The sequence below is a fragment of the Eschrichtius robustus genome, chromosome 17 (assembly GCF_028021215.1).
Source record: "Eschrichtius robustus isolate mEscRob2 chromosome 17, mEscRob2.pri, whole genome shotgun sequence".
NCBI classification, from domain to species: Eukaryota; Metazoa; Chordata; class Mammalia; order Artiodactyla; family Eschrichtiidae; genus Eschrichtius; species Eschrichtius robustus.
This window is the reverse complement of record NC_090840.1, coordinates 85826439-85951804: the sequence shown is the minus strand read 5'-3', so window position 1 is coordinate 85951804 and position 125366 is coordinate 85826439. Positions and strand designations below refer to the sequence as shown.

Genomic DNA, 125366 nt, shown 5'->3' with positions numbered 1-125366 from the left:
TATACGTGTGGCTGGTTCATTTTGCTGTGCAGTAGAAGCTAACACAACATAGTAAAGCAACTATACTCCAATAAAAATTAAATTTAAAAAAAAGACAGTGTAAGACACCCCCCCCCCCCGAAAAAGTGTCATCAGGTACAGGGTGAAAACCTAGTACAAACAGGCCCACACCTCATACCCGCGTGTGCTCAGCCGCAGTCTGGTCCTGGTACAATGAGGTCGTGTGTAACCAGATACAGTCAGGGGACGGTGCCCCCTCTAAGAATGGCAGAGCAGCTTTTCCTCAGACAGTCAGACCAAGTAGCATCTCCGCCAGGTGTGACTAAATGACACACGGGTATGCCCCATCCCCACCTCCATGTCACATTCAGTAGCCTGTCACCTCCCAGGGAAGGCAGACAGGAGAGGTTCCCCAGGTCATCCTGACCCCCCAACTTTATCAGGCAACAGTTTCCAACGGGCTATGGACCCCATCCAGTCAGCTTCGTCCAGCGGCACCTGCAGGGCGCGGGGGGGCGGGGGGCACTCTGGGTTGTCTGGCAGAACCGCCTCCCCAGCCAGGACCGACGTTCAGGGAGCCACAGGCTAGGCAGGATTGGCTTCCCGCGGCCCCTCCTTCCGGGCCAGGGGGAGGAGCATCCAGGTAGTTCAGGGATCCTGGGGAGATGGGCCCTGGGAGCAAAATAAAGACGCGCACCTGGCCTTCCAGGACCAATGACCGCTTTTACCCAGGCCAGGCCCCCATGCAGGCCCTTTGGAGGCAGGTGGGCTGGAGTGGAGCCAGTGGGGCGTGGCTGATGTGAAGTTGAGGTGAGCGGTGAAGGTGGAAAGGCACCTTTGGAGCCCAGGACGAGCCCAGTGGCCACAGCAAAGGGCTCTGACTTCCTCCGGAGTGCGGCAGGGAGCCAGGCAGTGACCAGAAACTTGGAAAGGTTGCTGCTGCCACACAGGGCCGGGCTTGGCAGGGACAGGCCTCTAAGCTCCTGCCAGGATTACAGGCCTCGGGGAGGGCTGGTCCCTGGGGTGTGGCCCAGGGAGGTGTCTGAGATGGGATGGTGGACAGGGGCAGAGAGCAGGGGTCAGGGTTCGGAGGGCTGAGAGGTCAGCAAGTGGATTGTGGGGCTCAGAGTGTGTGACCCTGTAGGGCAGGTGCAGGAGTGGCCAGGGTCTGTGGATGGGGCTTAATGCTGCGTCCCAGGACAAGCTCTGTGTCCTGGGCCAGGTGTGCTATCAGGTCAACCCTGACAGCTGCATTGAAAAAAAAATGTTTTTATTTTATTTTTTATTTTTATTTTTATTTTTTTTATTCTTGGCTGTGCTGGGTCTTCAGTTCATGCGAGGGCTTTCTCCAGTTGCGGCAAGTGGGGGCCACTCTTCATCGCGGTGCGGGGACCGCTCTTCATCGCGGTGCGCAGGCCTTTCACTATCGCGGCCCCTCCCGCTGCGGGGCACAGGCTCCAGACGCGCAGGCTCAGTAGTTGTGGCTCACGGACCCAGCTGCTCCGTGGCATGTGGGATCCTCCCAGACCAGGGCTCGAACCCGCGTCCCCTGCACTAGCAGGCAGATTCTCAACCACTGCGCCACCAGGGAAGCCCAAAAAAAATGTTTTAATACAGTTTTTAAAGGTTACACTCCACTTACAGTTACTACAAAATATTGGCTCTATTCCCCCTGTTGTACGAGGCATCCTTGGGCCCATCTTACACCCAATACTTTGTACCTCCCCCTCCCCCACATCTGAGTCTGCTTCTTTTTTATTATATTCACTAGTGTGTTGTACTTCTTTTAGGTTCTACATACAAGTGATATCATACAGTATTTGTTTCTCTCTGACTTGCATTTTACAGTGGAGGTAGCAGGCCAGAGAGGCACAGGGCGCAGCCCAGGTTCCCCCGGCACTGGGGGCAGAGACACACAGGCAGCGGCCCAGCTTGTCCAGCACTCACAGTGCCAGGGGCCACGAAAATGCATTCAGGTCATAAAATCAGAAGAAAAAAGTAAATTTAACAGTAAAGCGTGGATTATATTTTCTTTATTCCAACTATCATTACTGTTTTCTTTCTTTTTAATGGAGGAAGGGGTCCACAGAGGCCATAAAGTGACCTGAGTGGGGTTTGTGTGGAGCCAGAGCCCCTGGCAGGAAGCTGGGGCACCAGATGCTCCCTGGCTCCTGGTGAAAGCAGGGGCCTGGCCAGTACAGCCAGAGCGACGAGAGACAGCTGGGATGCCTGTGTCGGGGCGTTCTTCTGATGTTCCCCCAGATAGGGGGCATGCTAGGTTCTGGGGGTGCCCTGGAAGACCTCCAGGCACGGGCTGAACTCCACAGCCCACGCAAGGTCACTGACAGCCCCTTCTATGATGCGTATCCACGTGTGTGTGGGGGGGGCCCAGAGCCCCTGCCCCTGTAACGCGTCTCCCTGCCCTTCCCCCAGCTCCCTGGCCCCGACATGGCCCGTCGCTCCCAGAGCTCCTCGCAGGGGGATAACCCCCTGGCACCCGGGTACCTGCCACCCCACTACAAAGAATATTACCGCCTGGCAGTGGACGCACTGGCTGAGGGCGGGCCAGAGGCCTATAGCCGCTTCCTAGCGTCCGAGGGAGCACCTGCCTTCCTGTGCCCTGAGGAGCTGGAGCACGTGAGCCGCCACCTGCGGGCCCCGCAGCACGTTGCCCTCGAGCCCCCCGAAGGCAGCCCTCCCAACATGGACTTCGATGGCTCCTCGGGCACCTACTGGCCTGTGAACTCAGACCAGGCAGTGCCTGAACTCGACCTGGGCTGGCCCCTGACCTTCGGCTTCCAGGGCACTGAGGTTACCACACTGGTGCAGCCGCCGCCACCTGACAGCCCCTGCATCAAGGATGAGGCTCGAAGGATGATCCGCTCTGCCCAGCAGGTGTGCTGTCAGGCTCCGCGGGCAGTGGGGAAGGGCAGCCTGCGCTGGACCTTGAAGCATGAGTAGGAGTGTGAGGGTGAAGGAGAAATAGCATGCCCAGCTTAGGGGGCAAGGGTGGGGCCAGGGCTGGCTGGCCAGGCCTCTCCAGGCTTCACGCTGCAATGAGGGCTCCCTGGCAGACTTCCCAGGTCATCAGGGGTTTGATTATTGCAAGCTGCAGACTGCACAGGTTTGCTTGCCCAGGTTCATGGCCAGTGCCCAGAAACTCAGGGGCTCTGGGGTGGTTGGGGTCCCTCCTTGCCTGGCTTTACTGTTCAGAGAATTCTCTCTAGTTCTGCCCTTGACCTAGCTGATGGCTTCTTACCCCTGTGCCCTCAGCACCCCAAACAGTTGGCAAATAGCAATGGGAGCCTGTTAAACCACGGACCCTAAGGCAGCAGGTTCAGACGCTAAAGACCCCTGCCTCTGCCCACTGCCCCCCGCCCCCCCCGTGGGAACCCTCTCCCAGGGGCAGAAATGGAGCCTGGGGCTCAGCCCCGATACCTGCCCTGGGATCCTGGGAGCTCAGCCGTCTGTAAGGCAGGGGGGTTTTGGGGGCCTCATCTGCCTTGCCCCCTGCGCCATCAGGGCTCTCTGCCCTGGGCTGAACACGCACCCCTAGCTGAAGGACAGCCCGCCCCTAATAAGCTGCAGGCCCTGTGCCTGCCTCAGGCTCCATCATGGGCCACCTAGCAGACCAGCAGCCCCATATCCCCTCTGACAGCCCCCTTCCTTCTGACCCCCAGTCCATGACAGGGCCCCACTCTCCCCTGGGATGGGCTAGTGGCCATTGTTGACATCCAGAGACAACCTGCCCTGGGGGCGGGGGCGTGGAGGCATGGCTAGAGAATGGTGGGGACCGCGGAGGGGTCTGTCCTCCGTCCCTGATTCAACCCCCCGCAGGTGGTGGCCGTGGTGATGGACATGTTCACCGACGTGGACCTTCTCAGTGAAGTGCTGGAGGCCGCTGCGCGCCGCGTCCCGGTCTACATCCTCCTAGATGAGATGAACGCACAGCACTTCCTGGACATGGCCGACAAGTGCCACATCAACCTGCACCACGTGGACGTGAGTGACCGGGGGGCGGGGAGGGGATGGCTGGGAGGGAAGGGGTAAAATCCCTCTTCAGAGACGTAACGCCTCTCCTGCCCCAGTTCCTACGCGTGCGCACTGTGGCGGGCCCCACCTACTACTGCCGTACTGGGAAGTCCTTCAAGGGCCACGTGAAGGAGAAGTTCCTCCTAGTGGATTGTGCCGTGGTGATGAGTGGGAGCTACAGGTGCGCCCAGCCCCGTTGCCCCCCCCCCCCCCAGCCCCAGCACCTCCCCATTAAAGGGCCTCCTCTCCAGAAGTCCTCCTCCTGGAGCCCCTGACACAGCTCCACCCGGTCCTGCCGGGCCTGGGTCATTACTCGGCCCCGCCCCTTCCCCCTAACCCTGGCCCCGCCCTTTCCCCTGACTGGTCACGCCCCCTCCCTCTGACTGGCCCCACCCTACTCCCAGCTTTATGTGGTCCTTCGAGAAGATCCACCGGAGCCTGGCACACGTGTTCCAGGGCGAGCTGGTCTCCAGCTTCGATGAGGAATTCCGCATCCTCTTCGCACAGTCCGAGCCGCTGGTACCCTCCGCCGGGGCCCTAGCCCGCATGGACGCCTACGCCCTGGCTCCATACGCGGGGGCTGGGCCCCTCATGGGTGGCCACGTGACCGGGGCGTCGACCCCTTTCTCCTTACCCAAACGAGCCCACCTCCTGTTCCCACCGCCTCGGGAAGAAGGCCTGGGCTTCCCCTCATTCCTCGACCCCGACCGCCACTTCCTGTCGGCCCTCCGTCGAGAGGAGTCACCGCGGATGCCAGGGGGCGCCCTGGAGCCGCACGCGGGGCTGTGGCCACTGTCGCGGCATCTGGACGCCGAGGCCGGACCAGGCGGGGAGCTCTTGGGCCCGCGGGGCTTCTTTCAGGCGCGGTACCCAGAGATGGACGCCTTCAAAAGGCACAGCTACGCGGCCGCCGACGGCGCGGGAGCCGTGGAGAATTTCGCCGCTGCGCGACAGGTGTCGCGGCAGACGTTCCTCAGCCACGGCGATGACTTCCGCTTGCAGACCAGCCACTTCCACCGCGACCAGCTCTACCAGCAGCGCTACCAGTGGGATCCGCAGCTTGCACCGGCGCGCCCACAGGGCCTGTTCGAGAAGCTGCGCGCCGGCCGCCCTGGCTTCGCGGACCATGACGACTTCGCGCCGGGCGCCGGGCAACGCTTTCCGGAGCTCGGCCCGGACGGACACCAGCGGCTGGACTACGTGCCATCCAGTGCCTCACGGGAGGTGCGCCATGGCTCGGACCCTGCCCTCGGGCCCGGGCCCCGCGCTCTGGAACCGGCCGGGGCCCCACGCCCCAACCTGGGCCAGCGCTTCCCTTGCCAAGCGGTGACGAGGCTAGGCCCAGAGACTGTGCCCAAGCCAGAGCCCGAGCGCAGAGGCCGGCCCGAGGGGCGGGCGGGACTGCGGCACTGGCGCCTCGCCTCCTACCTGAGCGGCTGTCACGGTGAGGACGCTGGCGACGAGGGCCTGCCCGCACCCATGGAGGCCGAGGCCTATGAAGACGACGTGTTGGTTTCTGGGGGCCGGGTGGCCGCCGGGGACCTGCTAACCTCGAGCTTCCGTGCGCCCGCGTCCTTCCCGAGCTCCGGCAGCGGTGGTGGCGACGGCCCCGAGCCCGAGGGCCTGGAGGCAGGCCTGGCCAAGCAGGACTCTTTCCGCTTGCGCCCGAACCCGTTGATCCAGCGCAGCTCGCGGCTGCGATCCTCACTCATCTTCAGCGCGTCCCAGGCGGAGGGCACGGGCGGAGCCGCTGCTGCCACCACGGAGAAGGGGCAGCTGCCGCCCAAGGAGCAGGTGGCGAGCGAGATGCCGGCGTCCGGTGGCGAGGCCGTGCGCTCTGCTGTCTCCACCAAGGTGGCCGAGCTCCTGGAGAAGAAATACAAGGGCCCGACTCGAGACGCCGGCGGCGTGGGGGCAGCAGTCACGGTCGCCAGCCACAGCAAGGCTGTCCTGTCCCAGGCGTGGCGGGAGGAGGTGTCGGCCCCTGGGGGCGGTGGCAGCGAGCGCCGCAGCCTCGAAAGCTGCCTGCTAGACCTGCGCGACTCCTTCACGCAGCAGCTGCACCAGGAGGTGGAGCGGCAGCCGGGAGCCGCCGCTCTCACCGCCACGCAGCTGCTGGACACACTGGGCGGGAGCAGCGGCGGCGCTGAGCGGCTGCCCTCCCCCTTCCCCTCCGCCCGGGGCCGCTCCGCCTCCCCGCGAGGGCGGGACAGCCCCCCACCCGAGCGGCCCGGGGCGCACCAGACGCCCCACTCTGAGCCAAAAGGGAACCCCACCTCAGCTTACCCCGAGGGGAAGGGAAGTCCCACGGCAGGGCTTCCCGGCCGCAGAGACAGGCCCACCACGGGATTCACCGAGCAGAAGGGAAGTCCCGCTTCCGCCTGCCCTGAGCGCAGGGGGAGCCCGGGGCCCCCGGGGCCCCCTGTGCCGGAGCGCATGGGCAGCCTCACCCTCCCCTTCTCCGGGGAGTCTCCAAAGACCGGGCCCACGGAGGAGGCGCCTGGTGGCCCCATGGAGATCCTACGCAAGGGCTCCGCGCGGCTGCGGCAGCTGCTGAGCCCCAAGGGTGAGCGGCGCGCAGAGGATGAGGGCAGCTTCCCGGTGCCACAGGAGAATGGGCAACCTGAGAGCCCCCGGCGGCCATCGCCAAGCCAGGCTGACAGCACCGAGGCTGCCACAGGAGATGAGCAGGGCCCGCAGGCGCGCGTGGCCTCGGCCACGGCCAATGCCTTGTACAGCAGCAACCTGCGGGATGATACGAAAGCCATTCTGGAGCAGATCAGCGCCCACGGCCAGAAGCATCGCGGAGTCCCCGCGCCGACCCTGACCCAGAGCAGCCCTGAGCTGGGCCACCCACCAGCTGCCGGCGGCCTGGCCCCTGACATGTCCGAGAAGAACAAATGTTCTGCCATCATCCTCTCAGACAGCCTGGAGACCCAAGGCCTGCTGAACCGCGCGCTGCCAGCCAGCGCGGAGGAGCGCGACCGACTGCTGCGCCGCATGGAGAGCATGCGCAAAGAGAAGCGCGTCTACAGCCGCTTCGAGGTCTTCTGCAAAAAGGAGGAGCCCGGGGGCCCGGGGGCCGGGGAGGGCCCGGCAGAGGACGCCAGGGACAGCAAGGTGGGCAAGTTCATGCCCAAGCTCCTGGGTACGTTCAAAAGCAAGAAGTGAGTCTCCTGGCCCACCAGCCCGGGTCGGGGTGCCGGCATCACGGTCAGGCAGAACACCTGGTCCTCAGCCAAAGCCTTCGGAACCTGGCTGAGCACAGCCAGAGCTTGGCTCCACTTGAGGCTCACCTGGTGGTCCTCCCTGCCTCTTGCCCCTTGGCCTCTCCTCCCTAGGGGCTCCAGCCCCTAGCTGCCCCCTGCCCTACTTCCCCAGTTCCCGCTCTTCTCACACCTCAGTCTCTGGACCCTCAGCGCCACCCGCCCTTCTTCTGCATCTGACTCCACCATTTCTTTGGGCTTCAGGTCCCCTTTGGGTCACCTCAGGGACCCATCTCTCTGTGCCTCAGTCCCCCAACTTTCTGGGGGCCCGCCTCTGTGCCTCAGTCCCCCATCTTTCAGGGGGCCCTCCTCTGTGCCTCAGTCCCCCGTTCTCTGGGGTCCTTGTGTCTCAGGGTGTCTGTGTCTCAGGGGTCCCTTCTGCTCATGGCCTTCTGGCTGTGCTGCGGCCTCTCCTCTGTGCCTGGCAGCCCCATCCTCTCTCAAGGCCTCCCACCTTCTCAGGACCTGTCCTCCCCACCTGCATCCTAGGTCGCCGGGTTCACTTCCTGCCCTGCCCCTCTCCACCCTCCCGGCACCTTTCCTGGTGGCCCATCCCTTCAGCGTGGGGAGGGGGCCCCTGAGGGGCTGCCCTGTCGAGGACCGTGGCGCTGCTCCCACAGGGCGCCGGCGAGGAGCGAGCGTGCCAGGCTTTGCGGCACAGTAGTCAGGGGGGTGCTACCCTCACAAAAGGTGCCTGGCAGACGCGTGTTCACAGGTGCCATCCCCAGCCGTGCCGCAGAAAGGGGCTGGATGCGGAGCTCTTGTTCTGTGAGGGCAGAGGACAAGGTGCAGTGGCACCTGAGCCCCAGCCCACCGCTCCGAGGGGTCTCTGTGCCCCGTGAGGTGGGAGTGGTCCTTGCCCTGCAGGTGCCCAGCAGACCCAAACTCCACCTTGTTCTGCATTCTTTCCACCTTTGTCACCAACCCCCCAAAAATCTGTCCAAGGTTCCCCACTTAGCTTTCTTGTATCTTTTTTTTATCTCCGGACAGTAGATCTGGAATGACACATTTGGGCACCAAATGCTTAGAAAGACTCCCACAGTAGGTGCTAGTACTATTAAATTAGTGTTTGCGCTATTTCTTTTTAAATAGTTTTTTTTTTTTTTTTTTTTTTTAAGTATAAGGAACCCCAATTGCTCTGGCTGGGAAAGGATTTAAGGAACAAGACTGCTGAATGAGGCAGCAGTTCTGACTGAGCAGCTGGAAAAGGGAGGGGAGGTGGGGTAGGGGGACACCTGCTCCCTGGCGCAGTCCGGTTACCAAAGCCACCACCCAGGAACCACAGCAGAGACTTTGGTTCGAATGGAAAAGGTCACTGGGGAGCCGGACAAGCTGGAGCATTTCTGGGCCTTGACGTGCTTGTTGACGAGTTTGGTTTTACCTGGCCTGGTGCACAGCTGTTCTCAACAGACCTGGCCGGGCCTATCGCTGAGGGAGGCCCTCGCAGGAAGTGGAGGTTCTGCCCAGGGAGAGGCCAGAGGCCTTCAGAGCCTCCCGTCTGCATCCTCCACATCGTGCTCAATAAGACATCTCCTCAAATGTGATTCTGCACATTTTGGTGTTAATAATAAAACAATGCACAAAATATTCCAGCGTGTTCCCAAATATGTGTGTGTGTGTGTATGTATATAATTATATGTATACAATCACCCAGTTATATATTGCCAACTTTAGCCTTATGAACTTCTCAGATTCCCTCTGGACACCACCACCCATCCCTGTGGAGTGTACTAAAGACCCCTCCCCCTCTATACTGCCATACCTCTACCCGCATCTTCTAACCAACACAGACCCCTTCCACCTCTCAGCCCCTTCCTGTGCAGGCCTCACTTCACTGCCACACTTAGCTGCCTACTGCCCATCCTCGCCGCCGCCTGGCCCTCTGTGTAGGCACAGCCCCTGGTTGCCTAGCCCAGCAGACACTTCCCAGCCTCGTCTCGAAGCTCCCGTTGACCTGGGGCTTCCGCTGGCCTGGGTGCCAAGCAGCCACTTGCCCAGTTGTTTGGGCCTCCCTAGCGCTCCAGTCCCAGCAGCACTGCCTCTGCGCTCAGGGCTGGACTTCTTGGGCCCCCTGCCCCTTTCTGGGCAGTGGCACTCATCCTACAGTCTCGTTTGTCCCCCTTGTTTATCACTTGGGGCTATGCCTCAGGCTCTAGAAATGCAAACAACTGCCCCTTGGGCAGTCCCCATCTCGTGAATAGCTCACCTCCAAGCCAGAACTGTGGTGGCCCCATCCTTGGCCTTCCCCCAAGCCCTGTTCTCTCTGCCTTTGAATCTCTCTTGTAGCTGCCAGGTCTGGGTCCACCCTCTGCCCAGCTCTCCTTGCCCAAGCCTCGCCCTTCCTCCTCAGCAGCCCGTGTCTTTTACAGTAGGGCAGAGCTTCCTGCTCCTGGCTTCACCGCACAGGCCGAAACCCTTAGGCTGTGAGATCCTCCTGCCAGGCAGCCGAGAAGTGGCCTCCCTGTGTCCTGACCGCTACCCAGGGTCAGATGCGGTGTGAGGCATGCATGGGACCAGGAGACACCTCAGCGCCCGCTGGGCCCCTCCCACCTCCTTGCCCCCACCACCACCCCCCCTCCCCGGCCTGGGCTCACACCAGGCCCTTTGCCTGGTGATGACCAGAGGAGGGAGCCTTGAGCCCCGCAAGACATTTCCAGCTGTTCTCCCCCTCCCCCAACCAAGGCCTGGAGACAAACTGGGTGCCAGTCACTGTGTTGCTGGGGCACGGGCTGGGCTCGCTGACAGTGACTCCAGTCAGGGCCGCTGCCCCATCTTGTCCCTTTTCCCGCTCTGGCTCAAGGCCACAAATGTGGTCACACGGTAGCTTGCACCCAGGCAACAGATGCACTGCACAAGACCCTCTCCTGCCAGGACCACCCTGGGCACAGCCTGCAGCAGCCCCAGCTGGGATCTGATGTGCTCAAGCTCCAGGCAGGCCTGCTGGGGACAAAGGTGACCAGACAGGAGCCCAGGGTGACAGCATACGGTGCCCACAAGGCTTCTCAAGGGCTCTGTCCTCGGAAAGGGGTGGGCTGCAGGGAGCCGAGGAGGAGAGTTGGGTAGGCAGGCTGGCACAGACCATACTTTATCGGAGAAGGTGATTGAGGCTGGAGTGCGAGCCTCATCTACTTCCCCAGAGGCCTGGACAAGCTCCAGGACTCAAACGTGGCCAGGAGAGGGCGGGTTGGGGAAAAGGTGGGTGGAGAGCACTGGGGTCTCGGGCGGGTGGGGGGGGCGGCCTGGAGGAGGGGCAATCCAGGGACTGGGGGAGGGGCGCGAGGCTGGGCTCCCGGGATGGCCGGTTGAAGACCCGTAGGGCGGCTCAGGCGCGGGGTCCGGGGAGCAGAGGCAGGCAGCCCAGCGCCGAGTGGCAGACGGTCCCGTAGGCTTGGGAGTAGCCCCCGAGCGCGGCCCGCGCGGCCCCCTGGCCCCCTGCGAGGCCGAGGCGCTGAACATCCTCCGGCCGGGCCGGGCCTCCCAGGGAGGCCGGGTAGGAACCTGCAAGCAGACGAGGATCGTCGTAGGAGGCGTGGAGGGAGCGCCCTGAGGCGAGGGAAGCGGACGGGGGAGGGGGAAGGAAGGGGGAAGGGAGGGAAGGGAGGGGAGGGCGGGAGGGGCGCGGGCTCACCGGTCGCGCGCCGGCCGCGTTGCCACCACGGCCCGGGTTCCGGTCACTCCGGATCAAGGCCTGGACGGCCACCTGGGCGGCGGCCTGCGAGGTCAAGGAGGGCGCCGCCCCCCTCCCGCTGGGCTTCACCTGGGAAGGGGCGTGTCGCAGGATCACTGGCACCGTCGCGAAGAATCTGCGGGAGGGGTCCTCCCGTGCCCCCTTCCCACGACCTACCCAGCAGGATGCCGAGGGGAGCCCTGCCGTCGCCCAGCGGGGCCCTTTCCCTCTCCCAAGACCTCCTGGGGGCGGAGGCTGGTGCAGGCGGGCCGAGCTCTGCCTGGGAGGGTCCTTGGCTCCGCCGGGGACATCTGTGGGGTCGGAAGATCAAGTTCCGGAGTTAGGGGTCCCGCGCTGCTGACGGTTGGTGGTCCCACACAGCAGGGACCCCAGCAGCTCCGCGCGGGCGGCCGCCAGACCACACACCGTGCGCGGGGCCGTGACCGGGGTTACTTCGAGGCCGGCGTCCGGGCTTCCGCGCAGGCGAGCCCGAGGGCAGCTTGGCCGCGGCTCTGGGTTTGAGCGGGGCCGCCGGGGGCGGGGGGACGCCGCCCAGGCCCGTCTCCCTCGGGACGCGGCCGTTACCCCTGCGCTCCAGGATCATCTCCAAGAGGCGAGGGGGCGCTCGGAGGTGCGCGGGGTGGGCGTCAGGGGGTTGGGGGTCGCTGGGGCAGGGGAGGCTTCGAGGGTGCGTGCACGGGGGATGATGGGGGTCGCGGGCCGGAGCACCTGATAGAGGCGGCTGCGATACTCGGTGGCCGAGACCTGGGCCCCTTCGTGCACCGGGGGCCGCACGTCCGCCTCCAGGGCGCACTCCCGGGCCGGGCAGTGGAAACTGCGGGGGGCCGGCGAGGCGGGTGCTGGGGAGGTGAGACCTGGGCTGCCGGCGGGCGAGCCCCTGCGACCTCTCCGGCCCACGGCAACCCCTGCCCGGCCGCCGGGCCTCCCCTACCTCTGCACGTAGGGGTGCTGCCTGGCCTGGGCCGCGCTGAGCCGCTTGTCGGGGGGCAAACACCAGGAGTCGCTTGCGGAGGTCCAGGGCTTCTGCGGGGGTGTCGGGCGGCAGGAGGGCGTCCAGTGTCTGCCCCGGCCTGTGGGCAGCCGGCCTATCCGCCGCTCCAGGGTCCGCCCCCCCCTTCCTGCTCCGTGCTCCCTCGCAAGCACCACCCTCAGGCAGCGGGCAGGTTCGTCAGACCCCTGCTTCCCTTCAGGTCCCCTCTCTCCAAGGCCTGGTGCAGCTCCTGCCGCCGGCCCAGGGCGAGCTGCGCCCACACTGGGGCCTCCTCGTTTTTAGCCTGACCAACAGTTTCTGGGCTGGGGAGCCTGAAGGTTGCGGGGAGGGCGCTGGGGCCGGCTCCGAAGTCCCCGCACTCACCGGGACCCCAGGCGCTGCACAGCCGAGGCGCCGGAGCCAGAGCCGAGAGCCAGGAGGTCTGGGAGTGGGCGCAGAAGGCGGGGCAGCTCAGGGGGGTCGCCGGCCACCGCTTCTGACCCGTTGAGCGACCTCCTCTCTGCAGGGCCTCGGCTCTCTGGCAGGGCTCAAACCCCGAATACCGGGTCGTGCGCCGCCACTCGTGCATAAGCACACCCACACGTGCGCCAGTCCTTACACACTCCTGCACCCTCCGTAGGCTGCACGCTCACACGTGCACACGCGTCCCCCATACCCTGTGCTCCCACCTCCACAGGGGAGCCCCTTGCCTTCTCCATCAGCGCAGAAACCCGGGGAGAGGACAGGGCTCCTCCAACGTTGTCCTTCGTCCCCCTCCCCCAGGGAGAAGGAAGGACCCCTGCGGCGCCCCCCCCCCAGCCGCCTCCCTCCACCTCTTTGCCAACATCCCTGTCTGGCTTCCAGCACAGTGTGGGTCGCCCCTGTCACCCCTCCGCAGAGCTAGTGCCCTTGTCCTGACCCGGATGGACGCTTCATGAGCACTCTTTGACCCTCGTGGACCCTGTAGCCCTGGTGGACTCTGTCCAGTTGCTCCCCGAAGCCCCCAGCAGCTCCTCTCTGGGCCCACCCTCGGCAGGGCCTGCCCTTTCCATTCTTCCCAAGGCTTCCGGACGCTCCCCGTCCCTCCACCTTCACGTTCCCACCCCCATCCCCTCCCGGCTGTCCTGCATTCTCAGTCCTGGTCCGGCAGGTGCTGTCCCTCCCACAGCTGTGTGCTCTGACCCTCAGTGTCCCTGGTGCCCGGCGGACCCCCGCACACATGCTCACCCTCCTCGGAGGGTGGTGGGATGGCCTCCAGAATCAGCTCCACCTGGTGGAGCGTGGAGGCGCCGGGGAACAGGGGCCGCCCCGCTAGCATCTCCCCCAGGATGCAGCCCAGACTCCACATGTCCACCCCGGGGGTGTACCTGGGGCAGGGAGGGGTGGAGCTGTGGGGGGAGCCCCAGAGGCAGAGGTGGGGGTGGGAGGAGGTACTTCTGGGGGGTCTTGGACACTGGGGGCATAAGAAGGCCCAAGGGCCCTGGCGGGGCAGGAGAGCACAGGGGGACTTGCAGGGGGAGGTGGCGGCGGGGTGGGGGTAGGTCACCGTTACCAGCTCGAGGACAGCAACACCTCCAGAGCCCGGTACCATCGCGTGGCCACGTACTCCATCAGGGCATGGCCCTCGGGCCCCTCAGGGAGGCCGCTGAGGGAGTGGGCGAGGCCAAGGTCACAGAGCTTCACCAAACAGCTGGCGTCCAGGAGAACGTTGGATGGCTGGGGAAAAGAGGTGGGCTGAGGGCTGACATGGGTGGCGGCTTGAGGACCCTGGAGTAGGGGTGCGGGCCGTGGAGCTCAGTGGACGGGGCTTGGGCGGCACCTTCTGGTCCCGGTGGATAACTCGTCCTGAATGAATGAACTTGGTGGCCCGCAGGAGCTGGTAGAAGATGTAGTGCTTGTGGGTGTCCTTTAGCAATGTGCCCTTGCAGATGATGGCATTCAGGTCGGTGTCTGGGGGTGTGTGCAGGTCAGTCTGGTGGGCCTGGGGAGAGCGGGCCAGTCTGGCCCACTTTGAGCCCTCATGGGGGTGCCTCAGCCTGCCCAATGCCCACAGACCCCAGGTCCCACTGGCCAACCTCAGAGCCGTGTCCTGGATGTGTGCACTGCCCAGGAGCCCCTGATGGCTTCTCAAGCTTGCCCACTGTCTTTGTTGGCACAGCAATAAAAGTTTGTGGAATTATTTTTATACTTTATTTCATGTTGCCTTTGCTTTATCAAATGAGTAGAAAAAAGAAAATGCAGGGCTTCCCTGGTGGTGCAGTGGTTAAGAATCCGCCTGCCAATGCAGGGGACACGGGTTCGAGCCCTGGTCCGGGAAGATCCCTCATGCCGCGGAGCAACTAAGCCCGTGCGCCACAACTACGGAGCCTGCGCTCTAGAGCCCACAAGCCACAACTACTGAGCCCGTGTGCCACAACTACTGAAGCCCGCACGCCTAGAGCCCGTGCTCTGCAACAAGAGAAGCCACCGCGATGAGAAGCCCGCGCACCGCAACAAAGGGTAGCCCCCGCTCGCCGCAACTAGAGAAAGCCCGCGTGCAGCAGCAAAGACCCGATGCGGCCAGAAGTTAAATAAATGAATAAAAATTTTTTAAATTAAAAAAAGAAAAGAAAATGTAGCTGCAAACAGTGGACAAAGCAGAAGCCTCATAGACAGGGTTCAAGATATTTGCCACCAGGCCTTGGGGGCTGTCACTCTCCAGCTCCACAGGGACATTGCCCAAGCTGAGTGCACTGGCTACTGCAGGGACCCAAGCAGCAAAGGAACATACAGAGGGAGCCAGGCCACTGGGATGTGGGTGGGAGGATCCTGGGCCAGGACAAAGGTGGGGCTGGGGTCTGAGGGAGGCCTCACTCACCCGTAGACTCAAACAGCAGGTAAATGTCCCTGTCATTCTCTGCCCGGATCACATCCAGGAGGTGGACGATGTTGGGATGGTCCCCAAATTCCTGGGGAGAGAGCGGGGGCTGTGCCCTGGGGGTCAAGGGGCCAGACTTCCCCTTATTTGGAGAGACTACACCTGGAGAAGCAGGCAGACGGCCTTGGCCACTCACCTGGAGCAGCATGGTTTCCCGGAACGTCCTCTGGAAGGAGACAGAAACGTGAGTGTGGGTGCAGAGCAAGAAGGAAGCCCGTGTCTGGAGAGGATGTGAAGGGACTGATGCTCGCCACCTGCACACCCGCTGGACCATGAGGTCGCAGGGGGCGGTGCTCTGAGAAATGCCAGAAACCTGCTGTGATTGGGCTTCAAGTTGTGCCTTCCAGACACAAGGCAGCAGGGGGGCCACCCCACAACCCTGCCTCATCCTTTCCCACACCGCTTTCCTACTCACTTACTTGGGCATCCATCTTATCCTTGAAGGCATCAAAGATTTTCTTGATGGCCACAACCTCGCCACTCCTCTGACCCACCGCCTTCCACACGATGCCGTAGGCCTGGGGAGGAGGGCGGTCAGCCTGCTGGGCACAGGGCCATCCCCTGCCCGCCAGACCGCCCCCTGCAGGCATGAGCCTCCTCCTTCCTGCTCTGGTTCCGGGGAAGGGATGCTGTGTGGTGAGGGGCGAGGCCCCCGAAGCTGCAGGCCTCCAGAGGAGGCTGATAGGAACAAAGGGGGGTTGGAGGCCAGAGAGCATCTGGGGAGGCCCCAGGAGGATATGAGGTCACAGATGGGAGGGAGCTCCTGGGCAGGATCTGAAGGCTGTCCCTTCTCCGACAGCCTTTCATCCTTTCAGTCACCCTGAGCCCTCTCTCGTATACCCCATCCAGCCTGTCAGCAAATCCTGTTGGTTCCACCTTCAGGATTCATCAGAATCCGAAGACTTTCTACCATCTCTGCTGCCCCCGCCCTGGTCTGAGCCCCTCGCACCTCCAGCCTGTATCACTACACTGACCTGTTAACTACTCTCTCTCACCCACTCCCACTGTTCATCCTCAACAGAGTGGGCAGGGTGAGCCTTGTAAAGTGGTACCAATGGCTGCTACCCTCCCCGTGTCACTCACAGTAAGAGCCAAAGTCCTTGCAGTTCCCCAAAGCCCCACCTGATAAGACTGTCCCCCCAGAACTCCTATCCAGTTACCTCAACTCTGTTGTTTCCCAACAGCCCAGCAAGTCCTTGCCTCAGGGCCTTTGCACGGCTGCTTGCACTGTCTGCAACTTTCTTTTCTCCCCTCCCTCATCACACACTTGCACACACCCAGTGACACACCTTCACACATACACTCTCACACAGTCCCACATGCTCACACAATCACAATCACAAATGCACATGGGCTCACACAAGGTTCTGGCCTCCACTCTGCCCACTCCATTTACTGGGATAGTAAATGGAGTGGGCAGAGCCCTTCTTGGGCAGAGCCTGGGATCTGCCCTTCCCCCTTCTTGGGCAGAGCCTGGGATCTGCCCTTCCCCCTCAGCGACTGGATGACGTGATGCCCGGTCTCCCTAGAGCATTCTGTGGGCACGGGAGAGGCAGCCCGGGAGCCGGGGGTGGTGGGTGGGGACGGTGGGTGGATGGGGCACCAGGGTCCGAACTGAGGCCTTAGGGGTCCTGGCTGTCACCTGTCTCCCAGAGCCAGGTGACAAGTTCCCTGGGAACAGGCCACACCTCCAGCTCCTGGGGGAGGCAGGACCCAAGCCCAGGAGTCCCTGGCAGAGTGGAAGGCCACAGTCCTCCGACTGGCCCTGCCCACGCCCTGCAGGTGGCCTGGTCCGGCGGACGCCCGGGCGCCTCCCCGAGCTCACCCCGTTCCCGAGCCGCCGCTTGAGCAGGTATCGCTGAGCAACGTGACGGTCCATCTCGGCGGCGCACATGCCGGCTGGTGGGCGCCAGGAGGCCTCCAGACACGCGCTGGGCTCGAACTGTTGAAACCGGTTGCCTTGGGAACCGACGGCGAAGCCCTCCCTGCGCCTGCGCCGGGGCGGGGCAGAGCGGGGTCTGCAGCCCAAGCCCCGCCCAATCCGGGGCTGCCGTGGAGCCCCACCCCGCAGTCCCGCCCCCTCGGCACCGCCCCCGGACCCTCGCCGCCTTGGCGACTGCACTTCCGCTTGGCGCAGGCCAGAGCCCAGAAGGTGCCCCTCTCCGCCCTCCGCCCTCCGCCCCCCGCCCCACCTGCGCCCAAGGAGCCTGCTGCAGCCTCCAGAACCTCTCCACCTATCCGTGCAGTGCCCACCGCCCGGGACGCTCTTTCCTCCCTCCGCCTTGCTTCTCCGGTCTCTGCTAAGGGGGTGCCGACGGTTAGGGTGTCATTCGCAGACAGCCCTCCACTCCTTGGGTATTTGGCGGCAGGGGCCGGGCCATCCCCAGCGGGTGCGGGCGCTTGAACTGGGCAGGTGCTGAGGCACCGCCAGGAAACTGGGGGTCAGTTCCAGGGCGGGGGTCCCGGCAAGCGGCTGGGAGAGCAAAGCTGGAGGGGGTGAGAGTCTATGAGACTGGCTGAGAGGGGGCTGCAGTGCGCAGAGGTCAAGCGCCAGACGGTGACCAGAGCCTTGCAGAAAAAGGAAGCCACGTAAGAGGGCTGACGGGCGGGGGTAGCCAGGGAAGGAAGTGGGAGCACAGCCCCTTGGACGCTGGAAGAAGAGCATCGAGGGGACAGCTAGGCAAAGGCCCTGAGTGGGAGTGTGCCTGGCGCGTTGGAACCACAAGGAGGCCCCGTGTGGCTGGAGCCCTGGGATGGAGACCAAGGTATCAGCAGAGGGCGGTGGGCAAAGCTGGAGGGGAGGGCCGTGATTGTGAATGAGACCCGGGCTGTGGCAGGGTCTGATCACGCCGGGGCGGGGAGGAAAAAGGGGAGAGGAGGACACGGTGGAGGTGAGAAAGAGTGGTTCTGGCTGCAGTGGAGCCCCTGGATTTGCTGTGGTGGGGGGCTGTGGGTGTGAGAGAAAGAGGAATCGCAGATGACAGCCAAGTTCATGGTGGGGGGAGTTGTCTGCAAGAACAGGGCTGAGATGGGAAGGCAGCTGATAGACCAGGTTTAGAGAGACGAGGAATTGGGACACTTTAAGAGGCTGATAGGACATCCAAGTGAAAATCATAGAAAGACCTGACTGTGGAGTTGAGGGATGAAGTGACATGCACTGGGGGTGTGGATGCAGGAGGTGCTGATGATTTAAAGCAGTGGCGAGGCAAGACCGCTGGGCCGAGCCCTGGGCCCTCCAGCACTCAGGATGAGCTCCCAAACTGTCTGGGGACCAGAAGTTTTAAAATCTTTCAATCTGTTGTGGACCCATAATTTTGTAAAATACAATAAAAATGAATTACTAGAAAAAATTTTAACCATAGATATACATAAAAGTCCAACATTTTTATTAGGTTCAACAGTCATAAAATTACTCTGTCCTATAGCTAGCTATGTTTCTCAACTCTTCCTTGTTATTTCTGAGTTACTTCACTGTAGACCTGTCACAGTTTGTGAGATGACGCTATAGGCCGAGGAGGCATCTGGGCGGTGGGATGAAGGCCAGGGACACGTGTGCTGTCGAGTGGCCACGTGAGGACATAATGTCTGAAATGGAAAGAGAATGCAAATTAGGACTTGAGATACACTACATCCTAATGGAATGGCTGCCCTTAAGAAGACTGGCCCCACCAAATGTTGGTGAGGGTGTGTAGAGACTGGAACACTCATACTCTGTCGATGGGCATATAAAATGCTACAGCCACTTTGGGAAACCATTTGGTAGTTTCTTAAAATGTTTAACAGAAATTTACTGTGACCCAGGCATTCCACCCCGAAGTAGCGCAGGCTCAGTAGTTGTGGCGCACGGGCTTAGTTGCTCCGTGGCATATGGGATCTTCCCAGACCAGGGTTCGAACCCGTGTCCCCTGCATTGGCAGGTGGATTCTTGACCGCTGTGCCACCAGGGAAGCCCAATAAGCATTTGTTAAGTTAATGAATATTATGTGCAGAACTAAATTCGCAAGTTCTTTGAAGGAAAAAACTACTTTCTGTATCTTTCAGCATCTCCTATAGCATTCATAGAGTGCCCTATTCTTAGGTCCCAAGAAATATTTTTGATAGATATAGGGAAGAAGATGCTTCGTCATATGATTTTATATAGCATGCTGAATGATCTTTCTAGAGGATATAATTTTTTACAAGAATAATTTCCCAGTGATATGTAATAGAGCACTGAGTCAACAACTAGTAGTCAAGAAGTGGAGCCTCTAATCCCAATTCTGGAACGGTGTCACTGTGTGACAATGGACAAGTGACATAACTTTGCAACTCTGCAGCATCCTCATCTGTAAACAGGAATACGAAAAAAATCAGAGCTAGAAGGACCTGAAAGCTTTTAGTCACATAGAAATACTAGCACATTGTCCAAAATATGCAAGAAAGTTCATGGCAGTATTGCTTGCAATAGTGAAAAACTGGAAACAACCTACGAGTACATCAAGAGGAGACTACATAAATAAGGTCATGAAAAACAAAGGAAGACAGAAATTGTCACAGACCAGAGAACACTAAGGAGATACGATAACTAAAGGCACCGTGGATTGGATTCTGGAACTGAAAAAGGACAGCAGTGGGAAAACTGGTGAAATCTGAATCAAGTCTGGAGTTTAGTTTATACACAGGCTATACAATGTCCTGAGAGGACTTATGATGAGAAAAATGTCAATCACAGCTTTTAAGCCCTTGGTTTGGAAGGAGCCAATGAGAAAGCGGATTGGAAGGGGATGTATGTACAGTTTCATTCACAGGAAATCGGTAAAGGATGATACTTTCCTTGCACTATCCACCCCAACAATAACTTTGTGCTCCTGGTGCTTGAAGGGTCTCCACATCCTGGTGAAGAGAATTCCCATGCTTGGGCAACTGACCCCCTTTCCAGCCACCTGGGTGACCTGGACACCCCCAGCTCAGGCTGAAGCGGGGGAGGAAGACGTGCTGGAGCCGACACCCCTGCTCTGCTGCTCCTGCACTGGCTGCTGGCCAGCCTCCTAGGAACCAGAGGGAGGCGAAAGGCCAGGCCTCCCTGCCACACGCGTGGCCCCGACGCTGCCTCTGGGGCGCCCTTCTGGCTTGCGGACGTTGCCTCCATGTTATCTGCAATGAGCCTCACGGACCACTGTCCTCCTCTAGCTCAAGTGACTTGGCTTGAAATTCAGTAATTCATTTTTCTAATTGATCAAGTCTGCTGTTGAAGTTCTCCACTGGGTTTTTAATTCTTCATTTCTATTGTATTCTTCAGCACCACAATTTCTGTTTGGTTCTTTTTTATGATTTCTGTCTCATTGTTGAAATTCTTGTTTTGTTCATGTGTTGTTTTCTTGGTATTGTTATCTATCTTTGTTCTCTTGTAGCTCACGAACAATTTGGCAATCTCTATAAAAAGTGTATAATGTATGTATTGTTTGATTCAAAAGGAATTTGTCATACAAAAATCTCACAAGCAGGCAAAAATAGTTTTCAGTAGCATTGTCTTAGTAGGGAAAAGTTGGTGACAAGGTAAGTGTTCATCAGTATCAGACTGGTTAAATTAATCATACTTCAATTATGCTATATAGCTATTATTATATATAGAATACCCCATAGCTAGTAATGTGTTTTATAATATTATATCTATATATACTGCCCTGAAAAAGTTACTGAAGATACATTGTTAAGCAAATAAAACATTTACAACAAAAAAATAAATAAATAAAAATAAATAAAATTATGGACAAAGGATTTGAATAGACATATCTCCAAAGAAGATACACAAATGGTCAGCACCACAGGAAAAGATGCTCAACATCATTAGCAATCGGGGAAATGGCAATCAAGACACATGAGGTCACACTCAGTCACTAGGATGACTTTAAAAAAAAAGTCTTGGCAAGGATGGAGAGAAATCAGAGCTCTCATACAGTGCTGGTGGGATGTAAAATGGTGCAGCTGCTGTGGAAAACTGTTTGGCAATTCCTCGAAAAGTTAAAGATAGAATTACCATATGATCCGGCAATTCCACTTCTGGGTATATATCCAAAATAACTGAAAACAGATATTCAAACAAATACTTGTACACAAGTGTTCACAACAGCCTATTCACAAAAGCCAAAAGGTGAAAACAACCCAAATGTCCATCAACTGATGAATGGATAAAGAAAATATTATCTATACAGACAATGGAATATAATTCAGCCATAAAAAGGAATGAAGTACTGATATGTGCTACAATGTGGATGAGCCTTGGAAACATGCTAAGTGAAATAAGTCAGATACAAGAAGTCGCATATTATATGAGTCCACTTAAATGGAATATTCAGAATAAGTACCTCCATAGACACAGAAAGCAGGTTGGTGGTTCCCAGGGGTTGGAGGGAGGGGAGATGGGTAGTGACTGCTTAATGGGTACAGGGTTCCTTTTTGGGCTGATGAAAATGTTTTGTAACTACATAGAAGTGATGGTTACACAACATTGTGAAAGTACCAAATGCCACTAATGTGTATACTTCAATATGGTTAATTTTATGTTATGTGTTACAAGGCTTGGGAGGAAGCAGGAAAATGGAAGCCGTATCCAGGAGAAAAATAAGCTGATAGAACCAGACCCATAAATGACAGAGATGATGGAATTGGCAATGACTTTAAAAACGGCTACTATAAATATGCTCATGGATATAAAGAAAGCATGAATATAGTGAAATAAGAAAGGCAAATTATTTAAAAGAACCAAATGGAATTTCTAGAGCTGAAAAATAAAATGTCTGAAATGAAAAACTCATTGGATGGACACAGCATAAAAAATGATCAGTGAACTCAAATACACAGCAATAAAAACTATCCAAATTGAAAGCCACAGGAAAAAAAACACCTCACTGACCTGTTGACAGTGTCAACAAAAGGGGGGTGCAGAAAGTATGTTTGAGAAAGTAATGGCTGAAATTTCTGCAGATTTAAAGAAAAAATGATATATTCACAGATCCAGGAATTTAAATGAAGCCCAAGTAGGAAAAACACAAAGGAACTCATAACTAAATTGCTGAAAAACAGTGATAAAGAAAAAATACTAAAAGTAACCAAAGAAATTTACATGCAGAGGAACAAAAATAAGCATAACTGCAGAGTTTTTATCAGAAAAAAAATTCAAGCCAGAAGAAAAAGCAATGACATCATTAATGTACTCAAAGGGAAAAAAATGTGAATCTAGAGTTCTTGAACCAGTCCCTAAAAATGTAGTGTATAGAAAGCATACAAAACAGATTACAAATGAGAAGCTGGGTACGGTTAAATTGGAACCCAGTGTTAAAAAATTAGAAGAGTGGCCAAACAGAAGAGGCGATTCTTCAGGATGGAAATGAACTAAATCCGGTGAGAAACATGGTACCGTGGAAACCACTGGAGCCTTTAGTGGAAAAGCCTCCTGCCAATGGAAATGGCTGATATAATCATCATTAAATGACTCGTGCATTGATGGGAAGAGGATGTAATTAAACGTTCTGTTATATTAAAAATGTTTTCATATTATTGACATCTTGTAATCAAGAAGACTGATACAGAACATAAAAAATAAACATAAAATTAGAAAACTAACACAGGAATTACTAGTGTCAGGAATGAAAGACTACATTCCTACCAAATCCTTCAAACATTGAAAATAAGGGTTTATTGTCAACAATCTCCCACCAATACATTTGATAACTTAGATGAGATGGCAAGTCCATTGAATGAGTGGGAGTATTCCCCAAATATAATCAATAATAAACATGAAGATAAACTGAAAAGCTCTATGCCCACAAGGACGGAGAGAACAGAAGGCCCACCGATGGAAATGGAGGAAGGACTGATAACCACTTGGGCCGAAAGCGACGACAGCTGGACTCACTACGGAGGGTCCGAGGTGAGGAGCGGGGCTGAGAGGCCAGGAAGGTCGGCACACTTGACTCGGAAGGCACAGCTGGGCGTTCCCCCAGCTGCAGGCAGCAGCAACGGCAAGTGGGAGCCTTAGTAAACTCAGTCGACAAGAGCGGGGCCTGGAGAGGGGGGCGCGGAGCAGTCCAACGCAGCGGCTGAGGGCAGTGGGACCTCTGGCCTCTGGAGCAGCAGGGACGAGTGACAGCTAGCAGGCCAGCCCCTCTTCTCCCCGCCTTCCCCCAGGAACCCGCAGCCAAAGGAGGTCTCAACCCTGCCATTCTGCCACCAAGAACATGGCCCTAAGCAGAATTATCCCCAAATCAGTGAATTTCAGCAAAAAAGGAATTCTGCAGCATGAACTTCATTACATTTACTTAATTATTAAATCAAATTTTCAGTGGACATTTGATTCATCCATTAGTTATTTCTAAATCTGCTATTATGTGTTTTCTCTTGGGGCCGTTATTTCTACCCAGTCCAACTTTCCCTTGTCCAAATATCCTTGCAGATATAAATTTTGTCAAGAGGTTTTTATTTTCTCATCAGTTGTCAGTTGACAGTCAGTTTTATTGCGTGCAGCTGTAACCTTCACCTTAGTTTTGAGTGCATTATTGACTCGGGGTATTTATTATGCATTGAGAAGAAGTGAACTCTGCCTTTTATTTTTAGCTGACCCGTGGGGAGATCATGTGCAGTTTGGGGGGCCTCATCCAGGAGGCCCAGAGTTAGGGGGAGCGGGCATGTGGCAGGTCAAACCCCCCAGGTTGAAACGATTTGGCCTAAACCTCCTGCTTCATCCATCACCAGCCTCCTTATGACCAGGAAGACCAACTCACAGGGATCCCACCTCCCAGACTGCAGAGTGTCACAGTCTGAGTGTGGGCCCTGCCCCTCTCTGTGTGTCACAGTCTGAGTGTGGGCCGTGCCCCTCCCTGTGTGTCACAGTCTGAGTGTGGGCCCTGCCCCTCCCTGTGTGTCACAGTCTGAGTGTGGGCCCTGCCCCTCCCTGTGTGTCACAGTCTGAGTGTGGGCCCTGCCCCTCCCTTCCCCTCAGTGTCCAAGTCTGAGTAGATATCAGCTGTGTCCCCATGTGTGTCACAGTGTAGCCCACCGCCCACCCTGTTTCCGGTGCAGCCCCCGACCCTGTGGGGTGGACCTGCTGTGCTCCCCTGCACCTGGGTCTCCGAAGTTGGGCTCTCCTCTCTCCTGCTCCCAGCGTGGGCTATGGACCCAGGTACCCCAGGTCACTCCAGGCACCTGCCTGCGCCCCTCCCAGGAGAGCACCTTGGGGCTGTAGCTGTGGTTGTCTCTGGATCATGTGCCCAGACTTGGAAACGGGGGCCCCCGAGGAGGCGCGCCCCCCCGCTGGGCACCTCGTCGTGGCTGTCTCTCAGGGGCATCTCTGAGCCAGCCCGTGGAGGGGGGCGCTGGCATCGCCACCGGGGCCTGCGCAGGGCTCTGGACTCTGGGCGTCCTTCTGTTTGTCATCCTCGTCCTCACGAACAGAGGTAGGTGAGCACCTCTGGGGGGCGGGGGGCGTGCAGACCAACCTGGACCACACCCCGAGGCCCAGCTGCCCCAGTCTGGCCACTCAGGGAGGACCAGGGAGCCGAACCCACAGGCCCTGAGCTCCAACGAAGCCTCTCCCGGAAGCTGCGGCCCCGCTGACCCTGAGCAGGCCAGGGCCCGGGTCACCACGGCAGCATCACCGCAGAGCCCCAGCCGGCCCTCACGTGCTCCGCACATAACACGCACCCCGGGGCTCCCGCCGGCTCCCACCTGCCTTGGCTCATGGGACTCGGGTGGTGGTGCCGCCTTGTCCCTCACTGCACCGCGTGTCTGGAGAGGGCACTTCCTCCAGGGGCAGCCATGGCTGTGGGAACTGACGCACATCGTGGTCTGGATCTGGTCCTTCCACCTGGGGCTGACCGTGAGCCTGGTGTGGGTCTGGCACCGATTCCAAGGTACTTGGCTGTGGAGGGGCCGCCACTTGAGGAAGGGTCCTCTCTGAATGCCCAGCCCAGGGCCAGCTTAGGTTGGGGTGAGGGGAGGGGGTGGGGCAGGTCTGCAGGCAGCACACAAGCTGGGATATAGGGGAGGGGACAGACTTGGGTCCTGCCCAGGGCACAGAGAACAGCCAGGTCTGGGCTTTCCAGGGCTTGACCTCAGCCAGAGGACGCACTGGATAGACAGGCTCTCCTGGACCTCACTCACATTCCTGCCCATCCTCCCCTTTGCCATGGTGATCGCCATCAGCGCTGCGCTTCTGATCAAGGGACAAGGTGGTGGGGGCTGAGGCAGTCCTACTGCCAGGCCCCCAGGGTACCTTTGTCTGACCTCTGTTCAGCATCTGGCCGCCTCTGTGGGTCTCAGGCTCCCACCAGGGCTGAGCTCCAAGGACAGGGTCTCTGGCATCACCTGAACCCACCCCCACCTCCACAGGTCCACTTGGCCTTGGCAGGTGGAAGGGTCATAGGCACTGGCCATGTGGCCTCAGGCTGCCAGTGGAGTGGGATCCAATAAACGCAGCTGGCTCCTCCCTTTGCCCCAGGGCACAGGGCAGGGACAGGAGAGGACTCAGCCAGAGAGGCAGCGGACACGGTGGGAAGAGCCCACCAAGGTCCAAGTCACAGACCCAGTGATTTCAGGAGTCCTTGGGCAACTCACTCTGTGCCGGTTTCTCCGTCTGTGAAATGGGAGCAGAGGCCGCTGAAGTGCTCACCCCCCGGGGTCAGACACACAGCCCAACCCCACTGGGACTCCTGAGAAGGGGCGCAAACCCCAAGTCTCCGGAGCTCAGCAGGGAGGGCTCCGAGGCAGAAGGAACCGCAAGCGAGGGCAGCAAGGTGTGCCCTCCGGCGGCCTGCCCAGGGTTGGGGGCAGGGCTGAGTGGTGAGAGCAGCATCCCAGGAACAAGACGGCGCGACATTCTGCCGCAGCCTTCAAGGTCCTCGCAGGCCCCTAGCGGAGCCCGCTGCGGGGAAGGGGCCGGGGTGGGAGGAGAAGGGGGACGGGAGGGGGGCAGCCTTGCCAGAAGCTGAGCAGACTGCTGGCCCTCTCCCTGCCGGTGTCTTTCCAGCTCGGTGTCCCTGCCAAGAGATGAGTGACCCTCCAGACGCCTCCCTGCCGGAGTCTGAGGGAAATGTAGCCTTGGCCCCGGGAGGGACAAAGACCCCCACGCCATTCACGAAGGGAGGGGGGAAGGACCCCAAGGGTGGGGAGAAGCATCAAGAGTAACACTTGGCTTTGAATCTAGGCCCTTGGAGGTGAGTTCCGTCTCCCGTGGGCGGCGGTGGGACCTGGTGGACACCAGGCAGCGGTTTCCCAACACAGAGAAAGCCACCAGACGTCCGGAGTGGCGGGCATCTCAGCCCGCTTGCAGGCCGGGCGCCCCCCTCTTCCCTGGGAGAGGTGCTGCCCCCGGAGACACCCACGCGCCCCGTGGCTGTCGGCGGGGAGCGAGCCCGAGGAAACGGAGGGGACAAGGTCCCGTTCTGCCCCTAATCGCCGCGGGGCAGAGGCAAAGCGCAGCCTCTGCGGCCGGGCTGGGCTGGGAGCGCAGAGGCGGACGCTTGCGGCTGGTGGCGGGGGTGGGGTGGGGGGTGGGGCGGACCGGGCCGGGGGCGAGGGGCCGGGAGGGAGCCGAGCCCGGGTTGGGCGTGGTTTGGAGGTCTTCCGGGCAGGACCGGGGCTGGGGGCGGGGCGGGGGCGCGGCTTCCCTCAGGGCTCCACCTTCGAGTCCATCCGGATTGCGTAATCGGGAATTGCAGCGCCGGGAAGAACCCGGTCTCGAGGAATCCGGAGACAGAGGAGAACGAAACGCTCGCCACACCTCTTCTGGGAGGAGGCGTTTATGAGCTTTAACGCGAGGACACATCGCCGGGGAATCGGGAGGCCCGGACGACTTAAAATTTAAAAACCTCTGCCCATCGGTTGCCTTGCTTCGAAACAGAAATTAAAAGACCCAGGTCGACCTAGACACTCCCGCGACAGATGTGTGCGGCGCAGAAGCCCGGGAGGGGCAGGGGCGGCCCGCGCTGCGGTGTGGTCTGGGAAGGAACAGGGTCCGAGACTGCGGAGGACCGGCCGGGCCTTGAGAGCAGGCCCCGACCTCTCGCAGTCTGTTTCGCAATCTGTCAGATAGGGACAGTGGCCCCAGGAGGGCCTGAGGGTGGCGAGGTGGAGAGCGTTGGTGGCTGCCCCGGCAGGCAGAGAGACCCTGTCTGGAATGCCAGGCCAGGAGAAGGAGCGGTACCAAATGGTCCCAAATGGGACTACGGGATCATGGCTGATTCTTCCCCTGCTTCTACTTGGGCTTTGCCCTATTTTCTGTAAGAAGCCCACATCATTTAAGGCCAACACTCAGATGCTGTTTTAGGAGTTTATGATTCAGCGTTTCTTTAAAAATGTTTAATGTGAAAACAAATGGAAATTCTGCATTGTCTTGAAGTTTATGTCATTTTATTTTTATTTACAAAATACATTTTTATAAGGAGGAAAATGCCTCAAATGTGTTCCTAATTTTAAGAGGCTCTGCCACATCTTCGGTGCGGGTGTAGCTAGCTAGACCAAGTCCAGCCAGACCTCCTAAGATAGTTTTCAACACAAGCCTTCCCACCCATGTGGTTTCCTAAACCGTGCTCCTCACAAAGTTACAAGTCAACAATTCTTGAATCTGCCCATATTGCAGCAAATGTGGACAGACCTGGATAGAAACCCAACTATATGATGACAGGACCGAAATAGGTATAGATTTAAGTTACTTGTCAAAGGCATCAGACAGGATGGGAGGCTGGACCAGCCATACTGGCCGGCTGGGAAGCGAAGCCGATCAAGCCCAGGTCGCTGGGGTGAACTGAACAGGTGCCTCACGCGCGGGCTTAGAAGCCTCAGAGAGGAAATCCCAGAGAGAAACTCGCTGGACTAGGGGATGGCATCCGAATGGGCTTGACCTTCCCAGTCACCCTAACTCCCATGAGGGCTCCAGAAGGAGAAAAAGGAATCACAAAGTGCTTCGAGGAAAACTAGGGTTCCCGGAGCGATGAAAAGCTGTGGGGAAGCGCTCTGTCCTGACAAGATATACGGGGATTTCACACGTGTGTGTGTGTGTGTGTGTGTGTTTGCGCGTGTGGTGGAGGAGGCCAGGAACTTGGCGAAGCCTCTCCCCATATGGGGACACCTGGGGGAAAAGCCCGCCGGTGGAGAGGCTTCAAAGGGCCCAAGTCTGGCACGTGGAGAGTGGGGGCTACTCCGGCTGCTGCTGGGTGTGTTAGATTCGGAAGCCAGCCCAGCATCGTCCTCCGGGGAAAGCCGAAGTGCTGCCCGTCTGGGGTCCGACCTCTGCTGGACGCGCACACAGGCCGTCACACACAGACTTCGAGTGAGGGAGTTGTGGGGAACGGAGGAAGGGGAGTCGGGCCGTTGCGCAAGCAACGGGGCGGGAGTTGCGGAGGGCGACTAAGTTCTGTTTCCAGGGAGACCGTTCGGGCTGACCGCCAACACAGCTAAAGGTGGACAAACACCGACGCACGGCCAAGGTCTGAAAGGAGCCCCCTAGTAAAGGTTGGCGACGATGCCCTGACCCTTGGTTGACCCCAAACTCCTGATTCTGCCTCTCCCAACCTCGTGACCCTGAGACGCGTCGAACCCCGCCAGAATCTTCAGGCTGGTCGAAGGGAAGGGCTGAGCTGGAGGAGCGGGCTGGAGGCCTCGACCCATGGTGCCCAAGAGGAAGCGCGGGCCGAGCGCCGGGCGCCGGTCTGGCGCGGCGGCAGAGGGCACCGAGCCGCCGCTGTCGGAGAGCGCTCAGTACTTGCAGCGAAAATACAAACTGCTCTCGGAGCAGCTGGACGCCTGCGAGGAGCGCGTCGACCAGGCGCTGCAGGAGAACGCCTTCCTGGAGTGCGAGGCGCAGCGCCTGCGCGAGGAGAGCCGGCTCTACGCCAGCTACGTGAGCACGCGCGCGCAGCGCTGCGCCAACGCCATCGTCCGGCTGGAGGAGCAGAACCGCGCGGACCTGACGCAGATCCACCTGCAGCGCGCAGAGCTGGCGTCGCTCTACCGCGGGCGTGAGGAGGGGGTGCGCGCGCAGCTGCTGGAGATGGAGGCGCGCGCGGCGCAGGTGGCGCGACAGGTGCAGGAGCTGCAGCCCTACAAGGCCAGTGCGCGCCCCCGCGGGAGGGCCGGGCGCGGGCAGGGCGAGGTGGGTGCACGCCGCGGCCCGGCGCTAACCCGCGGCCCCGCCGCAGGAGCTGCAGCTGGAGCAGCTGGCCCGGATCCGGGCGCTGGAGCGCGAGCTGCTGCGTATGCGCGTGGAGCACATGCAGCTGCTCCACCGCGAGAAGCGGCGTTTCCTGGAGGACAAAGCAGCCTTCGAGCGCGAGGCGCGCCAGCGCGTGCAGTCCCTGGCGCGGCGCGCGGAGCGGGAGGCGGCGCGCGCGCTCATCGCGCACACACAGGCCATCAGAGGGGACGATGGGCGCCTGCGGCAGGAGCTGCTGCGGCTGCTCCGCCGGGCCCAGGTGCTGCACGAAACGCGGCGCCAGTTGCTGGAGCAGCGTGAGCAGCTGCGGCGCGAGCACGAGGACATGCGGGACCTGGCGCGCGTGCACAGCTGGCTGCGCCGGGGCCCCGAGGGCCCGCCGCTTTGGCAACCGCCGCTGGCCGCCTCGCACCCCGAGTCCTTCGCCTCCACCACGATCCAGTCGCGCGCGACCTCCCGGGTCGCATCAGTCTCGGCCTCCCGGAACCCGTCTCAGGTCTCGTGGCGCGCGGCCTCTTGGGCCCCATCGTTGCTGTCGAAGCTCGCGGTTCCCTGGGTCCCGTCATTGGTCCCGTCGCGTGTTGGCTCCAGGGTCCTGTCGCTGGCCCCTTCGAAGGCGGGATCACGGGTCCCATGCCAGGACCCATCGCGCGGGAGCTCCAGGGTCCCGTCCTTGACCCTCTCGCGCCCAGGCTCCCGAGTCCCGTCCCTGACCCCGTCACGCCTGGATTCCTGGGCCCCTTCTCGGTCCTCATTGCGTGCCGCCTCACAGAACACCACCCTCTCTGGGAAGTCCGTCCCCGGGTCGGGCTCTTCCCGTCTCCCAGTCGAAGGAGACCGTGAATGTGACGCTGCAGGCGAAGGCGCCTTGGGGAGATCCTGAACCTACCTGGAGGAAGGCCAATGAGGCCAGACGGTGCGGGGGAGACGGGGGTGCGCAGGACGCGGATTTGGTGAGTGGATTATCAATAAAGGTGTGACCCCCTCCACCCCTCTCCGCTCTGGCGCCGCCTGCTTCGCTGTCTAGCATTTCCGGCCGGCGCAGGGACCACTCATTATGGCTCCCAGTTTCCAAGCTGCAAGGTAGCTTGATCGTCCTGTGCCCCGTGTGTCTGCCAGGGTTGAGCATCCCTCAACCCCACAGCTGACCTCTGGCTCCTCTGGCAGGGGCAGAGGGAGTCGGCCACGCCATCGTCCTGCCCATGAGGGCTGACAGTCTGGTGGCGGAGATGGACATCACGGGCATAGACAGGTAGTATGAGAGCAGGAAGGGAGTCTGGCGGGCCAGGGAGGAGGTGGTCCACTGCGTGTGGCGGCCGGGAGGGCCAGCGTGGTTTGAGCTGCTCAAGAGAGCCATTGTGGGGGGGCGTGGGCTTTGTTCTGGCGCCATGGGGAGCCACGGGCGTTTTTATGTTTAACCTATTGGCTTTTTGTGTTTTTGTTTGTTTGTTTTTGCCGCGCCCTGAGGCTTGTGGGATCCTAGTTCCCCGACCAGGGATTGAACCCGGGCCCTGGCAGTGAAAGTCCTAACCACTGGACCTCCAGGGAGTTCCGGGGGGTGGGGGGAGGGTAATTTTAAATTTTGATTTAGCTGTCAGTCCAAGCGCACGGAGGCCGGTTAGTACGCTCTCCCTCACCTGTGGTTTGCATTCATCAACGGCTGCATTGGGGAGGTGGAGCGTGGGGGAGACCAGGGTGGACGCGCCACCGTGGCCCATGGACCTGGGCCCTGTGGAGTGAGGAGTTCAGACCACAGCTTTCAAACAGAGCCCCCCCAGCCCCCACCAACCTTGCCGTGGAAATTTAGTTAAATGTTCTGGTTCTGGGTTGGAAGTGCTGGTGGGCGGCTGGCAGCATCAAACACAAATTCTCTGAGAAGAGTTCACTTGAGGGACTTCCCTGGTGGTGCAGTGGTTAAGAATCCGCCTGCCAATGGAGGGGACACCGGTCAGAGCCCTGGTCCGGGAAGATCCCACGTGCCCCGGAGCAACTAAGCCTGTGCGCCACAACTACTGAGCCCGTGTGCCACAACTACTGAAGTCTGCGCGCCTAGAGCCTGTGCTCCGCAACAAGGGAAGCCACCGTAACAAGAAGCCCGCGCACTGCAACGAGGAGTAGCCCCACTCGCCCCAACTAGAGAAAGCCCATGGGCAGCAACAAAGACCTAACGCAGCCAAAAAATAAATAAATAAATCTATTAAAAAAAATGAAATCTTGTTACCAATAGGTTCTTTTTTTTTTTTTTTTACTCCATTGCGGTGTGTGGGCTTCTCGTTGCAGTGGCTTCTCTTGTTGCGGAGCACGGGCTGTAGGCGCTCGGGCTTCAGTAGTTGTGGCACGTGGGCTCTAGAGCGCACGCTCAGTAGTTGTGGCGCACAGGCTTAGTTGCTCCGCGGCATGTGGGATCTTCCCGGACCAGGGCTCGAACCCGTGTCCCCTGCATAGACAGGCGGATTCTTAACCACTGCACCACCAGGGAAGGCTTATAACAACATTTTAGTTTTGCCTGGACTTTTGTTAAGCCACAAATTAGACATTGTTACTCTTTGTGAAAATTCATCCACTTGCATACTTACCATTTGGGACATATCTGTATGTACATTATGCTTTGGTAAAAAGTTCACTTTAAGAATCCTGTTGGGCTAGTTCTGGTAGTTCCTTCTTCCTTGCACAGCTTTCCAGCATCTCCCTCTTAACAAGCTGCTCAAACTCAGCCCTGGTCTGCCCGGCAGGCTGCCACCTGACGGTGCCTGTGGGGATGGAGGAGAGCGCCACCCCCTAGGCCCCGAGGAGGTGGAGCGACAGGAACTCCCCATTCATTGCTGGAGGGGATGCAGACTGGTGCAGCCACTCTAAGAGACAGTTTGGTGGTTTCTCACAAAATTAACACACTTGCATAAGATGATCCAGCAATGACACTCCAACCCAAAGGAACTGAGAACTTAGGTCCACACAAAAACCCGCACACGGACGTTTATAGCAGCTTTGTTCATGATTGCCAAACCTTGGGAGCAACCCAGATGTCCTTCAGTAGGTGAGTAGGTAAATACATGGTGGTCCATCCAGAAAATGAAACATTAATCAGCACTAAAAAGAAATGAGCTATCAGCCATGGAAAGACATGGAGGAACCTTAAATGCAAACCACTAAGTGAAAGAAGCCAACCTAAAGAGGCTGCACATTGCATGATTCCGACTCTGTGACATTCTGGGAAAGGCAGAACCATGGCGACAGTTAAAAGATCAGTGGTTGGGCTTCCCTAGTGGCGCAGTGCTTAAGAATCTGCCTGCCAATGCAGGGGACACGGGTTCCAGCCTTGGTCTGGGAAGATCCCACATGCCGTGGAGCAACTAACCCCGTGCGCTGCAACTACTGAGCCTGCGAGCCACAACTACTGAAGCCCACGGGCCTAGAGCCCATGCTCCACAACAAGACAAGCCACTGCAATGAGAAGCCCACACACCGCAACGAGGAGTAGCCCCCGCTCGCCACAACTAGAGAAAGCCCGCACGCAGCAACGGAGACCCAATGCAGCCCAGGATAAATTTATTTTTTAAAAAAATTATTTAAAAAAAAAAAGAAAGAAGACAGAGACACAGAGGACCACACCTGTGTCAGCAGAGCCGAGGCTGGAGCCCTGTGGCCACGAGCCAAGGGGCGCCAAGGATGGCCGGCGCCACGGGAAGCTGGAGAGAGGGAGGCTTCAGAGGGAGCACGGCCCGGCTGGTGCCTTGACCTCACACTCTGGCCTGTAGAGCTGAGACAGTTAAGTTCTGTTGTCTTCAGCCACCCAGGTTGTGGCGCGTTGTTACGGCCGTCCCAGGAGACCGATAGAGCCCATGCACGCACAGACATCAGGGCAGGACGTGGCCTCCCATGGGACACGTGTCACGACGCTGTTAGAAGAATAGGGACGCGGAAGGGCCACAAGAGATGGACAAAAGCACCCGTAGAAGGACGTGGAGAGTACGAGTCCATTATTTTGAGGACAAGAAACCAAAACCATGTGCTTATTTTCACAGCACAGGACAGGCGCTTGAGGACACACTCTGCCATCAGCAGACTATCCCTCGGGCCAGGTGAGGGGATCTTTCGCTCTTTGCTGTTTCTCAAAGGGATATACTTCATTTAGTGTGAGGCTCATGTTGACCCCTAACTTGGAATAAATCTCACTAAAACAATACGACTTGGCTCCCTTTTCTAGACAAAAGTTGCCTGATTTATCGGTCAAGGGAGCCAGGACCTCACCCCTCTCCCCAGGGTGAACGTCCACAGGAACTCCTGGGGAGGGGGTCCAGCGGGTCATGAAGGACAGGGACGAAGCAGCAACGGCCCACCAGCTTGGGTTTTCTGGGCCCAAATGGGAGGTGTGGGGTGCTCTGCTCTGCGGGCCAGGTCCTGCGGCAGCTGCTCAGGGACAGATTGCACGTGGTGGGCGCATCCGGGGAGAAGGTGTGCGGAGAGGGTGGACGCCTCGGGCACCAGGGGCACATCCGTCCCTTTCCACCAGCCATGGGACAGCCCGCTGCTGAGAAGGCTGGTGCTTCCTAAGGACACCTGCCCCTGGGGACGTGGGGACAGGGAGCTGAGGTGCAGACCTTACTGTGCCTTCACGTTACTTCACCACCACGCTTCTCCCCCCAGGGTGCCGCATCCAGCAAAGGGTTCTCAGGGAGCCGCGCACAAGGACACAAGGAGGCAGCTGTGTCCCTGCCGTCTGCCCGCTGCCACTCCCTCAAAGGGTTCGCCGCCAGGGCCTGCCCAGCCGGGCACAGAGGGAACTGCAGGCTGGGACAAACCAGCCAGCAAGGGGAGCCGGATGTGCCACTGTTCAGCAGCCACTAAGCGCAGGGTGACCCACTGGTATCACTCGATAATTGTCATCAGATGGAATGTAGTTAATTGCACAGTTCTGTGTCGTTCACACTTAATTCCACACAACGGCATCACGAGGTGAAAGCATCACAAAGGAGTAAAAACCAGAAACAGGTGACCCAGACGCATGGCGAGCTGGCCCGCAGGACAAGGCTCGGGTCTTTGTAGCGCTTATTGCCCAAAGACCCAAGACAGGCCATCCCAACTTGCACTCAGAGGCCATCTGAAGGCCTCCACAACTCCATACGTGGGGTGGGAACAAACCAGGCACTTCCCTGCTCACAGCTCTGAGCTGGAAGAAAAATATAAGCACGAGCACAGAAGTTTGGATTTTATAAATAAGAAAAGCCACTTGGATGTTCCAAAGGGCACATTTCTATTTATTCCAGAGGGCCGTGGGCCCCGTGCCCTTAAGGCCTCACTGGCCATGATGGGGCCACCCTGAAGGAGCAAGGCCCTTCCCCAGCTGCTCTGTGGGCAGGACTGACCCAGAGAAGCTTCTGCTATAAACTGAATTGTATCCCCCCTCCCGAATCCTGTGTTGAAACCCTAACCCCAGTGTGGTGCTGTTTGGAGGTGGGGCCTCTGGGAGGTGATGAGGTGAGATGAGGTTGTCGGGTGGGGCCCTGTCGTGGGATTAGAGCCCTTATAAAAGGAAGAGACACCAGCGCGCTCTCTCCCTTCCCCACGTGAGCGCACAGTGCGAGGGCGCCATCTGCAAGCCGGGAGGTGGGTCCTTGTCAGAACCGGCCACCTGATCTCCGACTTCCAGCCTCCACAACTGCGAGAAATAAACTTCCACCGTTTCAGCCTCCTGGTCTGTGGTGTGTTGCTATGGCAGCCCGAGCAGACTGACACAGCTTCGTACCTTGATAACTTAATGGCTGTTTTCACCCATCTTCAGTATGTATTGATGAACTTAGAATATAAATATCCTGTAAAATAAGAAAAACAATGTGGGAAAGTTCCAAACATACTCATCGCTTAGCTTCAACAACTCATTTTGCCGATACTGTTTTGTCTTTCTTCTTTTTATTCGAATTTTAAAGCAAATCCCATACATGATGCCATTTCACCCATAAATTTGTCAGAATGCATCCTTCTTAAGGACTTTTAAAAACAGAACCGCCCTGTCGTTATCACAGCAAACTCCTTAATACCACCTAATACCCTGTCCCTGTTCAAATTTCCATGATTGTCTCAAAAAAGCCTTTTTACAACTGGCTTGCTCAAATCGGGGTCAGGTGGTCCCTCAGTGCGATGCCTCGGGGGCTCTGCCAGCTCCTCACGGCCCCCCACGTTTTCCTCTCTGGAATTCAGACAAAAATTAAAATCCTTCACCAAGCCTTTGGATAACCTGAAATAGCGTTCCCACGAGCAAGGGGGACGGGTGTTCTGCCCAGTGACCAAGTCTCCAAGTGCGAGCCGGTGCCCTAGAGAAGCCCACTCCGCAGGTTTTTACTTCGGGGCTGGGCAAGCAAAGACGCCTGGAGTCTGGAACAAAGAGGTCGCCTCTCCCCCCAAGTCTCCCTGATGTGAACATGGCCAGAGGAACCCCACGCACGCCTCCACTTCCCCTCTCCTGTGGGTACCCCGACGCCTCGTCAGGAAGCCCAGGTGGCGGACGCCCTTCCCGCAGCGGCTCCGGAAGGTGCTGAGGCCCTCGGGCCTGCAGAGCCTTGCCGCACAGGGTGCACGTGGGCGGGAGGCCTTCCCGCCGTCGCCACGCGGGTGAGGCTGCGCTCCGAGCAGACCTGGCGATGCGGGCCCAGGCGGCCTCTCAGGCTGAAGGCCTGTCCGCACACCTCGCAGCCGAAGGACTGCTCGCTTCTGTAGTTCCTCTGGTGTCGCAGAAGGTCCGGCCGCATTGGAAACGCTCGAAGGCCTTGGTTCCCGTGTGACCGTCTGGGGAGCAGCGAGCAGCTGTGACAGCTCAGGACTGTCCCACACGTGTCGTAGATGCCGGCGGCCCCTGCGCCCCACACACCCTGCACCCGGCTCCCGGCCCAGAGCAAAGCCCCTCGGAAGCCAGCTCCCGCCACTCCCCACCCCACCCCTGGCTCGAGGGCTGCCAGAAGCAATTACAGTGTCTCCCCCGGTAAAGGGCCTCCCCTGCCCAGTGGAGGAAACAGGCACTTATACAGGCTGGCGGCGAGACAGGAGAAAAGCCACACAACATGTCTTATCAGCTCACTCCCATCTAATTAGGGATTCACTCCAAGAAAGTGGCCCAGCAGTGAGAAAGAAGCACACAGATGAGCTAAAACTATAAATGGTGGAAAGCTGAAAATGAACTCAAATGCTCACCCAGATGGGGTCACGGCTAGGTCAACGCTGGTGTTATCCACAGGAGGGAGGGCTGTAACACTGGGCGTTGACCTAAACAGCCGGCTAGTACCTTACATACTTGTGTTTACACAGGAACAAAGACACCAGTCAGGATAGAGACTGTGCTCTCTGTTCCCCTAACCAGGCCCGGCTCCTGGGTTGGGGGAGGGTGCCGGGGACAGGGACCCACGTCCTTCAGAACCACTCACCCTCGGCTTCCCTCCAACCTGGCACCCGAGACCCTCTCTGTCTTGGGGCTCCACACAACCCAGTGTCTGCCCAGCTGGTCTCATTTCCACACGTCTGCGTGATCTCACTTCTGAGGGAATCTGAAATGAAAAACGAAAGACCACCACCATAGTCACCACCTCACGTAAGGGAGGGAGGCGCCCTCATCATCCCTGGGACGAGCACAAGGAATAAGGCACCTGCCCACGGCCACACACGAAGCCCCTCAGAGCAGGGCTCAGGCCCTGTGACCTCATCCCGGGCGTACGCCTGCCGGGGCGGCCACGAGGTTGGAGCAGCCACACCCTCTCAGGCCCCCCGCCGCGCACACCCATGGCGCCCGCCAGCTCGGCACTCAGCAGAGCAGCGCCCCGTGCAGGGGCGGGGCGCCAGCCCGGGTTTCCAGGGTCCGATCACACAGCAGCTCCTGCCCACGGTCCCAATGGGAGAGGAGAACGCCATTGGTGGGTGCTGGGCGCTGAGCTCACCTGGGAGCTGAGGGAGGCCCTGGGGGCCCCTCCGCACTTCCTGAAACGCGGGTCTCTCCCGCCCCACAACCCGCGGCTCACCCCACTGTTCCAGGCGAGAGATGCGGCCAGGTATGGGGCCACAAAATCCTCCAAGGAGAGAAAAGGTGCGGTTTTCTGTACAGAAGACAAAGCGAGGGTGCAGGCCAGCCCTTGGGGCAATGTCCAGGAAGCCACCCCAAAGCAGAGAAGACAGACAGGGAGGAGGGAGCCAGGGCCAAACCGTGACAGGCTCTCCCCACCCTCCTTGCTGGCGGGGCCAGGTCTAACAGTGGACGGGTCTGAGGAAGGAAGAGTGGGCTGCCTCCAGGGCAGCATGAAGAATGCCCTTGGCCAGACTTGGTGCAGGACAGCCCCTCCGCAGCCACAGGACAAGAGCTCCAGCTCCCACACCCCCTTAGCCTGAACTCGAGGCCCTGGCGCCGTCGAGGGACTGGACGGGCTCTGCAGGCCGAATTCAGCCGAGCTCCTGAAACGGCCAGCATCACATCCCGGCCCAGCACCCTCTGGCCGGGGTCCGCACACCGCCACTCTTCCCTTGAGAAGTGTATGGCCACCTGCAACACAAACAGCTCCCCGCCAGGAGCAGGATGTCAGGCCTGGCCGCTCCTGAGGCTGCAGGACAGTGGGAAATGGAGAGAAGCTGAAACGCATGTGTCTGGAAGAAAAGGCGGGGGGCCAGGGGGTCTCAAAGGAGGAAAAACCTCAAAAGGCCTGAAGCTGAGGCTCAAGGGAAGGCTCCTGTCATGGACTGAATGTCTGTGTCCCTCAGATTCATCTGCAGAAGCCCTAACTCCCAGTATGGCTGCATTTGAAGGTGAGGCCTCTAGGGAAATATTTAAGGTTAAAATAGGTCATAGGGTGGGGCCCTGATCCGATAGGATTAGTGTCCTCGTAAGAAGAGACACCAGAGCGCTCTTGCACCCTCTTCCTCTCTCTCTCCTTCTACAAGCCAGGAAGTGGGCCCTCACCAGAACCAACCATGCCAGCACCCTGATCTGGGACTTCCAGCCTCCAGACTGTGAGAAATCAACCAATAAATGCGTGTGTGCTGAGTTATGGCAGCTTTAGCAGACTAAGCACCTAGAGAAGCAAGTGTATTTTCATGTTTTCTATAACATCCACTATGGTCTTAATGTAAATGAATCACATTCCCCCCACTCCATAAGATAGACCTGGCAGGCAGGCAGGCAGTCACAGACCTCTGAAGCCACCATAGTGGACCAGTCCCATGGGTGGGCTGGGGGCTGGGGCCCTGGTCAGCCTGCAGGGCACAGGGAGGTGGTGCTCACCTGGGACACATCCGCGGGAACAGCAGAGGCCTCTGGGGAGGCGTGTGGGCCCCTCCGGGGAAAGGCAGGTGCCGAGGGCTGATCTGTGAGACAAAGAAAGTGAGTGAGAGCTGCAGCCCAGAAGCCCCCACCTGACCCCAAGAGCCCTGAACCTTCTCAGTGGACCAAGGGGGATTCAGGAAAAACCAGTGACACAAGCCCATGCACGCTCCATAATGGAAGGGGAATTTGGGGGTCAGGTGGGGGCCAGCATCACTGTAAGGAAACCACTGGGTGCCCTGCGTCCCCCACCCCCAGACACATGGACCCTGACATTCCAGAGAGCAAGCCACAGGCTGTCACCAAATGGTGGCGAGACCATCATTTATGGCTGAAAACCAGCAGCTTAGCCGCAGACAAGTGACTGGACAGTTGGGGGCTAAACCCCACCCTAGGTGCTTCCCCAGGAGACAGGACCAGGATGGCCCATGCCTGCAGCAGTGCACACATGAACGTTCTCAGGCACTTTCCCCTGAATCAAATTCTTCCACCAGAGCTTCATTATTCTTCACCAAGTTTTGGGAATAAGCCGCAAGCTCCCCTAAACTGTGCAGACATGGTCTGCTCAGATCCTACTTCTGCCCCCAGGTTTGTTCACAACACCCTCCTCAGGATCCCAAAGCCTCCGGCCACAGTGAGTGCCTGTGTCTTTCCTGGGTGAAGTGCGGAGCCCCGAGATGCAGAAGAGGACAGTTCCCAAGACACCCAGAGAAGGGGGCCTGCTGGACAAAGATGCCTAGCTCCCCACATCAGAGATGAAAGAACAAGGTCACACTATAGATCCTACAGATGTGAAAAGTAGCATTAGTTCCACTATGACCAACTCTATGCCAACAAGTTCTGCAACTGAGATGAAATTGACAAATTCCCTTATAAACGCAACGTTATGAAACTTACAAAAAACAGGAAAAAACCCTGTCACAGAGAAAACACCAGACCCAGCTGATTCACTGGTCAACTCTACCAAATCCTTAAGGAAGCCTATACCAATCTCAGAAGCCTGTAGGAGAATGACGAAGAGCAAACCTTTTCCAGCCTGTGTCAAGAAGCCAGCAAAGCCTCGACACAAAAACCTGATAAAGACATCATAAGACAAGAAGCTTACAGGCCAGTATCTCTCATAAGCAGACACAGAAATGCTTAACAAAACATTAGGAAGCCCAGTACAGCAATTTACTGAAAGAGCTCTGTGTCATGACCAAGTTTATGCCCAGAACACAAGGTTGGTTTGCTCTCCATTCCCGGGAGTGAGGGACTCCAGGGCTGGAAAGATTCAGAGAGCTTCCAGGTTGGTGAACACGTGGAGATTTGAGAAGAGTGCAGTGTTTAGAGAGACCTTGGAAGCTCCGGGCCCTTTCCCCATACTTTTCCTATGCAACTTCCCCCTGCTGTTCCTAAGCCTTATCCTTTTATCATGAACCAGTGATCCAGTAAGTAAAATGTCTCTCTGAGTCTGTGAACTGCTCCAGCAAACCAATCAAACCCAAGGCAGAGGCTGTGGGAACCTGCAGATCTATAGCCAGTCAGTCAGAATCACTGGTGGCAACCTGGACTTGAGATTGGTGTCTGAAGTGTGGGGAGAGGGGCAGTCTTGTGGGACTGAGCCCTTAACCTGTGGGATCTGATATTATCTCCAGGTAGAGACGGTCATAATTCAGTTAGCTGCTTGGTGGTGTGGGAACAAACCACACATCCAACCTAGGAATATATTTAACAAAGGATGTACAAGTCTTCTACTCTCAGAATTAAAAAACAATGCTGAGCAAACTAAGTTGGAAATAAATTGAGCGATATCCCCTGTTTATGGGTATTAAGTTTTCAATTCTCCCTAAACTGATCTAGAAATTCAACACCACTCCAAGCAAAATCACAGCAGTTGTTTTGGGGTTTTGTTTGTTTGTTTGTAGAAACAGACAGGGTGATAATAAAATTTATATGGAAAAGCAAATGACCTCAAATAACCCACCTTGAAGAACAAAGTTGGAAGACTTACACTCCTTGATTCTAAGACTAACTACAGTAAGGCAGTGTAGTACTGGCACAAGCATAGATATATAGATCAATGGAACAGCAGAGATTGCAGAAACAGACCCACACATACAGTTCAGTGTTTCACGACAAGGGCATCAATGTAATTCAAAGGGTAAAAGTTGTTATTTTTTTTCAATTAATGGTGCCAGAACAATAAGGGGAAAAATTAACCTTAACACGCTCTACCTAACACCATACCCAAAACTAATTCAAGGTCGATCTTGGGCCTAAATGTGAACGCTGAAACTATAAAGCTTCCAGAAGAAAAAAATTGAAGAATATTTTCATAATCTTGGGGTAAGCAGAGATTTCACTGGTGGGACCCCAAAAGCACTCACCTTAAAATTTTTAAATTCATAAATTGGACTTTATCAAAATTAAAAGTTTCTGCTTGTCAAAAGACAGTTAAGAAATAAAAAGGCAAGCCACGGACTGGGAGAAAATATTCCCAATATATATATCTGACAAAAGACTCATATCCAGAACTAGAACTCTCACAAACCAATAAGAAAAAGAAAAATGAAGCTCAAAATGGGAAGAATATTTGGACTCTTCCACTAATAGATATACATGGTCTACAAACACATGAACAGGTGCACTGGGCACAGGTGTCATGGGCAGCGCTTAGCATGAGAGCCTGAGCTCCTCCACCCACTAATAATGATCACAGCGATAAATAAGAAGAGCTCCCTGCACTGGGCATCCACTATGGACTATAAATGGGCTGGAGTTGGCCAGCTGGAAAGCAGAGAGTAAGGGGGAGAACTGTATGAGATACTGCTACCGAACCAGACTTGGGTCTGTTCGCCTCTGCGCAGTAAAGCCAATCTACTGACACTGGGTTGCGGGGAAGGAAAGTACAGCATTTATTGCAGGCACCAAGCAATGAGAACGGACAGCTCATGCTCAAAAGACCTGAACTCTCTGACGGCTTTCAGGGAAGGGGTCTTAAAAGCAGTGTGAGAGAGGGGGGCTGCAGGGTGTGTGATCAGCTCGTGCATAATTCTTGGATTGGTTGGCATCCAGGTGAAGTTTCAAGCATCATCAACCTTCTGGTTTCAAGCAGTCTAGGGTCTATGTTCTTGCAATCAGCAGTTTTCATCTGGTGGGTTGGCTTCCTGTAAATACAACTTAGGAATGCGTGTCAGGCCTTTATCGCTATCTTTCAGGGAACTGGGAGTTCGGTGATTCTGCTATGTGGCAGATTTATAGTCTAAATTGTTACCAGCGCCCCAGCCCAACAGCTATTCTTTGTTTCTACGTCTTCACATTTCCCAATCATTAACTCTTGAGCCAGCCTTTTACTTTAAAAGGACACAGGGGCTTGTATACCGTTTCAGTACGGCCAGAGAAGCGGGCAAGGGCTGGAGTACCCAAGGCATCCTGGGCCATGGCTATACATGAAAGGCAGGGACGGTCTAATACCTCACCTCTGTGATCCGGTACACTTCTGAAAGACCCCCCCCCCACTGCGGTGAGCCAATCAGAAGGCGGCAGGACAAGACCGGGTCGGAGAGACAGGGAGACGACCACCGACCACTGAGGTGGTCGAGGGGAGAGATGAAGGGGGCCGGGACGTACACGTGGAGGGTGGGCACGGAGAGGCGGGAATGACTCAAGGCCACCACGGAGCTAGAACGCCAGACACTTTGCGTGATGGTCTGGGGCAGGAGGACGCGGCTCCCACCTGCGGAGGAGCCCCGAGCGGGATGTTTTTGATAATAAGCCGGCAGCTGGGCACAGTGTCTGGCTCCCACCGGAGCGGTCCAGGCTGGACTCGCAGACGTGGAGGGCGCCCACGACCACGGACGGGGCCGCGCGGGGAGGGCGCAGCCGGAAGAGGAAACGGGCCCGAGGCGGAGGACGCGCTGGGACGGGCCTGAGGCGGGCGGGCGCGCCCACGCTGACCGGCAGGTGGGCCCCTGCAGGTAAGCCTAACCGGACCTCCGCGAGCACGGGATCGGGAACGGCCGCGGCGGGAGAGCGAGAACTTCCCAGCGGAAGTGCTACTCCTGCCGCCGGAAGCTGCGCTTCCGCCCCTCTAGGAGTTCGTCTCGGTGGCGGAGGGCCCTGGGGCCGCCCGGCCCGACCCCGCCCACACTCCCGGGCCGCAGGAATAATAATAAAAACAGACAGAATACGTCAGTCTGTAGAACGCAGCTAAAGCAGTGTTTAGAGGAAAATTACTGGCTTTAAATGTTTACATCAGAAAAGAAGTAAGGTCTAAAACTAATAACCTAAGCTTCCACTTTAATAAACCAGAAAAGGGAAGGGAATCTAGCTCAAAGTAGAAGGAAAGGAATAAAATGGTTCTATTTCAGTGAAATAAGAAACAAACAATAGAGAAAAATCAAGGAAAACGAAAGCTGCTTCTTTGAAAGGACTAATAACCTTGGTAAATCTGTAGCTAGACTGATCAGAAAAGCAGAAGGAAGACACAAATCACCAATACCAGGAAGAAAAGAGGAGACATCATTTTAAATATAACTCATTAAGATAGAATGTAGGGCTTCCCTGGTGGCGCAGTGGTTGAGAATCTGCCTGCTAATGCAGGGGACACGGGTTCGAGCCCTGGTCTGGGAAGATCCCACATGCCGCGGAGCGGCTGGGCCCGTGAGCCACAACTACTGAGCCTGCGCGTCTGGAGCCTGTGCTCCGCAACAAGAGAGGCCGCGATAGTGAGAGGCCCGCGCGCCGCGATGAAGAGTGGCCCCCGCTTGCCGCAACTAGAGAAAGCCCTCGCACGAACCGAAGACCCAGCACAGCCAAAAATAAATAAATAAAAATAAAAGTAGCTATAAAAAAAAAAAAATAGAATGTAAAATACAATGCACAAAAGCAATGAAATGTTTCAACAACCTTATGCCAACGCCTCAGTTATATTAGATGAAATAAGTAATTCCTTGAAAGATACAAGTTACCAAATTGGCACAAGAAGAAATAGAAAAATCTGAGTAGCGCTATATCTATTACAGAAATTGAATTTGTAATTTTCCCACAAAGAACTCCCCAGGGTTTCACTGGTGAAATGTATCAAAGGTCTAAGGAAGAAATAATGTCGTTATACAAACAACTTCAGAAAATAGATGTGGGGAGACTAATTCACAACTCTTTGAGAGCAATGCTACCATGATATCAAAACAAGACGAGACGTCCTATCCTATCACTTCTAATGAAAATTGTATAAGATGCCCAGCAATAAAGCAAGAAAAAGGAGCAAAGTCTATACAAACTAGAAAGGCAGAAGTAAAAGTCTTTGATTATCTACATAGAAAATGCTGAAGAATCTAGAAAAAAGCTACTGGAACCAATAAGTGAATTCATCTAGGTTGCTAGATACAAGGTCAATTAACAAAAATCAAATGTATTTCTACACACTGGCAATGACAATTGGAAAAGACTTTTAAAAAACCAAGACAGAAATCAAAAAGCGTAAAATATAAAAATTTTTGGTAAATTAGACTTAATCAAAACAATTTTTAATCTGATCTTCAAAAGACATCATTAAGAAAATTAAAAGGTAAGCCAGGAACTTGCTGTCGGCCTTTGGCTGCTTCATCACCGCCGCCTTCAAAGACCGGAGCGAGTCTCGCGCATCACGCTGAAAAACGTAGAAGACGTCACGTTTTTGAAAGGTATGAAAAAAATATTTTTTCTTTGACAATGGAAATGGTCTCAAGGGAAACAGGAATGTCACTTTAACCCTATCTTGGAAAGTTGTACCAAATGCTGGCTGGAACTCTACCTCGTTTGACAGGATCAGGACATGTATCTGTCCCATTTCCAGATACATATGAAATAACAAAGTTATTAAATTCTTCTGAATTTGAAACAACAGATTTTTACACCCAAGGAATTGTATCTCATTTATCTCTTCCCTTGCAGCATCTTCATCTGTTTTTTGGTTGTTAATTTCTTTCTTTTTTCTTTTTGGTGTAATAATGAACATCAAAAGGCATATTTAAGGGGAAAGGTTAATGTGCTACTTAAACTTAATTTTACAAGCAAAAGCAAAGGCCACCAGAGTGGAGTATTACAAGAATAAGACAACCACATAGTAAGGATTTGTAAAATATTTATATTTGAAGTATTCCCCATATTTCCATTATTCTTTATGTAATATGAAGTGAGCACAAAGCGTAGTTAAAACTTTCAGGTGCCTGTGGAGTTATAAGAACTCTATTTATGCTTTGCATTTATGCAAGTTCACGTTGGATGTGATTTAGAAGCAGACATTCTCTTTTATCTTTTAGGGTATGTCTGAATACTGGAAAAATTAATACAGTTATTGGTGAGAAGCCTGGTTATAGCCAAAAGTGATGAGATTTTATTCCATTTGTCTTAGGAATGCCCACAATGCTTGTTTTCTTACAGGTGACTAGCAACTTTCTCCACTAAAAACTAAATACCACATTATATGCTGTAAACCACTCCAAATCATTTTAAAGTCTCTTAAGTCCAAAAAAAAAAAAAAAAAAAAAAAAGTAAGCCCAAGACTAAAAGGAAGTATTCATAATAAGTATATGTTTGGGGGAATTCCCTGGCGGTCCAGTGGTTAGGACTCAGCGCTTTCACTGCCGAGGGCCCAGGTTCAATCCCCGGTCGGGAAACTAAGATCCCACAGCCGTGTGGTGCGACCATAAGGAAATAAATAAATACATGTGTGGGAAGAGACTTTGACCTAGAATATAAAAAAGACTCTCATAAGTAAATAAGACAAACCACCCAATTTTAAAATGGGCAAAAGATGTGAACAGACACATCACAAAAAATGATACAGATGCTCAGCGTCATCATTCAGCAGGAAAATATAAATTAGAAGCATAAAGAGACATCGCTATATGCCACTGGAGCGGATTAGGGTTTGGGGCCGTGACAATACCACATGTTGGTAAGGATGTGGACCAATGGAACCCTGCCAGTGCAGGAGTGTAAAAGTCTACAATCACGATGAAGAACTTTTTGGCAATTTCTCATAAAGTTAAAATTCACGTATCTTATAATCCAGCAATTAAATTCCTAGGCATTTACCCAAGTGAAATAAAGAGGCACGTCCAAATAAATACTTTTACGGAAATGCTCATAGCAGTTTTATTCATAACAGCCAAAGCTGGAAACCCAAATTTCCATCAACAGATGAATGAATAAATGAGGCTTACCCATACGATGGAACACTACTCACAAAGAAAAAGAGCTATGGAAACACAGAACTACTCAGCTGAGTCTTTAAAACATGCCAAAGTGAAAGAAGTTTGGATTGCACAGGATTACATGCCATATGAATCCATTTATATGAAGTCCTGGAACAGGCAAAACGAATCCACACTAACAGAAAGTTGTTACTTGGGCCTGAGGTGGGATTAACTGGGAAAGGACAAAAGGGAACATTTTTGGGTGACAGAAATGTTATTCTCGATCATGATGATGGTTACACAGGCGTATGGATTTGTCAAAATTCTGTACACTTAAAATAGGTGTTTTACTGTATGGCAACTGGACCTCAACTAAACAAAGTTGGTTAAAATGGTCTGGTAATATCTGCTTCTATACCATTTGAAACATCTCCAGTAATGGTGAGTTTTCCAAAAGATGGAGTACTGTATGCTCTTTTTGGATTATTTACCCCCTCAAGGCGTCTAGGGTTGCTGGAGTTTAAGAACTCAAGATATGCCCTCATGGGCAATCCATTATCACAGCATTTCAAAACTGGTTGTTTTGTTAATGTTCAGATAAAAGAAATTCAGAGGGAACAACTAACAGTTCTGCTGTGTAATGAAACTGGCCTGCTTTTGAACAGCCCTACCCAGAGAGGGATCCGCCAGTCCTCCCGTTTCTCCAGATTCCCTCCCAGATCATCCTCTGCTCTAGCTGACAAATGTCTACTTATCTCTGTAGACCAGTTTGCTGTCACCTCCTCTGTGAAGCCGTCCCAGATGCCCCATGCCAAATTAATCACCTCCTTACCTATGCTCCTGCACAACTGGGAACACACTTCTCTTTCAACACTTAACTCAGCATACTGTGACCTTCCTGCCTCCCCCGTCAGACTCTGGACGACTTCAGGACAGATGGTGTCTCATTCATCTCGGTTTCCCAGTATTTAGCACTGGTCCTTTTAGATAATTACATTTTCAAATCAATGACAAAGTGAGCCAGAGAGCAGGGAAAGGGGAAGAAGTTGAGCTCAATCATGGAATGGCTGAGACAGGAAAAGTCATGTAGCGTACCAGGACTGTGTGCCCTTTGAATGAATTAGAAAGATACACAGATGACTGACTGAGGACAAGCCTCCCCCAGAGCAAGTGGACAGTCATGGACAAGCTGTGAAGGCAAAAACACAAGGGGCGCCATCTTACTCTGGCTACTGCCTGCAAGTGCTGAACGCAGTATGAGCCGAAGACGCCAGCAGGGCCGAGAGGAGGTATTTCTGACAGACCAGCAGATTAGACAAAATAGCAACAACAAAAAGAGCATCCAAAAACATATTTTAAACAGCAGTATAGAGAGGACAAACCAAGTACTCAAGGGCTGGGGTGTGCTTTTTACTGCCTTGCTCTAGATGCCAGGGACACATAAATCAGTCAGATACGCTCACTGTGCTCTGGGAATTAACACTGTAACAAGGAAAGAGAGAGGATCTGAAACACGATTTTGACATATCAGAGTAAGCGCAGTAACAGAGGTGAAGGACCACCGAGGAACGGAAGCAGAGGGGTAGCGGGCTGAGCCGAGAGTCAGCCGGGTGAGGAGAGGGGGCATTCCAACCAGGACAGAGGCAAGGAGGCAGGAGCGGCCTGGGTAAGTGGGGACGTCCAGCAGTTAGTGCTGCCGCAGTGCCAACGGTGCGGCAGGGAGTTAACCGGTGGGAGAAGAGGCCCCAGGAAGCAAAAGGCCTTCGGATGCAGGATGGGGAGATTGGAACTTATCCTAAGGACGACAGGGAACCAATTTGTGGTTTTAGATAAGAAAGGATGTTTCTCCAACTTGCCTTTCTCATAGATCAAAATATGCTAAGGAATACTCTTTTAAAGTGATACGATTAGATACATAATTCTACTTTAGAAGGGATTTAACTCTGGGGTGAATTGTAATTGTGCAATGAAACAGAAGAACCTTCTCCCAAGGCCGAGCTCCTCCCCCCAAGCTGGTCCAGCTCCAAGTCAGCTGTCCAGTCACGTGGCTCTCCCGCGGGCACGTGCTCCCAGCGGAGGAGGAAGACGGCGGGCCGGCTGGGCAGCCAAGTGGGAGGTGGCAGCCCACTCCAGAGGCAGCCCTGCCGGTGACTCTGGGAAATGCTGACACGTCCAAAGCCGCATGACTTAGGGCTCACACCACTCGCTTCGAGTATCACTCAGTGAGTTGGAGAATAGTTACAAGTCTGTGTGTTCCCCCTGACCTACATACTTCTCACCCAAATGTATGGGGGTCTGACTCAAGGGAAGTCCCTCTTGGTGAACCTCTTGACTACCTTTAAAGTTTGGAGTTGAGGTGAACTCTGTCCCGTACTGACTACATTCATAGAGTTTGTCTTCAGCATGAATTTTCTGGTGCTGAAGGAAGTTTGACCTCTGAATAAAGCCTTTCCCACAGTAACTACATACATAGGGCTTCTCTCCAGTGTGAATAACCTGGTGTAGGAGGAGCTTGGAGCTCTGAATGAAGGCTTTCCCACAGTCCTTACATGCAAAGGGCCTGTCCCCAGTGTGGATCTTCTGATGCTCAGTGAGATGGGCTTTCTGGAGAAAAGCTTTCCCACATTCCTTACACTCATACACCCTCTCTCCAGTGTGGATCTTCTGGTGTCGAATAAGGTATGAACTCAGAAAGAACGCTTTCCCGCACTCGTTACATTCATAGAGCTTCTCTCCAGTGTGGATCCTCTGATGCTGAGTGAAGTTCGACGTCTGGCTGAAACGCTTCCCGCACTCGTTGCACACGTAAGGCCTCTCTCCAGTGTGGATCCTCTGGTGCTGGATGAGCTTCGAGCTCCGGATGAAGGCCTTCCCGCACTCGTTGCACTCGTAGGGCCTCTCCCCGGTGTGGATCCTCTGGTGCTCGATGAGGTCCGAGCGGTGGCGGAAGGCCTTCCTGCACTCCTCACACTCGTACTGCCTCACCTCCGTGTGGACCTGGTAATGTCGGATGAGGCTGGAGCTGCGGATGAAGGCCTTGCCGCACTCGTTACACTCGTAGGGCCTCTCCCCTGTGTGGATCCTCTGGTGCCGGATGAGCAGCGAGCTCTGACTGAAGCCTTTCCCGCATTCCTTGCACTCGAAAGGTCGCTCCCGGGTGTGGACGCGCTGGTGGCGGATGAGGTCTGAGCTGTGACAGAACGCCTTCCCACACTGAGCGCACTTGAAGGGCCTTTCTCCCGCGTGCGCTTTCTGATGCGCCACAAGATCCGCGTAGAGAACGAAGTCTTTCCCACACGCGTTACATACGTAGAGTCTGTCTCCGCCGTGAGCGCGCGGATGCTCCCCGAGGCGGGAGCTCTGGCCGAAGCCCTTCCCACAGTCGTCACGTCTGTGAGATTTCTCCCCAGCCTGAGAAACCTGATGTCTGACCAGGTCCGAATTAAACGGGAAGCTTCCGCAAGCCTCGCGCTGGTGGGCCTCCCCTTCGATCAGCTCTCTCTGAAGCAGGAGGTTTGAGCTCAGGACGGGGCTTCCTCCTGACCTCCTGCCCACCTGCGCTGCCTCTCCTGTTTGGATCTTCCAGTGGGTAACTGTCACCTGCTTGAAACCTCCCTCCTGGGAGGGGCAGCTCCGCACGCTCTGCCCGTCCAGGTTTCCCAACAGCCCCCCTAATCTGGGTTCAGGGCCCCCGCCAGGCGCAGGGGCGGCGAGCTCCATCACTGTGAGGGCCTCGGACACTGTCTTCTGCAGATTTCCATGCTCAGAAATTCAGGCTCCGGAGTCACCTTCTAGTCACCAGTCTGCAATCAAAGAGAGTACGGTTATCTTTCCCCTTCCTTAACAGACGGGAATCTGCTGGAGCGGGCGGGCAGCAAAACGCATATCCAAGGAGTGGGAGAGAGGAAAACGTTCCCTCTGCCCTCCCTCCCGGCCCAGCACCGTGCTCGGCTCACCCCGCCGGCCTCTCCGCTGGCGAAGGCCCCTTCGGGCTCCACCGCTAACACCAACTCCAGGGGACAGACTGGCCGATGGCAGATGGGCGGGATGGGGCTTGGACTCCACTCAAAAATCAAGACATATTCCAAAGAAACACAGATGGATTGCTCTTACCACCTCTGCGCTGCCCCTCCTTCCCCAGCTTAGATGGTCGATGGGATTATACCCATTTGGGGTACGTATCACACTTATTCTCTTGCATATTAACCCTAACTCCCCTGCCCTTCCCCTCCTCTGCCATACTTGTGTGGGAAAACCCCAACTCGAGTAAAATTCAGCTTGCTTCCTGATCGGTGTCTGCACCGCTGCCGACTCAGTTCTCTCTACATTTATAACCACTTGCCTAACGGACCCTGAGAGCTGCCGGCAATTTCTACACTTGGCTAACTCCCCTGTAAGATCACCTCCCGGTTTCTCCTCTCCTCTCAAATGTCCAACGCCCCGTCCTTCCTCTCAGGGACGAGGACCTTGCGTCTTCCTTCAGTGAGAAAATAGAAGCAATGAGACGAGAATGCCCACTTTCTCCCACATTTACCAACCTACCTGTGTTTGCGCCCACACCACACCCTCCCTCTTTATGGGGTTAAACGTCCTTGATCGAATCCAAGGTAAAGACGTCCTCCTGTGCACCCCCGGCCCCGCCCTGCAGAAGTCTGGGGTCGGAATGTTCACCACAGCCCTGTTCATAATCACCAAAATATCCATCAACAGAAGAAAGGGTAAACTGAGGAGTCCTCCAACAAGGGAGGAATGCATTGCAGTGAAAAGACCTGCCCCACACAAAAGCACAGGTGAACCTCACAGATGTAACGCTGAGCCAGAGTTCATATCGTATGATCCTACTTATACAAAGTTCAGAAACAGACAAAACCTACCATGGCGGGAGACTCGAGTCAATGATGGTCTCTAGGGAGATCATGGTTGGCAGGGGGTGCAGGGAGCCCTCGGGGTTCTGGTGACCTGCACGTGGGCCTCGCTCCACAGGTGTGTTTGCTTTGGAAAAGCCTGTGCTTATTTAACCTCCCACGGTCTCTGGGACGCTGTGCCCAGCTCCCTTCTCCAGCTCTGGAATTCTCGCACCCGGAGCTCCGTTGCAGTCACGCCCTCTCCGTTGCGAGCCATCCATCGCTATGTAACAGTTCACCTCAGACTTCCAGCAGAAAAGGGACCCAGCTCCCATCTCACAGGGCCGTAGGTCGGAAGCCCAGCCTGGTACGACTGGGGCCCCTGAGAAGGGTCGCACAAGGTGTCAGCCAGGCTGAGGTCTCCTCTGGAAGCTCTGGGAAAACGTATTTCCACACGCTCAGGTTGTTGGCAGAATGTGGTCCCCTGCGCTTGTGGAACTGTCCCCGATCACCGGCTGGTGGCCCCTCGGGAGCACCCGCACCTTCCAGGCAGGAGCAGCTCAGACGCCCTCTCTGATTCTCTTCCGTGACCAGCTGCAGAAACCCTGCTTTCCGTGGGCTCCCCGACTAGCCCTACCTTATGTCAACTTACCGCCAGAGCCCTCCCTGGCAGCCGGGAGGGAGGGGTGCACAGTCGGGGCCATCTCAGGACCCTGCCTGCCACACCCCAGCTGGGGCCCAGCCCACGACGGAGCCCAGAGCACCCCCGTCTCCACCTGGGGCAACTCCGAAGGGCCACCCAGCCCCAAAGCTCCACTGGGATGTGCCTGGGCCTGTTTCAGACCCACTGCCCAATCCCTCCTTCCTCACAGGTGCATCCGCGAGCGCGCCCCCCAGCTGCGCCCACTTCCCAGGAGCTCCGTCCAAGACGACCCCGCATGATTGCCTCTCACCCCAAATCTGCACCAGCGGGAAGCAGACCAGTTGCTATGCAGCCCCACAAAGCGATGCCCTCCAAAACCCCTTTGCAACGTGGCTGCCAAGGACAAGGATGTGCCCCCGAGGACAGAGCCAGGCGGAGGGGAGCAGCCCGGGGGCAGGAAAGCGGTGTGAGCAGGTAACGCGAGCTCTACGGCCGCAGGGCTTCCTCCCAACAGGCTGCTCTTTTTTCTTGGCGAGGGACGTGCACACATCTCGATGAACTCCTGGCGAACACCGGCCTAACCACCGCCACTTCCATAGCCCAGAGGCTCCCCCTCCAAGGGGAACCATCTCTATTATTACAGGTGAATTCTGCAGGTTTTCAATTTCAATTAAATGGAATCATACAGGTATGTTTTGTGTCTGCTTTTTATTCAACACGTACCCACTTTTTATGGAGATAGAATTCACACACCGTAAAATTCACCATTTTAAAGTGCACAATTCAGTGCTTTTTAGAACACCTCTGAGGTTGTAGAACGTTCCACACTATCTAATTAACTCCCGAGCAGGGTCATGACCCCACCACGTGTCTGCTGACGCTGAGCGCCGCGCCGGGGAGGCCGCCTGTGTGGCACAGACCTCACGGTGTGCGGCCTCCACCGCGTGAACACACCGCCACGCGCCCTCCTCTCTCCTACCCACCAACACCGAGGGGCTGGCAGCTCGGGCTTGGGGACAGAGCTGCCACAACCGGTCCTGTGCTTGTCTTCTGGTCGACAGAGGTCCTCATTCCCGCTGGGTCCTGGGACTCCTTCGCTTCAGTGGCCACCAGTTCAGGCCGCGCTCGCAGACTCCACTGGGAACCGCAGCTGCTGTGGACCAGCGACTGCTGTGGTTTTGGGGTTCTTCCCCTTCCTGAGTGGGGGCATCTATGTGGTGGGTGAGGAGACAGCATTTGGGAAGGCTGGGACTTGTCTGAGTTTAGACTGTGACCACGTGAAGAGGCCCTGGTGCCGGGAGAAGGCCACACACAGAGATCCTGGCTCTGGGCGGAAGCAGTAACTGAGCATGACCTGGTGTGGGACCCAGGGTGGCCCATGGGGTAAACTGTGGCAGAGACACACTGCCCGGCGTCCCTGCTTCCTCTGAGTGATAGAAACCCCTCCAGAAATTTTAGTGGACACACAGCAGCGAACGACTTCATTTCCTGAAGTCCCCTGAAGTGAGGTGTGACCCTGTGACTGATTCCAGCTGTGAGACAGGAACGGAAGGGATGTGCGGAAGGGATGTGCGCGTGCCACCCGCCTCCCACCCTCTCGCCCACCTGCAGTGACGTGCACGAGACAGCACGGCAGGCTCCAGGGCGCTGGAGGGGCAGAGCCGCCCACCTGCCTGTGAGATGGAACACGAGAAACCAAGTTTCCTGTTGGAAACACTATTTTTGAATCTCTGTTACAGCAAAATGAACGCATGCTTAAATACTGCTATTAGACAACCTGAATATTCAGATGCGACGCTCCCTGTGATGATGAAGAAACTGCACCCGCACACCGAGAGCTGACAAGAAGGGTGAGAAGCTGGGCACCAGTCTACGCGAGGCATTCCTCTCCGTGTGAGATGTGCAACACAGCTTCCTGGAGCAGAAGCTCTCTTGGGGTGCCTGTGACACAGCATTTGCGACCACTGCCTGGTGACGTTCGCTGAGAATGTTCTTCTGAGTTAAAGGCCCACTAACTTGGTTTAAAATCTTTTCTGCTTATAAAAATTACTTTTAACTAGTTATTGTTTCAAGGTATAAAGGTAGATTATGCTATTTAAGAAAAACTTAAAAAATAACAATAAAATTACCCTTAACCCCACCACTCAGATTACACATGGACATTTTTCCTCTAGTGCTTTTCTGCACCAATGTATTATGAAATCAGGACCACACTCCTCAGTCTCATATCCTGTTTTACTTTACTTTTATATCCTGTTAATTCTTAGCGATTAAAAACATAAGATACACCTTGTAAAAATATTTCAAGTGGTAAACATAAAGTATAGACTATGATAACCCCCAGCAATCCAACAGAGAACCAGTTAGCTGTTCAGTTTATACACATTCATCCAGACCTCTGATTAAACAAACACAATGATACATTTACTTAGGTACACACGATTTTCAGATATAAACAAGGGCTCACACTATACCCATCCGTCTGCAACACTTTCTGGCGTTCTTCAAGCTCATTCGCACACAGGCACCCGGTGTTCTGAGCACCAACACCCTCACAGGCGCCCAGAGGCCCCACGACACATCAGGCGCTGGGGGGAGCAGCCAGCCCTGTGCCTCCGGCGCCAAGAGGAAGGATGCTCCCTGACGCATTCCGCCCACTTCTCTTCCCCAGACAGGTGGAAGGAGTTCGCCAAATGAAAGGTTTGAGAGAATAAGTGGCATGCAGCACCCAACCTCTTCGACAGGGTGTCCAGCAGGCAGGACAGTGTCTAACCAGCACTCGCCTGAGGAGTCCAATGTCACTCCAACCTAGGCTTTGACCAGTAGTGAGGTGACCTTTCGCTCGTCATGGGCCTCACTGGTGCAGACCTGGGAGGGCAGGAGGGGTGCTACTGATGAGGGCCCCTCAAACCCCAACCAGGCGGTGCTGAACCGGCCTGCATGGTCTCAGGGACACCGCCAAACCCTGTGAGACAGCTATGACCTCTATTATTTACTCTATTTCACAGAGGCTGAGAAAGTCAATCACCCAGGGCTGCTAAGTGGCAGAGCTCAGGTTCAGAGCCAGGCCTGTCTACCTCCACGGCCCATTTCCCGCTGTCGAAGATTTCTTCCCTTCCCAACTATGATGTCACTTTTACAGGATATTTTGCTTAGATCAGCTGGGATTAGTATTACAAAAGTAAGCTTATATTTTAAATCTTGTTATTTTTCTTAATTCAAAAAAAGGTGGGAAAGACTTGGTTTTTTGTTTTGGAGGTGATATTTTCTGATTTTTTTGTTTAAAATGACTGTTATACCACCTGAAAACAGGCTTGCATATATTTACAAGAATATAGCTTCAAAAATGTATGCCTTTTCATGATTTTCATAACTTTTTTTTAACTTTAGAGGAAGTTTTAAAAATTAAATATACCTTGCTTTGAATAAACATTTATCTTAAATTCAGCAATCTTTCAGTTTCTGCTTAGCTCCTTTTTCTTCTGTGAATTCAAGCAAAATTAAATTGATACTCTTTCATTTAAAGAAACCTGAATGGAACAAACAAAGGAAGTAAAAATACGCCAGACTTCTGGTTCCATAACATCCGAGGCTAACGTGGCCCACTCTTCTGTTATAACATATAGAATTTGCTGGACAAAATATAACATGAAACTGTCTAAATACACAGTTGATGCTGAGAGATGGGGCAAGCCTCAGTGCTGGGAATGAAGTGGAAGCTTAGCCTGGGAGTGGAGCCTGCGAGCAGCCCAGAGGGGCTCAGAGATGGTGAGGGGGCAGTGCCCGCTGCAGGCACTAGAAGCTGTCTGCACTGGTGAAAGGGTGTTACAGCCTTGGGCTCACAAGTTAGCCAAGGTCGCTGTCTGCTGCTTACAGCCTAAAGAAAGGAAGCGGGAAGGTTTGCAAAGCTTCACCCTTGGGAATAATGGGAAAAGGAGAGTAAAAAGACACACGAGGAAGACACGGACTAGAGCTCCAGGAGAAGCTGCACCTCTGCGCTGCCTCGCGGCCGCCACTGTCACCAACCTGAGCTTCTGCCACTGCAGCCGTGTTGGGGGCGGAGTGCCTGGTGGGTGCTTTTCTTCTTTCCTCACAACCATCCATGAGGCTCGGGGAGGTGACTCGCTTAAGGCTGAGCCAGATGCTAGCTGCTATCTCCCCCTCCCACCCCACCGCACGGCCATTTGGTTTTTGCTCCCAGGGCTCTGCCCGACGATGCCAACGGTCTTCTCCTTTCCTGACAAGTTCAGTGTCCTTTCAACAGTCATGTCCCACAACCCGAGGCAGCACTGGACACGCCTGACAGCTCCCTGAACTGGTTCAAGGCCTCGCCCTGTTCTGGGTCGGCTGCTTTCCTGAGCACCCCTTCCATCACCGGCTTGTGAATGCGGTCTGGGCCTTCTCAGCTCAGCCTTGCAAGCCCCATCGTCCCCAGGACCTTTCCGGGAGAGTCAGGAATCCATCACTATCACTCCAGGAAGGGCTGGAGCCACCAAGTTAGGCTTGTGAAAATATAGAGTCCGCCCCCCTCATTTCTCTCTGTATTCTCCGTAAGAGGGATGCTGCAGTTACCACCATTATTAAGATACCGTTACAATGTTACATCTACAAAAAGTCCCACCTCTGTGGACAGGAGCAAGGTATCGCCTGAAGACTCGGTTAGATTGGCATCTCTCAGACCCTAGGTGGGCAAAAGACATTTCTGTCATTCATTGGGGCTGGAGCTCGGGGAAAGGACGCGCTGCAGAAGGCTGCAGCGTGATGAGCTCTACAGACAAGCTGCCTGAGTTCAAACTGGCCTCCAGCTAACACTCCTGGGAACCCACAGGCATGCTACTCAGGCCCTGAAGATCCAATGACCACCATGCAGCCACTGCATGAGGGGGTAAGACGTCCAGGACATCAGCAGAGACGGCCACCGGGTTCAGATACGACTCTAGAATGGAGCCTTCAGGGAAGAGCTGGGACAGCGCAGCCCATCACCTCTCCCCACCTGGGAGTTCTCCTTCGGGACCAGGGCTGGAGGGGATCCTGTTCATCACCTCTACCCCCGCCAGGGCAGCGGTGCCGGCTCTGCATCTCCTCCAGCACAAAGAGGCTCGAGGCCCTGGCCACTTTCCCAGCATCATTTGGAGAGCTCCCTTGGGCTCCTGGGAGAGGAGGCAGGCTTAGAGCAAAATAGTAGTACTAGCCGCACCTGTGCCCCCCACCCCCCGCCAGGCCACCTCGGAAGGGTTGGTGGGCTTGAGAACTGCGACACAGACGCTGAAGCTGGAGGCTCTACGGCTTGGGTGTGTGACCCCTGGAGCCAGGGAAAGGAACCAAGAGAGTGGAACCGGGTATTTACCCACACGACGTTCCTTAGGGAGAGAAGCTGCGGGCCCCGGGCAGGACTGCAGCCCAGCGGGGGCGGCCGTGACGGCTGCCAGGAGCCGGGCTCACCGTGGCCCAGGTTCCGGGACCCCCGTGCGGGGCCGACCGCGCTCAGCCCGCCCGTCCGCCCGACCGGAGGACCCTGCCGCCCCCACCCGCGGCCCGGAACGCGCCACTCACCCGGCGCCCAGCGGCGAGAGGACGGCGCGCGCCCCGCACGCGGACCGCTGGCCGCCCGCCCCGCTGGCCTGCTGACAAAGCCCGCACGACCGCCCGCACGCCGCGGCCGGAAATCGGCCCGAGGCCCCGCCCGGGGAGCTTCCGGTGCCGCTCTAGGCGCGCAGAGAGCAGCCGGCCTCTCGGTGGTGCGGACCTCCGGCCGGCCGCGGGCGGCAGGGAGTCGGGCAGCGGGCAGAGCTGGACGGCAGCTCCCCCGCCCCCGCAGCCTTGAGCGCTGCCTGCCCGCCAAGTGTGAATGGCTGCCAGGGGTTGTGTCTCTCGGGAGCTGTAAATGCTGGCGTTGAGAACCAGGCGGAGCTCCCGGCGCCCAGCGGCCCCGGGCCCCAGGGCGTGCGCCCCCACCTCCGCCTTCGGGCACGGGCCGAGGGCCGCTCCTCAGAGAGGCGAGGCCTGGTGTGGCGCGGGCCGCCGAGGGCTTCCGCCTCCTTCCCGCGGCGGGCAGCGCTTCCCGAGCCTTCCCGCAGAGGCTCGCTCCAAGCCCACGAGGAATGTCCTCCAACATCTTGCTTCTACGGACCAGGGACTGAAGCTGGAAAAGCCAGATCACTTCCTCGAGGTCACACAGCTAGTGAGTGGCTAAGCCGACCGCCTCGAGGGCCACGCTCCTGCCCTGGCTGTGCGTTTGGTCCTGCGGGAGCAGGAATGGCCGCTGGGGACAGTCGCGGGAAATCCCGCTGATTCCCGCCCCCCCACGTCCGGGTGGAAGAGCAATACACATTAAAAGATATTCAACATCATTAGCCATAAAGCAAAATGCAAGTTAAACCCATGATGAAGTATCTATCAGAATGGCTAAAATTAAATAAAAATAGTGACAACACTAAATGCTGATAAGGGAGTGGGTCACTCCTACGTTGCTGGTGGGAACATAAAAAAGAACTCTGGAAAAGAGTTCAGCAGTTTCTTGTAAAGTTAATCATATACTTGCCACATGACCCAGCAATTGCATTAATTGAGTATTTATCCTACAAAAATAAAAAAGGTATGTTCACACAAAGGCCTGCACCTGAATGTTCACAGCAGCTTTATTCACAACTGCCAACTGTCCTTCAACAGGTGAATGAACAAACAAACCCAGGTCCATCCACAGCGTGGGAAACAACTCTGCAACCAAAAGGAACAAACTTTTGATGCAACGTGGGCGGATTACAGGGCATTATACTGAGTGGAAAAGCCAGTCTCAAAACGCTGCATACTGTATGGTTCCAGTTATACGACACTCTTGCGTTGACGACATCATAGTGATGGAGACTCAGGGTGGTTCCCAGGAGTTAGAGTTGTGGGGAGGTGTGACTATACAGAAGTACCATAAGGGTGTTTCTTTGTGGTGATGGAGCAGGGCTGTGTCCTGATTGTGGTGGTGGTTACAAGAATCCATACATGTGACAAAATTTCAAAAAACTATACACCCCCTCCGAAAATAAAGAGTGCGTGCAAAGCTGATGAAATCGGTTAAGGTCTGTACACGAGTTAATACCATCCTCAATTTCCTGGTTTTGACAATGTAAGATGTTTTTATTGGGAAAAGCTGAATGAAAAGAACATGGGACTTCTCTGTAGTATTTTGCAAATTCTTGTGAGTCTAAAATTATTTCAAAATAAAAAGTTGAAGTTAAAAAAACAAAACATAAGTTATAGTTAATTAGTATAAAGATGTACAATAAAAAATTATATAGGGCTTCCCTGGTGGCGCAGTGGTTAAGTATCCACCTGCCAGTTCAGGGGACACGGGTTCGATCCCTGGTCCGGGAAGATCCCACATGCCACGGAGCAACTAAGCCCATGCGCCACAACTACTGAGCCTGTGCGCCACAACCTCTGAAGCCCGCGTGCCTACTAGAGCCCATGCTCTGCAACAAGAGAAGCCACTGCAATGAGAAGCCCACACACCGCAACGAAGAGCAGCCCCCGCTCACCACAACTAGAGAAAGCCCGCACGCAGCAACAAAGACCCACTCAGCCAAAAATAAAATAAAATAAATAAATTTTTAAAAATTATATAAATGAAAAATGTCAATATTTAATTATGACTATTTTAAAAAATACATTTGAAAAAATTGTACAGTGACCACTCACGTACCCAGTATCCCGTTTCTACTGTTACTGTCTTGCTATATTTCTTTATCGTGCATTTATTCATCTGCCTATCTATTCTGTCTACCCATTCATCTTATTTTTTGGTGCATTTCAAAGTAAGTTGCAGACATTAGTACAAGTCACTCCTAAATAGTTCAGCACGCAAATCACTCACTAGAGTTCAATATAATTAGAGGAGACATTTTTAGGTAAAATTTATACAGTGAAATGCACATGTCTTACGTGTACCCTTGCGTGAACTTTGACATACGCAGACCCTTGTGTTACTCAAACCCCGATGTACATAAGAAGCATCGCCATCACCCCAGAAAATTCCCTCAAGGCTCTGCCCAGCCGATGCCCCCCGAATCCTAAAGACACAAACACTGCTCTCATTATCTTCACCATAGATTGGTGTTCCCTGCTCTTGAGATTTAAAGCTGAAATGTTGAAATTTAATTTTTTGAAAATTTAATTTTCATTAAATATGTTTATAAAAATAAAACATTTGCAATTCGAGGATTCAGTGTCCGTCTAGTTGCCAAGGTAAAAAATCAGTATCAGGCTGAGTGCATGCAATGTCTAAACCTACAAATGTACATGCTTATGAGGAACATGAATTCCTTGATAATGCAAAATGTACAAATATTGTGACTACTACAGGAATTTGTGAGGATCTCTGAAGCCACGAACTGCAGCATGAAGATGTAACAGTCTGCATTCTTAGACCTTTGAGTGCTGGCAGCTTTTAAGCCTCACCTCCCCTCTTCCCTTTGCCCCACATCTGGGCAAGCGGATGGGAACGCCTGGGTGCCCCCTCCAAGTCCCTGCCTGCAAGTGGGAACCCTCAACCTGGCTCACCCCCTAACCATGATCAAACCCCAATCTAGTCTTCTTTGCCTGCTTTCTCAAGCCATTTTCAGAGGGCTGCCTTGCTGTCCCCAGAAAAGCCTCCTTATGTAAGTAGTAAATCTTTTCATACCTTCTTGGTGTGTGTGTGGCATCGTAAGTCCACATCACAAACACATTTTTTGTGGGGTCTATTCTGTTCCTGCAGCGTGATTGCTACAGAAGAGAAGCAAGAGTAGGGATGGTCCTCACTACTACCAACTGCCGCTTCCTTATGCTGGATCAGTTGCGCGCCAAGGATTTAAGTAACTCACCTGTATTTCCTCTCACCTAAGCAGCACCTCCGCTGCTCCAATCCTCCTTGTACCTGGAAGCAGTACTTTTCCAACACCAGCTGGTCACAACAATATATATAAACCTTCCTGGTATCTGGACCAATCGCTTTTTTTTTTTAAAGACAGAGCTGTGGGACTTCCCTGGTGGCGCAGTGGTTAAGAATCCGCCTACCAATGCAGGGGACACGGGTTCACATGCCGCAGAACGACTAAACCCGTGCGCCACAACTTACTGAGCCTGTGCTCTATAGTCCTCAAGCCACGACTACTGAGCCCGTGAGCCACAATGACTGAAGCCCGCGCACCTAGAGCCCATGCTGGGCAACAAGGAGAAGCCACCGCAATGAGAAGTCCCCGCACCGAAACGAAGAGTAGCCCCTGCTCGCCGCAACTAGAGAAAGCCCGTGTGCAGCAACGAAGACCCAATGCAGCCAAAAATAAATAGATTAATTTATTAATAAAAAAAAAAAAAGACAGAGCTGTGTCAGCGCCAAGCCCAGATCCTGGGAGACACAGGTGCCCGTGTGTGTGACTATCAGGCCTTCCGAAGTCGCAGCCCAGGGCGGCACCCGCCAGGCGGTGGAAGGGATGCGGACTGTCCTAGGAACAGGAGGGTCCGGAACAGGTTCCTAAGTCTGCCTTAGAGTCTCAAGTTGATTCCCAAGTTCATTCAGATCCACGGAACCAGAACTCCCTCGGCAAAGGCCCGAAACCTGTGCCTTCCACAAGCGTCCCAGGTGACCCAGCGCAAGTAACCGAAGGAGGCGGGCCCTGGGCGCGCACGCGCGGAGGTGCTGCAGGGGGCGGTGCCTGTGGAGCAAACCGGGAGGAGGAAGGGGGCCTGAAGGAGGCGGGGCCTGAGAACCTGTCCGAGGGCGGGGCGGGGCGGGCCTGCAGAGACAAAGAGGGGGAGGAGCCGGGCGGGGGCCGTCCCGCCCACCGTGCGCGGGCTGGGGCGGCCCGGTTCGGGGTTTGGGCTTCGGCGGTGAGTCCGGCGCGGCGCCGCTCTGACCCCGCTGAACCGCGGAGCCCGGGAGCTGTGGCCTCGCCCCAGGCAGGCCGGGCGGAGTGGTGGGTGGGCTTTTTCCGCTTGCCCGCGCGGCGCCCACCCAGCTCCCCTGCTTTATTATGGATTGACCCGCGCGCCCGGGTCCTCAAGTCAAAGCAGAGCGTCGGCGTCCCCGGGAGGCCCCCGTCCCGGCCAGCCTCGTAGCTGACGCCGCTGAAGGGCCGGGGCTGGGTCCGGACCCCCCGGGCCCGCCACCCTCCCCTGCCGGCTCTCCTCTCCGCAGCCCTCTGCCCTCGCCTCGGAGGGACCGGGAGCCGGCATGGCGGGCAGCTCCCCGGCCGCCGGGCCCCAGGTGAGCGCGCCTGTCCCCCGGACCTGGGCTCCTTGCCCCCCGGAAGATCTTTCCGCGGAGCCCGCCGCACCCGGGACCCTGAGTCCCAGGTCCTCTCCAGGACGAGGGGACTCACTGGGGCGTCCCTCGCCCCTCCCCCTTTTTCCCCCGGGGCCTCCCTGGGGCTGGGAGGGACACTCAGCAAGGAAGACGGTAGGGAGCAGGTTGGGGGATGGAGGGTGGAGAGAAATAGGGCCAGCTGGACAGGTGGGGTTGAGGGTTGTCATTAGGGATCCCCTGGCAGGCAGGGTACCTGGGACGGGGTCCAGGGGTCCCACACGCCTGCTAGTGAGCCATCTGCCTCCCCCACCTTGAATTCCCCCACCCCGTCCTGAGGTGGTGACCCCACGGGCAGCACCAGTGTTGTTTCAGGGCCTGCTGACCTTTGGGGACGTGGCTGTGCCCTTCACCCAGGAAGAAGGGGCACGTCTGGACCCGGGGCAGAGGGCCCTGTATAGAGACGTGATGCTGGAGACATACAGGAACCTGGCCTCCCTGGGTGAGGGGTCTCAGCCCCACGCCTTCCCTCCTCCCCACCCCCAGCCCCCACTCAGAGCCCAGGTGGGATCCCAGAGGGGCCAGGCTGGCTGTGACCCCAGGACCAGAGCCAGGAGCTTCTGCTCCCAGGCCCAGGGGGCAGCTGGGCTTTCTGGACCGATCCCCGGGGCAGGGCCTTTCCCAGCACTTTGCTGCTGGGTGACGGGAGTGTCCACTTCTCTCGCAGCTGTGGACCTCGGCTGAGCCCACGTCCCTGCCCTGCTCCCCGTGCCCCTCGACCTCCTGGGGAGACCCCCCGTTTCCAGGCCTGCATCCTGGGTCCAGCTAAACCCCAGTCCCAGGCTACCCCTGGGGCGGGAAGCCAAGGGTGCCGCAGCGCTTCAGTTCACCCGTTTCCTCTCGGGCAGGAGTTCCAGGATCCAAACCAGATCTGATCTCCCAGCTGGAGCAAGGAAAGGAGCCCTGGGGCTCGGACCTGCTGGGGGCCCAGGAAGGAGAGACCACGGGAGACCCCAGCACAGGTGAATGAGGGATGCCGCGGGCCTCAGGTTGTTCAGTATATACGCTCAGTACACACAGCCAGTGTCATGAACGGTCAGACGGAAGGACAGTCACATGGTCGTCCCCGTGGGACGAGCTGTCAGTCAGAACCCTCAATTGCAAGGAACCGAAAACCCAACCCAACCGGCCAAAGTTGCGGGGAGGCTCTTGGCTCAAGTCCTGAAAGTTGGGGGTGGGGTTGGTTCTCTGCGCTGTGGGTCTCAGGCTCCAAATGATGCCGTTGGCACAGGGGTGAAAGCCAGAATATTTAACGTTGGTTGGGTCAGACATCCAGCCTCCAAGAACGGCTGCTGGCCACGTGTGGTAGTGGCCCGCTGGTGACCATCGCACCGTCAGGACATGTCTGTCCACCTGCCGTTAAACAGAAACTTCTGTTCTCTATTTCTCGCGGCAACGCTTCCGACACCAAATGTAGGGGGTTCCTCACACCAACCAGTCTCCACCGCTCTGCACATCAACTGGGTGTCCTACAATTTAGTTCTGACACTGACCACCCGGAGTTAGCGCAGACCCTGCCCGTGAAGGGCTCAGTCCCACAAGACCGCCCCCACTTCAGGTGCCAATCACAAGGCCAGGCTGGCACCTGTGCTTCTGATCGACCAGCTGTAGGTTGGAGGTTCCCACGACCCCATCCTTGGGCTTGATTAATACTCTAGAACAGCTCAGAACTCAAGGAAACACTGCACTTAACAGTTACTGGTGAGTTACCAGTTTATTATAAAGGACACAACTCAGGAACAGCCCAGTGGAAGAGAGGCACAGGGCAAGGTCTGGGGAAGGGGTGCAGAGCTCCCACACCCTCTCTAGGCGTGCTCACTCTCCAGCACCTCCACGTGGTCACCAACCTAGAAGCTCTCCGAACCCCTTTGCGTAGGGTTGTTATGGAGGCTCCACTGCATGCGTGCGATTGATCAAATCACTGGCCACTGGGGATTGAACTCAGTCACTAGCCCTTCTCCCCTCCTGGGAGGTCGGGGGGTAGGACAGAAAGTGTTTCAGGTTTTGCAGGCCATGCAGCCTCTGTCGCACAGCCAAAGGTTCTAGTAAGCGGAAGCAAAAATGCTGCATGTGGGTCCCGGGACAGATGGCCCTGGTTCCTTGTACACCTGCCGTTGGTTGAGTGCCTGTGCACCCCAGGGAGGGCCACAGCTGGTTCCTCAGCAGAACCTTGCCATGTTGCATCAGGCTGCTGCCTCTAGTGATGCATATATGGGAGGACCAGTGTTTTTGGAGGCCCTGTACCTCCTGTTTTATCTCCTTTGCCACAAAATGGATCCCTTGATCTAAAGCTATGAGCTGTGGCTCCGACGTCCAGAAACCCGGGGTGGGCCCTAGAAGCAGGGTGCTGGCAAAGGTGCTTCAGGCAGACCTGTGTCTGGAGTAGGTATCAGTGTTGGTTGGGACCAGCCACTGTCTCCTCCAGGATGGAAGGTCCTGTGTGATTAACTTGCCCACAAGCACTGGTCAGTCTCCTGCAGGTTTCACATTGAGGATTCGGCCTTTGCTGCTGACAGGTCACCCGTTCAGTGGGGACAGCAGCTAGAGGGGCCTCCACAAGAGGGAACTATGTATGTCCCCTCCCTGCACTGGGGTTCCTCTTCCCATGGGCTCACCTGTTCAAGCTCCGGTGACCAAGGACAGAGGCTAGCTGATATCCACAGGACAGGCCGTCCTGTCCCCTGGTCCCTCAGTGCCTTCCCCACAATGGATCTGTACACCGTCCATCACACGCCTCTCCCCAGGTGTGACCTTGACCTGGGATTCACCTGCATCCTCACCTCGGAGCTGGTGAGCAGGCACCCTGCCCTGAGCTCTGCCCCTGGGAGATTGCCCCACCCCTGGCCAGGTTTGGAGCCCGCCCAGGCAGGTAGTGGGACCTGGACCACCTGGTTGTTGGGGTCCCAGGGAGGCCCCGGGGACAAGCTGAGACAGCTGCTGGTGTCAAAGAGATGAGTGACGTGAGGACCCGGGCCCTCACTCCGATGACTAATTGTGTCTTCTGGACCTGCCAGGCCTGTTTAGATGCATCTGCCTGTAACCTGTCTGCTGGTGGCCTCTCTGACCACATGGTCATTTTCTGTCCCTTGTCCGGTCTCTGCAGAGCCCAGCGGCACATCACACACCACTTTTGAAATGGCAAGTGTGTCCTTGCCTGGAATCTAAGGGCTCTGCGTGGCACAGCTGGCCAGGGACTCCACGCAGGGCCCCGTGGCTCCCGTCCCCGCGCAGCCGGGACCTGAGGCAGAGCCCTGGCTTTTTTCCAGGCCCTGCTCGACACTGGCAGCCTCTGGGTCACTCAGCGACAGGTAGGGGCAGTCTCCCCCGTGTGGCGTGTGCTGCTCTCCCGGAGGGAGGAGGGCGAGGTCACCTGGGCCTCTCGCCATAGACTCGACGTGGCCCTGGCCCTTTGTAGGTTCTGCCCCACCCTCTGCCGTGCAGGCGTCTTTCTAGGGTATCCGGAGCACGTAACACTTCAGTGCGTTCACTGCATCCAGTTGGCATGAGGTCATCAACACAGTGACCGCCGGCCCGCTGTGGATGAACACATTTGCCAAATTGAGAGCCCCTTCCCGAGTGCAAGGGGCTGCTGCTCTGGCCACCACAGGCACCGCGTCTGGCCCAGCAGCTGAAGCCAAGCCTACACTTGGGCAAGCTCCCGGTGGTTCCCAGCAGCAGGCATGAGCCGTCGGGTGGTTCATGGGCCACACGGGTGGACCGAATGGGGCTGTGGTGGAGCCACCGTCCCTGCATCCCTCCGCTCTGAGGTGGCCATGTGCACACAGCCCAGCTGCTGGTTGAGGACTTTGGCTGGGGCTGGGGGCAGATTCTGGGGCTTCCACTTGGCCCTTCCCAACGTAATGGCTCTTACTCCTCAGGTCAGGAGACTATGAGAGGGTTCTCCCCGCTGCTAAGTGCGTCCATCCCGATGAGGCCCTGCAAGTGGGTCCGTGACTTGGTTCCCCACCCCTTTTGTCACGCAGCTTCCATATGCCCAACTCTCACGGGGCCCTGTTTTCAGTGTCGGCTCAAATCCTGCATCCAGCAGCCTCCCGGGTGTGGGCATCCCTCTTTTCCCAGCGTTCAGCTCTTTGGGGAGGAGAGTATCTATTGTGCTAACTTGCAGGAGGTTTGTCTCAAGGGCACCCAGCCTCCCCTTCGTCAGCGGACCCCAGGTCTGAGCACTGCCCAGATCTGGGTGAGGGATTGGGCTCTCCAGCATGGCAGCTGATCTTAGCCTTCCCCTCCCCACCCCTTGGCCTTTTCTGGTTCTACAAGTCAAGCAGCAGCCCGGCCAGCTGCTCACTGTCTGGCACACCGCGATCGATTACCCATCGCCGAGTATCCCCCACCCCGGGCCCCGGGGTGCTGCTCCTCCCCTCTCCGGGCCTTAATCTCCACCAAGGCGACGGGCCAGCCTGTGTCTTCAGAGGCCTCGGTGTTTGGCCTTATGGCTAAGCGTGTGCCCCGCACTCAGCACAGCCACCGCGGGGACCTGAGGCTCCACGACGGCTACGGGGGCCTCTGGCTATTGGCCTCCCCTGGGGGTGGCTGCCCTGAGCCTGCCATTCTCAGTGCCGTCCAGGACATTTACAAAGGACAGGCGACCCCATGGGCCTCCCGAAGACCACTGCCCCACACGGCTAGAGGGCAAGAACGACCACGTAACGCTGCGCTCCCCTCCCGCGGCCCTGTCTCCAGCTCCCGCCGCGAAGGCCCTGGCCTCCTGATGCTGCGCGGGCTTTCTCAGCCCAGCCCTGCACCAGAGGCGTGTGGGCCTCCGAGCAGCGGGGCGTGGCCGCAGTGCCCCCCGCCCCCAGTACCAGTCACTGTAGTTTGGGTTGCCCTGAGCACAGAGCCTGAGAGTTTGGGGTATAGGTGGTGTATTTGGAAGAAGCAGGCGAGAGGGAGCAGGAAGAGAGACAGGAGAGCGAAGTCAGTATAGAGTCGCCACTGCAAGTGTGTGGAGCTCGATAGCTCCAGGACCGTGACCGCTGAGAGGCTGCAGGAGGCGTCTGGGATTGTCCATCAGAGTGAGGGAGATGGGACACTTGTCCTCTGTTCCCACCCCCGGGGCGGTACCTGTCACGCAGCGTGGGCTGGCAGCACAGAGCTCTGGAGAAGGACTGAGGTGCGCCTGTGCCCCAGAGGATGCTGGCAGCCAGAGTTCTGCAGAGCTGTCTGCTGCAACGAGGCCGAAATCCGAGAGAGGCAGGGGGCCTGGCGTAGTGTGCTGGCAGCATCAGCTACAAGCTTCCACTAAAAAAAGGTGGGGAGGAAACGGGACATAGGAGGGGAAGGTCCGTGGAGGAGGTGAGCACATGAGCACAGCCAGTGAACCTGGGGTCACCTGTGAGACACCCCACGGAGAGGGCCGGCGCGTGGAGCCTGTGCTCCCGGGCACGGAGGGGGCCCCAGGTGGACCTTCTCAAACAGAGTAACACATAGGCCCTTTCTCTTCGTTTCAGATTCCAGCTGGGGGTCTTTGCGTAAGCAGGTGACTGCGAGGGCGAAAATGACTCAAGCCTCAGAGCCTCCAGAAGCATCTGGAAGCTTCTCAGGGGTTGGGCCTCCAACACTGGTCTGCAGAGAAGCCGCCGGGCGCGAGGGCAGGCTAGGGAGCCTTGAGAACTTCCTTTTCCAGGAGAGACAACCACACAGAACCTACTGGACCATCTCCAAAGCAGAAGGTGCCCAGAAAGGAGGTAAGTGGGGACCCGAACTTTTCCGCAGCCCGCGCCCCGGGACCCGTGAGAGAAACACGAAACGGCAGCGAGCCCACACGTGCGAAACATGCGCCAAGAGCTTCCGGTACCTCTCGCGCCTGGTGAGACACCGGGCCACGCACAGCGGCGAGAAGCCGCACGCGTGCGGGGAGCGCGGCCGCGCGTTCAGCCAGCGCTCGCACCTGGCGCAGCACCGCAGCGCGCACGCGGGCCAGAAGCCACACACCTGCGGACAGTGCGGCCGCGCGTTCACGCGGCTCTCCACGCTGCACCGCCACCAGCGCGTCCACAGCGGCGAGAAGCCCTTCGGGTGCCAGTGGTGTGGGAAGCCATTCAGTTACAGCACCCTCCTCGCCCAGCACCAGCGGATCCACACCCGAGAGAGGCCGTTCCGGTGCGCGAGGTGCGGGAAGAGCTTCATCTGGAAGTCCAGCTTTCGGAACCGCCAGAAATCACACCTGTGCAGCGAGGCAGCGTGGACCTCTGTAAGCTAAGCTCTGGAAGCAGCCGCTGGAGGGGAGAGCTTGGGACTCGCTGCTACTCCAAGGAGCGCCTCGGAAGGATGTCCCCGGGCACGTGGAGCAAGCAGTGCCAGAGCGAGACCAGCACGAGGGACCGGATTGTTTCTCCACCCGCGATCAACTTGTGCATTTCGGGTCCTTCCCACGACCGGGGGCTGGCCCAGACCTGCCTGCCCCGGCGGGCACCACCCGGTAGCCTGCTGGATTCCGCGTGGCTGTGGTACTTCTTGGACAAATTGATGCATCCAGATTTTATTTTTAAAACTTAAAACGTAGGTCTTTGTCTCTATTTGCATCATAGGTGGGTTCTAAACGCCTTTGAAATCCAGATGGGCTACAGAGCTTTTGGATAATCAATCTTTCTTCACACAGCAGCCCTGAGCACCTGGCGAAGGGCATGGGTAGGTCACATAACTCTAGTCATCATTTGGTTCTGGCTTGTTGTTTTCGGATGCTGATTTGTTGCAGGAGGATGTGATCCACCTAGGGCAGCTCAGCCCTTGCGCTGTTGGCACTGTAGCTTTCCTCACTCAGCTTCACTTTCCTGTATGCTCACTCTTTGCTTGTGTCAGGCCATATGAAACACTGCGTGTGCATGTCATTTGAACTGTTCTTTTTTTCCAGCCAGTTCTTCCATACAGAATAGGTTTGCATAGTATGAATGTTTTCTATACAATAATAACATTAAAAACTATTAAAACACATGGTGGAAATGTGAGACAACATATAAAAGAAGCCACTGGTCATGAAACACAGAAGATGCATAGGAAAGTTATTTTGCAAATGCTGCCCAAGCATCAGGGGGCAGCGGGGAGGCTGTGCCTTTGTGTCCTGTGACCACCCACTGAATTCTTGTCATTCCCGGATACATCACACCACCACTAACAGGCTGAGCGTCACCATGTCTAATGAAACTCCAGCCATTTTCCTGCAGACATATTCAATAACTTAATTTCAGAAGCAATACATGATCATTTGAGGAAATATACAAATATATAGATATAAAATAAAATACGGGACTTCCCTGGCGGTCCAGTGGCTAAGACTCCGTGCTTCCACTGTAGGGGAATCTCCAATCCCTGGTTGGGGAACCAAGATCCCACATGCCATGCAGTGTGGCCTAAATTAATTAATTAAGTAAGTAAGTAAAATATAACAGGAAGTTTTATTTTAACTCATATTGGTGCTGTAGGAACCCAGTAAACTGACAATGAAAAGGGGGGATTTGGGTGTTGCCCACAGTGTTTCACCCAAACTGTGTAGATTCCAAGCTGTAACAGAAGAAAACTTTCCTGAACTAAAGGAATATCTGATTTCAATACTGAAAGACCTGATTGTGCACTAAGAAAAAAATAGAGAACACAAAGTCTAATGAAATTACTGAACCACAAAGATAAAATACTATACAAACATCCAGGAAAAAGAAGTAGATCACCAACAGAGGAAAAAAATCAGTTTGCCCCAGACTTTAATTAACAAAGACTGTAGCTCTTTCCATATTTATTTCCTTAATGTGTCATAGTCATATTTTATTTAATTAATTTATTTATTTATTTTGGCCGCGTGTGGGGCATGCAGGATCTTAGTTCCTGGTGCCCCCTGCAGTGGAAACTTTGAGTCTTAACCACTGGACCACCAGAGAAGTCCTACAGTCATATTTTAAAGCTTATTTCCTTTCTCTTCCCTTTACCTCTTTCCTACTATTGTGTGATAGCAATAGTTAAATTCAAATTAAGTTCATAAGGTGCAAAAAATATGATGGAATCTTGCCAGAAATAAAGGAGATGACATGGCTCCGAAACACTAGGTGAAACAGGATGCAGTTAATGAACCAGACACTGGATTATCTTCCTTTGGGGAGGGGGAGGGAGTAGTTTCAGTGCTATGTAATAATTGCATTATGTTGGAATGGTTTGAGAGGAAGTTTTGAAATTGCTTTTTGAGAAAATGTGCTTATGTGGATATCAGGTTTTCAAGGGGTGGATTGTAATGAACATCTCTTGTTTCAGCCCATGCCACATCCATCCCCTCCTCCTTTCTTTTTGTAAGAGCACCTCACCTTTGGTTTGCAGCACTTCCTAGGATCTGTTGTAGGAAGTCACAGTGGTGGTCTCAGTCTGGGTGCACCCCCTCCCGTGGCCACTGGTCAACCCGGGAGGAAGCTAAGGCAATCAGACCCTCCCCTCCAGTCCATCACTGAAGGAGAAGGTGTGTATATGTCTCATGTCATCTGTGAATAGTGATAGATTTACTTCTTTCCAATTTGGATGCCTTTTCTTTTTCTTGCCCAGTTACTCTGACTAGAAATTCCAGTACAATGTTGAACAGAAGTGGCAAAAATGGATATTCTTGTCTAATTTCTTACCTTAGGGGGAAAGCTTTCAGTCTTTCATTCATTGAGTATGATGTTAGCTGTGGGTTTTTCATAAATGCCCTTTATTAAGTTGAGGAAGTTCTCTTCTATTCCTAGTTTGTTGAGTGTTCTTATCATGAAAGGGTGTTAGATTTTGTCAAATGCTTTATCTGCATCAGCTGCGATGATCATGTATTTTTTTCTTTGTCCTTTTTTTTTTAAACAATTACAAGGCGTTGTTTTATTTTATTTTTTTATTATTATTTATTTTAAAATTTTTTGGCTGTGTTGGGTCTTCGTTGCTGCATGCGGGCTTTTCTCTGGTTGCGGCGAGCGGGGGCTACTCTTCGTTGTGGTGCGCGGGCTTCTCATTGCGGTGACTTCTCCTGTTGCAGAGCAAGGGCTCTAGGCACACGGGCTTCAGTAGTTGTGGCACGCGGGCTCAGTAGTTGTGGCTCACGGGCTTAGTTGCTCCGCGACATGTGGGATCTTCCCGGACCAGGGCTCGAACCCGTGTCCCCTGCATTGGCAGGCGGATTCTTCACCACTGCGCCACCAGGGAAGCCCTCTTTGTCCTTTTAATGTGGTATATTACGTTGATTTTTTAATTTGAATATTGAACCATCCCTTGCATTGCAGAAATAAATCCCACTTAGTCATGGTGTATAATCCTTTTACTATGCTGCTGGATTCAGTTTACAATTGTTTTTATTCCAGCTCTTTACCTCCCTTGGTGAAAACTCCACTCACCGTACTTACAGTGACCTAGTTAGAAACCCAGGCATATAGATATAGATATAGATTTATCTCAAGGAATTGATTTACGTGACTGTGGGGCTGGCAGGTCTGAAGTCTGTAGGACAGGCTGGCAGGCTAGTGCTCACAGGCAGCTCATGCTCCAGTCAGTCTTGAGGCAGAATTTCCTCTCCTTCAGTGAAACCTCAGTTTTGCCCTTAAGGCTTTTCAGCTGAATGGATGACACCCTCATTAAGGAGAAAGTCTCGTTTTCTTAAAGTCACCTGATTGAAGATGTTACCATCTACAAAATCTCTTCACTGGCAACACCTAGATTTGTGTTTGATTGAATCACTGGGTGCTACAGCCTGGCCAAGTTGACACCTAACACCAACCATCACACCAGGAGTCATTCCTAACTTCCTCCCCATAACTTGCATAGCCAGTGAAGCATGAGTCCCGTTAATTCTACCACCTCGATGTTGCTTAAGTCAGTAAACTTCTTTTGAGTTCTCATTACCTGAACTACAGCAGTGGCCCCTAAGTGGTCTCCTGCTTTTAATAATCTCCTGAAACGTGTTTGTCTTTTTAATGTATTTATTAAAGTATATTTTATATACTGCCCCCTCAGTGTCCCGAATATAGTAACAGAGTTGCAGTTGTTTCTCACAAATGCACAGTGTTTGCCCTAGGAAAGCACTGAGGAGTTGCAGCTCCTCCATTTTTCGAATGGTGTTTGGTTCCTACCGCCTCTCCTCGGTGCACAGCTTGCGGGCTTTCGGAGACGCGCCGCCCCTCCTCCTCTCCCACGCCCCCACGCTCCCCAGCAGGGGCCTGCGCGCAGCGCCAGGCTGGGTTAAGGGCGGGTCGGGGTCTGCCCAGGGGAGGCGGAGCCGGAAAGAACTACATTTCCCAGGCTGCTGCGCGGTGCCGGACTCCACTTCCCAGCAACGCCCGGGGCGCCCCTCCAGGACTCCATTTCCCAGAGTTCCGCGGGAGGGCCCGACCTGGTCCCGCTCCCTCCACCTAACCCCAGCGCGTGGCAGGACTCAGCCGGCGCCTGAAGCCGCTCCCCGGGCAGGTCGGGTAAGGCGCAGGTGAGACAGCGCGAGGCACGAGGGGACCCTGGTGGGGGGCGTGGTGTGGCGAGCCGGGGCCTGGGCCTTGGGTGCCCAGCCAGAGGGACCTGAGGGGTGCCAGGAACTGGGGACGTAGGAGGGGCCTGGAAGCGTGGGAGGGGGCCCAGCTGCAAGACGCGGTGCGTTCGGAGGTGGGGCCCGGAAGGGGACCCGGGGGCGTGGGAAGCGCCTGGGGGACGCGGAGGGGCCCGGCCGTGGTGGGGTCTACCCCAAGGCCTGCTGCCGCGCTGCGCGCGCTCTCGAGAGCAGCGGGATTTCTGGGCAGCGTCCCCTCCGGTCGGGGCTGCCCGTGGGGCCCTGCAGCGGGGTCAGGGCCGTCCTGTAGCGGCCCGAGCAGATTTCCAGTCCCCAGGAAGGGTCCTCAGAGGTGGTGGCGCCCCGAGGCCTGTCCATTTCTTAGCCAGAAGCGCAACCTGCCCAGAAGGAACCAGGCTCTCGAAGGCTAGCTGGGACCAGCTGGCCGCTGGTGGGCACCGGGCTGCATACACAGGCGCCGCCCCTTCTCCCTCTGTAGCATATGGACTTTGGCTGGGAGCAGCCCAAACGACCTGGGCCAGGAGCCCCCAGCCCCAAGGTTGGCTGCCTCCCCTCTTGTCAGCCAGAGGGAAGCCGAATGTTCCTTTTCTTGGCCCAGTGGGGGTCAGGGTTGGGCCTGCAGGGCAGAGCCTGGCTCTCCCAGCTGGGTGGTAGCCCTAGGGCCCCTGTGCAACTCTAGACAGAGGGCTCCCTGGGGAACAGGGCTGAGAGGAGGGGTTGACTCAGGCTAGATGGGTCTGTCTGGTCCCCAGTGGGCAGTCTCCCTGCCCTGCTGACCTTATACTCTGCCAGTTGCCCCAGGCCAGCCCTTGGAAGTCACAGTGGGGCCCAGTGCTAAGGGCAGTGACCTTAGGCTGGGGCATCTCAGAGGAGTGGGGTTCTGTTTCGTGGGAGTGGGATGGCCTCAGCCTCACACCATTTGGCCCTGCAGGTGCAGCCAACATGGGTGAGCCCCAGGGGTCCATGCGGATCCTAGTGACTGGGGGCTCTGGGCTGGTGGGCAGAGCCATCCAGAAGGTGGTAGCAGATGGGGCCAGGCTGCCCGGAGAGGACTGGGTGTTTGTTTCTTCCAAGGATGCTGATCTTACGTGAGTGGGCTCATCCCTGGAGCAACCCCACCATGCCCTCTCCAGACTGAGAGCTCTGGGCCAGGACTGTTCCTGGGCCTGGTAGCCTCATGTGTGGGCCGTCCCTGCCAGGTGGCTGGCCTGGCCTGGGTGTGTGCAGTTTTGCTCCTGGGCAAACTTCCTCCCATCTCTTCCTGTAAGCCCACACCCTCATACCAGCCAAGGCCTGACCCAGCACACTTTCCCTTTTGGCAACCCCTCCCACCTTCGGCCCTGCCTGGCTCCTGCCCCCAGTGCTTTGAGCCAGGGTGCTAGTTCCCTCGGGCCTCCAAGCAGCCCCTGATGGCCCGGCTCCCCCTCAGGGATGCTGCACAGACCCGAGCGCTGTTTGAAAAAGTCCGGCCCACACGTGTCATCCATCTTGCTGCAATGGTGGGGGGCCTGTTCCGGAATATCAAATACAATTTGGACTTCTGGGTAAGTGAGGGGGCCCCAGTGAGCACTGGGCGCCAGGACCCCGGATTCTGGGAACTTCCTGGCCAACTTCCCAAGCTCACGTTCCGGCCCCAGGAAGTCCCTGAGGGGCCCCCAGTGACCCACACTTGACTTGTAGGTAGAGGGGCATGCAGGTGGACCTGGGGGCATTTGGCCCAATAGGAAAAGCCTCAGAGCTAACCTGGGGGTTGGAGGAGCTGAGACAAGCCAGTGTTTGCCGTGTGACCCCCGGCTGGTTCCTGCCCCCCGGGCCTTCAGACCCTCCTGGTCCCAGGAGGTCCAGCTGCACTGAGCCAGGCCCACGGTGCACTCAGGGGTGCAGAGGTGTGTGAGCTGGGCTCTGGGTCTGCAGCATGTGCCTTGAGGGGTTGCACGTGTGGGGTAGGGGCAGGAGGAGAGCTGGGCCTCTGAGGGCTGGCCCCATCGTCTCTAAAATTGGCCTTGGCCTGGTTTGGCCCTGCATCGGGCCTGGGATGGCAGAAGCTCAGACCACATTTTCCCTGGGGGCCCCTGTCTCAGTGACAGCCTTCCCAGCAGGCTGCCTGGCCACCACCTCTCCCCAGACCACCCAAATGCCCTGGCCAGCTCAAGTCCCCGGAAGGGGCCGGAGGAGGGGTGTGGCCAGCCAAGGCTTCACTGCTGCTGAGCTGTAGAGCAGGGTGAGCTCCTGGGGGTGCGGGAGTGGAGGGGCCGCTTCTTCCTGCCCCGCCGCGGGGCCAGGTTGGGCCCCCTGGGCTCCTGGCTCGTACTTCACCTGCCTAGCCCTCAGCAGCCCCTGTGGGCAGGCGCGGCCCTGAGCTTAGGGGTGTGGCCCCCTCCTCAGGGCCCTCCCCCAGCCTCAGGGGAGGCAGGCCTGGACCCTCCTACAGCCCTGGGGGTGGGACTAACAGGCTGGGAGGGGGCCGTGGTTTCTGGACAGTGGGTCCTGGGAGCAGGTAGAACAGCTGGCTCAGGTACTGCCTGCAAGGGTGTGTCCGAACTTCTGTCCCTGGAAGGGCAGGTAAGGGCTGGGATCCTGCCTGGGGCCTGAACCCGCCCTGCCCCTGCTCCTCCCTCCTCAGAGGAAAAACATACACATCAACGACAACGTGCTGCACTCGGCCTTCGAGGTGGGGGCGCGAAAGGTGGTCTCCTGCTTGTCTACCTGCATCTTCCCCGACAAGACCAGCTACCCTATCGATGAGACCATGGTGAGGGGCGGGGCCGGGGCGGGGCCTGGCCTGGGGGCAGGGCTGAGAAGCAGCGGCTCCTCTGCTCCCCCAGATTCACAACGGACCCCCGCACAGCAGCAATTTTGGCTACTCTTACGCCAAGAGGATGATCGACGTGCAGAACAGGTCCTCTTCCCGCGCGTGCCAGGCTGAAGCCAGCCAAGAATGGGGAAGGGGGCCCCAGATGCCCTGTGGTGGGTGGGCCCAGGGGGCAGCCCTGGCAGGGCTCCCAGATCTCGGCTCCCCTCCTCGCTAGCCTTGGCCGGGCTGGGGGCTCGCCCGTGATCCGAGGATGAGGGCCAGAGGAGATGCTGTGCCCCCGCAGGGCCTACTTCCAGCAGCACGGCTGCACCTTCACCGCTGTCATCCCCACCAACGTCTTTGGGCCCCATGACAACTTCAGCATCGAGGACGGCCACGTGCTGCCTGGCCTCATCCACAAGGTGCACCTGGCCAAGAGTGAGTGACCGCCACCCATTGCCCAGCTGGTTGCCTGCCTGATGGGGCCCCTGGAGCACAGCGGGGAGGAGGGGCGGTGCTGGCACATCCCCTCTGACACCTGCCCTCCCCAACCTGCAGGTCGCGGCTCAGCCTTGACAGTGTGGGGCACAGGGAGGCCTCGGAGGCAGTTCATCTACTCACTGGTTGGTGCCGCGAGGGGCACAGCTGTTCCCCAGAACGTCTCCTGGAGCTGCCGTGCTGGCTGTGGGGAGGCATGGGGGAGCCTAGGAAGGGCCGGGTGTCCAGGCTGAGCCCCCAGGGGAGCAGTCACTGGTCCTCGCTGGGTCCGTGTAGGTTCCTGTTCCCAGGGAAGTTGCTGGGTACAGCTCTGAGCTCATCAGGAGAAAGGACTTGGGGCGGAGCTGGCCAAGCACTGCCCAGAGGCGGGTAACCCGGGCCCCAGCCAAGCCTGGGCTGCACCCCGCCGAGCAGGAGCACTTGGGAGAGGTGACCTGGGCCCATTTGGCCGTAATTTGTGGCCTTTGACCCTGGCTGTCTGACCTCCAGGACCTGGCCCGGCTCTTTATCTGGGTCCTGCGGGAGTACGATGAGGTGGAGCCCATCATCCTGTCAGGTGGGTGCCCTGCAGCCCCACCCCCATTGCATGGGGCAGGACACCCGTCTGTCCTGAGAGCCGCTGAGCAGGGCAGCGGGAACATCCGTGGGGCTGGGCGGCAGCGGGTCCAGGCAGAGGAGGCCTGACCTGGCTGTTGGCCCCTCGGTCCCCACAGTGGGCGAGGAGGATGAGCTGTCCATCCAGGAGGTGGCCGAGGCCGTGGTGGAGGCCATGGACTTCCATGGGGAGGTCACTGTATCCTTTGGTTCTAGGCAGGACACCGTGGGCCTCCCTGCAGGAGGCTGTGGGTCTGACGCACCCATGGCACTCACCCTGGCAGCTGGGGGTGAGGGGGTCTGCTGCTCTCTCCTGGAGGCTCCCCCTGGGAAGGCTAGACAAGGTTCAAGGGCAGGCTGGTCGGGGGGTGGGCTGCCCCTTCTGCTGTGTCCTTGACCAGGTGCCTAGTTTGATACAACCAAGTCGGACGGGCAGTTTAAGAAGACGGCCAGTAATGGCAAGCTGCGGGCCTACCTGCCCGACTTCCGGTTCACGCCCTTCAAGCAGGGTGAGCCCTCCCACCCCATCCCTCAGGACCGCCCGGACCCTCCCGGGGCCTCAGCTTCCCTGCTGCCCGTTGGGGGTGGACGCCCTGCAGCTTTGGCCTCCACACCCTCACCGCGGAGGCAGGATACGGGGGTGACTGCCCTACGTCCCTGGGCCTCACCCGCCCGCCTCTGCAGCCGTGCAGGAGACCTGTGCCTGGTTCACTGACAACTACGAGCAGGCCCGGAAGTGAAGTGCGCCGCGGGAGCGGGTGCCGCCTTCTCCCCGGCGCTCAGCCAGCAGAGCCCAGCGGCGGCCACTCAGAACCTGCCGGGGCTGAGGGCGCTGCCCTCGTGGCGGCGGGCCCCTGCTCCACGCCCTCTGCCGGGGCAGGCCTGGCTAACTGTCCGGTGAGGCCCACCGTTCACACCGTCCTCAGGGAAGCCGAGGCCTGGCCAGGCCCGGCACCCTGCTGCCCAACGCCAGCCGCAGAGCATGTACACTTCTGATCCCTGGGAGCCAATAAAGTGCATTTCCACAGGCCTGGCCCCGGCAGCTCTGTATCAGCCCCCCATCTCCCCCGCCCCCAGCACCGCCTCCTGAGCCTGGCCCGCCCCCAGGAGCTGCTGGGCCACGGTGGCCAACTGTCCCTGCGGTGGAAGGGTAGCAGTGGCCTGAGACACGGAGAGGTGGGTGTGTGGGCAGGTGGCAGGAGAGGCTGGACCGTCAGCCGGTGGGGACAGAGGGCAGGCGCCTGCGGCAGTCCCCACGGGCTGCGGCCATAGCCGAGCCTCTCCACGCACAGCCAGGTGCAGGCCTGGGTAACCTGCACTCCCCGGGCTTACCCCCACTCATCCCCAGGACTTTGGGGAAAGAGGCTGGGTCTGGATTTGGGCAGGCTGAGCGGGCACGCAGATGGACCTGAGGAGAGCAGTGGCGATTGGCCAGTTCAGACCTGGCCCCTCATCTCCCTAGCCCTCAGGTGGCAGCTTGGGTGCTGGGGCCTGGCCTGCCCTTCTCCCATGGGCAGCAACAGGTGTCACGCAAGAGTGGGCCTGGCGGGCATGGAGGTGAACGGCACAGGCCTCCCATCCTCAGCAGGAAAGTCTGGACCGGTTGACCAACCGGCCCCCGCCTAGCCAGTCGGTGCTGGGTGTGCTTCCCCCAGGACCCAGGCACCTTCCCTGGCTCCGGGGCCCACCGCTTCTCGGGTCCCCTCTCCCCGGGGGTACCCTTTGCTATCTTCACACCAGTGACTCCCAGCTTTCTTCTGGCCGCAGGTGCGCCTGCCACGTTCCTGACTTCCTTCGTTCATTCAGGCGCCATGGGCTGTCTTCCCTGTGCCAGGCACACAAGCCCCGGCCTCTGTCCCTGTGTCCAGCTGATCCCTCACTGCATTTGTTACCACCACCCCCGCCCACGGGCCTCTCCAGGGGCCAGTCCTGCCCCTCTCACGTCAGTGCCTCCCCACCTTTTAGGTCTCTGCTGATGGGGTTCTTCCTCTCTGAGGCCCACCCCACCTGCTTGCTCCTCTGGAAACACCTCCCCTCCCCCACCCTCCAGGGCTTGGAGCTCCAGGACCGGGTCCGCCCTTCATGCTGTATCCGCTGGGTGCCAGCCCTTTGTGAATGTGAAGGGTCTGCCCCTGTGGGTGTTCAGGGAGAGGGGGAGCTGGTGGTCTCTGAGTTGGAGCTTGGATCAGCCAAGTGAGAACGGGGGGAAGGAGGCCCAGGGCAGGGCAGAGAGGCCTGGACATGCCTGGCCGGACACAAATAGTGGTTGTGTGTCCTGACTTGTCCCTTGGGTTATGGGGTGTGTGTGTTTATCGTAGAGGGGCTGTCTCTCCAGCCAGAATGCAGGTCTGCAGGGTAGGGATTTCTGCACTCCACTGCTGTGTGGCCTTCGTTCCCAGCCCAGAGCAGGGCCCCCACACTGAAGGGGCAGCGTTGAAGGAATGAAGGGATCTCATTGTTGAAGAGCTTAAAACGTGTCAAAGTAGAGTTTAAAGAAAATAAAACATCTTTAAAATTCAGTCTTAAAAACTGCAATCTTAGTTCTTCAACCTTATTTTTCCCATGTCAATCAAAAATTACAAGCACAGCCCACACCCACACCCACCCTCCCCCTCTCAGTCTCTAAGGTGGTACCTGGCCCTGGCCAAGCACTCCGTCTCCCACAGGACCAGCAAGAGGGGCCAGGTCTCTGCTGGGGACCTAGGCCTCACGAAGGTCTCCCCTGCAGCTCCCTGAGAGGCCCTCAGAAACCAGAATCCAGGCTGGCCTGAGGACCTCCTTTAACAGAAAAGCAGACCCCTGCTCCCACATTTCACTGGCTGTGCCGATTTTATGCTGTCACCCGGACCCACTGCGGCTTGGGGAAGAGCTGACCACAAGCCCTGACCAGGCAACCCTGTCCTCCACACCCAAGTCCACTTGCAGGCTCCAAGGGCACTCTGTTCCCACCCAGAGAAACAGGCCTGAGGCACCCACCTCTGGGACAAGACCAGAGGAGCCCCCACCCTTTCTTGCCCTTCGCCTTTAAATGACCAGCTCAAGTTGCGCTTTGGGAAATCTCACACTTCAGGACAGAACCCAATACAGTATTCTGGCGCCGCGCCGCGTCCCGCCCCGCGCCGCGCCGCGTCCCGCCCCGCGCCGCGCCGCGTCCCGTCCCGTCCCGTCCCGCCCCTCCTCGCCCTAGATCTCTCCTGCCAATGAGCTGCGAAGGGGCGAGACCAATTGGTAGCGATCGATAGAGCGTGGAGCCCGCGGGAGGGGGCGGAGCGTGAGGTCTCGGCAGCCAATGGACGAGGGCAGGTGCAGGGTGGTGTAGCCCATTGGCGGCGCTGAGGGCGCGGGCGGGGCGGGGCGGGGCGCGGTGGCGAGATGGCGGCGTCGGTGGCGGTGGAGTCCGGCCCGAGGCGCGTGGGCTTCGTGGGCGCGGGCCGCATGGCAGAGGCCATCGCGCAGGGCCTCATCCAAGCAGGTGGGGCGCGTGGGGTCCCGGGCCGGCGGGCTAGCGGGCGTCCGACACCGGCCTGTGTGGGAGGGACGGGCTTACCTCTCCGTAGCTCACCTGCCCCGCGGAGCCCCGGGCAGTACGGGGCCCTCCGCGCAGGGGCCCCAGGGTGGAGCTGGCCGGCGGGCGTGGGCCAGGGTGGCACGCGGACCCTGTCCCTCCGGTCTCTGCTTCCTCTGGGAGCGCGGCTGGAGGGGATGTGGTGGAGAGGCTCAGCGCCGGCCGTCCCCACATCCGAGTTGAGATGTGCTGTGAGCGCACAGAATAAAATATACGCCGAATTTGGAAGATTTAACATCCCAACAAAAAATAACGTATCTTAGTAACTTTTAATATTGATTAGGTTTTGGAAGGGTAACATTTTGGCTACACTGAGTTAAATAAAATGTACTACAATTCACTCGTTTTTTCCTACTTGTTTAATAAGACTACTAGAAAATGTAAAGTTACGTGTGTGGCTTGAGCGATACTTCTCTTGGACAGCCCTAGCTTAGAGCGCGGGATCTCCTGCCGACTTCCTAACCTCGTACCTCGGTCGAGCTGCCTGACCGCTCTGAGCCTCCGACTCTTCTTTCTGTTTGTTCGCCGGCTGCACCCCTGGTGTCCGGCACTGTGCACATTTGGGGCCACATTCTCCATTCTTCACGTTGTAGGCTGTTTAGCCCCTTGCCTGGCTTCTCCCCACTAGATGTCAGTGACACCCCCAGTTGTGACAGCCAAAATGTTTCCAGACACTGTCAATGTCCCCGGGGGGGGGGGCAAAATCATCCTCGGTTGAGCACCACTTACAGCAGGGACGGAGATGCTGTCCTAATCATACTCCACAGTATTTAGAAACCTTTATATGTAGATATGGACTGGTTTTCTGCCTTCAGCCATATGTCAAGGTCTAGGAAGGACAAAATCATCAGAAAACGGTTTACTGCAAGTCTCAGGTGTTTTACCTGTAAAACCTGGAGTATCACCTGCCTCCCCGGCTGCACGGAGTCTCACAGTGCTGCCACCGTCTCTTCAGGCCGTGGGGTGCACTTCTGCCTTCCTGTTAGACCTTACAGAAATCTGATCTGTAGAGGATTTCTACCAAACGGGCACTGAGCCTCTGCTTGGATGTCCCCGTACAGATGCACCCCACCCTCCGGAGGAAGCTCATCCCCCACCCCAGCCTCCCTACCCACCATGCCCCCTCCCCAACCTTCCCGTTCCCAGAGACAGGGATCCCTGGGATCTGTGTCGTCACAAGACAAGGCAAGCTCCCGGCCCCTGTGTCCAGCAGGGCGTCTGGACTCAGCAGCAGCAGCAGGTGGGCAGCGATGACTGCTAAGTAGAATCAAGTGAAGCTGGTTGCCTGGTCCCAGCCGAGTGGAGCGGCCCCGCCAAGCACCTGGCTTCTTGGAGAGGCTCAGCATGGCCCAGGTGTGGCTGAGCCTCAGAGACGTGCCGTAAGGGGCCCGCCAGGCTGGCTTCTCCCCGCGCCACATCCTCACTGATACCCCCTACCCGCCTTTGCCTTTCCTTCCAGGAAAAGTGGAAGCTCAGCACGTGCTGGCCAGCGCGCCGACGGACAGGAACCTCTGCCGCTTCCGGGTGAGCCGGGCAGCTCCTCTGAGTGGAGGCTTCCCAGGGCTCAGATGGCTCTTGGCTCCTTGGGGCCAGGGAAGTGCTGCTTACTTAGCTAAAGTTTTGAGACGGGCTGGGCTGGGGAAGGGGAGGTCAAAGGCCAGAAGGAAAGTCAAGGTTGTGGAGGGCCAGGGTGGGGTAAAGGGGTGTGTGTGCGTGTGCGTGTGCATGCTGGACGGGCAGGAATGTCACGGGCACTCACTGGGATCAGAGGGGTCGAGGAGGTGCTGACATCAGGGCCATCTGAGGTTGGATCCTGAGCGAGAACGGGTGGTCTGGGCGCATGATGGGCTTTAGGTTTAGGGCCGTTTGCAATGGGGGGCCCATGGGGTTGCAGGGTGGGCTCTGGCAGGGAGGGCTGTGGTCTGGGAGGACGCCCGCTGACGTGGGCCTGATCCTGGCAACCCTGCTGCAGGCCCTGGGCTGCCAGACGACCCACTCCAACCGGGAGGTGCTGCAGAGCTGCTCCCTCGTCTTCTTTGCCACCAAGCCCCACATCTTGCCGGCTGTCCTGGTGGAGGTGGCTCCTGTGGTCACTGCTGAGCACATCGTGGTGTCCGTGGCTGCCGGGGTCTCCCTGAGCACCCTGGAGGAGGTGGGTGGCCTGTCGGGGTGCAGTAGGGGCTGAGGCTCTGGCCCCAGGGTGGGCTCTGCTGGCCTCCCACCCCTGCCATCCCAGACCGGCTGCAGCCTGGGTCCAGCCCTTCCAGAAACCAGGATGGGTGGGTTGGGGGGCAGACAGCCTCTCAGCCGGCCTGCACAGGCAGCTAGGGCGCTGGGGTTAGGGCTCCTCCCACCTGGGGTTAGGGCGCCACGCCCGGGAAGTAGCGGAGAACCTGCGCTGGCCCGGCGTGTACCTGCCCGGCAGCCAGATCCCACGGCCGCCCTGATCGCAGCCTCTCTTCCGCCAGCTGCTGCCCCCGATGGCGCGAGTGCTGCGGGTCTCGCCCAACCTGCCCTGCGTGGTCCAGGAGGGTGCCATGGTGATGGCGCGGGGCCGCCATGTCGGGAGCAGCGAGGCCAGGCTCCTGCGGACCCTGCTGGAGGCCTGCGGGCAGTGCGAGGAGGTGCCCGAGGCCCAGGTGGACGTCCACACTGGCCTCAGTGGCAGCGGTGTGGCCTTTGTGAGTGTGGTCTGGTCCCTGCACCCCAACCCCTGTCCTCACAGGCCGGCCCTCCCTCGGCCAAGTGGGGCCTTGTGGAGCCCTCCTGACAGCCCCTGACCCCACGGCTCCCCGGCTGGGTCCCCAGCTCCCCGTGTGCGCCGCCCACCCCATATCCCTGCCTTCCCGGGCCTTTGAGGCCAGCCCCTTGGCAGACCCCTCAGCTCCGGCCTCGGCTCTGGTGGCTGGTGTGCCGGACCTTGTTCCTGAGGGTCCCCAGCCTTTTGCAGGCTGGGTTCTGTGTCCAGGGGAGTGCTGGCTTTGTCCCCGCCCCCCGCTGCTACAGGTGTGCGCCTTCTCGGAGGCCTTGGCCGAAGGAGCCATCAAGATGGGCATGCCCAGTGGCCTGGCGCACCGCATTGCCGCCCAGACCCTGCTGGTGAGACCCTGCTGCCCGGTCCTGGGGGAGTGTGTGGAAGGGGAGGGGGCAGCACGCCTCCTGGGAGCTGTGGGAAGGGAGACAGCAGGCCTGAGCAGCCTGGGCTGAGATGGGGCGGCGGGGGTGCGGGTGGGGCTGAGCTGAGAGGGGCTGCTGGGCTCCCCCGAGTCACCCCAATGCCACTCTCCCCAGGGCACGGCCAAGATGCTTCTGCAGAAGGGGCAGCACCCGGCTCAGCTGCGGACTGACGTGTGCACGCCGGGCGGCACCACTATCTATGGGCTCCACGCGCTGGAGCAGGGCGGGCTACGGGCAGCGGCCATGAGCTCCGTGGAGGCTGCCACGTGCCGGGCCCGGGAACTCAGCAGGAAGTAGGGCGCAGGCACTGGGTGCAGGCCATGACCACCCCCCAGCCCCTTCCCGAGGACTCGGGTTCTCTCCAGCCTGCAGGCCAGTGGAGGAGCTGCTTGAGGTCTGGGAGGATGGGTGGAGGACAGGTCCTGGGCAGTGGGGAACACAGCGGGGTGTGGACCCCTCTCCAGACCCTGAGCTCGTGGCAAGTGGCAGGTGGAGCTGGTCCTGATGACCCTTCCCTGGGTCAGGAGTCCTGGAGGGTCCCATGGCCTGGCCTCTGACTGCAGGATTTGGTTCTTAGCATGTCCGCGAAAGGACCAACAGGCCAGGAAAGCCAGCAACTTGGGGGCCCTAAGCAAGGACGAGGGGCCTCCGGGTGTGGGACAGGCTACCTGCAGCCCAAGGCTCACAGGGGCCTCCCCACCCCACACGGGCCCCAGTGCTGGAGCCCCTTCTTTCCACCCACCAGCTGTGAGGCTTGCGGCAAAGTGATCCCCCATCTGTAAACAGGGCTTACGCGGCAGCCTGCCCCTCACTGCCCGCACAGCCCTGAGACCCCCACCACTCCAGCCTTCATCGGCGGCTGGCCCTCAGCCAGCAACTGCTCATCTGACCCTGGCCCTTCCACCTGCTAGAAGGCTCAGCCCGAGTCCCTTTCGGCACCTTTTTTTTCACTTTTGAATCGGGAATAAAGACGTTGTCCTATAGCATGGAGCAACCAATATTTAATTGGAGGCTGGTAAAACCAAATTCCAAGTGCCTGGAAGCACGTCTCAGCCAAGGCCCAGGATACTGGGCTCAGACTCGGAGCTGTGGGTGCAGGTGGTCTGGGGACAGGGTTTCCTATCACCCGAGAGCTCTGCAAGGGTGGGCTCCCCCTCCCCCCACCCAGCACTCCAGCCTCACCCTCAGCTGTACGTCCATGGGTCCCCGCCATGTGTCTTCCAACAGAATCCCTGAGGACCAGGCTGGGCTCGGCTTGGGGAGCAGAAGATGCAACTCTGCCCAGCCCTGCCCTTAGGCGGTCACCTCCTGAATGAGAGGTGGCCGGTGAGCCCAGCTGGTGATGGCCCGTGACAGGAAATGCCAGGTGAAGAGGGCCTGACCCAAGAACGGCAGCTTGGGGCTGGGGGCAGGGTTGCAGCCCATTCGCTGGCCGGCCAAGTCTCTTCACCTTATGCTGCGAGGCTGAAATTACTTTTCTCAGAAGCTGGTGGATGTGAGCTTTTTCCATCTATGTCCCTTTTCTGTACCCTCCCCAGTTTTTCAAATCAGGTGTTCTGGATCCAAGCACTAGACAGAGTTACAAAAATAAGAGTAGAACAGGGATCATGTGACATTGGCACATCCAGACTTTATTATAAAGCACGCTGGGCCCATCTGGCCGGTGACCTCTGCTGTCAGTGAGGTTGGCTGTGAAAGGGCCCCTCGACAGGGCAAGCACCCACAGCCCACTTCAGCACCCTTGCCCCCGGGGCTCCCCTGGTGATCCTGACCCGCTCTTGGGCCAGCAGGCTGGGGGTCCCAGGAGGCCCGCGCCCCCGCTGGAGGGCGCCCCCTTCCTCTCGCCCCGCACTCCAGTGCTCCATCTTCGGTCCCGCTGTCACCTGGGGGCTCATTCCCAAGCGTGAGGCCCCTCGGGCAAGTCTGGCCTCATACAGTTTCCCTCTGATGCTGCAGCCTGGTCTTGCCCTCCCAACCCCCCAGGTGGGCTGGTTTCAGCAGAAGCCTCAAGCTCACCTTTCCACCTGCAGTGCTTTCCTGCTGTGCCTACCACCAAGCCCACGGGGCCAGCCCTGACAGTGACTGACCGGGGGCTGCTTTTTGGAATCAGTGACCTTCACCGCCTTGAGGATTTGTCAGAGGGCTGTGAACAGGATGGGGAGAGCATGGCGGCTGTGTCCCTGAGCACCTCCCAGGCCACCGGGGTCTCACACCCTCAGAAGAGACGTGTAATCCTTGAGGGCAAGAAACCCAGTCCCCAGCACGGTGCCCAGCACTCTGCAGGCGGGGCTGTTGAAGGAATTCAAGCAGCAACTAAGACCCCCTCCCTCGGTGCCATCAACAGCCTTACTCTCCTTAGCACAAACCAGGGAGCTGTTTAGACGCCCCGGGCCCAGCAGGTAGCCCCGGGCCCAGCAGGTAACGGCAGTGAGGCCACTTCACCCATTCTCCTGCAGAGACATACTGGCGTCTCCCACAGGAAGCCTCTGCCCTGTGGTTCACACTGAGGTGAGCCCAGGGAGGTGGGTGACCTTGTGCCAGAGCTGCGATGGGGCCCAGGGTCACAAGGATCATTGCTGGGGCTGCATTTGGGGCCAGAGCCGCCCTCTTCATGTGCAGGGCCCGGTGGCACCGGTGCCCCCATTCTAGAGAGGACACCTTCGGAGGCCCTTGGGTGAGGTAGTCCCCAGCCCAGCAAAGTGAAGCGGCTCCCAGACCCTCGACGGGCCCCCTGACTCTTCAAGGCCCCAGGCCAGCCTGCGCTGTGCCTCGTTCCCGCGCTGCCCATCCAGGGCCGTGGGGACCAGCCAGAGCCGCCTCCTGGGGTGCAGCCTTGGTTCCCCAGAAGGGACGAGGCTGGCGCCACATGAGGAGAGGAGGTGGGAGGTCCTGTCCTGATAGGCGGTTCCCAATACCAACTGCAGTCTCCCTGCCCAGGCTCCTGGGTACGAGAGGATTAAAGGCTGAGACAGGAAACTTGGCAAGAGGGGCAGCGCTGACGATGCTACCAGAGGCCACCCTCGCCTGGTGCCCACCTGGGCTCTGAGGTCTGTCTCTCCACAGGCCACTGTAGGCAGGCCGGGCAGGGCAGAGGACCAGCAGGCTGGCCATCGTGACCAGGAGCTCCCGGCCTGGGTCCCTGGGTCACCACCAGCTGGAGAGGCAGGTGGTGTAACGTGCAAGCCATCCTGAAGCCCCGTGCAGCTGCTTGGTTAGACCCAGGGCCAGCGTAGACCGCCAGAGGCTCCTGCAGGTGTGCAGGCTTGACACAGATGGAAGTGGAGGTGCCAGGTGGGCCCCAGCAGGTGCGGCTGGAGGCTGCTGCCCGGGCCCGGCTAGCCAAGACTCCCTTCTCTTGTTCCCAAATCCTACATACTGTCCCTCAGCTTTCAGATTTGACATACACATACACACGTGGTTTGGGGGGGTTTTTTGTTCTTTTTTTTGACTGGGGGTGGTTCCAAGGAACAGTTTGTGTCCTTGCTCTGGGGGCGCCCAGCCGTCCTACCGCCGTGCACAGCCCTCCCCTCCTGCAAACACAGCACCTGTCTGTGGCCTCTGCAGTCTCAGACCACCAGGAGGATGGGGCAGGTGAGGATGAGGGCAGAGCGCTGAGGCAGGCAGCACCTCAAATCCAGCCCCACTGCCCCTCACAAGGGCTCTGGGTATCTCTGCAGGGCAGCCCCTGGGAGGCCTGGGTGGGTATCCCTCGGCCTCAGGCCACCAGCAGGATCCTGAATCTAGAGCTGGACGGTTACAGAGCCCTTGCTTTCTCCTTACAAACTGTGCCATCTAGGAGCCTAATTGATGGGGCCATGGGAAGTGCCAGGAGCCGGGGAGAAGCCTGAGGGCAGGCAGGGCAGGGGAGCCTTGGAGGGGAGCTAAGGCACTGAGGGTTGTCCTGGCATGGCCGTCAGTGCCACAGGGCTGCTCCAGGGAAACGGGATGGCTCTGGGCCCTGGGGCTGGACAAAGTGGGCTGTGGCTGGTGGGGGCACAGGGCGCTGGCCCGGCCGCTGGTCACCAGGGCCCAGGTCTAGTGCTCGCCAACGCCACGGAACAAGAGAGCTGTTCAGAACGTTTTCTTAAGGAAAGTTAAATCCGAGTGGAACAGAAACCTACAGCCCTCGCTGCATCCAGAACCTTGGGAGGCCCCGAGTGCCGGGCACCATCCTCCCTTCCCAGCCCACGGAGCCCTCCACCCCGGGTCCCTGAAGAGTACCCGTCAAAAACAGACTTAATGCGCTAAAACCAAAACGAGTGGTGTGCTTCCCATTGAGACGACCGACCGCGTGGCTGTGGTCGGAAGGGATGGGAGCGCCGGGCCCTTGTCCGGTACAAGTGCTGGGCGGTGCGGACAGGAACATGGCTGGAGGCCTCAACCCCACAGGGGCCAGGGTGGGAGTACAGCCACCTGCTCTCTGATAAGTGCTGTGGTGTGCGTACCAGGCCTGCACGGGAGGGCACCTGGCTAAGACCGCAGACCCCACGTGCGCGCCTGCCCAGCGAGGGGGAGCAGGCGCCCGCGGCCTCTGTTCTGTCCCCACATGAAACGCGGGCACCAGTGGAGGGGACGGCCCTTCACCAACAGAGCTCCTCTGAGCCAGGCTGGGCTGGGATCCCTGCAACCCCGAGCCGGGGGCGGGAAGGCCACCCCAGGGGAGGGGAGGAGAGGTGGGGAGGCTGTGTGTAGCCCCTCCAAGAGCCGCAGGAGAAAGGCCACTGGGGGCTGCGCGGGCTGGCCTGGTCACACCCCATCATCCGGGACTGCAGGAGAGGGCCCGATGCCCCCCAGCCTCCGGGCCATGCTGATCAGTGAGCGAAGCTGCACCAGCTTCAGCGGCCCTACCTCCCGGGGGTCCCGGCTCTCCAGCCATCGCAGAGCTGTCTCCAGACCCCGCACGGCCTCCCCAGCGGAGGGCGCGGCGGCCTCCTCCTCCTCCTCTCCTCCCGCCGCGACAGAGGGCAGGCTGGCTGGGGGCGGAGGGGCCCCAGGGACCAGCACGGGAGGCCGGCTGGGGCCTGGGTCCTCTCTGCAGCCGTCGGGCAGCCCCCCGTCATCGTCCAGGTGCAGCCACTCGGCCACCTCCTCGGGCGCCAGCCGCTTGTAGGCCAGGGCTGCCAGGTGCGTGAGGTCGCTAAGCACCCTGCTGCGCTCCGCGGCCTCCTCGGCCTGGCCAGCTGGCTGCCCAGCGCACTCCTCCGCCGGCCGGGGCTCAAAGGCAGCCCGCAAGCCCAGCAGCCAGCAGCGCTCGATGCTGCCTGCCTGCACCAGGTCCCAGGAGAGGCCGGCCAGGTAGAGCATGTCCTTGAGCATGAAGCTGCGCATGAAGTCCAGCGGGGACCCCCCGGCGCAGGACACGGCCAGCCGCAGCAGCTCCCGCTTGTACAGCTGCTTGAAGGCGGCCACCACCCCCTGCTCCAGTGGGGCCGGGATGTGCGCCCGGCTGCTGCCCTTGGACAGGAACAGCACCCGCACCGCCCCGTCGGGGGTCTGCAGCTCCTCCGGAGGGCCCAGGGGCTCAGGCCGGCACCTCCTGGGGGTCTCCTCGCTCTCCTCCAAGGTGGGCATCCTGGCCGCAGGGCTGGGGCAGGGCGGGTGGGCGACCAGCAGCACAGCCTTCTGCTGCAGGCAGCTGCGGCGCAGATAGCGCCTGACGCCCGGCACGAACTCCTCGAAGAACCAGCCGCGCAGCAGGGGGCGGCTGAGCCAGGCGTCGGGGCTGTAGCGGTAGGAGGCGGGGAACTTGTCCTGGTTGTGGTGGCGCAGGCTGGGTGGGTCCGGCAACTGCCCGATGACCAGCGGCTTCAGTTTGTGGCTGCCGGTCAGGTTGGCGGCCAGCAGCACCGTCACCCGGTCGCCCCGCCAGCGACGGCCGCAGCCCCCCGCGCCCAGGGGCGCGGCCTGCTCCGGAAGCAGCTTCCAGTAGAGGCCGGTGACGTTGGCGTTGTAGATCTGCTCGTCGCCGTAGCCGCCCTCGGCCGGGGCAGGGGAATTCAGGGCGCGGTCGGGCAGGGGGCCGGCGCGGGTGAGCTGCGCGGGCTCCTGCTTGACCGGCGGGCCGGGCGCGGGGCCGGCGGCCGGGGGCTCGGCCTCGCCGTAGATGCGCTGGCTGGAGATGCCGTGGCGCTTCTGCCAGCGCCAGAACCAGCCGTGGCTGGCCTTGAAGGTGCACTCGGGCCCGTAGATCTGGCGCGCGAAGGCCTCGGCCTGCGCTTGGATGAGCGGCCCCGACAGCGGCACGCCATGCTGGCGCAGCGCCAGGAACCACGAGTAGACGGCGCGGTCGATCTCCTCCTCGTTGGCTAGCCGCATCTTCTTGCGCTGCGTGCCCACCTCGCCGCCCAGCTGCTCCAGGAACCAGCGCAGCTTGGGCTCGTCCTTGAGCCAGCCGCGCAGCGTGCCGCCGGGCACGCCGAAGTCGCGGCACACGCTGGCCTGCCGCTCGCCGCCCTTGACGCGCTCGATGGCCTGCAGCTTGTCCTTGATGGAGTAGGCCTTGCGGAAGGCCATCTTCACAGCCACGCGGGGCCGCGGCCCGGGCGCTGGGGGCGGCGGCCGCGCGGCGGGGACCGGGGCGGGCGCGGGGGGCCGCGGCGACTGCGCGGGGCGCCCGGGCGGGGGGCGGCGGCCGCGGCGCGGGGCCGGGCCGGCCGGGAGTCCCGCGGGGTACATGGTTGCTGCTGCGGCTGCGGCGGCAGCGGCAGCGGGGGCGCGGGAACCGGGGCCATACGCCCGCCCGGCCGGCCGCGCTGGGCGGGCGCTGGGGGCGGGACCGGCCGGGCCCTCCCCTTTGTCTCGCCCGCTCGGCGCGCGCAGGCGCGCTGGCCCCGCGCGGCCCCACCCCGCGCCGCACGTCACCCCGCACGTGCCGGCCGGTCTGCCCCGCCCGGGCCCGCCGAGTCCACCGGAGCTGCAGCGGAGGGGGGCGGGAGCTGGCGGCGCTGTGCCCGGCGGGTTGCTCCAGCTCCTCCGGGAAAGGGCGAGCCCCGCGGGGGTCTCCCACTGTCTTCTGTCCTCGCACCCGCGGGGAGCGTCGCGCGGAGGGCCCAGGCGGCGCAGCGGGCCGTGCGCGCGGGCCGCGTCCCCCGCGTCCCGGCGCGTGGTAGAGCCCGCTGCTTCATTTCCCGTGCGCGGCCAACGCGGCCCTCCCTTCTTTTTGCCGTCGCGCGCCGCTGAGCCCTCCTCGTTGGTCGCCGCGTCCTTGGCTGGCGTGTGAGTACCGCGGGTTGCGCCGCCAGGCCCCGGGGCCCGGGGGAGGGACGGCCCGCGCTGCGCCGACGGGTATTTGGTTGGAGAACCGCCGGCAGGCCGGCTCCGGGGCGCGGGGCCGGGTGCGGGCTCGCGGCCGCGCAGAGGGGCGGAGCCCGCGGGCCATGTGCCGGCCGGACCCCTGCGGCTGCCCCGGCGGGAGGGCGGCTGCGGGAATGTCGGGGCCGCGCTGGCCCCCGCCCCGGTGGGTGACAAGGATGTCTGCCCACCTGTGACCCGGGCCTGTAGTCCCCCCCCTTTTTTTTTTTTTTTTGTCCCCCCTTTTTTTGTCGACGTTTGTGGAGCACGTACCTCACGTCGGCTCTGGGCTTGGGGGCAGGCACGGGCCCAGTTTTCGTGGAACCTGGAGAGCTCATGAACTTGGAGAAGAATAACGGTGTGATTGCTGGGTGACTCAAATACAGCGTTCCCTGAGAGGGATGGAGAGTCTGGATTTGGATAAGGTGATCCGGGCAGGAGGCGATGTCGAAGCCAGTCTCTGAAGGGGAGGAGGATGCCTTCCTGAAAAGTGGGCACTTTCAGTGGAACGAAGAAGGGAAAGGCTTGTCCTGGAGCCAAGGGGGTGGAATGGGGCGGGGACCAGCACGACAGGGTTTGCAGGGTGAAGGGCCACCCTGGAGCAAGAGAGCTGTTTGTGTGGCTGAACTTTGGGGTGGTCCCTGCTTGTCACGAGAGCAGATTAACCCTGACAAGTAACTAGTGAGGGAGTAGGCCTGGCCTAGGTCGGGGAAGGACCCGGTCTTGCCTCAGAAGCAGCTCTGACACCCCTAGCTCCTAGGGAGCCCTCAACCATAAGTGGGTTGAGCCCCACCCCCGTGCCCAGCTCCAGCGTAGGTGTTCCCTGAGAAAGCTTGGCGCACAGACTCCAAGGAGCTGGTGCTCTGTGCCACCTCTGCGGGGCAGTCAGGCCTGGGCCCCGTGCCAGTGCCGGGGTGCCCTGCAGCTCTCCATCTCCTCACCTTGGAGCGCGGCTGCTGTGCCTTCCCTTAGAGGAGCCTGGGGGGCAAACATGCTTGACCGGTGTTTTTGTGAATGAAGGTTTCTTGAAGGTGATCCTAAATAGGCGGACACAAAGAACGTCTCCAATGCGTCGTGCTCTGGTATCAGCTTTTCCAGGGCAGGCAGGAAATGCTGGCATGAGCCCTGGCCCTGTGTCCCTTTTTTTTTTTTTTTAAAAGCTCAAACCTTGAGTGGTAATCTATTTTTTTATTTTTTTAAACTTTGGGTTTATTTATTTATATATATTTATTTATTTATGGCTGTGTTGGGTCTTCGTTTCTGTGCGAGGGCTTTCTCTAGTTGCGGCAAGCGGGGGCCACTCTTCATCGCGGTGCGCGGGCCTCTCACTATCGCGGCCTCTCTTGTTGCGGAGCACAGGATCCAGACGCGCAGGCTCGGTAATTGTGGCTCACGAGCCTAGTTGCTCCGCGGCATGTGGGATCTTCCCAGACCAGGGCTCGAACCCGTGTCCCCCGCATTGGCAGGCAGATTCTCAACCACTGCGCCACCAGGGAAGCCCTATGTCCCTGTTTTAAGATGGCACGTGTGAATTCGAAGTGGGGGCAGTGTGACATTTGTGTGAAGTACAGGCATCAGAATGAGACACGGAGTCCCAGATTCTCACCTCACCGACCCGGAGCCTCAGTTTACCCCACTCCCGTCTCCCAGCTGTGTGAGGTGTCAAGTGTACTCAGAATGGTTGAGGAGGCGCGTGCAGTGCTGGAGCCGCCCTAGGGAATGGGGCACAGGCACCTGGCGGTCAGGGTAGATAGGCCAGGGCACCACAAACTGGGATAGAAATAGAACCAACGGCCGTGATATTGTAGCACAGATGTCATGCCGCTGGCTGGGCCTCAGGTGGGGTGACTTGGGCAGCCGCAGCGTGAGGCCTGAGTCTTGGGGTGCAGCGGCCCCCGTCCCTGCCAGCAGGACAGGTTGGCATTTCTGAGTGGGGCTGGACTGTCCAGGAGTCAGAAGTGGGAAAGCTTCTGAGTAGGAATTTGGGGCTGTGGAGTTCGCCTCTAAAGAAAAGCAGAGGGCATCACTCTCATGCAGTTGCCCCACTACTCGGCTTGTTCTCATCAGCTGAAGTACGTTGAGTGCTCGCCCCATCCTCTTGGACACTGCACGCATGGAAGCTCTGTTGTGCAGCACTGGTCCAGGCCACGCCAGCCAGGGGCCCCATCTCCCCACCCCTCACACCGATTCCCACTTCCTGTGGAAGGGGGGCAGAGAGCTTTGACCCCTGGGTGGATGACCTGGGAGCCCCTGCGTGTGTGTGACTGCGATGGGGTCATGTGGGCACCTGGTTACCTGAGACTGTCTGGAGGATGAGAACGAGGTGTGGAGGACGGAGCCGGGGGAGGGGGCAACCCTCACCCCTCCCAGAAACCTTCCCCATTCACGCAGCCTCACGGGGACCTCTCGGCAGATTGGTGGGCACGGCTCTGCCAGGCCATGTCCTCACCTTCAGGACCCTCCACCCAGGAGTATCCTGGTCGGGGACTGCTGCCAGATTCCCTGTACTGGCACTGCAAGAACTGCCCTCCCAGCTGGGCAGAGGCTGAGAAGGACTCCGCAGCCCCCAAAGTCCCTCAGCACAGCCAGGAATGCTGATTCACAGGGCGCAGGGCTGGGGGAGCTGCAGAGGAAGAGCTGCTCGCTGCCTTCACCCCAGGTCCTGGTGGCTGGGTGGGCCGTGATCCCTCCGGGGCCTCCCACACCTCAGTGCCCCCTCTTACGGGAGCGGTCTTGACATGCTTTACGCACCAGGGCTGGTCCTTAGTGGCAGGCAGCTCTGGTCCTTAGTGGCAGGCAGCTCGCTCTTGGCCCTGCAGGTGCGGAGTACAGGGTGGGACCGCTTCCGCTGGGTCCTAGCTCTGGTGAGCTCTGCGCCCCGTGCTCCACTGTTACCGGGGAGAGAAGGCGCGGGAGAGGGAGACCCGACTGCTCCTGTAGGACGCCCGGGCCCTAGCCGAGAGCTCTGTGCTTCCCTGGTGGCGTCCTCGCGGGAAAGCGTTCAGACTCAGAGTGGTTCTTCTATTGGGAGAGATGGGCCCCGAGGAGCACGGGAGCGTTCAGGGCCGCGTTCAGGGATGGCGGAACGCAAGGAAACAGGTGGGCCCCTGCCTCTGACGTCGGGTGCTGTGCCGGCTGTCCTGGGGGCCTCGTCCTCCAGCAGCCCTGTGGGTGCTCTTGGCCCCATCCTGGCACTGGCTTTACCAGGCGGCCCTCAGCTGTCTGTGGTCGCCTCCCCAGGTGACAGCGCTCCTGTGCGGTGTCTCTGGGGAGCCCTCCTCCCGCCAGAGCCTTGCCACACGCCCCCTCCGGGAACCTCACCTGCTAAGAAGCCCCTCCGGTGGGTGTCTGTGGAGAGCCTGCGCGGAACCTCCGTGCACGCCTGTCTCCTACCTGCTAGCCTCTCTGTTTGCCCCGCAGGACACCTCGTGCACCCTGTCCGGGGGGTGACTTGATGCTGGCGCGCTGGCCGCGGTGTGGGGTAGACAGGGGAGGCCAGGGGCCTAGGTGGCAGGGCTGACTGGGTCCTCAGCTCCTGGTTGCCACCTCTTGTGGATTCAGGGCTGGGCACCCCGTCTGTCCTCTTGTGCACCCTTCGGTGCCGGCCTGCGGGGACAGCGTACCCTGCCCACGTGGCCTCTCGCCCCCATAGTGGCCCTGCTGAGGGAGAGGCCCTGTCCGGCGTGGGCACTGGGGCTGGGTGGCCGCCAAGACCTTCAGCTAGGTCCTTGTCGTCTTACGCCTGGTCCAGCGGTCTGGACCCAGTGGCAGTGCAGGGGCGGGGGGAGCCCACCACAGCACGGATCCACGTGGAGAGTGGGGCGCTCGAGGTGCTGGCTCACCTCCCCAGGTTGGCTCAGCTCAGTGAGGAGCTCAGATGGGGCCTCCCGGGGCTGCCTGGCTCCGGCTAACAGGAACCCCAGGATCTGCCCATTTCGAGTGATGAAGGAGCAGCGCCGCCCTGAGCGCGGACTCGGCTGCCCCCTGGGATTTGGGTGGTGGGTCTTTGCTCCAGTGCTCGCCTTTGTTCCCCACCGAACTTGCCTCCACGCCGCCTCACCGAGCAGCTTCTGAGAAGGCCCCCCAGCCTGCTCGGGCCACCCTGTCTGACTGCCTCTAACTTTGCTGCTTTCTCTTCATGCTGTCCTAGGAGATCAAAGCGAAAGTAAGTACTTGCCCGTCCCAGGCTCCTGTGTCCCCTTCACCCGAGCCAGGGGACCCCCAGCCCAGCCCTCACCATGCCCGGCGAGTCCTGACACCTCTGGGGCCAGGCTGCCGGCCTCGGTTTCCTTGTCTGGACCTGTTGGGTGTGGCCTCAGTGCCTTCCTGGGCTGAGCCAGTTCCTGCCCGGGCAATAGGGTGGGCACCCCATGAGCAGGTCAGGACTGGCGTGCACCTTCCACACCTGTGGGCAGGGCAGGGTGCCGCCGCCCTGGCCAGCCCCTGGTCTCAGGCCCTGTCCCTTGCTCACGGGCATCTTGAGAAGGGGCCTCCCCTCCCCCGAACTGTGGCCCTTAGAGCTCTGAGCAGAGCCTGGTCTGATGTCAGGAGCCGAGGACAGCGTTTAGGCCGCCAGGTTCACGCAGGGCTTCCGCACTGGGGGGTCAGCCTGGTGGGCAGGGCTGAAGGGGCCAGACCAGCCCTGACCCGCGCTGCGCTGCTGTCGTGAGGGTCCGCCGGAGAGGTCAGAGGGCAGACAAGCCCAGCCTGGTAGGCCTGCAGCCTTCGGGGACAGTGGGTGATGTCACAATGCCCCACCTCCTGGGCATGGGCTCCCGCCCCCCAGCACTGCCTCTGCAGTCAGCCTGGCCTTGGTAAGTGTTGCTGGCCCGGGGAGGGAGGCTCGAGGGGGCGGTCAGGGACCTCTCCGAGCCTGGGCCTCCGCCCCTGCGTCGGGTGCCGTGAGAGAGCCCGGCGAGCCCCTCAGAGCACAAAGGGGAGTCTCCCTGAAGTCCCAGGTCGGTCAGGACTTGGCCCACACATCCCGGGGTGATTGGAACTGGGTTTTGGTTTTGGTCGGGGGGCTGTGAGGGAAGCGCTGTAGACCCTGCGGTGAGTGGCAGGAAGGGCTTGCTGTCCCGGGGTGAAAGTCTGCCCCCTCTGGGGGCCTCCTCTCCTGGGGTGAGGGCCCAGCGGGTCTGCCCTCGCTTAGGCTGCACCAGGTGACCTCGCAGCAGCAGCAGACGCTGGGGCCGTCCTGAGGGCAAGCTGCTCAGCCCCGGGCCAGTCGGCCTGGTGCTTCTGCTTCTGGGTGGGCGCAGGGTCCAGAGCAGGGTCTGAGGGGAGGAGTCCCTGTGCTACTTAAGGCCATTCTCTAGAACAGGCCAGCCAGGTGTGAGCTCGGGGACCCCTAGGTGCACCCTAAGAGCAGACTGGCCTCCAGGGCTTTCTGGGCTTGAGCTGCTTCTAGCCGGAGGCTGCGGTGGCCCAGGCCCCTTGGTTCTGCTGAATAGGGGCCGCTGTAGAATTCTGGGCTGCCCAGCAAGGGGGCTAGCCTTTACAGAGCACCGTGCCCGGGAACAGAATGGGGGGCCCTGTGCCAGCGGCAGGGCCGAGGCCATCGCCTCGTGGCTGTTCGCGCACGCCCTGTGGCCCAGCAGCCCTCAGTCTTGCACCGGGGCAGCAGGGGACGAGGGCTACTCTGAGCTCAGGCTTCTGGACAGAGGCTTATCCAGTAGCCACAGTGGCAGGTGTGCGGAGCCCCTTACACCAAAAGGCGCTGGAATGCGGGGAGGATCCCGCGTCCTAGGACAGGACTCGGAGGTTCCCACATGGTCCCTTTAGTTTAGGTGCACCCACGGGTGTGAGTTGATTGTCTCCTGGTCAGGAGGCATCGGCCGCTGACCAGGGAACCTGATTCTTAACTGCCAGAGCCACTGGGTTCCTTCCCTTTTAGACACTCACTCCTTGGCGTCTCCCCTGATGTGGCCTCGCAGGGGTGGGCACTCCACCCTCTGCTCCCAGGTGCCCCTTGGCTAAGACCCTCCAGCTTCCCTTGGAACATGCACTGCTCAGGATGGCGGTGTGGCCGTGCAGGTGGGGGACTCAGATTAGGCAGTGTGCGCCAGGAGCGGGGCCATCCTCTGAGACCACCAAGTGCATTTCTATAAAACAGAAGCCCCAGTGCCTCAGGGAGGTGGCCAGGTTTAGCAAAAACACATGACGTCCAGTTAAAGTTTCAGATGAACAGCGACTAACTTTTCAGAGTAAGTGAGTCTCTAATGTTTCACGGGACACACTTATCCTAAAACTCATTTGCTGTTGACGTAAAAGTTGAATTAGCTGAGTGCGTCTTGTGTTTATTTGGCAGCTGTTCTCGGGGTTCACCGAAGAGGTTTCTGTAGCCAGAGAAGTTTGGAAAGTGTTCTCTGGGCCCCCTTGGAGAGCCTGGGTGCATGTTGGATGAGAAAAGACAAGTTTTGCAGTTAGGATACACACACGCAAACACACCACGCGCTTTGTGCTCGTGTGTGTTTACTGCTTCCCCAGCTCCCCGTGCATGCTGCCCCGGGGCACCCCATCCGGGCGGCGAGCAGGGAGGGGCGGGGGCGCCGTCTGCCCACGGCCTGCGGTGTTGCAACTGCCCTTTGTGCTTGCTTTTTAATGCTGCGTGGAAGATGAGGAGCAGGAAGGCCTCCTGTGCCCTGGAGACGGTCTGGGAAGACAAGCAGAAGTATGGGGAAGCCGAACGGCGCTTCTATGAGCACGAGGCCATGAGAGCCGCCGCCCAGCAGCCCCCGGCCGAGGCACTGGCAGTGAACGGGCCGGGCCGGGAGGAGGAGGCCGAGGAGGCGGACGCCCCCAACGGCAACGGCAACGGCAACGGCAACGGCAGCGGCAGCGGCAGCGGCAGCAGCGAGCCCGGGAAGAGCCACAACGGGAAGAAGCCGTTGCAGAAGCCGAGGAAGCGCTCCCCGAAGGGCTGGCTCAGCCAGGCGGACCTGGCCCTCGTGGGCCTCTCAGCCGACCACGTCTGGCTGGACAAGCCGCTTTTCGACCAGGCGGAGAGCTCATACCACCAGAGGCTGGCAGATGCGGCCGCCCAGGCAGCCCAGCCCCCCGCCCTGGCCCCTGGGGCCCTCTGCGCCCACGGAAGCCAGATGGCCTGCCACCACGTGACCTGGGGCGTCTGGGTTAACAAGTCTTCCTTTGACCAGGCTGAGCGGGCGTTCGTGGAGTGGTCTCAGGCCTTGCTGCTGGCCGTGGAGGGAAGTGGCGGGCAGGGGGCTCCCGACACGGGCCAGTGGGCGGCCGCCCCCGACCTGCGCCTCATCCGCCAGCCCAGCCCGCCAGCCAACGGCCAGCCCCCGCTGGGCAGCCTGCAGGCGCTGGTGCGGGAGGTGTGGCTGGAGAAGCCCCGCTACGACGCGGCCGAGAGGGGCTTCTACGAGGCCCTGTTTGACGGCCACCCCCCCGGGAAGGTGCGCCTGCAGGAGCGAGCCGGTCAGGCTGAGGGCGCCCGGCACGGCCGCAGAGACCGGCGGGGCCGCAGCGCCATGGGAAGCCGGCGGCTCGGGCCGCGGCGGGTGGACGGGGAGGCCCCCTCTGCCCTGCCCTACCGGTACTTCCTGCACAAGGACGCTGAGGCCCCCTGGCTCAGCAAGCCGGCCTACGACAGCGCAGAGTGCCGCCACCACGCCGCCGAGGCCCTGCGCATGGCCTGGCGCCTCGAAGCTCCGTCCCTGGTTCACCGACCCAGCGCCCGGTCTGGCCCTTCCATGTCCAGCCTGAGACCCAAGTAGGGAAAACGTGCCGGGCGGGTGCCTGGGCTTCCCTGGGCCGGGCTGGGTGGCCGGCGTGCTCCCCTCCCTGCCCCCACCCAGGCGGGGCTCCTCCCAAGACTCCTGGACCGGCTGAGTTGGATGCTGGAGTGGGTCGGGCAGGGATAGCTATCTGCCCCTGGGGCATTGCAGCCTTTGGGGTCACCCCCACCAAGTTGGGGGAGGGAAGGGATCCACGTGGGCCTGAATCTGTCTTGCACAGGGTTTCCCCTTTGGCCAGGCAACTTCCAGAGTCTCCCCTGACTGTCATGGGACAGGGGAGCGATGAAGGCTCCCGGCCCCCAAGCCCCACTGGGCCGCTTGCCTACCCGTCCCGCTGTCTCCGCCGTCTCCTTGTCCAGAACCACCTGAGGTGAGGTGGGTGTCTCAGGTGCTCTAGCACGTGGCCGGTCCAGCGGCCTGAGTCTGGAAGACACCCACTGGATGAGGCCAACTTGCCTTCAGCCTGTGGACCCAGGGGTCTGGCCCCCAGAGTGGTTTTATGCAGTGCCAGCTGGTCTCTGGAGGCCAGAGCCTGGCCATGGAAGGGATCCCTTAGCCCACTGGGCTCAGGCAGGCGGGCAGAGACGGACTCAGGGCAGACTGGGGGCCCCCCAGTGGGGAGAGACCCTGGGCCGCAGGTGGGGCCAGAGGGGACGTGGAGGGACCTCCCTGGACCCCAGACTCCCGGCTGGAGCCCCTCGGCTCCTCGGTGGGGTTGGATGTGCTGGTTTGACGGGATCCTGGCCTCGGTGCGAGGGGCAGGGTGTGGGGCCCACTGCTGGGGGGGCGTTCCCCATCAGGCAGTACGTGTGCGTGGGGTGGCATGGAACTGAAACTGTTCAGTGATGCCTCTTCGAGGTGGGGTGGAGGAGAGTCACGGGGCTCAACCTCCCTTGTCCCGGGGGGACACTTGGCGAGGTCCAGTGATGGCCTGGGATCCTCAGCAAAGAGAGTTGGTGAGGTTGGGCCCTTTTCTGTTGCGCTTGGTGAGGGACAGGGCGGTCCTGAGTCAGCAGACTTTGTCGCCTGTGAGAGTTCCGGGCTCTGGGCCCAGGTCCGTGGCAGCTCCCCCGCCTTGCCGAGCGGTGGGAAAGCAGCAGACTGAAGACGTACCAATACAGCGACTTGCAAAAACGGACAGTGGTGGGATCTGGCTCACAGGCTGGAGTTTGCCAGGCCCTGGTCTAGAGCAGCAGTTCTCAAACTTGCTGGTCTTGTGATGTTAAAGAGCTTTTGTTTTGTCTATTAGTTTTTCCTATATTAGTAATTAAATGCAGAAGCACTTATTTGTTGAAAAATAATAACAAGCTTGTTACACGTTAATGATATTTATGCAAGAAATAACTTTCCTGTAACAAAAAAGTTCAGTGAACTAAGTGGCCTTGTTTTACATTTTTGCAAATCTTGTGTCTGGCTTAATAGGAGGCAGCTGGATTCTTAAACCTGCTTGTGCATTGTCTGTTGGTGTATATTGTGTGATAAATCCAGCCTTAAACAGTTGTGCGATTGGAAATCCAGCCTTGAACAGTTGTGCGATTGGAAAAGGGAGGACCTTGGGGACCCCCAGAGGTTCCTGGCCATGCTTTGAGAGCCGCTGGTCTTGGGGACTGGCCTGAGGACAGTGGGGGAGGGGTTCGCAGGCTCGTTGTGGTCCGTGCTGAGAACCTCTGGTGCTCTGCCCTGGGGCCTGGAGCCCTTGTCACCCAAGGACCAGGACGGCCTGCCCTGCACCCTCGGGGTCCAGGCTGTCGGAAGGGGCACTTGTGCAAGCCAGCCCTGGGGTCTGCGAGGAGGTGCCCCCTCCTCCCGGCCAGGTTGTCTTAGTCTCTCTTCCCCTCTCAACAGAAAAATGGCCACAAACTTTCTAGTGCACGAGAAGATCTGGTTTGACAAGTTCAAATATGATGATGCAGAAAGGAAATTCTACGAGCAGATGAACGGGCCCGTGGCCGGCTCCTCACGCCAGGTAGGGGCAGCTGCGCTTGGGGTCTCGGGGTGTCTGTGCCAGCACAGGGGGACATGGCACGTTGGGCCCAGGTAGCCCTGCTGCAGGTGCTGGGGTTGGTTCTTCAGAGGGCGGCTGGCTGGCTCCCGAGGAGCTGGAGCTACTCTTGTGTCTCATGTGGGCAGGGCGCTCCCAGCATCTCTAGGTGCCCATCAGGACCTGCGACACGTGGCCTGGCTGGCCTTGCAGGCCACGTGCACCTCAGGCCCTGTCGTCAGGGCCACAGGACTCCATCCTCTTCCGTCCTCAGCCCTGTGAGCTTTTGTTTTGTGCAGGGCTTTCCTGCTCTCTCCACATGAGGCTGGCTTTTAAAATTTTTTTTTTTTTTTTTTTTTAATGAGTTGTTTTTTTCTGCACCATCTGCAGGAGAACGGCGCCAGCGTGATCCTCCGTGACATCGCGAGAGCCAGAGAAAACATCCAGAAGTCCCTGGCCGGAGTGAGTACCGCCCTCACGCCGAACGGCATGCCTGGCGTTTCCCCCGGTACCGCTGATGATGTTGCCCCTTTGGAGCGAAGTCGGGGTGCGGCGTGCGGGGCTGGGTTCCGGGAGAAGACATCCTTGCCGAGCTTGCTGGCGCTCACCCAGGACTCCCCACCTTGCCACGGCCGCGCCTGTGGTACCAGGCCTGAGGCCTTTTCCTTCCTGCTCGCTCCTTGCTCCGAGCGTGTGAGGGGCTGGCGCGTGCCGTGCTTCCTCCCTTCCCTCTTAGGCGTGGCCCTCCCCGGAGAGATGGGTTCACAGGGTGTGCGGAGTCCAAGTCATAGAGTCACCACCATCTTGAATTTGAGGCCCAGAGAGGGGCCCTGCAGCGCAGCTCGGGCTCCAGGTCCCACGTGAGATCAGGAGAGGGAAACAGTCATGTCCAGTCTGTCCCCAGCCTGGCGGGGGTGTGTGTCCCTCGGGGTGGCAGCCCTGCTGCCCCACCTTCCTTCTCAGAGGATTGTCTGGGTTACAGAGTGGTGTCCCAGCCTCGAGGGCCACGTGTCAGCAGAGCTGTGTTCCTTCTGGAGACTCCAGGAGAGAATCCCTTTTCTTGCCTTTTCCACCTTTGAGAAAGCTGCCCACATTCCTTGGCCTATGGCTTCTAGCCAGCAGCGTCACGAACTTTGACATCTATTTCTGTCACATTTCTTTCTCCTGCTTCTCTCTTATGTGGACCTTTGTGATGATACTGGGCCCACCTGGATAATCCAGGGTGGCCTCCCCACATCCAGATCCTCAATCTCATCACATCTGCAGAGTCCCTTTTGCCACATGAGGTCATCTTCTTACAGGGTTTGGGGACGTATTTGGGAACTTTCTGCCTGCCACAGCTGGCTCGGATATACTGGTTCCTGGCCATCAGCTGGGCGGCCCCGGGTGGGTGTCCCCCAGGAAGTGGTGCCACCACTGTCTGCCCAGCAGGCCCTGCTTTATACTTGGCCCCCACATGCTGCTGCCTTGCCTTCTGCCCATTAGCCGCAAATCCCACCTGCCACCCTCTGCTTGCCTGAGCAAGTTCAGACCAGGCAGCCACGGGATTTAGGTGGTGCGAGGTCTTTGCGCTCAGGCCAGGCATGTTGGGCTCAAGTGCTCAGAAGGCTGCAGCCAGGGGCTCAGCAGCTCTGGGGCTGCGGCCCTGGAGATTCTTAGGCTGTTAGAACTCTTCCCCCACTGGGCCTCAGGGCCCTGGCTGCTGGGGTCAGCTTCGGGGTCCTGGTCTTCAGGGAACGCACCTGGGCAGCTGTTAGGGCTTGGGGACTGGTCTGCTTAGGCTGCTGTAATAATGAAGCAGCACAGACCAGGTGACCGAAACAACAGAAATTTATCTTTTGACGATCAGGAGGTTCAAAGTCCAGGATCGGGGTGTGGTGGGGTCGGTTCCTCTTTGGCACGTAGATGGCTGTTTTCTTCCTGTGTTTTCTCTCTGTGTTCAAATTTTTTTACATGAGGACACCGGTCATTGGATTAGGACCACCCTAATAACGTCATTGTGACTGATTACCACTGTGAAGACCCCATTTTCAAATAATCTCCCACTTTGAGGCCCTGGCAGCAGGGGCTTCCACATGAACTTCAGAGGAACATCATTCAGCTGCCAGCGGACCCGGGAAGGGTGCTGCTGGCCCAGGCCCATGCTTGGATTTGGGTAGAGTGGGGCTCAGCAGACACTGGGATTCCAGAGGTTCCTGGGAACTGCGCGTGGTGCCAGGCACAGGGCTGGAGGCCGGGATGGAGGGTTCTGGATTCAGAACCTTGGTGTGGCACTGCCCCCGAGGCCACCAGGTGGCTGCCTGCGGCCTCCCAACAGCCTGGTCTCTCCCCTGCCACTTCCTCTTGGCCTTGCAGCAGGTGGGGCCTCGCCCGCCCAGAGCCTGCATCCTCGGGACCCGTCCACAGTTGGTCCTCACTTGGTGGTGTTGCCGGGGCTGTGTCGGGAGGTCCCCGGGCCCAGGCAGCAGGCACAGGAGGGCAAAGGCTTGAGGCTCCAGCCCGCCTTGAGGCACCGGGACCTGGTTCATTTGCTTAGCGGGCACAGATCCACCGGGAGAGACGGCCTGGCCTTGGGGAAGCCTGCTGAGAGGGGGTGGGGCCTGAGTGCAGGTTGGCGGGGGCTGGCGGGGCTTCGTGGGGAACAGCTGGTCCTGGATTTCATCCCCGTGCCACGGAAGCCGTTGGACCTTCTTAGTGGGAATGGACCTGGGAGCTGAGCCGTGGGAAGTAGGCTGGAGAGGAGGTCACGTGTCAGGTGGTGGCGGCTGAGACTCGGCAGGGGTGGTCAGCTGTGGGTGGGCGGGGCTGCCATTTACTAAGCAGAGCAGGAGCTTGGGGGTGGACGCTTGGGTTGATCTGAGGAGGGCGGTGGCGTGAGCAGAGCCCACCCTGGTCCTGGGGGCTGGTCAGTGCTCCTTCCCCAGCCACGCAGCGCCCCTTGGCCAGCTCTGCTGGGAGTTCTGTGTAGTGGGAGCTGGTGGGTCTAGGAGACGGTGTCAGCTTAGCACTGCCCACTGGTCCCAGGGCAGGGAGCCAGGCATACGTCAGCCTGTCCTCTCTGGAGACCTTCACCTTGGTAGTGCCCTGGGGGTGTGCAGACCACGGGAGGAGGCCACCCCTATGGCTTCCCTACGGCTGCTTGGTGGGTGGGCCCCAGGTCTTTATCTTGACTGGACACTGGAGGAGGGCAGCAGCCCTCTGGAAAGGGCCAGGTGCACTGTGCACCATCCTTGGAGCCACTGCATTGGGGCGTAGGGGGTGCTGAATGGCCTGCATGCAGGCCCCTGGGGTGTAACTTGGGCCTGAGCTGTGGCGTCCTGTGGGTGAGCTCCCTGGGCAGTGCTGCCTGGGTCAGATGACGGGGGCTCCCGGTCAGGGAGGAGCCAGAGGAGGCTGGTGGCCAGGCCAGGGTCCCTGGGCCACCCAGAGCTTTCAAAGGCAGGCAGGTGTGTGGCCCTGGCTGCTGCGGGGTGGCTGCCCCCTGCTCTGGCATGCTCCTTCCTCCTGCCCCCAGTGGGCTCCTCCACTGCTGTCCCCTCCTGTTTCCGGCTCGAGGCTGTGTTGCTCGGTCTTCCTGAGGCGCTGGGTCTGGCTGCCCCTGGAGCTGTGAGTCCTTTGCTTCCTGCCGCCCACCAGGCAGTGGCAGCCATGGCTCAGCTCTGCGCTGCCTCCACGTTGGGGCCGCCCTGGGCTCCTGCTTCCCGTCCTGTGCTTGGCTGGATGCCACTGTGGCCTCAGGCTCGCAGGGCTTCCTCTCCCCTTGCCTGGGTGGAGCATGGCCGGCGGACCCCGTGGGGCTTGATGGGCTTCTCATCCAGCTTAGGGCTCTGCTTCAGAATGGCTGTGAATGGGGGGGACCCCTAGGAGCAGGCTAGGGTATGAGCCCTTCCTCGCCCCCTGCCTTGCAGAGCTCAGGCCCTGGGGCCTCCAGCGGGCCCGGTGGAGACCCCAGTGAGCTGGTCATCCGGATTGCCAGCCTGGAAGTGGAGAACCAGAGCCTGCGAGGGGGTGAGGCCCTGGGCCTGATGGGCGGGGGGGCCCCACCCCAGCCCCTGCTGCCTGACCAGCATCCCGTTTGCCCCCGCAGTGGTGCAGGATCTGCAGCAGGCTGTCTCCAAGCTGGAGGCCCGGCTGAGTGCGCTAGAGAAGAGCTCGCCCGCCCACCGGGCCACAGCTCCACAGACCCAGGTGAGGGCCCTTCCCCCGCCAGGGACCCACGCCTGGCACTGAGGAGCAGGAGGCCCTCCCGGCTCCCGGCCCCCACGTGGGCTGGCCCAGGCAGCAGTGGAGGGCTAGAGGCCTGGGGTCCTGGCTGCATGGGTCCCAGTCTCCCCTCCCGTGTGGCAGCACGTGTCTCCCATGCGCCAAGTGGAGCCCCCCGCCAGGAAGGTGGCCACCGCGACAGAGGACGACGAGGACGACGACATTGACCTGTTCGGCAGCGACGAGGAGGGGGACAAGGAGGCAGCCCAGCTGCGGGAGGAGAGGCTGCGGCAGTACGCCGAGAGGAAGGCCAAGAAGCCTGCCCCGGTGGCCAAGTCCTCCATCCTCCTGGACGTCAAGCCTGTGAGTGGCTCGCCTCTGACCCTCCCCTCCCGGTGCCCTGTGGTCCTGGAGGGATCAGCGCCGGGCAGGGCAGGAGTAAACTCAGACTGTGTTCATGGCGGGAGCGGGCTCTGACCCAGCCCTCCTCCCCTCTCCTCCCCAGTGGGATGACGAGACGGACATGGCCCAGCTGGAGGCCTGCGTGCGCTCCGTCCAGCTGGACGGGCTGACCTGGGGGGGCTCCAAGCTGATGCCCGTGGGCTACGGTATCCACAAGCTGCAGATCCAGTGTGTGGTGGAGGACGACAAGGTGGGCACGGACCTGCTGGAAGAGGAGATCACCAAGTTCGAGGAGCACGTGAGTGAGGGGCCCACACAGGGTAGGGGCCTGGGGTGTCCCAAGTGAACCTCTGGCCAGGCACGTGGGCGCTTGGGCCTTTGGGAAACAGGGCTCTGTGTGACCACCAGCCTCCCTCTCCACAGGTGCAGAGCGTTGACATTGCTGCTTTCAACAAGATCTGAGCCCTGGCACTGGCCTGAGCGTGTGAAGCCTTGCAGCCAATAAAGACTGAGATTCCAGCCCTCTGGCTCCTGTGCTGGTTTGGGCCCTGTGGGTGGGCGCGTTCAGTGAGCGCCACTCTGCCAGGCCCCCAGCCTCAGACTCGGCCGGCATCTCATGGTGTGGCCACTGCCCTTCTCCCCGTCCTGGGTCTCTTCACAGCCCTCCTGTGGCTGTGTGAGCCCACTCTTCTGCCTGCCCCTCCTGTTCCCCTGACTCTCACCTCTCAGTTGCAAGTGGGACATCCAGGTCTACCTCTAACAGAGTGTACATTGTTTCCTTCACTGTGGGAGGCGTCCCAGTCTTCCACCGTCTCCATTCTGCTTCCTTTCGATGAGCTGTCCCCATGGGTACAAAAGTGCCAGTCTGGAACTATCCAGGGAAGAGGTCCCAGCGGCCGTCCTGGCCCTGCTGTTGCGACTACAGTCACGTGCCCCATCGGGTCTGACCTGTTTAAAACCCTGCCGGGTATCCGACCGTTTCTAGGAAGGAGGCTGGGCTTCTTCCCTTAGCCCTGAGGCCCCTGCTGCCTGCTGGAGACCTGGGCCCTTGACAGATCCCATGACGCACTGCCCTGTGGAATTGTGCCCACTGTGCTGCCTGGGCCCCCACCCCACTCCCCAGTCTGGGCAGGACTTGTGTCGCTAGTGGTTCTTCCCCTGGACCCAGCGTGGCTGGTTGTGGTTACTCTGGTCAGAGCTGGTGGCCTCCAAGGGCCCTCAGGATTCGTGTGGGGCTTAGCGTGCAGAACCCGAGAGCCTTCGGTGCCAGCTGGTGGCGGATGAGCGGCCCCCTCGTTCTGTCGGCACCACACTGCTACCCGAACAGCGTGGCTGTGCGCCTTGCTTAGGTGTGCTGGCCGCGAGCTGCCCTGCCCAGGCCTGGGGTGGCTTCCGGGCCGGCGAGGATGGAGTGCGGCTGGACGTGGAGTTCAAATTGCCCTCTTCCACCCTCTCCCCGCGCTGCCCAGACGCGGCCGCGCGGCCGGGGGGCAGGACAGACCATGCTCCAAGGGGCCACGGGGAGCTGGGCTGACCAGCGAGAGCACAAGCCCCCACCTCGAGCCACGGTCCGGCTGCTGAGACCGCTCAGAGAGCGTCCGGAGGCCAGCGGCCCGCCCTGACGGTTCTGGTTGCCAGGAAAGGCGGTGGCTCCACGGTGTCCCAACCCGCTGGCGGGGCGGGCCCTGGCCAGCGAGGCGTCACGCGGGCGGGGCGGCCAGAGTCCAGGGCGCCAGGGCAGCGGCCGGAGTCCGATGGCGGCGGAGCAGGACCCCGAGGGGCGCGCGGCGGCGCGGCCGCTGCTCACCGACCTGTACCAGGCCACCATGGCGCTGGGCTACTGGCGCGCCGGCCGGGCGCAGGAGGCGGCCGAGTTCGAGCTCTTCTTCCGCCGCTGCCCGTTCGGCGGAGCCTTCGCCTTGGCCGCCGGGCTGCGCGACTGCGTGCGTTTCGTGCGCGCCTTCCGCCTGAGGGACGCAGGTAGCCCCGCCCCGGGCAGCCCCCGGGCCCGGCCGCCCCGGCGAGCCCTCGCCCACCACGGCCTCTGTCGCCCCCAGACGTGCAGTTCCTGGCCTCGGTGCTGCCCCCAGACACAGACCCCGCGTTCTTCCAGCATCTTCGTGCCCTCGACTGCTCCGGGGTGACAGTGCGGGCCCTGCCCGAGGGCTCCCTCGCCTTCCCCGGCGTGAGTCCGGGGGGAGCGGGACACGGGGGATGGGCCAGAGCAGGGCCGGGCGGCGCCGAGCTGACAGCCCGCCCCGCAGGTGCCGCTGCTGCAGGTGTCCGGGCCGCTCCTGGTGGTGCAGCTGCTGGAGACGCCGCTCCTCTGCCTGGTCAGCTACGCCAGGTGGGGCCCGGGCCGCCAGGTGGGGCCTGGGGCGGGACACCGGCCTCCCGCCCGAGGCCGGAAGCCTGGGCTCCCGGAGAAGGAGCGCGGACTTCCGGGCCCGGACCTGTGGGGCGTGGCCCGTGGGGGCGGAGCGCTGGGCCGGGACCCTGGCACGGGCCTCCAGCTCGCGCTGCTCGGGTTTTCGGGTTTTCGGGAGAGGCCGCGCTCTGGGCGGCTTCCCGGCCCTCACCGCGGGTCCCCTGCCCCCTTGCTCCCGCAGCCTCATCGCCACGAACGCCGCGCGGCTTCGCCTGATCGCAGGGCCGGAGAAGCGGCTGCTGGAGCTGGGGCTTCGGCGGGCTCAGGGCCCCGACGGGGGTCTCACCGCCTCTACCTACAGCTACCTGGGCGGTGAGGGCCAGGAGACGGAGGCCTGGTTTGGGGGAGGAGGAGGCCAGCCCTGAGACTCCGTTCAGTGCCTGAAGTCCCCCAACGTTGCCTGATGCCCTGACCCAGGCTTCGATGGCAGCAGCAACATGCTCGCAGGACAGCTGCGGGGCGTGCCGGTGGCCGGGACCCTGGCGCACTCCTTCATCACTTCCTTTTCAGGCACCGAGGTGCCCCCTGACCCGGTCAGTACCCCTGTCCCCCCAGCTGGACTCCAGAGGGCAGACCCCCAAGCCGAGCCCTTCCTGGGAAGCAGGAGAGGCCAGTCCCTGCTCTGCGCACAGGCAGATACCACGCCTGGCCCACCCTAGCCACCCCGGGCAGGTGGTCTCAGTGCGGCACTGGGAAGCTGGCAGGCAGGTGGCTCAGACTCTCTGCTGGGGTTGAACCAGTCCGCACCCTGCGCTCTGGGTCCTCCATCCTTCACCAACCCTTCTCCATAGATGTTGGCTCCAGCGGCTGGTCAGGGCCCCAGGGTGGACCTGGCCGCCTGCGTGGAGACGTGGCTGGAGCGTGTCTGTGGCCACCTGGGGCTGGGGGTGCAGGAGCCACACCGGGGTGAGCGGGCAGCCTTTGTGGCCTATGCCCTGGCCTTTCCCCGGGCCTTCCAGGGCCTGCTGGACACCTACAGTGTGCGGAGGTGAGGCCCGGGCATCCCCCAGGGTGGGCTCAGCAGAGCAGCAGCAGACCCCCTACCCCCATGTCCCCACCTGCAGGAGTGGTCTCCCCAACTTCCTGGCTGTAGCCCTGGCACTGGAGGAGCTGGGCTACCAGGCAGTGGGAGTGAGGCTGGACAGTGGCGACCTGCTTCAGCAGGCTCAGGAGACCCGCGGCGTCTTCCGAACCGTGGCGGCCCAGTGAGTCCCCCTGGGAGGGGCTTTGCCTTCTGAGAGACCCCCTCCGGTTCAGGAATATTGGGATGGGACAGAGGAAGGGAGGGACCTTGCCTCTCCCACCGTGAGGCTCTCTGATGTGCTGCTACCTCAGTAGAGATACTGCAGCCTTGGCAAGGAAGCTGGGGTGGGCTCGCTCAGGGGCCCATAGGCACAAAGGCCAGAGCCAGTGTGGCTGAGGGCAGATTATCAGGTGGCGGGGAGACGGCACGACTGGGTTGGGAGGGGGCCGGGCGAGTCAGGAACGTCTTGAGGGGCTGCCCCCGTCACAGGTTCCGGGTGCCCTGGCTGGAGTCCATCCCCATTGCTGTCAGCAACAACATTGATGAGGAGGAGCTGGCCAGGCTGGCCCAGAAGGTAGGCGGGGCAGGGGCAGCCCAGAGGGTGGCTCGGGGGGCCCTGGGCCTGCAGATGCTGGCCGAGCTCAGTGCCCCGCCCCCCCACCCCCCTCCAGGGCAGTGAGGTGAACGTCATCGGCATCGGTACTAGCGTGGTCACCTGCCCTCGCCAGCCTTCCCTGGGCTGTGTCTACAAGGTGGAGACAGGGTCCGGGGCCCAGTGGGGATGGGCTGGGGATGGACCATGGGTCCGGGGAGAAGGGTCCAGCTAGCTCAGCACCCTGTCCCTGTAGCTGGTGTCCGTGGGTGGCCAGCCGCGGATGAAGCTGACTGAGGACCCCGAGAAGCAGACATTGCCTGGGAGCAAGGCTGCCTTCCGGCTCCTGGGCTCCGATGGTGAGGCCCCCCCCCCACCCTCCGCAGTTCAGCTCAAGGCCCCAGGCCCCGTGCATGCCTGGCGCCCTCACATGCGCACGCACACAGGGGCTCTGCTGTTAGACGTGCTGCAGTTAGCAGAGGAGCCACCTCCCCAGGCTGGCCAGGAGCTCAGAGTCTGGCCTCGAGGGACCCAGGAGTCCTGTACCGTGAGGCCGGCACACGTGGAGCCGCTGCTGCGACTCTGGGTCCAGCAGGGACAGGTGACTGCCCTTAGCCAGCCCCCCCCTTAGCCTGCACCTTCAACTCAAATCAAGCTGGGACACCTGACCTCGAGCCAGCCCCTTCCTCCCTCTTCCCCCCAGCTGTGTGAGCCCCTCCCATCCCTGGCCGAATCTAGAGCCTTCGCCCAGCGGTCCCTGAGCCGTCTGAGTCCTGCCCACAGGCGGCTTGAGCAGCCTGCACTGTACCAGGTGGGTGTAGGGCCCACATCATCAACCTGCCCTGTGCCCTCTCTCCCCCCACGGCCACCCATCGTCCCCCCCTCCTCCCTGCAGGTGGCGCTGTCTGAGAAGCTCCGGGCCCTGGTGGACAGACTGAGTGCCAGAGGTGCCCTCTGAGAATCCCCTGCTGGGAGCTGCCTGAAATTAACATGAGTCACTCACTATCCCCACAGCTTGTCATGTGTCATTTCTTCGCCCAGTCTGCCACTCACTGGACCCCCAGGGCTTCCCAGGGTGGGCTGGAGTCAGGAATCAGCATGAGGGTTCATCCTCCCAGGGAAGACCCTGGCCCGGCCAGGGCAGGTAGGCAGCCCCGTGCTGAGGCCTGAGGTCGGCTAAGGCCGGGGGTGGGGGTCGGTATCTGAGGCTTGGGGAGCTGGACTGTAGGAGCAGATCCGGAGCAGGACAGGGCAGGGCTGTGGGGAAAGGGAGGGGGCTTTGGTGCCCAATTAGGAGCTGGGGGGGTTACTGGAAGACCTCTCCATGCTAGAGGCTCGAGGAGGGGTGGGAATGAAGTGCCAGACGGAGGGGCTCCGGGATTCCCCCCGGGCGGGGCGGGCTCGGTGGGACACCTCAAGCTTCCCCAGCCAAGGAGAGGCCTGGGTGTCCCCTGCCACTGCTGCTGCCAGCCCTGCGGGACCCTGTGCCCCTGGGCTCCACCCATCTGGCTCCCTGTCGGCCCTGGCACCTGTCACGGCATGGACTAGGCCTGGGCCCTGGGGACCCAGCTCCTGCCCCTGCAGTCCTGGGAAAGGAGAGGCGGGCTCGGGTCCTGCCTGCACTAGAGCTGGTGAAGGTGAGGGAGCAGGACTGGCTCAGCTCTGGGCACCTGGCCAGGGTCCTGGGCTGGCCCTGCCTCTGTGTGGCAGGCTCGTCAGGTCTCCACCGGCTTTGGCTCCGGAGGAGCCACTCAGGAGAGAGGTTTGAGGCTCTGCAGGACAGAGGGCGGGGCCTGGGCCTCTCCCGCCTGGGTGGGGGACACAAGCAGGCGAGGGCATGGGGGAATGCTGACTGCCCAGGGTGCTTCCCGGAGCACTTCTGCCTGCCCAGGTATTTGGCCAGACCAGCTCTTCTGGCTCCCCTGGCCCAGGCTGGGCAGTGGCCGCTGCGCTGCTGGGTGAGGGTGACGGTGGGGATGTGGGGCAGAGGCCCGGTCAGGCCAGCCCTGGGGAGCAGGAGGCTTGGAGAGGGATACAGACTCCGCCTGCCGCCACACACACACACACAACAGAACATGCACCAGGCCCCAGGTACCCACAGGTCACCCCTTCTGAGCTGTGCACTTCCTCAGTGCCAGGACCCAGACACTCCCCCCCCACCACCACCGTGATCCATCCGGTGATGTCAGTCACCTGCAAGGGCACCTGGGAGGCACAGGGCAGCTCCTCTTGCTTCCGGCTCCAGCCCAGGGCTGCTCCGAATCATCCGCATGCCCGGGATGTCCGGCTGGGTCAGGATGCAGAGAGGAGAGCCCAGCCCCTGGCCGCAAGCGCAGCCTGGACCTGACGGCTTCTTTAGCGCTGAGTCAGGCGAGGCCTCAGCTCAGGGCTGGGCCCAGACTTCTAAAACCTGCTGGGGCCTCCTCAGAGCTCTCCACACCTGCCCAGGATTCCCTGCCCAGACGGGTCGGAAGTCAGGGTCAGGGACCCTTCCCCACCTCCCCTTGCAGATCCACTGTCTCCCAGGGACCTTGCTTGCCCCTTTCCCAGGGCCTGGTGGGCAGAGCCTAGGCTGGCCACTCACCAACAACGGTCTGGGCGAGAAGGCCCTTCAAAAGCCCCTGCGGGCACCACACTTGGGGACACCCCCGTGTGGCTCCCCGACCTCCCCCCCCCCCCACAGAGCATGCACATGCACACGCACGCACACACACCCACACGCCGCCACGCCTGTCCCTGGGCCCGCCTGCCTGGGGCCTGGTTCTAGGTCAGGCCTGGGCACGGCTTCTGGGAGGACCAGTGCCAGGCACTGCAGGCTGGGCCCAGCTGAGCAGCTCAGTGTGTGCGGCGGCCATGGCTGGGGGCGCGTGGGGCTGGGCCCAGGGGGCCCCCGTGGGAGGCCTAACCCTGACGGCTCTGGCTGAAGGGATCCGGGCCAGCCAGGGGCAGCCCCCGGGACCCCCTTCCACCGGCCCTCAGCCCGAACCTGAGCTTGAACGCGGGTTAGAGCCTGGGCGGGCAGCCGCCATTCCCCCAGCTGGCAGTGAGCCCTTCTCCCAACCTCCTGCCCAGGAGCCAGCCCCTGAGGGACCTGGTCGTTGTCTGGTGAGCAGGAGGGATGCCTGGGCGGTAAAGGGGGACGGAGCTGGGAAACAACAGAAAGGCGCGGGGGCTTTGTCGAGAGCTGGGACGGGGTGGGGAGGAAGAGAGTGGGAGAGGCAAGGGGGTCTCATAGGCTCCCCTCGCCCCCACTCCCAGACTCCCCAGAGTTCCTTGGAAGAGGGGGCCCTCGCAGACCTGGCGTCGTACACGGCTGCCTGTCTGGAAGAGACTGGCTTTGCAGGGACGCAGGCAACAGCACTCACCCTGTCCTCAGCCCTGGAGGCCCGCAGGGAGCGGCTGGAGGACCAGGTTCGCCCCCGTCCCCTCCCTGCCCTCGGAGTCTCCCGCCTGGTCCCCTCCAGGGTTGGGGGTTGGAGGGAGCAGCCCCCTTCAGGCCGCAGCTGCTTGGCCAGGGTACCGAGGGTAACGTGCAGGGGTCACGGAGACTGGACCACTGACGTCCGCCCCTCCACGCCAGGTGCACGGCCTTGTGCGAGGGCTGCTGGCACAGGTGCCCAGCCTGGCGGAGCGGAGGCCCCAGCGGGTGGCCCTGCAGGTGCTGAGCACACTGGCCCTGGAGCACTCTCGGGACGTGGTGTGCGCACTGCTGCCGTGCTCACTGCCCCCTGACCGGTAACCCGCCCTGCCCCGCCGGACGCCGCATCCCCCGCGGCCCCGACGCAGCTTCCTTCCCCTTTACGGCTTGCTGTGGAGACTGGCCCAGGGTGGGGGGGGTCATGGCGGGGCAGGGCCTTCCCTGCCTTCCGCTCCTGCTTCTCATCCACTGAGGGTCCTCAGTGCTGGGTTCCGGGCTTGGGGCCTGCCTTCTCTCTCCCAGTCTCTGCTGGAGCTCAGCCTGGCGGGGTGTGCTTCTGAGCAAGCCAGGTGGCTGCCGCACCCCAACGCCCCTGGCTCTTTGGTTAGTCTGCCCCAGGAGAAGTTATCTGTGGTTTTATTCTCTACGGTGATTGTTCATAATGCCAGGTTTGCTTCACCACTGCTGGCCGAACAGGGTTCTGAGTGGTCCCTGCCGGGCAGCTGATCTTGCAGACTTGGCTCTGTTGTGGTCTGCACAGATGCCACTTATTTTGTTTCTCTGGGATTGCGGGGTTGATCACCTGCCCCTCCTCCTGCTGGAGTCCTAGTGGCCGCCTCCCCGATCTGGAGACTCCCCTCATCCCAGTGCCAGGCCCTGGCTCACATGCCCCGTGCCCCCAGGGCGGCAGCCGAGCTTTGGCGCAGCCTGAGCCAGAACCAGCGCGTGAATGGGCAGGTGCTGGTGCAGCTGCTGTGGGTGCTAAAGGGCTCGGCCAGATCCCAGCTGGAGGCACTGGCGGTAGGTGGCATTGCCAGGGGACTCCCCGGGCCCTGGCCCAAGGGGACAGGAGAGTCTGGCCTCAGGGGGTTGGGGGCAGCAGGCTCTCACCCGAGTCACACCCATCCATAACGTCTCTCAAGCACAGAGGCTTTGTCCTCGCCCTGTCTGCGTGCGGTGTCTGAGCCTGAACGAGCCCCTTGTTCCATAGGCCACTCGCGCCCTTGGGGAGATGCTGGCTGTGTCCGGCTGCGTGGGTGCCACACAGGGCTTCTACCCGCACCTTCTCCTTGTGCTGGTCACACAGCTACATGAGCTGGCCCGGGACCCATGCCCCCCTGACATCCCCAAGGTTTGGGCCCCATCCCACCAAGGGCTACCGTACAGCCACGCCAGGTGAGGGGTGCACACCGGGGGGAGTGAGGGCTGGGCCAGTGCCCTCCCGGCCCTCACTGCCCATTCGTCTGCTGCCCCCCCCCCCCCGCAGCTGCACAGTGGAGGCCTTGAAGGCCCTGCTCACTGGGGATGGCTGCCGCACGGTGGTCACGTGCATGGAGCAGGCTGGAGGCTGGAGCAGACTGGCGGGAGCCCACACCCACCTGGAGGGAGTCCTGCTGCTGGCCAGGTGCAGGGCAGGGCTGTGGGATAAGAGGCGGGGGCGTGGGGGTTGTCGGGTAGAGGCTTCTTGAGGGGCCGGAAGCGGAGGGAGAGCTCCCATTTCCGCCCCATCACAGTGCCATGGTGGCGCATGCCGACCACCACCTGCGAGGCCTGTTCGCAGACTTGCTGCCCCAGCTGCGCAGCGCGAAAGATGCACAGCGCCTCACGGCTATGGCCTTCTTCACCGGAGTGAGCCCGCTTCCAGGATGGGTGGTGAGGGGTGACCATGGACTTGGGCCCTAAGCGGCCGGGCCGGCACGGGAACGCGAGCGTGCTGACCCTGTGTCCCCCCGCCCAGCTGTTGCAGAGCCGGCCCACCGCACGGCTTCTGCGGGAGGAGGTCATCCTGGAGCGGCTCTGCGCTTGGCAGGGCGACCCCGAGCCCACCGTGCGCTGGCTGGGCCTGCTGGGCCTCGGCCACCTGGCGCTGAACCGCGGGAAGGTGAGGGGCACGACGGGGCGGGGTCTGGGCGGGGTCTGCGAGGGGTCCCCCACGAGTCCCTGTCCCTGCAGGTGCGTCACGTGAGCACGCTGCTGCCCGCGCTCCTGGGCGCGCTAGGCGAGGGTGACGCGCGGCTCGTGGGCGCCGCACTGGGGGCGCTGCGGAGGGTCCTGATGCGGCCGCGGGCGCCGGTGCGGCTCCTGAGCGCGGAGCTGGGACCGCGCCTCCCACCGCTTCTGGACGACGTGAGCCCGGCCCAGCCCCGCCCCTCCGGCCCCGCCCCACCCCGCCCGCCGTCACCACCCCCTCCCCAGGCTCTCCCTGGGTTCCCCAACCAGGCCCCGCTCCTGGCCCCCAGATCACGCCCCCAGACGGCAGCCGTCCGGACACCCTCTCCCTGCTGGCTCCGCCCTGACCGCGCCCTCCTATGCAGGCCCGGGACTCGGTCCGCGCCTCGGCGGTCGGGCTCCTCGGGACGCTGGTGCGGCGCGGCCGGGGCGGGCTCCGGGTGGGGCTCCGCGGCCCCCTCAGGAAGCTGGTGCTGCAGAGTCTCGTGCCGCTGCTGTTGCGACTGTACGACCCCAGCCGGGACACCAATGAGGTCAGCCCCCCAAGACTGTCCCATGGCTGTCTCCATCGGGCTCCACCCACCCCCACGACAGCTGCCTCTCCAAAGATTACAGGTCAGGGACTTCCCCCAGGACCTCAGGTGCAGGTGACATGCGCAACCAGGTTCCTGGTCTTTCCTGGGCCGCCTGCTCCTCCACCCCTCATCCTGGCCACCTCCCCCCTCCCAGGCCATTTCTTGCCACTTTCTGGACTCCTAACCTTGCTCCCTTCCCCTGTTCCAGAGCTCAGAGTGGACCCTGGCCCTCTGTGACCAGGCCTTGCGCTGGGGCCTTCTGGAGGAGATGGTCACCGTGGCCCACTGCGACAGCCCTGAGGCCCTAAGCCGCATCTGCCACCGCCTGGTCAGTGGGGGGAGGGCAGGGACAGTGAGGGGGTATGGCCAGCTGCCCACTTGGTCCAACATACACCAGGGCCACTCCCCCCACACTGAGTCTTCCCACCCTTCCAGTCAAGGTGGTGGCAGGTCTAAAGCCGCGGGTCCTGATGCCATGTCCTGGGGGATCCCCAGGGTCCTCAGCCCCTGGGCTCACCTCTGCGGCCTCCTTTCCATGCAGAATTGGCCCTCCGGTCCTGCCATGAGCTCTTCTGTCCCCAGGTTCAGTGGTACCCAAGCCACGTGCCCCGCTTCCTGAGCCAGACCCAGGGCTACCTGCGGAGCCCACAGGACTCCCTGCGCTGGGCAGCTGTTGTGCTCATGGGTAAGGCAGTCCTGGTGTCACACTGTCCCTTGCACCTAGGGCTCTGGGAGCTGGGCCAGCCCCTCCCTGCTGTGGGCATGGGGCCAGCACTCAGGGTTTGCTTTGGTCCAGGCTTCCTGGTCCATCACTCAAGCCCCAGCCACATCAACCAGGACCTGCTAGACAATCTGTTCCAGGGTGAGGACCCGACTCACCGGGGCATGGGGTTCCGGAAAGGTGGTGGGCGCTAGGGCGGAGCGGATGGGAATGGATGGATGGAGGGCTGGGGCCCTGGGGCCCTCCCGCCCCATGAACTGCCCTATCCCCACAGACCTGGGGCAGCTGCAGGGTGACCCTGAGCCCACTGTGGTGGCAGCGGCACAAGCGTCCACCCAGCAGGTGGTGCTGCTGGCTCAGGTGCAGCACCCTCCCTGCCGTGGGCGCCTCCTGGGCCTCCTGCGCCTTCCCTGCCTGGGCCGGCGCCACGCCCACCCTGCCCGGCCCCCACCAGTCTACAGACAGCCCGTTCCAGCACCACCGGAGCCCTGCTGGCCCCTGGGGCTGCTCAGGACCAGGCTGAGCCCGACTGGCCCACCCTCCGGGTGGGAGCCAGGGTGCTGAGTCTGGCACCCCACCGCCCTGTGGCCAGTCTTGGCAGGGGCAGATCTGCAGAAGAGGCCCCCCCTTGAGGGGCACCCTGGGCTCGGTGCTGGGCACCAATGCCTGCCCCCCGGAGCCACGCAAGGCCTGTTGCACACAAAGACCCCTCTCCGGGAGCTCACCCCCCAGACAGCCCTGCGACCTAGAGGGGGCACGCACCTGCTGACGGAGCACCATTTCACCCTCAGCCTCTTGCCTCGTATACCCCTGGGTCCATCTGTCCCCCCTCAGCCCCCTGCCTGGATGACACCTGACCTCCCGGGCCGAGGCCTGGTGGGGGACACTGTGAAGCTGGCACAGCCCTGGGAGCCGGTGCCGTGATAGGCTGCCCTCTGCCTGGGCCCTCCCGGCCACCCCAGCAGCCCATCAGCCCTTGTCACGTGCTCCACTCCTCGCGGGCCACGTCCTGGCCTGAGGTTCTGAGGTTCCTGGCCAAGAGCACTGATCTGTCCTCCGGTCCACACCCGCTGCCCCGCAGCCTGGCCCCATTCCTGCCCCTGCCCTCCCACTTACCATGTCAGACCCCACCTGGGCCTTCTCCGGAAGCTGTCCCCTGACCTCCCCACTGGACACCACAGGCCTGAGATGACACCTGCGGGCTCGGGTGTGGGCTGCCAGCATTCGCAGCCCACCAGGCCGAGCTGTCGCGCTGGCACCCCAGCACCCTGCTCAGGGCTGAATGGAGGCGTGACTGGACGTGTGGGGAAGAGGCCCCTGGGGACACCTCCGAGGCCGTGACCCAATCCGTCCAGACCCTGGACGGGCGGCTTCCTCCACCTTGAGGTGTCCTCTTGCCCTTTCAGGGCCCCCAAAGCTGCCTCCTCAGAGGAGGCGGCCTCAACTCACACAGCCTCTTGAAGGCTGGGGTCCTGCCCATCCCTGTGGAAAGCGTTTAAAATAAACACACAGATCCTAGGGGTTCAGCGTCTGTCTGGGGCCTGGGTCCGGGCCAAGGCGGGGTTCTGATGAGCTGGGCCTGGTCCGAGATCGGGCTCGGGCTAAGATTACAAGGAAGACAGCACGTAGCCAGGAGTTTGGGTCAGCTCCGGGGTGGGCGGGAGGTCAGGCAGGCTTCACCCTGAGCTGAGAAGCTGTGCTTTGGGCCTGCGCATGCCGCATGCCGAGCCGATGGGGTCGGAGCTCAGCAGGAAGGGGTTGGCGTCTCCTCGTAGGTCATTCCCAGGGCAGGGGAGGCTCAGGCCGAGGGCACTGGTCTGCGTGAAGCCAGGGGCATGGTTTGGGGTATTGGTTCAGCTTCTCCAAAGCAGATGCCAAAACTGGATTACACTACGAGAAATATATCGGGGTACACGCTGGAGAGGCCAGGAGGCTGTCAGACCCCCGTGAAGGAGAGGAGGAGGGAAGGAAGGGAGGTTGGTGGGAATGTCCTCAGGGGGTTCTTCAGCCTGTCACCCATCAAGGAGGCTCCAGCTCCCAGGCGTGGGGGTCCCTCCTCAGCTTCCACGGCTGCAGGCGGGGTCCACGAGGAGTATCCTCACAGCCGCCTGACTTGGTCTGGGTCTGGGCCTGGGCTCAGCAGGAGCCTGGTGGACCTCAGTGGCAGCCCCCATGGGCAGAAGCAAGCCTGGCCCCCACTGCTTGCAGCCCAGGAGCCAGAAGCTGGGTGGGCATTTGATGCCCATTTCCCCCACCAGGCACACGCTTGTCCCACTGCAGAGCACAGCTGGGCAGGCTAGCGGCAAACCCCACAGTGATGCCCACTGGAAAGGAGAGCCCAGCCTCAGATGAGGGCTCGGGCAGGCAGCACCTCGCCTCTTCTTGCGACGCCTCCGTGATGCCTGGGCTTCTTAGGCCTGGGAGCCCGTACTCCTCCCTGTAGCAGGCCACTTGGAGTGCAGGCTTCTCTTGCATGATGCACCTGCCTGCTCACAGTCTTGTGTGCACCTGCCTTGCCACGGTCCCCTGCCCCATCGCCGGAAGCCCTGCTAGACTCCCTGCTTGCCCGGTGTTAGGTTCACTTAGAGCCTGTTGCTTTGTCCTGGGAGTGTGACCCTTCTCGGGGATTTCTCTGCTGGGATCCTCAGGGAGGCTCCAGGTGGATCAGTGCTGCCATAGCCCTGCTCCCAGGTGAGCATCGCTGGTCTGTGAGTGTCCAGGCTGACCAGGTCCATCAGATCTGCCTGCAGAGAGCCCATCTCCCACCATGGGGCTAGGATCTGGGTGTGCTCCTTTCCACAGAAGGCCCCCCTGACTTGATCTTCATGCTCAGATACTCTCAAATGAGCTCTCACTGGAAACCTCAGGGCACTGGTGGTCCTGGAACCTGAGGGCCAATAGTCAGAACCTCCAAAGGGGGCCTGGGAGGGGCTGACCAGGACCTAACTTATCGCCTGGATTTCTAAGGCCTAAGCTGTTCCAGTCCTGTTCCCCTTGGTTTTGCCTTTCAGGTCCCCCTAATGAGGTTCCCAAAGGAGGGGCGTGGGCCCTGGTGAACACAAACAGGCTTGAGAGGCGTCCAGCTTCTCCTCTCCCTGTGTGAGGGGTAGATTTCTAGGGGTTTCTTTTTGTTTTTTTAAACATTTATTTATTTATTTAGGCTGCGCCAGGTCTTAGTTCGGCACACGGGATCTTTGTCACGGCATGTAGGATCTTTTAGCTGAGGCATGAGGGCTCTTGGTTGCAGCATGCGGGCTCTTTAGCTGCGGCATGCATGCAGGATCTGGTTCCCCAACCAGGGATCGAACCCGGGCCCCCTGCATTGGGAGCACAGAGTCTTACCCACTGGACCATCAGGGAGGTCCCTTCTAGCAGTTTCCGTACTGGGATCTGGGATGTTTGGGGAACGCTCTGTGTTTTTTTTAATTATAAATTTATTTATTTATTTATTTATTTTTGGCTGCATTGGGTCTTCGTTGTGGTGCACGGGCTTCTCATTGTGGTGGCTTCTCTTTGTGGCGGAGCACGGGCTCTAGGCACGCGGGCTTCAGTAGTTGTGGCACGCGGGCTCAGTAGTTGTGGCTCGCGGGCTCTAGAGCTCAGGCTCAGTAGTTGTGGCACACGGGCTTCGTTGCTCCGCGGCACGTGGGATCTTCCCAGACCAGGGCTCGAACCCACGTCGCCTGCATTGGCAGGCGGATTCTTAACCACTGTGCCACCAGGGAAGTCCCGAACCCTCTGTTTTAATATTAATTTTACTGTTGGCCTTCATCCTGAGTATTCTCGGGGGTTAGTGTCCCAGCCACAGCTGGGCCGACCATCCCTTCTCTTTAGCCAGTCCTGAGGCTGCAGGGCAGCGGTGAGCCTGACAGGAGGGGAGCGCGGCTTCCCCCACCTTCCGCCAAGCGGAGGATGGCAGACTGGCTCCCACGGGGAGAGGCAACTTTCTCCTGGCTGTTCAAGCTCCAAGATGAGAATAACTTCCTGGCTGAATCAGTTACTATCTCTCCTTGCACGTGGGGCCATTCCACCCCCGCCCCCCCCCCCAACCCAGGGAGCTCAGGCTCTCTGGTCCAGGGAGGCTCTGAGCCCTCCGGGGGCCCAGGGACTGCGGCTCAGGGGCCCGGAGGCCTCCTCTCGAGAGACTTACCTTTGAGCGAATTAATTTGGATGAGACACACCCCAAAGGCCAGTTTCTCTGGTTCGGGTCACTTCCCTGGGGCCCCAGTGCAGCCCCAGGAGTGCAGATCTGTCTGCTTGTCAGTATACCTTTTCTCTGTCCTCTCTGCAGCCCCGGAGGGCAAGAACGGGCCCCCGCTACCTGCATCAGTACGTTCTCAAGTTCCCTGAGGCAGACAGAGAACCATCCTGAGGGCTGGAATCGCCCTGTCCCGTTCTTTCCAGGCCAGCCTGCTGGGGGAGGGGGCCAGGAGCCCGGCCACGTGGCTGCTCGCTCCGGAGTGGTCAGGTGCAGCGCAGGGAGCGCCCCCTCAGCCCCACGGGAGAGATGCCTGCTCTCAGCCCCCCGGTCCCTCCCCATGCGGAGGCACCATCCCCATCGCTGCCCCGACCCCTGACATAGGGCCCCTCAAAAGCTCAGTGAGCATTTTCCCTTTGTTCATCACATTTATTGGCTTTCCTCAACTCCCAGGCCTTGTGGTGAGCTGCTCACATGGCTGGGTGTGGCTCCAGGCAGCTGGGTGGGCATGAGCTCTGCCCCAACTAGAGAGCTGCCCTGCGGGCGGACTGCAGGCTAGCAGAGCCGGCTCAGCCTGAATAGCAGAGCCAGGCAGGCGTAAAGCGCATACGCACAGCCCTGGGCCTCAGGTTTCCAGCACACCTGGGGGGCGCCCACCTGTGGCTCAAGGCCGCACTCCTCCAGCAGGACCCAGGTGGGTGCCTCTGAGTCCCAGCTGCTCCCCAGGAGCTCGGGCGGCAGGGACACGGCCCTGCGCTCCTGCCATGGGGTGCTCTGCTCCAAAAGGCTCTCCACCTGGCAGAACAGGGTGGGAGGTTGTCAGAGGGGGCCCCCAGGCTTCTGGCACCACCCACACCACCCCATCCCAGATGCACTGGGTCCGCACCTCCGGCACAGCCCCTCCCCTACAAGATGGGCCCTCTCACCAGTTTGAACGCCCCCGACAGGGCCCCCATCTCCAGCACCTCAGCCAGCAGCACGTGCTGGGTTGCACTCAGCACTGGGAAGAGACCTTGTGTGAGAGGGGGTTCCGGAAGGCCAGCTAGGGAAGCCCACATTCCTGCTCCCTACCTGCCCCACCCCCGGAGCCCCTCACCAGCTAGAGCTTGCAGCAGGTAGAAGACGGGGCCGGCAAGTTCCTCTTCCAGCCTTCTGGAGGAGAACACCAGGCACTGGAGGACAGCACCCACCGGACCATCCCGAGGCTCCAAAAGCCCTCCACGCAGGCCGTGCTCCAGCTGGGGGTAAGGGCGTGGGGCGGGCGGGTGAGCGGGGGGGGGGGGGGGGGGGCGGGGCGCAGGCACCAGCTCCGCCCACCCCTCCCTCCCCAGCTCGCCCCGCACGCCCCACCCAGCTCACTCACCGACTCATCCAGGGCTTGCAGGGCGGCCTCGTCCCGCAGCACCTGCCCGAGGGCCCCCAGCAGCTGCCCACAAGGCTCCTTGGACAAGCCCTCCAGGCCCACGGCCCAGGCCCCCACTTCTGCCTGCAGGCCCTGGAAGTCTTCGGTGGTCGCCAACCGGTCCTCCACGGGCCCGTCTGTGGGGACAGGGCTGCCATTGCCCAGGTGCCCACACGGCCCCGGGGAGCCCTGGTTACGGAGGGCAGACCACAGGGGGGCAGAAGGGGAGCCCACCAGGGGGGTGGCCAAGAAGGTACTGACCCGACAGGAACTTGAAGTGGACAGAGAGGAACCTTATGGAGGTGAGGCAGGAGGACCACGGCAGCTGGCCACCTGCAATGTAGGAGGGCCCGTAGCTTGGACGAGGCAGGGCTGGTCAGTGCAGGGGTGGGTCCCCGAACCAGAGAGGGCTGAGGCCTCCCCTCGGCCCTCACAGCCTGTCACCACCGCCCCAGTACTGGCAGCCTAGGACAGGGAGCAAGGTCTAACCAGGCTGGTGTCAGCCTGTCACCGTGTCACCCGTGTGTGTGTGTGTGTGTGTGTGTGCGTGCGTGCGTGCGTCCCCCGGCTGTGCTGTGCTCTGCTGGGCAGGAGAATGCCTCATCAGCTCGTCCCATTGCCCAGGTCCGCAGGCCTCACCTTGCTGCTGTGGCCTGAAGGTCGTCTGCTTCTTGTCCGGGAAGAAGAGGATGTCTGGCAGCCAGGCGGGAGCAGAGATGGGGAAGCAGGTTGGCGGAGCGCCTGGCATCTCCCTCCCAAGCTGGGGGCCCCTGCGCAGTACCCCCTTTGTGCCCCAACCTCCCAAATGCCAGAGCAAGGGACCCTCGGCCACCCCAACCCATGAGGTTATGCAACCAGATGCCCCCAGTGACCCCTGGTGGCTCTTCCAGGCCTCTTTGCCTCTCTGCCATGGAGTCTGGGCCCCAGAAGTCACCCTGATCCTGGCTCACCCCAGTCAGAGCCAATAACCAGCTGGGCCACCCGAAATGCGAGGATGCTGCCCGAGGGGATGGTGACCATCTTCTTCTGGCTCAGGTGGCCCTCGCCTCTGCCCTGAGGGATGGATATGGGCTCAGGACTGGGCTCTGGGTTATGGGGCCAGATGTAACAGGGTGCTGGTGGCAGGGGTCTACCCCACTGCCTGGGGACACTGCCCTCCTGCCTCCCCAGCCCGAGCCCACTGCGGGACCTATGCCGCACACCTGCAGGCACATGGCTCCCGGAAGTGCAAACTGGCCTGAGCCCTCCTGCTTTTGGGTCCGGGTGACTTCCACCTCCTTCTGTGTCTGCAGCACCTCGGTCACGACGAACACGTCATCCCCACGATTCCGCAGCTGTTGCAGGATTTTGTGCTCAGGCTGCCGCAAGCGCCTGTGGTGAGCAGACCAATGGGAAGCTCGCAGGGGTGCAACCTGCCCTCCCCTCCCCCTGCCACGGGACGGGCTTCCCTCCCCTGGACCTCAGCCTTTGTGGCCATGGGGGGTGGGGGCGGTGACACGGCCGAGGAGACCAAGAGCTCTGTGGATGCCCAGGCACGGGATACCCATCATTCTCTCCCTGGTGCTCCCGACAATGTTTGTGAGTGGCTGGGGTGCAGGAAGAAAAGACAAGTTCCAGCGGGGACGGGCCGACACCTGAAGACCTCTGGAGGGGCCCACCCCTTTGGCCGGTCGCTCACCTGGCTGCTGTCTCCCTCCACTCCCTGCCGCTCCCCGGGTTCAGATCTCATGTCTCCGCTCTGAGCTAATGGTCCTTCTCACCAGGGTCCCTGTGTCGGCTCCACCCCAGCAGCCCAGCCTCCTCGCAGTGGGACTTGGTCTGACCCCTGACCCTAGGGCCCTGCCTGGCCGCCCTGGCCTGCAGGACCTCTGCAGCCTCCTTCCCTGCCCACTGGTCCCAGCACGCCCCTGCCTCTGGGACTTCCCTCAGCCTGGCAGAGACCCCCTGTGACTCCTGATGCCCCGAGGTCCTGACCCAGAGGCTGCCCAGTTTCAGCAGGGCCCCGCCGCCCCGGGGCTCACCTCTCCCGATGCATGGCTTCCCAGGTGTTGGGGGCCACTCGCAGCATGCACACATGCATCGAGGTGCTGGAGCTGCCCGACACCGCGGCCCCACCTGACAGCTTCCCCTGTCCTGGGGCCGCCAGCTCCACGCTGCCCTGCAGCTGCCCGTCCACAGCGTCGTGGAAATGGAAGGCGCTGCCACGCTCCACAGCTGCAGCAAGACCAGAGCTGAGGCCCGGCCCACCAGCCGCCGCCTGTCCGCCCGGGCGGAGGGGCCTCTGAAAAGCGCCTGCCCCCGGAAGCAGAGAGCCCAGAGGCCCAGAGCAGGTGGCAGCGGGCCCGCCCACTCCTCCCCCCACCCGACCCGTGGCTCTGACTCAGTGCCAAGCGGGGTACCTGGCTCCGGGGCGTCGGGCTCCAGGATGTCCCTGATGGACAGGTTGACACGTGTGTAGCGGTGTCTCCAGAACCGTGAACTCGAGGACCTCCTGCCCAAAAGGCAGTAGAGCTGGAAGCTGGTGGAGCTCTGCAGGCTGTCCACAGGGGTGAGCTCTCCACTGTGGTCCAGCTCCCGGACCACGCTCTTGACCACCCTCGCAAAGGCCGATGCCATGCTCCTGAGGCGGGCAGCTGGGTCAGGCCTTGCACCCGCAGGACTGGAAGAGGGCGGGCGGAAGAGGGGGAAGGTAGGTACTTGGACGTCTCCAGTGATGGGGAGCTCTTTCCCTCCAAAGCAACCCTGCTTGGCTAGTCCTGGGGTGCTCTGACTGGCAGAAAGTGCTTGCTGCTGACTATCACCCAACACGAAAACAAGCAGAAGTACACCCTGCCATCCACTCATCCACCTCTCCAAGGGGCCATGAGCACCTCCAGGGTGGGACGTCATTCACAGCCCTCAGTGGGACTCAGGCCATGCACACCATCTGTTCTGTGATCAGAGTGCCCACATGAAGCCCAAGAAAGCCCTGGGACTCAGCGCTTGGGGCGGGGGGGGGGGGGCAGCCCTGGCCACCCACCAAGGCCTCTTGTCACTTTGTCACTTCAACAAGGCTTAGGGCTACTCACGAAAAGCAGCCACTGAGGAAGGGCAGGGCAAGGCTGGGGCCTTGGAGTGACCCCAGGCCACTGCTCTGTCTGCTGTAGCAGCTGACCCCCTGGCTGAGGTGTTCAGAGGGCAGGGGAGGAAACAGAAGCCATCACTTCCTGGGCAGTTGGTGCAAAGGCCCACAGCAAGGCCCAGCCAAAGTGTCCCCAGCTCCTAGACGTGTCCTCCAGGGCTTTCTCTGCGCCCAAAGCTCCGTGAGCCACTAGTCTGTCTTCAGGGGTCAGAAGCCAATGTGGGCCTGACTCAGGACCCAGGACATCTGGGCTCCAGTCACGGGGGCCAGCCCTTAGGAAGCCTCTGAGCTTCAGGGCTGGTCTGAAGTCTGAGAGTGGGCCAAGGAGCACCTAGAGGGCCTACCAGGAGTTAAGCCCAAACTAGCCGGGCTGGGGAGGACACCCCCTTCCCAGAGGCCTGGGGCTTCCCCAAGCCGGCCTGGGATTGCGAGTCCTGGGGGGCTTGGGGAAGCCGCAGAAGGGTGCCCGTACCAGGTCTCCACCCAGGGGAGCTGGCCTCCCCCCACCCAGCACTAGGGAGAGCCCCACCCCGGAGCCAGGGCAGGCAGTGGGGTGCGGCGCGCAGGGGCGGGGAGCAGCTCACCGTGACCGTGACTGTTGCGTGCCCGCGCCCACAAAGCTGAAGCCAGGCCGCTCTGCTGGCTGGGATCGGAGGGCTCTGCCCCGGAGCTGCCGAGCGAGCACACAGCCCAAAGGTCCCCAGATCCAAAAGTGAAACCTCGGCCGGCCTGGCACAGCGACAGTCCGGAAACACCCCATGTGAGCCCGCCCCGCAGCCCGGGCGGGGGTAGGGGAGGGTCAGGGTGCGCCAGCTCGTGCCCTACCCGCTGCTGCCTCGAACTGCTGGGCACCAACTGCTGGGCACTTCTTCAGTCCTTCTCTCTGGAAACTCTGGGTCACAGCAAAGGGGCTGAAGAGACATTTCCTCAAAGAAAATGTATTGCTACAAATGGCCAACAAGCGCACAAAAAGATGCTCACACCATTAGCTGTCAGGGGACTGCAAATCAAACCACAGTAAGATGCAGCTTCACACCCCGTAGATAACTGTATAAAAGGGAAGTAACAAGTGTTCGGGAAGATGGGGGGAAACTGGAGCCTCACACACTACTGGGAACGTAAAAGGATGCAGCTGCGGCCGTGCAAAACAGTCTGGCAGTTCCTCAAAAAGTTAAACAGAGAATTACCATTTGATCTCATTCATTCCACTGCTAGGTGTGTATTCAAGAGAAGTGAAAACATATGTTCACGCAAAAACCTGCACATGGATGTTCCCACAACATTACTGTTAACAGCCAAAACGCAGAAGCACCGCAAATGTCGGTCTGTGGAAGCACAGACAGAATGTGGTCAGTGCATACGATGGGAGACACACGATGGTGTGGTGCTCGGTCATACAAAGGAATGAAGTTGTGACTCACGGCACAATGTAGGTGGACCTCAGAACATTATGCCAAGTGAAAGAAGGCAGACATGAAAGACAATATCTCACGTGATTCATGTAGGCAAATTGTTTAGAACAGGCAAATCCGTAGGGACAGAAAGCATATTAGTAGTTGCCAGGTGCTGGGGGGAGGGGGACGGGGAGTGACACAGCCTCTTTTGGGGAGATGG

The 125366-nt window shown here is 59.6% G+C and overlaps 13 protein-coding genes across 21 annotated transcripts in view; 8 read left to right on the top strand and 5 right to left on the bottom strand.

Moving 5' to 3' along the window:
• The window catches only part of FAM83H (family with sequence similarity 83 member H), a 10913-nt gene extending 2028 nt beyond the window's left edge, over positions 1-8885 (top strand). For 3 of the 4 annotated variants that reach the window (XM_068526111.1, XM_068526109.1, XM_068526110.1), the window contains exons 2-5: positions 2434-2895; positions 3838-4002; positions 4089-4213; positions 4437-8885. In XM_068526111.1, coding sequence (XP_068382212.1) covers positions 2449-2895; positions 3838-4002; positions 4089-4213; positions 4437-7203 — 3504 coding nt within the window. In that variant the 5' untranslated portion in view covers positions 2434-2448 and the 3' untranslated portion in view covers positions 7204-8885. Of the gene's footprint in view, positions 2896-3837; positions 4003-4088; positions 4214-4436 lie in introns of all 4 variants that reach the window. The other variant, XM_068526108.1, reaches the window with a different exon arrangement.
• Positions 8886-10620: 1735 nt separating this feature from the next.
• On the bottom strand, positions 10621-16774 carry MAPK15 (mitogen-activated protein kinase 15). The gene is given in 16 exon segments (XM_068526177.1): positions 10621-10727; positions 10730-10796; positions 10927-11055; positions 11143-11276; positions 11392-11569; positions 11695-11800; positions 11918-11964; positions 11966-12056; positions 12341-12398; positions 13184-13323; positions 13509-13672; positions 13776-13906; positions 14814-14904; positions 15010-15039; positions 15293-15391; positions 16699-16774. Coding segments are annotated over 16 exon segments (1641 nt in total). The 5' UTR covers positions 16768-16774.
• Positions 16775-28512: 11738 nt separating this feature from the next.
• CCDC166 (coiled-coil domain containing 166) lies at positions 28513-29941 on the top strand. The gene is made up of 2 exons (XM_068526185.1): positions 28513-28953; positions 29045-29941. Exons 1-2 carry the CDS (start codon positions 28513-28515, stop codon positions 29939-29941), a joined length of 1338 nt encoding a protein of 445 aa, XP_068382286.1.
• A 5007-nt stretch (positions 29942-34948) lies between these two features.
• On the bottom strand, positions 34949-44159 carry LOC137751075 (uncharacterized). The gene is made up of 7 exons (XM_068525498.1): positions 44124-44159; positions 43916-43979; positions 42066-42390; positions 38309-38391; positions 36978-37573; positions 36471-36590; positions 34949-35838 (listed from the first exon to the last, which is right to left on the bottom strand). Exons 1-7 carry the CDS (start codon positions 44157-44159, stop codon positions 35392-35394), a joined length of 1671 nt encoding a protein of 556 aa, XP_068381599.1. The 3' UTR covers positions 34949-35391.
• A 1303-nt stretch (positions 44160-45462) lies between these two features.
• ZNF623 (zinc finger protein 623) lies at positions 45463-56638 on the bottom strand. Its single transcript, XM_068526174.1, has 2 exons — positions 56551-56638; positions 45463-49313 (listed from the first exon to the last, which is right to left on the bottom strand). The coding sequence occupies exon 2, from the start codon at positions 49228-49230 to the stop codon at positions 47749-47751; it is 1482 nt and encodes a 493-aa protein (XP_068382275.1). The 5' UTR covers positions 49231-49313; positions 56551-56638; the 3' UTR covers positions 45463-47748.
• A 4560-nt stretch (positions 56639-61198) lies between these two features.
• LOC137751074 (zinc finger protein 251-like) lies at positions 61199-70111 on the top strand. The gene is made up of 4 exons (XM_068525497.1): positions 61199-61231; positions 61607-61769; positions 62176-62289; positions 66796-70111. Exons 1-4 carry the CDS (start codon positions 61199-61201, stop codon positions 67545-67547), a joined length of 1062 nt encoding a protein of 353 aa, XP_068381598.1. The 3' UTR covers positions 67548-70111.
• A 1540-nt stretch (positions 70112-71651) lies between these two features.
• Positions 71652-76750, top strand: GFUS (GDP-L-fucose synthase). Of its 3 annotated transcripts, XM_068525893.1 has the most exons (11): positions 71652-71759; positions 72769-72925; positions 73267-73381; positions 74461-74589; positions 74663-74736; positions 74936-75069; positions 75190-75254; positions 75619-75685; positions 75843-75922; positions 76133-76232; positions 76408-76750. In XM_068525893.1, the coding sequence occupies exons 2-11, from the start codon at positions 72780-72782 to the stop codon at positions 76461-76463; spliced, it is 966 nt and encodes a 321-aa protein (XP_068381994.1). In that variant the 5' UTR covers positions 71652-71759; positions 72769-72779; the 3' UTR covers positions 76464-76750. The 3 variants fall into 3 exon arrangements, with proteins under 3 accessions (XP_068381994.1, XP_068381993.1, XP_068381995.1); XM_068525892.1 differs by lacking the exon at positions 75619-75685; XM_068525894.1 differs by lacking the exons at positions 72769-72925; positions 75619-75685.
• Positions 76751-79086: 2336 nt separating this feature from the next.
• Positions 79087-83438, top strand: PYCR3 (pyrroline-5-carboxylate reductase 3). 2 transcript variants are annotated; one of them, XM_068525551.1, is made up of 6 exons: positions 79087-79195; positions 80748-80812; positions 81261-81440; positions 81757-81969; positions 82295-82387; positions 82580-83438. In XM_068525551.1, the coding sequence occupies exons 1-6, from the start codon at positions 79096-79098 to the stop codon at positions 82760-82762; spliced, it is 834 nt and encodes a 277-aa protein (XP_068381652.1). In that variant the 5' UTR covers positions 79087-79095; the 3' UTR covers positions 82763-83438. The 2 variants fall into 2 exon arrangements, with proteins under 2 accessions (XP_068381652.1, XP_068381651.1); XM_068525550.1 differs by having other exon boundaries at positions 82239-82387.
• A 632-nt stretch (positions 83439-84070) lies between these two features.
• TIGD5 (tigger transposable element derived 5) lies at positions 84071-89214 on the bottom strand. Its single transcript, XM_068525506.1, has one exon. It carries the CDS (start codon positions 89138-89140, stop codon positions 87212-87214), a length of 1929 nt encoding a protein of 642 aa, XP_068381607.1. The 5' UTR covers positions 89141-89214; the 3' UTR covers positions 84071-87211.
• Positions 89215-89604: 390 nt separating this feature from the next.
• Positions 89605-104623, top strand: EEF1D (eukaryotic translation elongation factor 1 delta). Of its 2 annotated transcripts, XM_068525504.1 has the most exons (10): positions 90034-90180; positions 93906-93920; positions 96373-97493; positions 99364-99484; positions 99890-99961; positions 103408-103507; positions 103587-103687; positions 103847-104065; positions 104208-104402; positions 104528-104623. In XM_068525504.1, the coding sequence occupies exons 1-10, from the start codon at positions 90157-90159 to the stop codon at positions 104564-104566; spliced, it is 2007 nt and encodes a 668-aa protein (XP_068381605.1). In that variant the 5' UTR covers positions 90034-90156; the 3' UTR covers positions 104567-104623. The 2 variants fall into 2 exon arrangements, with proteins under 2 accessions (XP_068381606.1, XP_068381605.1); XM_068525505.1 differs by lacking the exons at positions 90034-90180; positions 93906-93920; positions 96373-97493 and adding an exon at positions 89605-89680.
• Positions 104624-105156: 533 nt separating this feature from the next.
• On the top strand, positions 105157-109305 carry NAPRT (nicotinate phosphoribosyltransferase). Of its 2 annotated transcripts, XM_068525507.1 has the most exons (13): positions 105161-106084; positions 106162-106289; positions 106369-106451; positions 106714-106844; positions 106950-107065; positions 107324-107520; positions 107597-107737; positions 108046-108130; positions 108228-108308; positions 108405-108507; positions 108595-108749; positions 108852-108959; positions 109044-109301. In XM_068525507.1, the coding sequence occupies exons 1-13, from the start codon at positions 105859-105861 to the stop codon at positions 109104-109106; spliced, it is 1617 nt and encodes a 538-aa protein (XP_068381608.1). In that variant the 5' UTR covers positions 105161-105858; the 3' UTR covers positions 109107-109301. The 2 variants fall into 2 exon arrangements, with proteins under 2 accessions (XP_068381609.1, XP_068381608.1); XM_068525508.1 differs by lacking the exon at positions 108228-108308 and having other exon boundaries at positions 105157-106084; positions 109044-109305.
• A 1539-nt stretch (positions 109306-110844) lies between these two features.
• Positions 110845-116518, top strand: MROH6 (maestro heat like repeat family member 6). The gene is given in 15 exon segments (XM_068525692.1): positions 110845-111242; positions 111384-111559; positions 111729-111883; positions 112469-112586; positions 112777-112961; positions 113053-113190; positions 113300-113414; positions 113524-113667; positions 113739-113912; positions 114101-114268; positions 114519-114638; positions 114893-114995; positions 115107-115172; positions 115306-115489; positions 115491-116518. Coding segments are annotated over 15 exon segments (2151 nt in total). The 5' UTR covers positions 110845-111001; the 3' UTR covers positions 115555-116518.
• A 3132-nt stretch (positions 116519-119650) lies between these two features.
• GSDMD (gasdermin D) lies at positions 119651-124527 on the bottom strand. The gene is made up of 11 exons (XM_068525694.1): positions 124337-124527; positions 123031-123290; positions 122653-122845; positions 121834-122002; positions 121582-121684; positions 121271-121324; positions 120893-120964; positions 120593-120768; positions 120326-120467; positions 120156-120229; positions 119651-120024 (listed from the first exon to the last, which is right to left on the bottom strand). The coding sequence occupies exons 1-11, from the start codon at positions 124510-124512 to the stop codon at positions 119785-119787; spliced, it is 1659 nt and encodes a 552-aa protein (XP_068381795.1). The 5' UTR covers positions 124513-124527; the 3' UTR covers positions 119651-119784.
• Between the last annotated feature and the right edge of the window lie 839 nt (positions 124528-125366).

Coding starts and splice junctions, on each gene's coding strand:
- NAPRT (XM_068525507.1), top strand. CDS start 105,859: ATGGCGGCGGAGCAGGACCCCGAGGGGCGCGCGGCGGCGCGGCCGCTG. Junction 107,066..107,323: donor CCGAGGTGCCCCCTGACCCG/GTCAGTACCCCT, acceptor CCTTCTCCATAG/ATGTTGGCTCCAGCGGCTGG. Junction 107,521..107,596: donor GACACCTACAGTGTGCGGAG/GTGAGGCCCGGG, acceptor CCCCACCTGCAG/GAGTGGTCTCCCCAACTTCC.
- ZNF623 (XM_068526174.1), bottom strand. CDS start 49,230: ATGGAGCTCGCCGCCCCTGCGCCTGGCGGGGGCCCTGAACCCAGATTA.
- TIGD5 (XM_068525506.1), bottom strand. CDS start 89,140: ATGTACCCCGCGGGACTCCCGGCCGGCCCGGCCCCGCGCCGCGGCCGC.
- PYCR3 (XM_068525550.1), top strand. CDS start 79,096: ATGGCGGCGTCGGTGGCGGTGGAGTCCGGCCCGAGGCGCGTGGGCTTC. Junction 81,441..81,756: donor CCCTGAGCACCCTGGAGGAG/GTGGGTGGCCTG, acceptor CTCTTCCGCCAG/CTGCTGCCCCCGATGGCGCG. Junction 82,388..82,579: donor TTGCCGCCCAGACCCTGCTG/GTGAGACCCTGC, acceptor CACTCTCCCCAG/GGCACGGCCAAGATGCTTCT.
- GSDMD (XM_068525694.1), bottom strand. CDS start 124,512: ATGGGGTGTTTCCGGACTGTCGCTGTGCCAGGCCGGCCGAGGTTTCAC. Junction 122,846..123,030: donor GCCCGACGCCCCGGAGCCAG/GTACCCCGCTTG, acceptor GTCTTGCTGCAG/CTGTGGAGCGTGGCAGCGCC. Junction 120,965..121,270: donor CTTCAGGCCACAGCAGCAAG/GTGAGGCCTGCG, acceptor CCTACATTGCAG/GTGGCCAGCTGCCGTGGTCC.
- CCDC166 (XM_068526185.1), top strand. CDS start 28,513: ATGGTGCCCAAGAGGAAGCGCGGGCCGAGCGCCGGGCGCCGGTCTGGC. Junction 28,954..29,044: donor AGGAGCTGCAGCCCTACAAG/GCCAGTGCGCGC, acceptor GCCCCGCCGCAG/GAGCTGCAGCTGGAGCAGCT.
- LOC137751074 (XM_068525497.1), top strand. CDS start 61,199: ATGGCGGGCAGCTCCCCGGCCGCCGGGCCCCAG. Junction 61,232..61,606: donor CCCCGGCCGCCGGGCCCCAG/GTGAGCGCGCCT, acceptor CCCCGTCCTGAG/GTGGTGACCCCACGGGCAGC. Junction 61,770..62,175: donor CAGGAACCTGGCCTCCCTGG/GTGAGGGGTCTC, acceptor CCTCTCGGGCAG/GAGTTCCAGGATCCAAACCA.
- EEF1D (XM_068525504.1), top strand. CDS start 90,157: ATGGAGAGTCTGGATTTGGATAAG. Junction 97,494..99,363: donor ATGTCCAGCCTGAGACCCAA/GTAGGGAAAACG, acceptor CCCTCTCAACAG/AAAAATGGCCACAAACTTTC. Junction 99,962..103,407: donor TCCAGAAGTCCCTGGCCGGA/GTGAGTACCGCC, acceptor CCTGCCTTGCAG/AGCTCAGGCCCTGGGGCCTC.
- GFUS (XM_068525892.1), top strand. CDS start 72,780: ATGGGTGAGCCCCAGGGGTCCATGCGGATCCTAGTGACTGGGGGCTCT. Junction 73,382..74,460: donor AATACAATTTGGACTTCTGG/GTAAGTGAGGGG, acceptor CTCCCTCCTCAG/AGGAAAAACATACACATCAA. Junction 75,070..75,189: donor CAAGGTGCACCTGGCCAAGA/GTGAGTGACCGC, acceptor CCCAACCTGCAG/GTCGCGGCTCAGCCTTGACA.
- LOC137751075 (XM_068525498.1), bottom strand. CDS start 44,159: ATGGGACAGATACATGTCCTGATCCTGTCAAACGAG. Junction 43,980..44,123: donor TCCTGATCCTGTCAAACGAG/GTAGAGTTCCAG, acceptor TACGTTTTTCAG/CGTGATGCGCGAGACTCGCT. Junction 38,392..42,065: donor CGCTCGGGGCTCCTCCGCAG/GTGGGAGCCGCG, acceptor TTTGTCTCACAG/ATCAGCCCTCGGCACCTGCC.